Source organism: Melanaphis sacchari, unplaced genomic scaffold, assembly GCF_002803265.2.
Source record: "Melanaphis sacchari strain LSU unplaced genomic scaffold, SCAv2.0 Contig113_pilon_pilon, whole genome shotgun sequence".
Taxonomy (NCBI): domain Eukaryota; kingdom Metazoa; phylum Arthropoda; class Insecta; order Hemiptera; family Aphididae; genus Melanaphis; species Melanaphis sacchari.
In genome coordinates, this window is record NW_020270439.1 from 384,746 (window position 1) to 521,883 (window position 137,138).

The window sequence follows — 137,138 nt, forward strand, 5'->3', positions numbered from 1 at the left end:
AAGACGAAGAAGAAGACGAAGACGAAGAAGAAGCGGCGTGAACACAGTGTCGCAGAGACAGAATCAGAAGCGAAATAAGGTGCCTATAACTGCATAGCAGATTTTGCCCGATTGCCAATATTTCACCTCTCCCGCCGGCCGCGCAACCGGCCGGCAGCAGCCCCACTACCCCACTACAGCGGACCGTTTTCCACCCGATTGGAGCGCACGAGTCCCGCTCCGCCCCGGCCGCGCGCGCCAGACGCGCGGCACCGTGTCTGCCGCCCGAGATCGCGGCAGTCAGTCAGTCTCCGGTCCCGTGTATCACCGTCGTGATCCGCGCGCGCAACGTGAACACAGCAGGACGACAGTTCGCTGTACACCCGCAGAGTGCATGTGCGTGCGTACAACGAGTGTTTCGAGCGTGTGCATCGCGATTTATACCGCCGCCGCTCATCGTGGTAATAACATTACGTATATACCTAACACGCGTACGCGTACGTCCAACTACTCTATACATCATTAAAAATACGTATACACCAACTACTTATAACCATACCGCGGCCACCCCGTGCGCGTGGGGAATGTACGGCTGGCGCTCGGCCAACTGCGCGTAAAAATACGTAAAATACAATTGATACAATATAATAATAATACGGGACAGCGCAGTATATAAGAACAATACATCGGACATAATATTATTGTTATCGGTTAAATGGCCTGCGCTTTTCGTACGTCTTCTCGCTGAACTATATTCGCGTAACCTTCGTCACACACTCGCGCGCGCTATAATATTATATATACCACCTACGTACCTACGTCGAACGGTGCGAACGAGAGGGACGAATAGAAATCGCATCGCCATGGTGTGCCGCCGCAGAAACGTCGACGAAGCCGTCGCGGCGTGCGCCCTCGTCGTCGTCGTCGTCGCGTCTTTGGCGATCGTCTCGCGGGCGCCCGTCGCCGCCTCCATCGCCGCAGATCAGTCGGACCCGGCCGACCCGTGCTACGACGGCGAACGGGCCCGCCGGTGCGTGCCCGACTTCGTCAACGCCGCGTACGGTGGTCACGTGGAGGCGACCAGCACGTGCGGCGTGAACGGCCCCGAACGGTACTGCGAGCTGGGCCCCACGTCCCAGGGCGTATGCCACACGTGCGACGACTCGCAGCCCAAGCGCCGTCACCCGGCCTCCCATCTGACCGACCCGAACAACCCGTACAACGCCACGTGCTGGCGGTCCGAGATGCTGTCCGCGCAACCGGTGGACCCGGCGTCCGCGCTGCCGCCGCCCGACAACGTGACGCTCACGCTGTCGCTGGGCAAGAAGTATGAGCTCACATACATCAACCTGCAGTTCTGCCCAAAGGCCGCCAAACCGGACTCGATAGCCGTGTACAAGAGCATGGACTACGGCAAGACGTGGCAACCGTTTCAGTTCTACTCGGGACAGTGCCGCAAGGTGTACGGCCGTCCCAACCGGGTCGTCATCACCAAGGCCAACGAGCAGGAAGCCCTCTGCACGGACTCGCACCGGTTCAACGGGGCCGGGTCGTCGGCGTCCCGGGTAGCGTTCAGCACGCTCGAGGGTCGGCCCAGCGCCATAGACTTCGACAACAGCCCCGTGCTTCAAGACTGGGTGACGGCCACAGACGTGAAGATAATATTCAACCGGTTGCACTTCCCGTCCGCGCCTCCGGACTCGGCCGCCGGCAGCACCACCACCAGCACTACCACCAGCACGGCCGCCGCCGCCAGCCTCGCCGCCGCCGAGATGGACTCGAAATTGGATTCGGACGAACCGCTCAAAGGCAACAAGACGGGCTCCGATTTACTGATGTTGAACCCGGACCAGGAGTTGCAGGGACACGAACCCGAGAAGACCACAGTTGTGCCGGTTACGACCGCGGCGTCGTCCGCCGGCCGCACGTACCATTATGCGGTGTCTGACTTGTCCGTGGGCGGCCGGTGCAAGTGCAACGGACACGCGTCCAAGTGCATACCGTCGGGTCCTGGGGGTACGCTGGTATGCGACTGTAAACACAACACTGCTGGACGAGACTGCGAACGGTGCAAGCCATTCCATTTCGACAGGCCCTGGGCCAGAGCTACTGTTCGCGATCCCAACGAATGTAAACGTAAGTGCCTTAGACCATTCGATCAATATTCGATATCTTAAATTTCGGTATACTTTTTAAGTGATATACATTTTGTGCCTACAATACGCCTAAGTCCGAAGTTGAATACAGATAAGATTACGTGTCTTTATTTTTTCAACTCCTTCCTATTTATCTCTGTAAATGTTAATTTTTCACAGTAAAAGATTGATGTTACACGTTATATACTTAAAAAACCTCATAGCCCGTATAAAAATGTGTCACTCTGATCAATTGTCTTTTGAACTCTTTTTCCATCTGCACAAAGTACATAATATTTTGTTTTCGTATGTTATAGAACGATTTTTTTTTTAGTATCCTAAGCCCTCGACGTTATAAATATATTGTATTCTAATTTTTGGAATTTTAAAGTAAATCCGATTTCGAAATACATTTATTTTCAAATATCCTTTTAAACATCTACATGCCACTATTTTATCAAGGTTTTACCAACCCCCGCAACACATTATACAATGATGTGAAACTAAGATAAATTCTAAATAAAGGTCGTAATGTCGTTCTAGAACCAAGAATCTGTGAATAATATCATGCATAGTTGACTAATTTCCATCCTGCATTAAAAGCTTACCTAACACTTAACTAGATTCATAATCTTTGGAAAGCCAGGCATGCATTTCGTGGTTCCGGAAAGGTCTTAAATATATGTACATAAGACTCGTTTCGCTTGAATTCCATTTTACATTTATGAATGACGAAAACGAATTGTACCCGTAGAAAACATTTTTATAGATCTATACTAAAAACGGCCACTATTTTTCTTTTAAGCTGACTAGTGGAAAATATCGTAGTTACTACTTGCGAGAAAAAAATATAAACCACATCAACGTTATAGTAATCTCGACCGTGGTCTATATTATACTTATATGGTATACTTAAGAACAGTAAACCACGATATTTTTAGTCAATATTTGGAAAACACGTTTCTCACTGGCGTTTTTCTTCGTGCATACGTCATGCAGTTCGATTTTTGGTCAAACCGTTCTTTCGTGTTGTCATTTGCGAGTACGTTTTAAGTAGTATAATAGGTACATATTACGAAATTCCAGTGAAACGAGTCTTATACGTTATGAGTACTGCAAGTCTTATAATATCCGGTCCTACAAAACGCTTCTCTCGTTTCCCCAGAGTTACAAGCTGAGAATGGCACGTCAAGGTAATAAGACAGAAAGATGTCTTACTGACTTATTACCATTAGATATATAATGTATCATTATGTCAGCTCGTGATATTATTCACTTAGTTCCTTGTATCCTTTTAGATGGATGATTATGTTGAACTCACATTTGGAAGTTGGGTTAACGCTTGATTGGCGTTACTTTGAATTAATTGTATTTATAATATGTATATATCTAAATACAAGATAAGCTTGATAGATCTGAATATTTTAAGTTAAACCTTAGTAATATAAATAAAGTTCCTACTTTTATAAATTCATACAACACATTTTTTTTTTAGATTATTATTATACATTAAAGTAGAATCTTTTCGTCTTTCAAGTATTCTTTGTGCCAATTTCAAATCATGATGAGGAAAATTTACCCAATATTTTTTTTTCAAACTAAAGTTTAGTAGTTACTTTATTATTATCGTATAAATTTAAAAAATATATTTTTTAAATACAAAAATATCAACAGATACTTGATTTAATATAGGATATTTGATTTAAAAATCAATTTATCCAAAATTTGACTTTTTATTATATTTTTTACTTTTACTCGCTTCCAGAAAGACACATTTATACCATTGTTGTTATAAGTCAAATGGGAAAAGTTTATTACCTATACATAATTTATATGCATACAAAGAATACACTTCTTAAATCCGTACAGCACACAATTTTGGGCTACTCTCTTTGTTAAGGGATTTACTTAAACATAGTAGCTGATAAACGAATATTGAACAGTTCATCGATTATTTTATTATATAATTAAAATTTAACGGGAATAAGTTTTAAAATAAACATACCTCTGTGGCTTAGTTATACGATAACTTCAGTACATGCAGTAAAATCTATATTTTTATATAAAACACCTCAATAATCATTAATTGTCCAATATTCTAAGTACTTAGGAATTTCTGTACATATTACCGTATTTTTTTGTTTACGTTAAGTTTATCAGTGAAGTTACATTATTATCAACCGTTTACGCCTACAACAGTAAATATACCTGCTACAATAATAATAATTTATTTTTATATAATAAGATATTATTATATTATATCAAAATCATTCGTAGTTGAGCGCAACGCAAAACATATATTACATATTTAGACCCGGTATCAATTAACCAATTATAGGTAATTAGGTACAATCAGGTGAACAGCATATTCGCGCAACACAGTACACATTTTTTTTGGCATTAAAGACATGGATTTTAGATAATGAAATTTTTTTTTAAAATACCTATGTTAGGTTGTAAAAAAAGAAAAGAAAATTCAACGAAAATAAATAGTTATTTACTATTTTTCAATAAATTAATAGTTATCAATACATTATTTAGATTATATAAAAATAATAAAATAAAAACAAATTCAATGTTTAGTATGAATGTAGTAACATTTTTTTTGTTTTTGATTAAAAAATAACCTAGGATTTTATGAAGAGTTAAATAATAATATTATTGTTTGACTGGTTTTATGTTAGATTAAATATATCATATAATATATTATAATATTACAAATAATAATTAAGTATTAAATTACATTACCTAAATTAAATTATATTACTGGACATTCGTATTCGATACACAATTATTATCGTTATAAATTATAAGTTTTATCTACACTAAGACTATGTTATGCTCAACATCTTAAACATTAGATTCATTTAATTTTATTGTAAATTTATTGTTTAATATTTATTTGTGAGTAGAAATACTGCAGTTGATATCATTTGAATAAGTATATTGAGATGTAAATAAGAAAGTAATAAAACAATTTTTCGTGGTCTGTGATTTTATACTACTCTGCAGACCTGCAGTATCCGTAACTAGTTAAACTTATCAGTTTGAATTAATTTAATTATAAGAATTCATGATTAAATTATGTTGAGTGTAGTAAGTTAAAAATTAGAATTGATAAAATCATGTTTGTATAATTATAACGTTTACGATGTATTTACATTTACTTGTCGTTTAAATTTTTAACGTAAAAAACTAATACTATATTAGCATGATGCTTAAAAAATAAAAATAATTTTATTTATTTTGTATTTTTATATTATTTTATTATTTTATTAATGTAGGTACACATAAAATATTATCAATTTTTGATCGTGCTTATAATATTTTGTTGTTAATATTGCAAGACACTATTACACCAATTGTTGTATTATATATTATTGTGATTATTGAACAATAATTATATAATAATGTATACAGTATACAGGTATAATCGATGCTTTTCAATGTTAAATATTCATAAGTAATAATTTGTATCATTATTTATAAACATTCTTTAACTCATGAATTATAAGATAATAAAACACATACTTAAAATGACACCTCTGTTCTGAAAAATTAATTTCATCTTGAAAAATAACCTGAAGGGTCGAACTGTATTTGTTAGAGAGATCAATAATAATTATGGTTATTAGATTCTTGACAGAGCCTTAGAAAGCGAAGATTACAAGTTAACAATGCACAATAGTAATTTTTTTTATTAATACTTAAAGGTTGTTATTTTTAAGCTGTTATGACTTGTATTTAGTTTTATAATAGTTTAACTTTTTAACGCGATTACAAAAATATACCATAAGTATTTATTGTATAATATATAAAATAATAAACATCGTATACTTATGACAATAATTATTATTAGATATATAGTTGTGCTAATCTGACAGTGATGTATATTAAATAACTATACTATCTAAGTATACATATTTATAAATATATATTTTATGACGCCATTGTCAGTATAAAAAAAAAAAGAGTGGAATGTTCGTCCTATACGCAAAAGGAAATATTAGTAGTTATAGACTTTACCTAGTTGTATTAAAACCACGACCGTAATAATATTACTGACCCCGATTTCGATAAGCTCTACTGCAGATCGTCAAATTGGCTAGTTCGGTCTATATATTATTTCGATTGTAATCGTTGAGTTTCATGCAATCGTAAACCGACTATCGTTGATATTTAACAATGGATGGATTGTTATTTCTCTCTCTTTTTGTCATTGACCCCCGCAAGCTATACAGCCGACGATTGTACCCCATGCTACAGGCGTACAGCATCACAAAAACGCAGACGGACATCAGATTAAAATCTGTTTTCGTGTTATTTTTTTCCCCATCTCCATCTCTCTCGCGTATACGCAAGCCGCAGCATACACTCACTATCCTCTTCCCATCTGGCCCAGGGTGTTTTGTGTATTATGTACTCCTCGTTTAGGAATCTCTTTATTTATGAATCGATTCCGGTCACGCTGGCCAGCGTGAACCGGTTGCATAGGTGAGAAATAACAGGGCCGTTTATTAACGATATGACGTCCGCACGTGCGTAGACTTTTCGATTTCTTCTCAATACAACAGCCATCTTCCAGGATATGTTTATTTCCATTTATCATATTATACGCAAAATAACTAGAAGTATGTGGTACTTTTTATTTATAAAAATGTTTTCTATTATTATAAGTGATAAAGTATATTTATTTTTTGGTTTAGTTTGTGCTTAAGTTTTTGAATATCAATGTAATCGAGGTATATTTAAAACGATAAAATCACTATTTATTGAAAACATCATTAATTTCAATGTTAAAAAGAAAATTTAAAAATTATGTGAATAATGAATAAAATGTAGTTTATATGATAGTCAAATTAATTACCTCGTAAATATTCCAGGATAAAATAAAATTGTTATTAGAATAATAGTAGTTTTGGCAGTCTGCGCTTATGTTGGCGTTTATGTCTTACTACTCATTATAACTCATGTCTCATATTATTATGTTACTATTTAGAATTACAAATTTATATTACTTTAGTAAATGATAAGCATGGAGTACTTGTTGACATCATTTTACAGTATACATAATACTTTTTATAAAAATACAATTATATTATTACATACTTGTAACCATTTGTAACTTCTTTTTTACTATTAATTTAGATACTAGCAGTATGCTAATAATTATGCTTTATTGAGATTTATTATAAAATAGTTCAGTAACGAATTATGATAAAAATTGAGTTATACTCATGACTTATAAATTAAAACAATCATGTACTTATTATTTTATTCTGGCTTGAAAAATTTTATTTTTGAGTTAGATAGAAGCTATAAATTTAAAATCGCTTAATTTTATACCGTATCTACAATTCATCACTTTATGCGGTGTTACATTCTCATGATATTTTAAAAATATAATGACATGTAAGTACGAGTTTATGACTCAGTCACTCAAACAAGTGAAGGGGATGATAATTATTTAGGTTCTCTGTAGGAATTTTGTTACTCGTCATAATGTTAGGTATAAATACATCACGTAGGTACCTAAACTACACAGTTGGCTTAATATAATTATTAGGGTCGGTAGTTTATGGCTTGGGGCTATTGAAACATGCATGTAGGTATGTCGGTATGTTCTAAACGTTATCTAGATATTCTATTTTTTCTGTTTTAATACACGTTTTTTTTTCAAAATATATTGATCTAAATCTTAAATGATAAATAAAGAATATTCGTCAGTTTTTACTATTTAAATACAAATGTACATTTTTTGGATTAAATTCATGGTTTGTGTAAATTTTTAATATTAAATTGCATTTATTAAGTAGTAATAGCAACTGTACATATGTTTTTGGTTGTCTATTCAATGTACTGGTAAAATTTATAAAGTATATATTTTTGGGTAGACTGAATTTTAAAATTAGTTGTTAAATATGTTAAATATTTTAGATATCTTATAATAAATTTATTGTAATGTTATAAATTTGATTTTTTTTATATTCCGATAATTATATTTCCTATTTGATTATTTTATAATACTAACATAAGCAGAATATATTTTGCGTATACCTAATAATAAAAATTGAAAATAATTTAATGTATATTTCTATGTTTTAATTAATTTAAATAAGGGAAATATAAACATATTCAATTTGACATTTTTATACTAAAATAGAAACACGGAAATCATTCTAAACAGCTGCTATATACTCGTAATATGCTTTTAAGTCACTAAACAACTGTTAAATATTTAATCTTGTAGTCAGAAAATACTTTATCGAAAAATGAAAAAGTCTTATTTAATATTAATGAAACATCTGTAATCTTATTTTCATTTAATAGATAGAATACATTTAACACTAAAATATCAATATTTTTTGTAAATAGAATAAGTTGGTAGTTAAGTTAAAAAAAAATTGTTTTTTTTTTTGTTTAGCTAAAGTAATAGAATAAATTGGGATTTATAAATCTGAGCATTGTGTGTCGTGACTGCCATCGTGTGAATATCGTGTTTGCAAAAACGGACTTGCTAATTTGCAAACAGGATCCTGTCCCCCAGTGAGTTTTTGCACTTATCTGGACGCCGCCAGACAGTTTTGTATGTATCCACAAGTTGACACTGCAAGCTGTATAAATCTCCGTACGCCTTTTCCCTTATTGAATACATCGTTGTAGTAGAACAAAATGACATGACACTATCCCCGTATGAAGAGATGAATGTTGTACTTGTTGTACGTTTAATGGGATTTAATTTTACATCAACTGTGTGTTTTGTTTATTTTTTTTATAAATGTTCATTAAAATATTTATCATATTTACATGCAATTATATTATTTTACATCGATGTTGAATATTAATAAAATCAAGTTATTCATTTATTAAATTATTATATGCCATATTATAATTATAATAATAATGAAGCTTGTTATAACGTCTGGGTTGGTTAATTGAGTTATCTACCTACTCAAATTAATTTTAAATTTTCTAATTATTTTTATTTATTCATTCTTTAATAAAAGTATTCTATAATTTATGATGTAAAATATTTATAAGAAATATACTGTATACATACATTTCAATAACAATTGTGAATTATACTAGTATCGCGTATTTTGAATTAAAAGTTTTATTTTGTTTGCCAAATAATTTTTTTTTTTTTTATATGGTTTTATTCTATAAAGTAACCCTTTAATGAAAAATGATCAGGATTATCCTGAGTATTGTTAATGTGCGATGAAATGTTATACAAATTATCATAATAGGTGCCACTGCACAGACTAGAGACCACTCCCATTTCAATTTTCTCAATTACTCAACCGAAACGTACGGTATATTGATGATAGGCGATTTTTGTCAGTTGTGTCAATATAGCTGCATTTAACGTAGGAGTGTTAAGTTAGGTATTCAGGTGGAATTTATCAGATCTAATACAAATAAATACCATGACTTTAAAAAAAATATCCTATTTTTGCATCTATAGAATCTATAGCTGATATTAGATTATACATATCTGTATATTTATACCCTGTTAAACAAACTTATAACCGTGGTGCTGCATAATCAAATATATTTTAATATTTAACACGCGTTCCGAACACGTATTGAACTGCTATTATGTTATTTAATGCATCATGGTATAGTTTAATACAGTTTAATAAATGTAAAGTAGGTACAGGTAGTGCGTGTAAGCATATAAGCTATGAGTAATTCAATTGCAATACTGTTGATTAATTTAAAATGTTTACAGCGACCGGCAAATTTAATATTCCTTTAGAAATGTTGTTTATATAGGTATACGTATAGGTAATACGTATGAAGCAAAATCGCAAGGTTGTCAAAACAATTTTATCAATGAATACCATAAATATCATATATTATGAATTATTATACATACGGTGAAATAATATATAGTCGCCTGGAACGTGTTGGGAATTCGAAACATTCTATCCGAGATTGAACTCATCCAGATTAGTTCATTTACGTGACATTTTCGAGACCCAAGTACCTTCGTGGTGTGCGTCGCCTTCGCTATAATATTATGTATACACGTCGAGATGCAATTCATATTATTCTTCCCCGGGCTTCGTCCACACGCATAATAATAATAATAATAATAATAATAACAAAACGATATCGTATTATTTCGTTATTGTATCATTCGTCGCCTCCAGAGGATTTCCGCCAGACGCTACCAGACGTATCTCGCGCGCGCGTTTTCCGAGAGCACCTTAATAATTTCGACGACTATACCCGCTGCTGCACAGCAACCGCATGCGTGGTTCGCCCATATAATACATCATTGTACAGCACATGTGTTTCACAACTCTGTGGCCGGCGGCCGTGGCGGCGCAGGGGCGGAAACGGTTTATTTTTGACCTCTCTGTGTATATTATTATAATTTATTATATTGTATACCTATACATATATAATATAAATATATGTATAATAAACGTCGTCTGCCGGGTAAAAACGAATGATTAAATAAAACGCGAGCTTAGGATTTTTGTCAAAACACGCGTGTAAAGCGCGGGGTCGTTTTGTCTAGCTAGCTGTTTATCGTTATTGCAGCCCGTTTGACCGTAATTAATAGCGACGTGCGTGAATCGCTCTAATAAAACTGTTAACGTACGCCGCCCGTTAAGTACCGCCGCCGCCGCCGCCGTCCGCTGTCGTGTGTGACAATCGCTACAACAGTTGTGGTGGTGCACAGCGTTTTGTTGGCAAGAGGTAATGTCACAGTCGCGCCGGCCGACGGGTGTATAACGCACGTATATATTATAAAAATGAGCCGTTTGTGTAGTAATAATAATAATAATAATAATAATAATAGTATAAAAATTTCTACACACGTTTTTTATTGCGTTGGCTCGACGACAAAAAGATTTTTTTTTACTATTTTATTTTTTTTTGTTTTTTTTTTCTCAAAAAACCAGAATGTAATCTGACGCGTCAATCGTAACTTTGACCGCGATCGACATCACTAGCTGAATCACAAATTTAACGCTTTTGATCGACAAGTCTTTTTATTTTTTTTCCATCTTTGCAATCTAAATATGTGTTACGTTAATTATTAAAATATTACATTATACCTAGTAAATATACGAAATTCGATTTTGCATAATATTTCAAATAGTTAAAATAATGATGAAAAAGTTAAAATTTAGATGTTTATATAGCTTACAAACTATAATTGTATAAGTCATTAATACGTTAATCAAATTTAGATATTGAATTAATTTTTTTTTTATAATATTAGTCGAGTAAGTTTTAAGAAACTATTGTGAGGTAGTCACAATGTAATATTGGCTAAAATCACGACTGGAAGAATAATACATAGGTTTATCATTTAGAAAATAATAAATCCATTATATTTAACTGTTAAGTACACTTGTTTTGTTCAATACTTATATATTTTTTAATCAAACAGAAATGTTCGTAGAAATTATTCCTTTTTTTTAGAAACACATATTAATGAATAATGATCTATTAGGTTTTAATAAATAACATTCGGTTATCTCGTTTCCTTTGTAGGTACTTACATAATAATAAATGGATGAATAGTATCGGACTATTGCCGGTATTTACTCGACTCCATTTTATCATGTAGATACTTATACAATTAGAAACTAACTCTAAAACTAAAAAAATATTTTAATAAATATGATTTTGTATAATAAACGATTAATTCATTATCTTACTAGGTTTTTTTTTTCAATATAAATATTTTTATTTTTGTAAAGGTTCATTTGGTTGTAGTAATAAATTATTGTTTTTAACTTGTTCGTTTTCTATGTTTCTATAGTTTATTATTTTATTTTGTTAAGTATCTTTTAATTCTACTAATAAAATACCTATTCCTATTCATTTTAATTGACGGCTAATAACACTTTTCATGCATATTAATTTTATTTTTTTTTAAGAATATATATTTTTTTGTAATTCAACTTCATATAATATTTCTAAGTTTAATTAACTTTTTTTTAAATGATAGCTCTTACGAGTTTAGACACATGTGGTGATATCTTAAATACTTCTCACAGACACAATACTCTGCGATTTATCATGTTTGTTTTACTTAACAGGTACAGACTTATGACATTTTTATACATGATATAGAAATCACTAACAAGCTGTATTTAATTAATACAAAACTGTATTTTGGACTTGCGTGACCTAAACAAACATAAATTGACAGTCGTAATATAATTTAAAGTTTTAATTGTGCCTATTTCTATTTTAGTGTCGTGAAATTTAATCCAAGAAAACCAATCATAAACTAACTATAAAGTGAATAAAATATACAGCACTCTATACGTTTATAATTTATGAACCGGTATTTTTTAAATTTATAATTCACACCTACGGGCTGTCAAGAAGACCAAAAGACTTACTTGGATCCGAATCATGTATATACATCTCGTTTACTACTCTGATACGTTTGAGGCGCCAATTCTACAATAATATTTTTTTTTCGTTTGTCGGTGAACTCCTCTCTCTCTATTGATGCTTAAAAATTATATGAGATTCAAAATTAAGAAAAGAAGTCGAAAATATGTTTATCCATTATAATATAATAGTTTTAAACCTGTCTTACACGCACCAGTGATCAACAAGGCTAAACTTTTTTTGTGATTTAGATAATTTAATCAAAACCCCTATCCTGGGTCAAAGATGATACTATAATGATACAAAATTGATATTGATACATAAAATGTTTATAATAATAATTATACATTTGTAATAAATATTAATATTAAAAACACATTTATTTTTTCTTTGATTCATCTATTAAAACTATTTTTGTTTGCATTTTTTATAAACTCTGAATTAAAAATATGAAAATTGTATGAAGTATTGTATTTTGTAAATAATTTACTTATATTTTTTAAGTTTGAACACTTTTCTACATATTTTTACAAATATATCAAGTACCTAGTTAGTAATTATTAATAGAAGAATTTCAAGAAATACGAGTTATTACAACAAATTAAAAGTTAAAGTAATTATTAATGTTGTTGTCAAATAATAAAAATGTTGAACCTTAATTTTTGATTTAATAGTACGTCAATTTTGTTTCCAATAATAAAAGTATTAAATGAATTCATAGAGCGGCTGATGTCGAGCATTTATCTTATTTCCCTTACCTTAAGACAATATAAGGGTGACTAATGTATTATGATATTAAGTTTGAAAGCAATAATAAATCATCGCTTATTATATTGAAAATATCATCTCGAAAGTCAATAAATGAATCTTTAAACTACTTATTTACCAATTATGACATTAGATTCCATTTCCAATCAATATAATATATCAACATTCAACGGCCTGATATTTTGTAGTTTTAAAACTTTCTTTATTATAAATTTATTTATTGCTTGAATAATTTGTTTTATACTTCTTTTTAAATGTTATATGATTTATAAGACTTATGTATAAAAATTACCAATGATTCTTAGAATGATGTTAAAATACATATATAATTATGGATGAATTTATTCTGTTTCTACAATATGAAATCTGAAAAATAAATATTTTTGTTAAAGAAACTTTAAAGTCGAGAAAATTATCTGAATAAAAAATGAACAAGCAATGTTTTGAGTTGCACTTCAGTTTTCCGACTGTTTAATTAAACCGGGAAAAAGTTCCGTCGTATAAGCTTGTATGAGATTGTATACTTCTATATAATCATGATTATTATAAAAATAAAAAATAAATAAGAAAATTGTTAGGAATTAGTTGTAAAATATTTAAATATTTATATGTACATAATCTGTCTTAAAGGAATTGGTTTTACATTTCAACATAATTCTTAAATGAATCTAAACAGTTTGCTTACTAATTTATGATATAATTTTATCGTTCCCGACGAAAAGTTAATAATATTATGTTAATTTTATTGAAAACTTGATAATACAATTATTTATGTCAGAATGAATTTTAATATAAATAATTCTCAGTCATAACATTAACATTTTATGTATAAAAATCGTGACGTGCGTACAATTATAATTAAGAAGTTGACTTAAATTTATTTTATACTATAATATTATATTCATCTCGATGTCCATTTTTATGATCTTTCTTGAGTTCAAATTGTATTATATCATGTCTTAGAAATAATTTTAAGATAAAGGTAAAATAGTGAAATTTACTAATATTTTTAGATATATAACCATTTAAATGTATGAAAACTTTCAATTTTAGTTCCATAATTTTGGTTTCACATCAATGAAATAAATAAATAAATAAATGTAATTTTGTCCTCTAAGCTACGTTATATCACCATCTATTTAATTATTAAACTGTAATCATTAATTATTATTAGAATAAAAATGTGTTATACATATGTGTAGCAGAAAAATTAAGATGATTTGATTAGTAAAATCTTTAATACATAATAACATTTACATTTTAGTTTAAGACATTAATAATTAAATTTTATCATTTATTTCTCTATCAAAGTTTTATAAACTGATTTATATTGTATCTTATGTCCCAATTAATAATATACGTATGTTATTAATTTTCATTTAACATAAATTTTTATCAATAATTTATATTGTTAAAAATTATTTATATGATTTAGGGGAGGTAAGAATTTAAGCCAGTCTCACTTTCAGAAACTCACGCTACACAAATGCTATGATTAAAAACAAATTTCTCATGTAAAAATTAAGCTATATGTGTAATTAAATAAATAATATAACTGTTAAACGGGGTTTAGATTTCGTAATTTAATAAATTATTTAGACTCTGGACATATTAATAAAATATAATACATAAGAATAAGAAAAATTATTATGGTAATGCTTTTTTTTTATCTATTTGTATTATATGTAAATTTATTAAACCATCTCAAAATAATAATTTAATAACAAACGAAATTTATGAATTCGATAAATCCATAATACTTCAAAATCAACACGATAAATATTTGTGTAGTGCACATTCTTCGTTCTAGATCCGTTCCTGGATATTGTCTATAAATGCATAAAATAATAGATCATTATTCTCGATAATCACAACAGGTATAAGAAACATGTTTTTAGCCTTTCGGGAAACAACAATATTTATGCGTACAAACAACCTATTCATATCAAACGATTTCACCGTTATCTACTTTTTATGCGTAGGTAAATAAATAAGTTATGAAAATTAAATTTTTTAAGAACAATTTACTTTAGTAAATATTTCTAAAAAAACTAAATCATTATTAACTATAAGAAAATTATTAAATAACCTTTATTCAAATTGCTTTTTAAAATTAAAATAAACAAAACTTTTTCCATGTTATAAGCATTTTTCTAATGTGAATGAAGTAATATAATAATATAATATACATATTGTATTATCTTTAATTCATTAATCGATTAATAGTTAATAATAAACGTGCGATTTACATTAAAAATTAAATTATTCAAATTAAAAATATTATTAAATATTTTTAAGTACCTAAATTACCTATAGAATATTATATATTATTTATTAAATTTTTTTTTGTATTTTAAGAGATAATTAAGTTCGTATATTTGTAAATTTCAAATGATAAATATCTTTGTTGTTTTTTATAATAAACAAACATTAACTCATAGATTTCTTATATCCATAAAACTAAAATAGTATCATAAAAGTAATTCCTATTGACCTATACCAATCTTAGAATGTGCAACTTGTAGTAGTTATCATTTATATGTAATATTATTATGAGCTTAGTACATTTCTTTTTTTATTTATAGATAAATTAATAGACGTAAATATTATTATTATAGGTATCATGTCTCGTCACAGATAAGTTTTTTAAAAGTATTCTATATTAAATTTTGCCCTTTAACTTTTACGGAATCGGGGCGAAACGGATACCTATTCATTTCTCAATAGTATTATATCATGTAGGTAGATACCTACTATGCTACTTTTCCTGTGTACCAAAGTGCCTCTGGACTTCATGAGGTAAACATTATTCTCGGCTAGGTAGTTGTAACTTGTTGATAAGCATAGGCATATATTATATATTTATAACGTATTTTACGTATTGCCTTATATTTATAACAAGGTCCTGCCAAAGGTTTTTTTTTTTAAATTTTTATTTATTGCTGGTCTTTACCGGTTTTAAGAATTAACATTTGCCCGTTGGTGATCTCTTCCTAAGGATAAAATGGAAATTCTGAACTCCCACGCACACTTCTACGTCCGGTCATAAACATATTGGTTTTGTTGTATATAAAAGTGTGTACAAATTACGAATACCGTATGCCTCAAAATTACGATTGGAAAAAAATTACATGTCTCGTGAAAACCATAGTTCTGTGGTGACGTCTTTGTTTGGATTAAAAAAAGAATTATTTTTCTAGAGTGACAGAAATTGTTTGCATAATTTAATTTATTTAAATAATCATAGTGCCTATACCAAAAAATTATATTTAGATAATATGCATGTATACTGTTTTAAAAATACTATTTGAATTATAATTCAGTAAAATATGAGGCCACGTAAATATAAACATTTATTGCTTCGTTATAAAAACCATAATATTATAAGAGAATTATCTAATTAAAAAATATTTTCTCTTTATAATTTTTATGATGTCAGCGGTTTGAATCAAAAATATAAATTATTTTTTTTACTTAAAGTTAATAATAACAGTGAAATATTTTGCTAATACATTATTATGTATATAATTCATTGTTATAAAATGAAAACCCATTTGTAATAAAAAATATTGACATGATAATATTACTATAAGTTTTGCCATTCATTAAGTTTACTTTACGCTGTTGAATAACATATTTTTTCTTTTAAAACTATTTTTATACTAAGTAATTAATTATAAGTTACATAATACATGTCTTATTTAAATTAATTCATAATTATTATTTTACTTGAAGTCGATTTAAAAATCGTATTATAACTATTTGTTTATTTTTATTATATAGAATATAGATTCTATATAATCTATAAAAGTTTTGATAAATGCAATATTTATTATACTAGACTAAATATTATAATTTAATATCAGTTATCATATAATATAATTTTTATATTTTATGAATTGTTTATGCTATAACAGTTACTCAATGGTAAGTGTATTAAAAATTATTTTCCTATGACAGAAATAATTTTTTATTCAAAATTTTCATTAGAAAGAATATAAATGTTTTGTATTTTTAACTGCTGCGAATCCAAATTATTTTCTTTCAAACATTCACGTTTCTCCAATAGCTTCTTAAATTGTATTAGTTCTAGTATTTATGTTCTACGAATGAAGTGTATAACAAATTATAACATCACAAAACTATTCACATTTATTTTGTGTTGCGCGTTTGTGGTATTTTTGTTGTAGGTACTTGGGACTGACCCATCTTAAATCTTCTTGTTCTCTATATTTTTGCAAATAAAGTATTGAATTTATATAATAATTTTAGATTTAAAAATAAATGAAAATATTTAAAAGTGTTTTAAACTGAATTTAAACTGATTAAAAACTGAATTTTTTTTAGAAAAACAAGTTTTAGTTGTACGTGTCACAAATTACAATCAGAAATCGTAAATAATTCATGACCCATTTGTCCATAATCTCTAAATCGTTTTGTCCAGACAATCTTCTTACCAATATTATTTTATTACTAATAAAACGGTGACTTATTTTTCATCACCCTAACGTAAATTCGTAGAAATAACAATCGTAAAATGTGTCTTGCGTTTTTTCTACTACAAATATAGGTATCTACCTACTCAATTATTACAGATTCGTTACTACTCTGGAGGAACTTGTATTCAAATTTAAGGATAAAAATATATTATAAGTGCTTATCTACAATTTATTGTATGTGCTATTCATTTATGTACGTGTGTGTCGTACATTCGTACGTGTATATATATATATATATTATATATTATTGTTATTATTGTATACGTTGCCGGATAATGGGCTCGTATTTATCACATAGTGCGAATATTGTCATTCATGGACAATGTTGCCCCGCGGATACTCTATTAATAACGTCCGTGTTTGACAGCACTGTAAAATATGCGATATGGGGTCGTGTTGGGGATCGAATGAACAGAAAGAGATAGGACGAAAGAGAAATGGAGAAAAAAACAGTGGCTTTGTGGAGATTTTTATCGGCTGTAAGCATATATGTACACCGTTACGAGTGTACACACACCGATACTTGGGGTTTTATAAGCGGCGAGATATTATATTATAAAGAACCGGTGGACCACCTGCGCCACAATATTCTTGTCAGTCCGATATTTCTACAGTTTTACTGGATTCGATAAAATTGCGTGCTTATCGTAAAGAAATATTAAATATAAAAATTATTTTTCAACTTAGCATATGAAATATTAAGTATATAAAATAGCATAATATTTCAATATGACAGTTAAAATCCCTTAGAGATTAAACAAATTTAAAGTTATTGTTTGTTTGAAAAATGGGAAAAAATAACAAACAATTATATTGTTTTATACTTTGAAACTAAACATAATATGTATATTATGATACAAATCGATAATAATAAATAACGACTTTAGTAATTAACAAATAACAAGTATTGATTAATCACCAATTTCGATAACGCACGTATGTAAAATGAAATAAATAAAATAGTTGTTATTTTGTGTAATATAGAGGCATTCAAATTATATTTAAAAGTTTTTTTCAACATCAAACGAATCTGTGTTTATAGCAGTGGTCTAGAAAACTTTGTGATTACTATTTTAATTTATCTGATTGAATAAGAATTTCTTACATTATTTTATTAAGCATCTTACTAAAAAAACTGAATAGTTATTTTGTGTTTTTGTTGCTAATTCAATAAATATTTTATAAGTATAGGGCAGATAAAAACGTTGTAGGTACCTAAAACTTGAATTGGGTTGCAAATTATAGTCTTTAGACTAGGTAAGATATGTAATTTTCATATAGATATTATAATTGGTATAATAACAACTGTATCAATTATCAAGTACTTTGACGGGTAATATAAATTATCGTAAACTTAGATCAAATTATTGATATATTTTTCTGAAATAAACATAACCTTATCCGCTTCCTACCACCTACTTAAATTTAAAACTACACCTGCATGGTTTTTTGGTTTTCTTTTACAAGTTACATTATTTTTTTTTTTATCAATGTTATTATGATATGTAATGTAGGTGGGTACAAAAAAAAAAGGTGAAAATATTTATACTTTGTTTCAAAAATTAATTAATTAAATTTAAAAATAATAATCTAAATCTAAAAGTTTTGTTTTAAATATATAGGTATGACATGATGTTAACTTTATGTTTCATGATAACATAAAAATATGTAAGCTAATTAATAATTATTATTTTTTAATTGTTGACATACAGTGATAAGTGATGACATATGGATGGTTTTTCAACATTTTCCATTTAAAAGTTAGTTACTCTGTAAACAAAAATATCTATATATTTTAAAGTTATTTAATTCCATTTGAAGAGTTAATACTTGTATATACTTACAAATTCATAACTATTGTAGAATAAATGTAATTTACAAAATAACTAATTAATTTTTTTTACAATATTTTTATCGAATAAAATTGAGTGTAAAATCTATTTAAAAAGTATATATTTTACATATTTTAAATCATATTTTATCAATAAAATTATATTATATTATAATTTTTTCATAGTTCCACTCTGATAAGTAATATTTTTATGAGAACATTTTCAAAACAATTTATACATTTAATTTTTATTTTTTGCATTAACATTATGTCATTACCTGTTTTAATTCGAAATTTTATATATATTTTACATATGTGTGTGTATATCTTTACTGAAATATTTTAAAAACTAATAACAAAAAGTGCATAATTTTAAATTTTAAACAGATGTTTAGTCTACTTTTTTTTAAAGTACTATTTTTTATACTATTAACTATTTTAGTTAACTAAAATTTTAGTTTTTTTACATATAAGTAGTTTGAACAAAATATTTAAGAAATTAAAAATTAAAATATTTATTAACTTAGTTATTTTTATATTAAATGAAATAATAATTTTTAATTTGAATTAAATTAATCGTTAGAAATCGGTTAGTTAAGTTTGTTAAAGACTTTATCTTTATTTTATTGAGGAAAAAACATGGTAAAAAATAACATTCTGGATATATCTTTACCACGGAGCAAAACCGGCCATCTGAGTTTCAATTTGTATTCAACAAGTATTCAGACGCTGTAAGTCTGTTTTTTATTTCTACGTTTCATTAGTGTCTCGCTACTCTTGTTTGGAAATTCAAACAGTAAAGAAAAATAACTTATTCCAAGCACATGTCTTTTGTCTGAAGTCCGAAATCGAATTTTTTATTAAAATAATTTGAACGCTGAGACTAAGGACCTAGGACATTCTGGATTTCATAGTTTAGTTGGCCCAACAAAACTCGTTATTTTTGTCATAAATTTTCTTCCAGACACCATTTTTAGCCGTTATACATAAAACACACGTTCTAAATACACTGAATGCGTGAAATCAACCATTTCGTCATGGAATGAAGTTTTATACATATGGAATACTTATTGGTTGCACATGTGTGTTCAGATACATCGCGTGCCTTTATTTTATTTTATTGTATTTAAGACAAGCGCGCGTATACATTTGTTGAACACATAATATTATAAACATGTACAATAAATAATAAATCAGCCATTGTTATATGTCGCGCCAAGCAGTCTAGTCCTACGGTCGTTTGTGTTTGTGACCCTTTTGACCTTATGGTCCACAACCAATAGTAGATGCTTTTTTTCTCATTATTACTTAATCTTGACAATGTAATCGCTACCCGGTCATCGGGGATGATTTTCGAAGAACATATTATGAGAAAGGTCACGGTCAACATGCTTTTATTTTGACTGTCTTATGTTATTGAAAAATTTCTAAATACTGTATTCAATTTTGGAGTAATAGTAAAGTAAGAGTTTTAAAATAAGTATTTTAATCGTTTTATAATATTATAATGCAGGTGGACACTTATCTTACTTTATTTCTGATAGTAGATCCTATTTATTTTTTAAAGTTTTTTTACTTACAATTTAATCGATTTTCGATACGAAACTGTTCGATGAGAATACATTTTAAATCTAGGACGGAATACGACTATAGAAACATATACAAACATAGGTTTTCACAGCAAAAACGCGTTGCTGGTTTGTCCATGTCATTGTTGTGAACAAATGGTTTTGACTTATGACTGAAACCTGTCGTAAAATAAAACTTTCCATCCACCTACATGAGCAGACACAATTCCCACCATTCGATGACCTCTAATATAGTCGTACAATTCCATGTTGAAACTAAGGAAAGAGTTAATATCACTTTTGACGATTGAAAAGGTGTTTTAAGTTAATAATTACCATTTTTTACGTGAAAATTCCAATTATTTAATGTTCGTATCGTATTGAATCTCTTTAACTAATAGGTAAATAATAATTATTGTAATAAACATAAACTTGATATTTAAAAAATATGTATATTTCTGATAAAGGTATACTTATTAAATATTTTATTGTCATAAACAAATTATACTAAAACACTTTAATAGTTTGAAATATGTTTGGTCTTATTTAATTAAAGATTTTTATGTTTAACATATTTATTATTATTATATATATAACACATATATGTGTTTGTGTTAACTGTATATGATGATTCATGTTCTTACTATTTACATTATGCATAGCACAATTTAATCATCAATGTTTGTAAAACAACCGTCAATCAAGTGTAAAAGTAAATGTTCTACCTTCGGCAATTCAAAGGCTAAACAATTTATTTTAAAAATGATACACAATGGATTCCTCAAACGATGTAGCGACACTAGGTAGTGAAAAAATTACTCTTGGGTTCTTCAAGATAAGAATCTAAATGGACCACAGGCATGAGAAAAAAAAACAATAGACTACTTCCAAATTCTTTAAATACGTAGTCGGTTTGTTTTTGAATGACTAGAGGATGAGAACATGTTCTCTTCGTTAGTGATTCAAATATTGTTCATTGCGACTACCACATTGAAACCTTCAAATTTATTCTCCATTAAATAATTTGAACGATTCAATTTTTTTCTTATAACGTTTAGACTTTGTCATATTTTTAAAGCCTAAAATAGTAATGGAATTTTATTTACGGCTTATATGTACTTTTATTTTCATTAAAATTATAATAAAATTCTACGACTCTGCGTGTATTAGCTAGGTTTTACCAAATGAAATGTATAGAAAACAATTGTACAATTTATTTTCCTGTCCTAATTTTTAAACAGTTATTTAGTAATGATTTTAAAGTATTTTTCATAGGGTACAGAGAAAAAATTAACACTTTTTTAGAACCAAACATTAAAAGACAATAAGTTAAATTTATTTAAACTAGACGTTCATTAATATTAATTTAAGTACTATAAATCTTGGCAGATATATAAAGAAATGCAGGGATTTTTTTTTTTTTTTTATGCTACTAATAACTACCTACTACTTTATGATTTTTCATTTTTTACACATTTTAAATAAAAAAAATCCAAGTTATGTGTAAGCACAATTTAAAAAGTCTATGCAGTTTTACTTTCAAATAAACTATTTTAATAATTATATTTTTTTTTTTGAGTTAATAAATCATGTTATTTAGAAAATTAATTTAATTTAAGTACTTTATCTTTTTGTACGATTTTGGAAAAGTTTTTTAAAAATAAATTATTGATTGATTGTTATTCTACAGAAAGTCTTCGTATTTACGACAAAAGTAGACTGTCACCTATAATAAATATAACATAATATAATGTACAATAAATTAGCGTTCTAAAAATAATGTAATGTATGTAATATTTAAAATATGATATTTTAAAGTTTATTTTTTTTATAAACTCTTTCAAAAAATACATTTTTAATATTATACACATATTCTTTGTTCATATATTTCAAGTTAAGAACGAAATTTTAAATTTATTTTATTAAATTTTTTTTTCCATAATTACTTACACATATTTTTAAATTTTTTATGTGAATTTTCTTATTTTTGAATTAATTTTGAGCATGCATACTTTCTGTTTTTGATGCATTAAATTCATGCATATACTTAATATTATTGTTAATATTCCTATACATTTTGTATTAAATTTTTAACACTACATTGAACAGATACATTACATACAATCAGAAATTATACAATAATAAAAATAAAATATTTTAAATGATAAATTGTATTAGTTAATTTGAAATATTATAAAGGTATTATTTAGATATACAGATTTCATAATTTGTGTAGGTTTAGCACAACAATTAATTCGAAATTTTTACTCAAATTTAGTTTTTATGGCTTAATTTTCTTAAATGTTTATTAATTTAGATGCCACTAGAATTTTTAGAGTCCTATGTCCACATTTCAAGTATTATAAATGAAAGAATACTCTTTGCATATACACCTATTTAGCATTTTATAAATACTAGTTTGTTTTGTATCAATAATTAGTAAAAAGTGAATACCTAATAAAGTAGAAAAACTAAGATCTCAATTTTATATAAAAAAAATAAATATTTTCTCTTTTTTTTACATTTATGAGTTTACAACTGACAACATAAATTTAAAAGAACGTTACAGGCGAATAGTGGATTTTTTTTGTATCCAAAACCTACTTTTTATTGAATAGATGGAGGATTTTTCTCTTTGGCTACGAATAATAAAGAACTAACGAACTGTATACTAATGCAGGCAAAGGGTGTATATTATGATGAAAAGTATTCGAAACAGTGCAAAATACTTGAGCATAATGCTAAATACACTTAATCACGAAGATATTATGGAAACAAATTTTGGTCATACCTTACCAACAACCGGATGCTTGCAGTATTTGGTTCCACACCCGTTAACCGTCACTCACCTGTCCTTGCCGACTGCCCATTGTTTCAAGTAATTACAACTGGCTTGGATTTATTTAATTATATTTGTCCGGACCAACGAGCCTTTTGTAGTTCCACTGTGAATACTTGCTCGCCCTAATGAGATTTACACTGCCTATCGACAAATCAATTCCAGTCGAGTAAATGCTTTCGTTGGTTTTGATATTTATTATTTATGTATAATAATAAAATGAAACGGGTTTATTCAGGTGTACTAAAATGTCTTGCAATTAAATGCTTGATATTGCTTGAATGTTTGCTAATTTCTAAATATTTGGAGCACACGTTTACGAATTTATGTACAACAGATGGTGGTTTATACAATTACGTATGAAATAATGTATTAACAAATTTTCCATTCCATAAAATATATTTATTTATTAAAAATAAACCTAATCCAAGGTTAATTTTAATAATTTTTGAATCATATAAATTATTATTATTACTTCATTGATAATAATAATATTTATATATTTGTGAGTTGAAACTATTGTAAACTATAATTTTTAAATATTTAGAACTATTATCATTATATTAACACTTATTTTTGTTACTATTTATATAATTTTAGTATATATTTTTGTTATATTTTACTATAGAGTATAAACTAGTAAACTATTACCATGCCAATTTAAATATATCTTATAAGTAGGTAGGTGTACAAAAATTTTAAGATACACAAATTAGTATTAAATTTAAGCTCTGCGTTGTGTCAAATTACGGGTTATATTTTAAATAGAACTTAACATAAACAAAAATAAAAATGTTAGTGAATTATCTATTTAAGTAATGTAAATAAAATAATACATGTACAATATTATAATATATTTAAGTTAAACATTTGACTGTCAAAATTGAATCTAGTTTTATCTGAAATTATACTAAGTACGATTAATAAATATTAAATTCTCAATTTTTAATTTTTGATAAATATACATTGTCTAGTTAATTTTGAATATTTTAAAGTATAACAACTAATAGCTATTTTTGATTAATTTTTATTCTATTTTTTGTTAAATCACATACGCAAGAATAAGTTGTACAATACTTATAAACTACAAATGACGAGTTAAAACTTTTGATAACTTTGTAGTTACGGGTCCCGATTGACCGTTAATAAAACCCATTATGAATTTAGGGGATCGCACCGTTGAGATGAGCAGCTGTAGAGAACAATATTAATATATATATAATAATATTACGATTAAGGTTCAATGGCAGAACACTGGCATGCATAATTTTATCAAATTATCACTTCAACATTCATGCAATGCGCAAAATCATCGATCAATATATGGACTATTTGCTTTGATGGATGGGTGGTCTGGTAGTGTGTTTTTTTCTCATCTATCGTTTCCGTGAAAGGGCGGAAGTTATATTGCTATTTTAATCCAGACGATTCCATCAGGGACTGCTGCTGCAATAGTGTACACATCCATGTACATACTATGTAGGGAGGCGACCGATTCGATTTACATGTTATTGTATTTTATCTGAATTAATTAAAACGATATTCGTCGGGCAGTGTGCGCGTCGTATACACCATGTATAGGGGCGGCACCGGCTTCTGCTGGGGTGAGTTTCAAACCTACCCTGCGGCCAAATATCCCCTTATGCTTTTTTTTTTTTTTATTTTATTTTGATGAATACTATGCCCCTGTTTCCACGATGACGACCCTCGCAGGATAAACACGGACGTCTTGAATTCCATCTCCTGACGATAATTATAAAGGCGGCATAATTGAGTCGTTACATTATGACTCCCCAAGCAATCCCGACCGGCACAATGGTACTCTTAGTGCGTACGTTTAACGTTTATCTGGCTTATAATATTCGCTCGCCCACTCATCCGCTTTTCCTTATATTGGATACCTACTATTTTTCGTTAATTCGATTCGAAAATTGCAGTACTTGCGAACAAAACTTATTAAATATACATACTACAGTTTTTTTACATATATACATTTTTAAGTCTTATGATTTTTATCTCGAAACCACGTAAAACTTTCTTATTACATAAAACCATACCTAACGTATTTTATTACCGTTAATATTTACGTATATTTTTTTTAATAGTGTATTAAAATAAACAAACTTATAAGTTGTATTATTGTTTTAAACAAATATTTGCATATAAGCTATAAGCTATTATAAGTTTTAAGTGACTGTTGCCGTCACTTTTTTTTGGATAAATTACTTTTACATTTAAATAGTATATTATTATAGTCATAACATTAAAAAATTAAAATAATAAATAACATTTAGGTAGATACATATGAACAATAAACATAAATACGTAATAAATTATATGTAAATTGTAAATAAAAAAAGCATTATCTAGAGCTAATGTATTTAAAGAATAAATATTTTATCAATAGAAATAAGCTTTATGTTCAATTATACTATAAGGATGTTTCTTGGAAGTACGAACGATTAGTTTTGTGATGTTATTCATATGGTAGTAAATGTGGGTGTAGTATTCTTTAGAGCCAAGTAGACTTTTCAAATTAAATAAACTGTGTCCATTTATTTCAATTTATGTCATTTATTTAAATATAATAATTATAAATACATCAATTGTATGCCATTAAAAATAAAATATTTTAAATTTAGTTCACAGAAACATTTTTTATTATTAGCCATGTACTAGGTTTTAGAAATATTTCAATGATTAGAAATGTGAATTTATATTTTTATATTAATTTTTTTTACTTTTATTTATTGTGCGATATTTTTTCTTCTTCGTAACTATATAAATTCTTTGAAATATATAGCACCATAGTTACTGATAGTTTGTATTTATTCATAACCACTTTGAAGACAAACCTTTACCTGTTAACCGTAGTTTTATTCATCATAATATTATGATAAGGTATAATGTAATTTATCAAAGATTTACAATCAGATAAATATTATGAAATATAATATGATATTGGAAACTTGAAATTTTGTTATAAAATACTACTATATTATATACTATTATTTATTACGAGAACTAGCCAATACAGAGTATACAAATATTTCAGTATAATATTCAAAACGTCTTCTATTACAATTTAAAATTATATTATATATTATGATGATTATAATTCGTGTTTACATCGTTTATGTATAGTTAGACGTTAGACCACACCTGAAGTTTCCATTATGTTCTCACTTGAATATACATATTTCTCTCAAGTCATGCAGCCTTAGCAATTAATAGCCTTCAAAGGTGTCAAGATGTATTGTTTAAGACTTGCCAAAAATTACAATCATAATAATTATTATTACACAGTATATTTTATAAGAATATGCTTTTTTCAATAAAAAATAAATATGATATGACTCATATGGTCATAACTTACATGGTTATTACCTATATTGTAATGCGATTATTTTGTATTTTTGGATATTTTTAGTTATATATATATATTTATTTTTACAAGTTATTTATATTATATATATGTATAATTATATAAATAATTAAAGTTTATATTTTATAAATAAAATTGCTTTTTGTTTGTTTCAGGTGAGTGTTATGCAATTTTTTCTCATTATAAGTAGTAAATTATAAAAAAATTTAGTTTTTTCTCTAAACATTCACTCATCTGAAATATTGTTATTAAATTATCATTATTTCATTAAAGAAAATACATTAAATAATAATAACAGTTATTAACAGGTATTTTTCAGTTACTAGGTATTTGTTTAGAACTTATTCGTGAAAATTATTATTATAGTTTTACTAAAGATAAAAAAAAAAAACATAATGTTTAGTTAGTTGGTTTGAAAATGTCCATAGCTAAAAACTGCATGTTATAAGTATTTTAAAACCAAGAAAAAAATATATATATATAACAATGAGAAATATTTTAATAATTAATTAAAGGAATCTAAATCGTTAAATTATTTATTCGATTGAAAAAAAAACTGTTAATTAACATTTTTTGCTGAAATTTTAAACAAAAGATAAACAAATATTTATGTAAATTACCAATATTGACAATATTAAAATAATTTTAAAGATTTAAATAAAAATAATAATTTTTACTCTGCATGTAGTATTTATGTTTTTATCATTAGAATTATAAGAACTTCAGTTTTGGAACTAAAAATGACTTTTTTCTCTTTTTTAAAATAAAATATTAAACAATAAATGCTTTCATGTACTTTATGTAGGTAATATGTTTGTATAATATAGTTGTTCCATAATTATAAACATTTAAGGAAGCATTTTATCACTTCACTTCCTCGTGTTTTCACGCCATCATTAATACATCAAGACTATGAAAATGTAAGTGCTGTTACAAAATACGACGAATTCTTCTTGAAAATGTAATTCTTGAGTTCAAAAACACTTTAATTGCTAATTAAATATTCTAGTATAGCATAACATGTTGTTACGTAGAGTCGTATTGAAATAGTCTACCAAACTTAACAGAATTGAAAATATTCATGTGTTTGAATGAATAGTTGTATTCTTAGAATTGTGAACTAAACAAGTCTTAAAGATAAAGAAATGAAATCCAATAAAAAATACTGGTGTAGTTTTTGTTATAATAATCATTTACAAAAAAATGTGTCTGCAAATTGTATGATAATTATAAGTTACAGTAAGGTTGAATGTATTTGGAAATTTTAAATTTCCGGACTAGTATATAAATTAAAAATAAAACAGAATGTCGAATAATAAAAAAAATTATAATTTATTTTATTTAGAAATTAAATATTCTGTTAATAAAAAGTTGCATTTCAGATATTGTTGTTGTAAAAGACTTGGTCTAAATTCATCAATATATTATATTTAAATCTTACAACATAAGAGCATACATATTATGCAGACTACAGTTCTATTTACACAGTTTGACGTCGATCTCATTTATTCATGTATACACTTTGTATAGTAACTTATTCTTTACAAAAGAGGGTCATTTACTCTTAGGCGATCACATACTTGAAAATCGAATGTGCGGTATCCGCATCTGTCGAAATTCTGATTTAGAGTGTGCGTCATACAACAATGAACACTCAACGATATCGGTCAAGTGCGAATGCAGGCTTGGGCGTTATGCTAATGAGAACGAGAAGCACCTGTATGATGTCGTTGATAAATTAGAGCATATACCGGAAAATAGGCATCAGATCAGACCTCGGGGGGAAGTGAGTATTTTCGGTCGCTAATCGCACCTCGAGCGTTTATCAGACTTTTCAATTAACGACCTTTGAGCATTTTGTCTGCCTCGGGATCTGCAGTTGAATTCCCTAAGGGATCTCTCGTAATTAACACATCATTCCATGTTTTTCCGTGAAATAAATCCAGTGAGAAACTCACATTATTTTTTTTCAAAGCTTATTTGTATTGAATCATATTGTTTTAACATGTAACCATTGTCAGTTGTCACATTCAATTTTAGAAAACAGCTACCTATATATCAATATCAATATTATAATATTCTATTATTTTATACAAAACGTTAATAGATGGTTCTAAAAATAAATATTATAAGGTATATTATACATTGTTTTTCAGTCTATCATTAAATCAAAAACAACCTGTATATTGACATATAGATTATTTAAATTTAATTTTAATAATAGAATACCTCGGAGAGTTCAATATAATACATTTTTATTAGACTTGTAAACGATAAGTGATAATTTAAATTTGTATTTTAAATCTTGAAAATGTTCTATCTACCTATCTAATACGCACAATATACATTACATATATTTAGATAAAATATTTGTAACAATTTGAACTTGTACTTTCTGCCAATTTGTAAGAAGTTAAAAACATGATTCGATTTCGTAGGTACTTACATACAGTATACTCAATAGTTTGCTTTAACTTAGAAGGGGTGGCAAATAAACATTTCTACGTTCTTATTTCTTATACACATACAAAAGGCAAAATATTTCCCCCGGCAACTAATTTCACCCTCGAATGGGCTTGAAAATCCATAAAAATCTTTTTACACGCGTCGATGTTTCCAACCACACACAGTAGTTTACCATGGCCTTCACTTCCTCCCTCTTTTTCATCTACGCCGAAAACAACTTTTCACTACTCCTATATATATATTTATAACAGTATATAAACTAATAATGTACGGTTTACTTGGGATTTGTCATTGCCCAGCAGATATTGAAATGAAAAACGCCCGAATCGAATAAGCCACATAAATCAACAAACTGCATTAAGTACTTAAAAAATAACGCTCTATGAAGTATTATATAAAATATTGCATGTATATATATATTTAAAACCAATTCATAATATTTAAAGAATTTCTGGTTGACCATATCTATTTGTATATGCATGTATAAAAGGCAATGGATTTATGTGTGGTTTTGGATTATAAAAACTATTCAAAAACTATTCGATCAAATTTTTAAATAAATTTAAAGATTTTCAATAGAGATACCAAGAGAGTTTAGAGGGTAGTTTGAATAATTTTCAATAGGTAGAGCTGAAAAACTTTTTTTAAATATTTTTATTAATCATACGTATATCAAATAAATTATTATACCAATAATAAAAAAATAGTTAATAATAACATGTTCCACATCATTATAAAATTTTTCATTTTTACGGAAGTCACCTAAACTGATTACGAATGAAGTATTATTGTATTCCAATTAAAATACACCAAGCATGTTATCCAATCCAGCATCGTAGTCATTTTTTTCTAGTTTTGCAATGCTAGAATATCTACTTATCAGTTTTACTTTATGAATTATAACTTATTTTTCTACTCCAATCTTATAAATTTACAACTATGTTAATAATTACGGTATATATTTAACATAACAATGTATCAACATTATTTTAAGTCATAAGTAAATGTATTGCCGAATTAATATAAGATGTATAATAATATGTGTTGTAAATATGAAATTTAATTTTTAACTCGAATATTTTTACTAACAAGAATACAAGACCATAACTTTTAACGTTTATATACGTATAATATAATGCAATATAAAACAAGCAATAGTTTACCTTACACAAATAGAATGGCTGAAAATAAAAGATATTATTATGAAACAACTAAATAAATTTAATAATTAAAAACATAACAAAAGTCATAGTTTGTAGTGTTTGTACGACGGCGTGCGCTCGTAGCATTCTTATGACACTGCGATGTTCATACTAAATGTACAACAAATAAAAATAAACAGTAGTCTCCAAGTTACATATTATTTTAAATTACAACATTATGTTCTAGGAATTTTGATTATACCCATTATCTATAATTATTATGTTAGATAGGACTGTAATAAAGTACAGTGTGTGGTGGGCACATCATATTTATAAATAAATATTTAAGATAACGATGAAATTGAAACCGATAATTTATTTTAACATGATACTTAAGTACTTAATCATTACTATTTGGCAATTAAAAATATAAATTGGGATAAATTTACATAGGTTTACTTTGTGTTGTACTCAAATAAATAATATAATAATTAATATTTCATATTAATGAAATTGCTTAAAGAAAATTTAATATACGGTACGGTCAGCAAAAAAAAAAAAAATCGGATAGGGGTACGCGCCCTTTGTACTTCCTTTTGACTACAGCACTGATCAGATCCACCGCAGGTTAGTGTCCACCTCGATCGGAGTTATCTACCAATCGAAATATACTGAAGCGAACATACTCATGAACTGAAATACATTAAAACCAAAATACATAAAGTGTTATATTTTAAAATTGTTCATTTTTTTTCCGGGTGAAGTCGAATAATTTATAAATTTCTTTTATACAAATTCTTGATAAGTAATTTGTTTAAACTCGTACAGTTGTACAATAGACAATAGTACTTAGTATTTGATATTTAAATACTATGTAGAATGATTTAAAACTCAACTATTTGAAAAGTAAACATTATGAGAATAATGTTTAACCGATTGTTTTATTCTTGACGTCTTATTATTCATAGAAATATCTCTAAACAATTTACTAAGTTATTACTAAAAATAAAAAATACTCATTCAATAGCTTAATGTTTTATTTTAAACACAATATTATTATTACATTTTTATTTTATTTTATAAAAACTACATCATTTTGTTATATAATAAATCATTTTTATTCTACATTTTTGAAGTTAATGTTTTTTTAAAAGTTCATATTATCCGTTAAAGTAAATATATTTAAATTCTTATTTTCACCGTCAAAAATAAAACGGATTCAAAGTTATTAGATTGTCAGGTGGTGATGTATGAGAGATATTTTGAGACTTCTTCTATGTATCATAAGAAAAGTTTTATTTTCTATAAAGAAAGAGTATTTTAATATTCCCAAGAGCAAAAAATTTCAAGACTGAGTTTTCTTGATTCTAAATTTGAACATTTTACACCTATGTTTTTACAACTAAATTAAACTATCAAGGGACTAATTTTTAACACATGGTATTTATAAGAATTTCTGTATTAAAAACACATATACGTATACCTTGTAAACTACTAACGTATAAAAATAATTATGTGCATTATTGAATGTTAATTTAATATCCATTCATTTGGTATTAAATGATATGATTATATTTATTTTATGAAAAATTATTTTATACGGTAGAGTTCTGATGCTGTTAATGAATTGAATATGATTTTTTTTTTTAAGTATGATGTTCCCAAATTAAAAACAGTTTTGTTCATACAAGCGTTTTAAGTGGTTGTAATAAATTTTGAGTTACACGGATATTCGTAGAGATCGACTTTTAATCTTCGTCAAATGCTATTCTATTGTCCACTATCTGTCTGAAAGTTACGGAATTTTAATTGAAAAAATATATTAATATCCCCCCGTTCATAAAGTGTCAAATGAAGTTTCTGACAAATTCCGCGTTGACAAATAACCCAATAACACTGTCTGTCTTGTTTCCGGATCCAAAAACGATGGGCGGACGTTTTATCGAGGTTTCTAAGGGTCACCCAAAAGCCAAAACTCTTTTTTTCTTTCTAGGGCATTTTTTGTTTTTCGGCCTCTGTTCTATAATTCTGTGTATAGGATGTTGTCATTAATCAGGATCACTGCAGATGTCATAATAGATCCTAAAAAGAGAAGGAGTGAAGATAGAATGAAATCGACAAAAAAGTTACATTCTCTGTTTCCTCAATGGAAGTTAGCCAAGCCGGTGTCTCGAAATAGATATATTAAGACTTTTTCTTTATCCCAAGCGACTTCACCCAATGTTTTTAGCGACTACGGTAGACAACAACAGGCAGTATACTGCCAAATAATTAATAATGACCATCCTTTGTAATGTTTGCTAAGATAAGATTTTCATGGTGATGTATGCACTCGTTCATTTACGTTATACGTCATACTATTACATCTGGAACCTATAACTATATTTTTGTCGTAACCTATAAAATTAAAAAAAATTAAAATAGTCGTTTTATGATAACATAATAACATTTACTATGAATTCAATCATAAATTGAAATTAAACCAAATATTATCATAATATGGAATATATACTTTTCATTTTTTAAATAATTTTTTAATTTAATTTTGATGATTTTGTAAATTTGATATTAAAATTAAAAAAAAATGGTTATTTTAGTACATAGTGCCTACTTTCATTGTTTACAAGCACATGAACAGTATCAATCTAATATTTTAGTGCTTAATTTATTTTTTTAGGTATGTAGGTAGGTACAGTAAAAAGTTATCAATATAGTTTTATTACTATAGATGTACAATTTTACTTATAAAGTGTGTAATATAAATTAAAAAATAGATTTTATTCGAGTTTTTAAATTTGATCTACTATATAATGTATATTATTATTTATTATAATTTATAATATATTAGTTCATAAATTCAGCAGTACGTGTCTATAAAATATTGGGTACTCGCTGCAAAAGAACTAACATTCTCTGAAACAATAAACTTAAATTAGGTACCTGCTTTGTGTTTACTGGTACTTTGAACTATGTTTAACAATATCTTTACTCTTTAGTTAGTTTTGTTTATATACATAAAAACCTTTCGTTACTTTCAGTGTTAAAATTAATAAAATATTGCTCCAGCTGAGTTCTTTGAATATTACCTCTGGATAAAAAAAGAACGTCTATTTACTCTACCAAACTTTGCGCATATTGTTTTACAAAATTATAACCAGAACTTTACTGATACATCACACAATATTTAACATGAAAACTTTTACTTTTTTAACGTTGTTAAATGTTGTTTTATTAAATATCCTGTTTCAGGAATGTATAATGGTTAAGATACATAATTGCTATTGCTGTTAACCTTTCCTTTTCAACGCCAAAGTTTATTTTTGCCTTTTCAAATTTTGCAAAAAAAAAAATTACAGTAGCATAGTAAAAGTTCAATTTTATTTAATTACTCTTGTCTACGCTTTTCGTACTCCTTCGTATTGCAATGTTTACATAGTTAATACCATACACGTGAGTACAAATTAAAATAATATAGTAATATAATAATCAAACCAATTAAATCTCTCTGCATAAAGTTGTAATGTATTTCGTCACTTCATTTTATTTTCTAAATAATCTATTAAATAATATTTTTTACACTCGTGGAACTTGTGAATAAGACAGTTAAATACATTTTATCATCTCTAGACTCAAAGCATCTATCTTTATTAAATATTATCAAAAGCTATTTTTGTTTAATATATTTTTTATGTACGTGTATTAGCTATGTAATCACGATGAAGTTTATATCGCAATATTTGGATTTGTGTGACAATATAATATTATGTTCCTCCTCTGCTTCCAGCATATTATATTCTATATATTTACATGTAGGTAGCAGTATTTGCTGATTTATGCCAAAGAAGTCAGTTTCCGCTTCATAAGTTGTCGTCTCTCCATCCATCTATCTTACCTGTTAGCGCGTATCGTTATGCAACCCATTCGATGTGAATTTTTCTATAGCCGTTTTCAGTCATAGATATTCGTATAAGTATAAGTATAGTGTTACTGCACTTAACTATTCTACAATATTTGCATTAATAGTAATAATAATAATAATAATAATAATAAAATATTGATTTCTACGGTTAAGTTTCATAACCAGTAACGGTGGTTTCAAACGTACATCCATATTTCATTTGTATGCGTGGGTGTGGGTGCTGTAGACATAAAGTTATACATAGTATCTACCTATTTTACCTATATATGCAGTCACTGTAACTATTATAATATATATATATATACATTGGAGTTTGGAAAGTACATGATAAAAACGGATTCTTTCAATGATTATAAACTATTATTTCGACACTCGTCCCTGATATCGCACGTTTATCGTGCAAGACTTTTAGACTTACCAGTACCTACAGATTTTGATTTTTCAATCAATTAACCTATTTTTTTGAATATTTTAATAACCTCTATTGTAAAATTTTATAATGATAATAATAATAATAATAATAATTATTATTATTAAGATAGTTTTTTATTTGTCGTTATTGATACTGAACTTAAAATTAATTGTTAACAAACAGATGTTTCGTCGCTATTAACTACATTTTAATCATTTTTGAGAAGCTATTTGATTATTTTAAATTTTAAAATTATTGATATTATATTTTTAGTAATACAAACAAGATTCTTCTTTCAACCAATGTTTTGTTTATTATTTTGACATATCTATAGGCTTTGCCAAAAGTAATATTTTACGTCAATTTTGAGGCACATATAAAGATTATAAATTTAACTTTCTTGAAAAAATTTCGAATAAAAATCTAATAAATTATAACATTTGTGTGTTATGAGGATTTTGAAATATGAGTTTTTTTTTATAAAGATTAAATCCCTTAAAATAAATTACTGCTACTAAATATTTATATATATATATAATATATCTACTACCTTAATATTCATTTTTTTACAACACAAAAAATTATCTTTATTAAAAAAAAAAATAATAATAATAATAACATAATCCGATAGGTAGTTTTAATATATAATTTAATATTTTTACTATGTTTTGATAATTTTCTCTTGGGCTGTTTTATTGTAAGCATTACATTTATTTGAACAACGCTCATTATTTTAAAATCTATTAATGTTTTTTTAAATAATATTTTACATAACTTCCAGTCAAAATAGAACAATATTTTAAAAAAAATTATATTTTTTTAATATTTTTTACTGTTATATTTTTTTGAAGATTTTTACATTTATTGAACGACAAGATACATTTTTAGTTTTATACTCTTAAGCAGAATATGTTTTAAAGTATTTAGATATATGAAAATCGAAATTCAAACATTAGTTTATAAGTATTTGAAGTTTAGATGAACGGAGTGGAGTAGTACGAGGATAACCCGCAAAATATTGGTCTACCAATACACTTTGTATGTAATGAAATACTTTGAAAAATATTTTGCTTTAGAATATGAATTTAAAAATGTATGTTGTATGTTGTCATTCAAAAAGATAAAAAATTTAAATAATATTAAAAAATATAATTTTTTTTTTTTAATGTTGTTTTATTTGATTAGAAATTATGTAAAATATTATTATCAAAAACATTAATAAGTTTTAAAATAATGAATCCTGTTCGATAAAAGAATCACCTTGTCTATTATCATAGTATAGTAAATAGTAATTAGCAATACTAATAGTAATGGTAGTACCTAGCTAATAGGTAATAGTCATCAAAACGGTAATAATTACAATAACAATTATCATCATTTTGATGAAATTAATATTATAATATTATGTTAAAGTTTATTGTTGACGTAAATAATAATATGTGGTTACAATTTTTTCTTTTAATAAAGTATATTAAAATTAATATTTAATAATATAATTTATACTTAATGTATTATATTATGTGATTAAATTTATTATAGCTACCTATTAATTGATTTTATATTTTTTTTTCTTGCGTTTATTTACATATTGTATTTTCTAAAAATGTTTTCTTCGATATCATACTAAATTCATTCAATTATTCTAGTATAATAAAACCCAATAGAAAGAAAATTTGTATTAATTATTGGTAAAGCAAAGCATTATATAATATTTAGAGTATAAAGCTGTTTATGGTTTTGATATACGTTTATAATATATGTTATATTATCTATTCCAAATTAGTTAATTTGAGAAATTTTACCGTAAATAATGTGTTCTATATAAATACGGTCATTAGTTACATCTAGTCTAATGTCTTAAAAGTTAAAATAATTGATTTAAAGTTATTTTCTATCTCGTTCATACTTAAGTAATTTTTATTCGATATTAACACTTATGGCATGTTCTAAGGTTAATATTTAAAAACCTTCGTACTTCTCAATAATTAGTATAAAATTTATACCTAGAAGAAAGTTAATTTCAATTTTGTATTTCAAAAAATAAATCTAATAACCGTGTGAATTACTTAAATGGCGATTTTCATTTTTATTGTGGGCTTTAGTTATAAAATGATCTGATAAAATCACAAATCATAACCAACGTTGACAGGCTTTCTTATTATATTATACATGCACAACGTCGCTTAGATTTTTCTTTAATCATGCACATTTGAAATCAAACAGGCCTGAACAGGTCCTATGACTCTTCTATTACTATCGTAATATCCGATCGCGTTGGTTTTGCTGTTACTAAGGAATTCAATTACATGGAAGATTTAATATCGAGCAATTAGCCTATACTACATTATTGACATCTGTATGGTCTAGAAAAAGAAAATAAATAGAAACTGACCCTCGATGATTTCGCTTCTGATCGCTTGTTATTTTAACTGTAAGTGACTCTCTTTCATTCCATTTGACTACTTATATAATATGTATAAATACCTTCATTTACACACGTGCGCGTACACACGCTCACGATCACGCTTTTTCAGTAGGTATACAATAATGTATAATGTGGTATGATAATAATTCCAGAGGCTTTATAGATCCGATCAAAAATCTTTCCTCTGCATTTCGATTTAATTAGTTAATTGACCATGATTTCGTAGTATTTTAATCCGCCTCTGACTAATAGTGGTCATACGTATTATACCTGTGGGCCATACAACGTGTCGTAACTGTACAGTACTCCGCCGCAGCCGTCCGCCCATAATTTACACACGTATGGTTCCGGATTACTGACGATGCACACATGCCGGACAACACAGTATTTTGAGTAGGTGATAATACATAATAATTACTGATTTGGCATTTTTAATTTTAATTTTAAAATCCAGTCATTATTTCGATGAACGATTATTAGTGTAATAGGTACTCACGCACTTAATGTGCAAGTGTTGACGGATGTCAGGTTAGGTTCGTTCACAAAGCAGATAAGTACTAGGTAGGTATCTACTTTTCTTTTTTTGAGTTTATCGCGCATAATACGTATTGACATGTAAAATCGATACGAGTTTCATTAATTATATGTGTACACTACAATTTATATGTACACGATTATGTTTATTTAAGGTTAATCTTTTCGTTCTGATTTGTTCCGTATTTTCTTGAGTGGGATGTTGATGATGATAATAATATTTAAAGCATAAAGATAAAATATACGTCTAGAATGTACATAATACGCTTAATATGTATTTACTATCGGAGCCGAAAACAGTTTAGTGTACATACAATAACCTCTACCATTCATTATTCAGAAAAACTTGAAGAATAATATAATATACGACTATATATTTTTTGACGACTGGTATTAAAAGAATATTTGTGAGATACTTGTAGTGTTCTTCATTTTTTACTTATAACTTATAAGTTATACCTAAGTATAATAAGTATAAATTATAATAATAATATTGTGTATGAATAATACAATAGCTTACAGGTGTACTGAAAAATTTTAACTTTAATAGCGGTAATTTTAATACATTTTATAAAAGTGTATATCTTAGTAGTTTTTTAAACGTGTATAAAATCGAGAAATTTTTTAAGATGATAAAACTATTAGTATTATAAATTTATAACTTTCTGAATTGGTTGGTAATTATTGAAATATATTCTTACTTCTTATTGTATAAATATGGTGGTATATTGTGAATTACCGGAACTCTTTAAACCTTAACCCTCACAGTTACATTCACTAACCGACCCTAAATATCATGTCTATATATAGAGAGTTTATTAATATGTGACAAACTCTTGATTTTTTTTCATCTTTCATCTGTCGTCATTCTTCATAAATGTTTCATTTCTTTGAGTTCTATTCAAATGTTTAAATTTTTATCATCCATTCGCTTGTTACATCAATATTAAAAATATTTATGGTCAGTAATAAACAAATTGTCTCATGAAAATAATGCGTTAGGTACCGAAAATTGATGATGTTATATTATTTATTTTTAATGTTATAAGTTTTGCAAATATCCAAATATAAAATATCAAACTGAAATACAAAATCTAACAACTTACATAGCTAGGTTAAACAATAAACAGTAAGAAAAGTATTGTCAAATTCACTAAAAATAAATCATATTATTTAAGTTTTAAATGACTGCTCGAAACACTATGTTAACCTAATGATAAACAATAAATAAACCAACCCAACTTAATATTTATGATTTTATGTATATAGTTTTTAACTGCCAACCTAGGAAAACTTATTTACATATAGAATATGCTACTGTTTTACTTAATATAATTTTTAATAATTATTATGAGTTATAATAAAATATTTAATGAATATACTAAAAAGTAAAAGTATAAGTAAGTAGTGTAGCTTAAAAATAAATAATAAATCGTATAGTTTAAAAAAAAATCAAGTTGTATTATGCTTTAATTTGAAATACTTATGATACTTATATGGCTATATTAATAATTAAAACTAGAACATTTAATTATAATAAATTCTTAAAGACTGATGTGTACATATAATATTGTTTTTTTTTCCAAGCCCCTGGATCAAAGATGAACATTTTATTTTTATTTTTAATATGCATGAAGGAATTTGTAAGTTCTGCGTAAAAATAAAAATTCAACAGAAATTGTTAGAAGTTTCTTTATAATGATTATACCACCAAAAGGTGTAACAACCCATAAACGAGAGTCGAAAATTAACGAATAAATGAAAGTGAATTCGTCAAGAAGTCGAAACTTGATAAAATGTGAATTTATAGTTATTACTATAACCATAAAAGCAACTTCGTGCAATTAAAACAATTGGCCTTTTAAGGGTAAAGCTTATTAAGCCTCGAGTTTATGATATATTACTAACATAAATCAGTTTTTAAATAGAAATAATTTCAATTGTATTATTTTCAAATGATTTAAACATGGATACCTATAATAAGTATTACTTATAGATAATTCATTATTCTGCTACCTGCAGTAATAAAAATAATATAATAATATATACTACCTATATTAAATATAATTATACGTATTTACCAGTAAAAATATTATACATCGTATAATTATAATTAAATATTTGTTGAAAAGTAATGTTGATATGACAATTAATGTTATATAGACATTATTATCATATGAAAAACAAAAGTAGTGTTATAACTTATAAGCATGTTTTAATGATTACAATGATTTGTTTATTTTTGGAAAATAAATGTTATCAAATGCATCAAATTTTTTTGTCTATTTTGGATTTATTGCATATATATCAAGTTTAAAATATGTAGAATAAAACGAATAGTATATAAACTTATAGAAACAAACGTACACATGGGTAGGTACCCATGCCTACCACACAAGCACTACGCATAGTGTAGATATACTAATGTTGGTCCTAAACTGGGTTACACTATGTGTTTATTATGGTATCTTTACAAATGAATAATATAAAATGGTTGTAATAATAATATTTTATTATGATTTCAGCTTGTAACTGTAACGAACATGCAAAACGATGTCGATTCGACATGGAGCTGTACAAATTGTCGGGCCGGGTGAGCGGTGGCGTGTGCCTCAAGTGTAGACACTTCACGGCTGGCAGATACTGTCATTATTGCAAGGAGGGATACTACAGGGATCCTACTAAACCCATAACACATCGAAAGGCTTGTAAAGGTGGGTAATTATTATTTTTCTACTTTAGATGAAAAAAAAAAACAGTCATAATTTTAGTACATGTGTTACAATAATAATAGTGAACAAACAGTTGAAACCATAGTAATTCATATAGCAACTCATTTAACAGATTTTTGTATAATTTTAGTAAATTGTATTCAAGTTCATGTTTTAAAAATATTTTATTTAATTAGAATATACCTTGAAAATACTTTAAAACATATATTATATAAATGTGATGCATGCAAATTGGTCTATCCCTATGAATATAATATATATATATATATATTATATTATATTATATATGGACAGAAGATGGACTTATTCATGATAGATTTATCGTAATTCTCTTGATTAACTAAATTAAAAAAAAAAAAAATTATTTTTAATAATTCAATAGAAACTTGTATTATAATTTTTTTTACAAACGTTCTATTCATGATCGTTTTTTTATTGAACAACGTGTTTTTTACTGTGTTTCTTTTATTTATTATTTTTTTAATATACCTAATATATACGAATGTCAACGTGATATTTTGTGATAAAGGATTGTTGGTTGTTCGTATGTGATGTGTGCTATTTCGGGTCAGCAGAATGAATTATTTATGCAGACTTTCTTTTGTGATAAAAAAAAATGTAATATAATATTAATAATAAAGAAAATTGAAAAATCGTGAGGATTTAAAGATACCGGGTATATAATATGCTGATGGTATGATGAGATCCTCGCTTATGATTCACGAACACGGGTGAAGCACTATCAATAAACCGGCTATATGTTATTCGGTTGAAAAAATGACTGAGGGTTACATTATTGCCTAAACGTGACTTATGGTGTGAGATTAAGAGGCTAACATCTAACGATGATAGGGGATCAAAATAATCGAATGACACGAGAAAACAGGCAATAAACTAGACAATTAAAACGATGTTTTGCATACGAATTAAAATATATTACAAAGCATTAAATCATATCGATTTATTATTCATATCAGACACGTAATATTTACATTTTTTTTTAGCGAAATAAGAATTAAAATTCATCTTCTCTGTTAAAATCTATTAAGAAACAACTGTAAAATCAAATTAGCTACTACACCTATATATTTGATGTGAAATATATTTCTACTAATTTAGTTGTTATTCATCATTGTGTACATCATTGGTACAAATTAGTGCTCTATACCTTTGGTGATTCAATTATTCAAAGTACATTATGAACTGTATTCATGTAGTGTAGATTCACGTATATAATATAAATTATAAGAAATAATCTTATTTATTTAAATGTGAATTAAACATGCAATATTTTAAAAGGTGGTTTTGGAACGTGTTTTGTAAATTTTAATTTAAGCACATAGTGAGGAGAAATAATTTACCCGATAGTTGTGTGTAAATAAAACGATAAATATAAGTGTAGACATCGTAATTAACATATTAATGTATAAACGTAAATTATTCTGTTATACTTTAAACACTTTTTGAAATATGTTTTGCAATTGAAAATGAACAATTTAAGCACATTATGTTTATTCTATTTTTTCAAGGATTAATTAAATTATTATTATTCTTAATATATATTTTTTAAATTATTCTATTCAAAAATGTTACTAAAAATAATTAAAAATTTATGAATTTTTAATAGATGAGCAAAGAGTTAAGTAAATTTAATGAATTATATTTATTTAACGATTAATTTTATTTTTTATAGCTTAATAAAGAGAAAAACGAATTTTTCAAACATATATATATTTATTGTATATATATTTCAGTAATGTAAAACATAAAAAATTGTTTGACTTAAATGTATTGGTAGGCTTTGTTATACATAACAACTAAATTCAAACATTGAAAGCTTAATGGTAAGAGACTTTTAAAGTTTGGTTATTAATAATGTATGCACACAACCCCTTAACCTTTACCATTTTGAGCCTCTGAGGTGAGTCTTTCCGTAATTATACACGGATTATTTGATTAAAATTTAAATGAAGACCTACGAGATGATAATTAATTTTGGCTTTTGATATATTCCCTTGTTAATCAAATCCAGTAAAAGGTTATATTATATCTCACGATTCTATAGTAACTGCTTAAATGCAAATCTTAAACTTTATTATGTTATACTATTTTTATGGACTTTCCGAATACTTCACAGTATTTAATGCTATAATTAATGCGATAATAATTTAATTTTAAATCAGCTAACTAAATACATTATTAATATTTTGTGTGCTCTATTTATTATTCAAGTCTATGTTTATAAAATATTAAGATTTTTAAGATTTTAATAAACACATTTTATTTATTTTATAAAATACAACACGATCCTATCTAAATCTTTAAAAACTCATTTTATCTTCGAACGGATAAACAAGTTTTAAATTTTACGCAAATTCATACTTATTTACGTGTTTTATGTATTTATAAATCATAACACTTATTAACCCGATCATATTTTATATTATTTTAAACTATTTTCTATGTAATACGCTATACGCTAGTAAGATGTATTTTTAATTAAAAATTATTTAATTTTTAATTGCCTAAACATTATTAAAAGTATTAAATAATTTATAAGATATTGTTAAAATATTATTACTTAATAAGAAAAATCGAATTTATTTCAGTAATAACTAATATATTATTGTTTTCAAGTTTAAAACCAATCGATAAAGGATAAAATACGACTGTAGTCTTATACTTGGATTATCATCATTCAACTAAACATTTACTTTTCATGCAAACACGGAAATACGGTTTTACTTCGGAAGTTAAGACAAAACGGATATTGTGTAGCATAAAACAAACGAATTGTCAATCGCCGTGTCTTTTTAGCGAAAAACAAACTTATTTCCTGAGTCTCTAGAGTATTCGTTCATAGATCGTAAAATCCTTTCGGTGTATACAATTGCACAATTTTTGGAAATCGGAACGATTTATTTCAACCGGATACATCTGACTGGGCCGGGAATGAGACCAAGCTGGACGATATTTACCGTAACTCAGGGCAAAGGTTAGACAAATTGATCCGTTTCCAGTAAAAACGGATTACACCCCTACACTCTCACTGCACATATATCTATGTGCACCATACGCCTTGCATGAACGAGCTTCTTTATCTCGGGGGGCTCGTCCATTGGACGAATAAAAGTTGTCTACCTACCGTCCTTTTGCTCAACACACAGGGTGTGTGTGATGTATACAATCGTTATACTATTGATGTGAGGAGGGCTTGCAACTCTGATGGATGTGTGTAAAAAGGCCCCTGTGACTAATGGACTTCTACGCAGAAACGGCCATAATGCTTGGTGCTTAAAAATAGAAAGGGATATGTTTCTCACTGCCTTCTCGCTCGTTCTTTTTTCAAGTGGTTCTCTTGTCTGTGTGCCACGGTAAAACCTATGTCATATAAATAATATAAGTGTTCCAAAGATTTTTTTTTTAATGAAAATAAATTATGATAGAGGTCAAGTCTCAAGGTTGTATAAGACATGTCAAATTAATATTTTATAAAATTACGATGAAATTATAATTGAAAATTCGTACTTGTATATGTAGTACTGCAGTTTAATTAATTGAATATTGTAATACAAGTGATTGAATAAAATACTTTATTAACCAATAATGGTATATTACAAATATTTTAAACACTTTATTTCAAATTAATTGGATAACTTATTACCTAAAAACACTAATAATATTAGTAAGTACCAACAATAAATTATTAGGTACCTGAGTAAATTATTATTTTAAAGTTTTCTCTTGTGTTTTCGTTGGTAACTTGATTAATAGTTTGAGTTACTCTTTATGTTTGTTTTTTTAGTTTGATATTTTGACTGTAATGATTCTGTTACTATCTTTAAAGTTATGTTCAATTAAATTGTTAATAACGAACTAATTATTAATTAAATTCAAAACTTTTATTCAGTTTTTAAAGTGTTTCTTTATAAGAATTTTTTTTTTTTTAATAAAGTATTTATTTAGCTTCTTTTCAGTTGTAATATTGTAATATTTATTTATACATCAAAACAAAATTATTTTGCACTATCAGGGTTTACATTAAAGTATTAATTTTCTATAAAAATCATGTATTATCAATCAAAAACAATAATTTAATACAATTAAGTATTTTTATAATAAGTATAATTCTCTGTTGATCTATTTAACACTATCGCAATTAATTGGTAATTGACATAATAAGTATAGCATACAAAAAATACTTTTATAATAAAAATTTCATATTCTTAAAACGTACCTAAGTCAAACGTTTTTTGAATAAAAAACATGAGTACACATTGTTATCCAAGCGAGTGTACTAATATGCAAAATATATTATTTTTTTTTTTTCAATGCGACAATACACGCGTGCATATATGTATGTATGTATGTGTAATATACTTATATATATACCTACATGACTGCATAAAATATTGTTTTAATCGCGTTATGATTGTAATTTTTTATTATTATTATTATATACACATAATTTGCTGTTGTTGTACAAACGATCTGCCAGCAGTTACTTGGTTTTAAATATTTTACTTATTATTATACAAACGTCGACTGCACTAGAGTGCCCTGGGCACGTCGCGTCGACGTTATTATACTATAGGGTAAACGAATCTGTTTTATTATTTTACCATTATTTTTTTTTTTTTTTTTGGTTTACATGCTCTCCGTGCAAAGATTATAATATATAATAATTTCGAATTCGGCAAATCTTATCCTCCGGTCAAATAATTTATGATTGACGGTTAAAAATATAAGTAGGTATATGTATAAAATTTGATATAACCTTAAAACAGTGAGCAACTGTGTTTTTAACAGACGTTATTATGCAAAGCGTTAGAAACCTTTCTCTGAAGGTAATATATGCGTTTATCGATATCGAGTTCATCCTGTACCGTACGGTCGAATATGTATTTTTATTTTTTATTTTGTACCTCAGTGTGGGCAACACAAAGGCACCGCCACCTCTACTGTGTTCATATAACGTACCTAACATAATATTATATTATATCACATTATGTACACAATTATATGTTTAACGCCAAAACTGATAACACCTACGATTTAGCCTGCAGGAACAGTAGTTATAACGCACGATATTCCCTCTTGTATTCACAGCTGTTGACCAAAGTCCAAAACCCGTTTTATCTGGAGCAATAATTATAGTTGCTACGTTAACATCGTCATTAGCAATAAACCAATGGTCATTATTATTTTTCTTTGCTTTCCATTAACGTGATATGGGTTTTTCGAAAATCTCGATTCATACTCGTGTACACGTTCTATTGTTGTAAGCTCGACTAATTAAACACACGAGACAAAAGGTAGGTGCTCACAAGTGGATACCACAACGTTAATAATATCCGAAAGGCTATTTGACCATAAAAAGAGTAAAAAAAAAAACAGTTGAAAGTATTAAAAAAAATGGTATTTTTCTTTATGCCAAAACAAGAGATTTGTCGTCGTTGTTAATACCCTGCAGGGGTTTCACTGTAAACAAAAATTATTACCTAAAAGAGTACCACAGTTTTATAACTCAAAATTTCTGATAATATTAACTTTTATCAGATTATTATGTTTGAACAAATCTATAGAACATAATTTGCTTTGTAAAAAAAATAAAATAATAACCATTAGATATATTTATTTTTTTATTTTTGCAAACGCAAAATAATAGAACACTGTGCGTAATCTTCACAATAAACTGTACTCATATAGTATTTGGTATACATATTATTCATTATTAATCTCATACCGGACATTAAAATACAAATAATACCATATAATATATGAAATAATAAACTACTTGTACCAACCAATAAATTGCGTATACGTTTTATACAAGAGCTTATTATTTTTATTATTATAATATATTCTTTGATAAAAATGTAGGTACAATGGAACATAATATTCAAACCGCATTTCTTAAACTTTGGTAATATTTCAAATGTGATAACAATGTATTCTGTACTCTGCAGGGTAATGGTTAATAATTGGATTTTTCATCATCGTTGTCATGAATCTTTTTGTAAATCATTAAAAAAAAAGTAATAACAAGAATAATTGTTCTCGAAGCTTTCAAGCCAAAAACCACAAGGGATCGCCGAATCATGCATTGACACTTGTATTTATCATAGCCGACTGCTTCTGAAATATTAGGGGGAAATAAGAGTTAAAAATCGCATCAGTTTCTGAACTATGAACAGTGAACACCCTCCAAACCCAATTTCAACTTATTTGGTTTTCCAAGTATTCAGGAAATGTACTTTGTACTGACTCCGAATGAAAAATGATACAACAATGATGGATCACGAGACGTGTGAACTCAAATATCTGAAGGTGAAAATGACATGGCACTTAAATCTAAATGGGTTTTTGTACTCGAAACAGAAAATGGCTTTTAAATTTGATAAAACTGGAACATAAGATATTAAATTTAAATAGAATCTCTATAGACAAAAGTTACTAGAGATGTTTTGTATATAAAATTCAATGTAACATTTTTAGTAATTTAGACTTCAAATAGTTTAACAATATTATAAAATTTATTCTACTTAAATATATGAAGAAAAATAGTTTTTTGATGTGCATAAAAAACAATTAACTTATCTCATTTCAAATCTCAATATTTCACAATAATTTAAAGCACACAATAAAGTGACAGTACAATAATTGATGAAACAAATTATTTTTTAAAATAACAATATAAACCATATACCTACCTATATCAAATATCACCTACGTGAATTAATAAATTAACTTATTTTTCCCTTAAAATACTACATTGATGATATTTACAATAATAAAATTTATATTTTTAAATATTTTAATCATAAAATCAAAAAAAAAAATGTTAGTAAATAAATATTTAACAAAAATCGTTCTACATTTAACTTAATTAATAATAATATATTCATCTTAGACTCGTTGTTAGTCATGAATATTGTAAATGTATCATTAATCTCTTAAGGTAATTCTATACAAAGATAATTGAATTAAAGAAAACTTATATAATACTACATGTGTAACGACATAATGTACATCATTCCACCAAATGATTGATAGTCCGTCAACACTTACGAAGTATTCTATCTAATTATAGCTTTAGTTAAAATTATATGTATAAGAAATGCATTTGGATATATTAAGTTTAAAAAAATGTTCCAAGCGAGAACAAAAATCTTTACAAAAAACTTTTTATTTATAGTTTCACTTTGTAAGCTAAAATATTATCATTGATCAAAAACATTTTAAAATAGTATACATAATTTTATTATTTTGCTTATAAAATCTCAATATTTCTAATATTATTATATTTAGTATAATAAACCTATAAATGATAAATTATATAAATCTCAATAATTATTATCCAAATATCATACTTAAGTCGAGTAAACGTAGTTTAGAAATATAGTTTATGAATAATAATTAAGTATTTAAATAAAAATCAGTAATAATGTATCAATAGTTTTTAATGTAACATACAAATTAGGTGTTTATCTAATTAATTATTTTATTTAAAAATCTGTAATAATAAAAAGTAGAAAATAATTAAGTATAAATAGGTATGTATAATGTATTATGCTTTTTATAACATACAAATACAGTTTATAAGCTAAAACGAAAAAAAAGATTTAAAAAAGTTAATAGCCACTTGAAATAAAAATCTCTTTGATGTTTACTAGGCAGGCGCCATTAAAATCAAATATTTAAAAATGATTTATAAATATATATAGGTATATATTTTTAATTGGTATAGTCAGTTTCTTGTATTAATAAACATAAGCGAACTCTACTTTTACTCTAATAGATAGTTTAATGATACAATAAAGATTCATTAAATGCTTAAACAACATATTAGAAGGATTTTTTAAAGATTATATTATTATTTCAAAAACTTAAGGTGAAAATTCTTTTTTAATTTAAATCATAATATTAATAGAAACTATTTGACTGTATTACCTATATTACCTACCTATGTAGTGTATTGTAGTATAAATAGTAATTTACTGTAAAAAAATATAATACGTATTGTATACATTCATCGCAATATTCAGTGTAATCCAGTTGGTAAATTACTTTTTACTAAATTAATATTCATTCTTCGTAAAGTCATGTCTATAAAAAGTAAAAAGTAGTTTGAAATCGACCAAACAGGTTCTTACCTATTATTGTGTCACAAAATGTTATATTTACAGAAAACCTTATTTTACATATTATCTTCCAATTTTAGAATATTTTTATTTAGTATCTATTATCATATTATAAGTTTGATAGATGTTGTTATAGGTTGTAGCTTGCTTTCAAGTATAGATTAGCACAAAGCATTAAATTAAATAGTTTTTTATAAAAATCAATGAAGTCAAATTCAACACAAAAAATTCTTACCTAATTAAAAATAAATAACATATTAATACTGTAAACTTATTTTATTAGTGTCATATGATTTTTATTGCTGTTAAACCAAACCACATTTAATTTGGTTTTAAGTACATTTAGGATTTTATTGCTTTAGAATGTTTATATTATACGAACGAATTATCTTATTTTGTTTGCGTTTTCTTTAAGTTTAATGCCAATCATATTAAATAAATTACATAATGAGGTAGAAAAAAATCGAATATGTATATATAAACAAATGAAAAGTTAACTCGTCCGAACCACGGCGAGAGACGCTAAAAATACCTATTTTGAATGTATATTCATCAACGGTGGTCCCGCTCTATGGTCGTATTATTAAAAAACACTTCGAACCGTTTCTCTAAATGATATTCAACACCTGGGTATAACTACGTTCGGGGGTCATCCATCAATGACGTCTGTCACATACCCCACACCCCCACCATAACCATAAAATTGTTAAAGAAACAAAAAACCGGTAATCCGGCAAGCGGTAGTACACACTGCTACCTACACCTCCGTCCGCGTCTTTATATATAAAAACATAACATTATGTACTTATTATACTATAAATGTGTGTATTTTAATATGCGTAAATTCTCATCTGTTTTTTTCTCGTGTGATGTTACGCGATTCCTAATTAATAGGAACACCGGACAATCCGCGATGTCAAATCGAATGAAAATAAATTATTGTCCGAGTGCAATGATGTCTCCGCGCTGGTCGTGCGTCTGCCTCTGGATTTATTTTTTCTCTCCTACAATTTATGAGCGGACGTTTATTCGGCGGGGCGGGCGACGCGTAATATCTTCGCGATGGAAACCGGTAAACGGCTCTCCTGGGACAATATCCTGGCCAGGGTAGATTGTTGACCTACACGTATGCGTGTACGTATGTGCGTCTACTGTGCAGTATATAATCCCTTAGAGAAATCTTATCCTAGACAAGAACGGACCGAACAACATTATCGCGGTTTTCGCGATAAATCGCATTTCTCTCATTTCTTGTGTTTCATTTTTGCTCTCTGACTTCTTTTTTTATTATTATTTTTGAAAAATTGACCGTATATAATATCAATAAGTTTATTGTCGAGCACGAAGAGATCGACGAGGGAATACGCGATAAAACTTTATAATAGTTCATTAGTGCTACACCGATCGAGAACATATGAATTGTTGACGAAGCCCCGACGGACCAGTTTTGAGGGCCATTGTATTTTAGTGTTGAAAGAATCGGCTGGCGGAAAAAATATTATGTGCTTCTCGTAGGTATTATATACGTATTTGGAATTACATCTAAAATTATAGTATGATTATAAAAAAATATTTAATATGGTTATGATGAACACAATACATTAAAAGGTGATATCCTTAATTAATATTTTTTAAATTAGAAATATTTACATTTTATATTAATATAAAACCTATAACCTGTGATGTGTCTCAACAATTTAAATTGTTTGAATAATTATGCATACTAATAGGTCAGTAATAACTTTTATTATGGTGTGTACGGTAAAAAACTAAATTCATGTAAAAATAATATCTTAAATATTTTTAATTAATCAGTTAAAACTTAAAACCGTATTCGTAAACAAAACTGTAATTATGGTAAATAATTAAGTTTAAATAATGAACATTTTTATTATTACTATTTATTCATGATATTATTGTAATGTCATTTCTTAAATTGTTCTCATGAACTTAATGAGACACTTACTCATTAATCAAAATAGATTCTGAAAATTAAAAAAAACTATATTTGTATACATAATAAATTTCAGTACCTCGATAAGTAAAAATTTTTTAAATATTAGAAAAACTATATTTATAAAAAAATATTTGAATATTTTTAATTCAACTCAATAATCTCCTGTTAATAGTTTTTTTTTAAAATTAATTTCCAACTGTATTTTTATGATAAAAATACAAACATTTTTCCCTATACTATATTAATTTACATAATTAAATACATTTTTGTGTAAAATTATTTTATTATAATATTTAATAATATTTAAATAGATAATGTTTCTTTTCGAAATTTAAAAAAATCAATGTAGTAATAGTTATTATAATATAAAAATATCCACACAAATTTAATACGCATAATTGGTTTGTCTAAAACTGTAATTGAAAATTATAGCATTCAAGTAGATATTACTTACTAGAACTATTCTAAAAACTACATATTGAGTGTTTAATTAAAAATAAAATATACAATAAAACGATCATACATATAATTAATACTTATAACAAATACTTAAAAACATGTGTCCGTAAACTTTAGATTTAATATGTAATTACAATCCTTTTATTTACCTCCCTTTCTATTTAAACTGTTGAAACCCGGAAATACGCTTTTACTGGACGTGTGACATCCCCTTGCATATGTGGGGGGACCGCATATAATATTCGAAATCGAGAAAAAATTACTAAAATGGTGTAAGCAGCACGTGCTCCGATTTTGCGGTCCGATAAGTCTAATATAAATCGGTTTTTTTTTTCATTTTCCCCCCAGACGTAAATATTAAAACCCGGCTAGAATGGGGGAGGATAGGGGGATAAATTTCGCTTTCATAAATGCGCTTAGGTCACTATCCCCCCTCTGTCTATAGTATACCTGGGTACCAACTACCATTGTGTCGCTCGGGTCCGACTTAGTGTCATTCACAGAAGCAGGCCCCGATCACCGGCAGATGTTCTCGTTTTATTCAACCGGCAATAGTTGGTGATTGGCTGATTTCAAAAGTACTGTTTGTTTATAAAAGAATCGTTAATGTTGTTTTGGAAGTTATTTGTAGAAAAAAAAAAAAATAAACGTTCATTATTTTGATCCATATTACCAGCCGTCTTCCATCTATTAACAACTCAACATCTATACCTATACTGCTGTACATAGTACCCCTAATTCCCTGTAATGCCTTCATTATAATATAATATGGCTTCTTATTAAATTCGGTTAGTTTATTGAAATGTATTTTTATACATAGATAGGTACGCTTAAATTGTTATTTTTAACGTAATCTTTTTTTAACAATTCCATGTTATAATAAACGTAAATATTAATATTCAAACGTAATATATTTTATTTATATTTTATAACCTACCATAGTATAATAATTGTACTAAAATCACTAAAAATATTCATATTTAATATAAGTTGTACAAAATAATTATTTTTCAAGATAAACACAATTCTTATAATAATTAATTCTCTGTATATTAAACTAATAATAATATTACAAAATCGTAATTTTTACAATACTGCTCATTATAAATAGATTATTATAACATTTTTAAATATAAAACATTACAATTACCTTATTTTTTAAATTATAGATTAAAAAGCAAAATATAATAATATAAGTTTTCATTATTAGTTTATTTTATTTAAACTATTCAAAACAAATTATAATTTTTAATAAGTTATCATTATTGAGTACATTACTAAACTTATGACTTATGAGTATAATTATTTGAGTTCCATTATCCAGTTACTTAGAAATTAAGTTTTAAATTTAAATTTATATATTATATAAGTATTCGACAAAATGATCTTTAATTTATTGTTTTTAACAATCTTAACCCACTCGTTCTATAGTATATGGTACGTCAATAGTTATGTAGGATGATATAGATACAAAGTTAGATAATTTTCTTTTAGTTTTTATATTTTACTATTAAACATTTATGTATCAATATTTGTAATCTGCTAAACAAGTCAAACTGTATTTATATTTTAAAGATAGTATAACACGATAAGATAATTATATTAGCTGTAAAGATATTATCTTTTTAGAAAACGAGAAATATAATCTTATTTTTATATTTGTATTAACTACCTTATGTTTTTCTATTAAACAATCCTTGTGTTGTGCAGTGGTTCTCAACCTTTTTATGCTCACGGCGCATTTCTTTGACGGAAAATTATAATAATAAAGTAGTAAAAAGAAAACAAAAAGGAATTTTTATTATTAATATATTATTTAATTAAAAATTAATACCTAATAAAGTAATAACACTATACGCATATACCACGGTTTACTTACAGCCAGTTCGCAGCACACAAGTGTACCAAAGAACATCAGTTGAGAAACTCTGCCTTAGAGAGCCGTACATAAATTATTAAAGAATAAAAAACGTTTGGTATCGATACATTCTAAAAAGATTGATTTGTTGATTTGCACACATTTTGCGTTTTTAAAATGAATTAATAATATTAAATACATCTAATATACATAAATAGATAGTTTACTAAACATGCTCAACTCGTTATTTTACTTAAACAATGCAGTTATTCAAAATCTGATTTTTGAAATTTTTTAATATAAAATTAAGATCCTAATATCGAATTCCTGAGGTTTTATGTAAATAATAGTTAAAGAGTGTTCTGTTGAGATACAAACTTTAGTTTTTCAAATGAGTAATATCTTTTCTGTTGTAAATTATTTAGTGTATTTTTTTCTGAAAATATTTTAACATCTAAATCAAAAGTTAAACGAATAAACGAATAATTTTTAAGTCATTTAACTTTATAATATTATAAAAATAATAAATTTAACCTTATAATAGGTTTATGATAAAAGATTTAAAAAATATAAGATTATAGAAGTTTGAAATACTCGTACTTAAGTTATTGATATGAGTTAACCGTCATTAATAATTTGTAAAAATAGTCAAAATACAATAAATACTAGATCCTATATTAAAACTATTTAAAATTCTGTAAACCAGTTTTTAATGACCAACATTTTTACCATAAATATTTTAATAATTGGGAAACTACTTAATCACATTTTGAATTAGATGGATACATCAAAATTTTCAAAAAACATTTCTCTAAATTATTAAAAGTTTGATCACCACAAAATGCTCTTAAAATAGTATAAAAAATAACTCAATAATTTTTATTTAACAATTCACAATAAAATGGAGGTATCATTTTAAAATAGAAAGTAAACTCACAAATTCCGAAACTCTAAATTTGAATAAATTCATTATTCAAGGATAAAAGAGGGTGAACGTGCTTGATATATCACTCTGTATAGCTGTAGACTATAATAATGTTCTAAATCGAAAACCTCGATTCAATATAATATATTTCTTACAAAAAGTGCAATAGTAACCAACTGTTTTAACCCGATGGAAACGCGTGAGTCACCTCTCCCTTGTTTACACCATATATTGGGGCGTTGGGGATCAAACAGGAGACTCAATTATGGTCCAAACTCACTCCCTTCCGACAACTTACACAACACATATAATATTATAATACATCGCGATTTCTTATTAGTACCATTACATATTGCTGTGGTCTGACAGTTCATGTGTTTATATCGAATATTGCGTTTACTGTTTGACAAATCGCTTTTTGTGAGCATAAAACTTAGCCTGGGCAAAAGCCGATCTTTGCTGGCAGGTTTACGTTTTGAACCGATGCTATAAATGGTTTTTAAATTCCACGCACGGAGATTTTGTTCGCGGGAAGGTTAAATACTGTATCCATTTAACCGTTATTTCATACGCTGTAGTTGAATATATATATATATATTATACGTATATTACATATAGACGTAAATGAACTCGTGCCGAAAGGGTTCTTCTTATCACTTATATTATTATATATTCCGCGACTATGCTTTGACCGATAGAATACAAAAAAGATTTTTTTCATTTTAAGAACCAAAAACGAATGTGGATATTGATATTCTATTGAAAACGACAATAATAATAATAATAATAATATATAGCTACTTAGACTGACTTTGGACACAATGATTTATTGACGTAGGGTAACATTTGTATTGAGGGGTATTAATACAACGTACTATGACGTAAAAATGTATAAAATGTACAATGTATATTATACATATTATATAATAATATATAGAATACGTGTTGTATAATAATGATGCTTCGAAATTGACGACTGACAGTTTTTCAACGCTAGACCACATCTATATACATACGTAATTCATAATTCTTTCAAGTTTCAGATGAATCTCAGATACGGATATTAACTACGATCTTTGTAGTCAAGTATGACATTTTAAAAATACTGTTTATATAACGTATACGTGTCACTATATTAATTATAGTACTATTATACAACATTTTATTAGGTACATTAGAAATATACAATTAATATGATACGATTAATTTTAGACTATGAGCATACAGATTTTGCTGAACTCTTAAAATTAAGCTAGTTATAGACAATAAAAATTTTTATATTTTTTTTCCCTATAAATACCAATAAAAAAATGTCATAAAGTTAAAAAATTAGAATGTTTACGAATTTTATTTTAATCGCAAAAATTTTCCAATTATTTTGTAGTTAATAATTAAAAGTATAAAAGTTCATTTTTTTTTTTTATAAATATTTGAAGTTAAAAGATTTGTACAAAAATAGATATTTAAACATAGAATAACGATTTTAGTAGTTTTGTTATTACTAAAAATATTATTCGTAGGAACTCAAAACTATTACCAGTATTATTATAATTTATTTTATACACAATGACATTTTGATTAATTGTAAGTTACTGCCTATTTAATATCTATACAACCAACATTATACACATACATTATTCACTGTTTTATGGTAAATCAGTAATTACTCAAAACTTCATATCAACAATATAAATATCTACATAAAAATATAAACATATACTTTTGTAATATTTAAATTAAATAAATGCGATTTTTTTTTTTTGGAAAATTAATTCAACTTACCGTATTACTAATAAACAATAGCACATAAATTATTATAATAGAATTTTTAATGTATCATAAAATATAGGTACTTAGTAATAAAGGCTAACGTTCTGTCTTCGCTCAGAATTATTTTTTGTATACAATGATTTATCATTATTTATTAAACATAAATTTATCATATATTTTACAATGACTTATTTAATGACGAAGTACACTACTAGACACCTTCTGTACCGCATAGAGCGTTTACCAACTTTGCTCATTTTATTTTTATATTTATACAAATGTAATTTGATATTCGGCAATATTTTAATTTATTAGCATTTTTATTAAATTAATTTAAAAAAATACTTGGTGATTTTATATTAGAAAACACGAATCACTTAAAATAAATTTAAATAAAATATACGCGTATATTATTATTATTATTATAAGAGAAGGGATATGATTCAATTAAGCGAGTATAAATTGATTGCGACGTAGATATTTTTAATAAAACATAATCTACTCAATTTTATTTTATTCAATCAATAAGAAACTAACTGGAAAAATAATCTTAAATTAATAAATTCACTATTTTTATTTGACATTCAATAGAATTTTCAAGTTATTTTTAAAAAGTTTGATATTCAATAGGTATTTCAAGACTAATGAACTTTTAAACTATAACGCATATTAATTTAAAATTTGTTTGCTTAAAATAAATTTTTAATCAATTAATTTTTTAATTAAAAACTATCATTCAAAATTTATATTTTATACACAGGATTAATTTTTTTTTTTTTTTGTTTTAAAATAATACGATAGTATTATGATTTGATAGATTTTCTATTCAAAACTTTAGTGGGCATTGATTTTTCGGTAAGCACTAAAAAAGATTACCTATATACTTTAAAATTTCAAAATAAAATTCTTTAGAAAAAGTCAGCTAAGAACAATCATTTTCAAAATAACAAGTACACTTGAATACCATCCCCTACTTTACGTTATTTAACGTGTGTCTGTGTATCCAGTAAATTGTTTTTCGAATGCGGTTTTTGATTGCCATCATCCACTGCCGGTCATCCTTTATAATATGCACCCGTCTAATTTCGTTTATCATTGTCTCGTATATACACAGACATAAACGAAGGAAATAATATGTGTAAAACCGGTAGTGTATATTATATGCGTACATAAATTATATCACATGTGTATATAATATACGGACAATAAATCGACAACTTATTAATGAGTGCGCCCTCATGTGTGTGATAGTTTGTCTGCGTCGCCGTGCGCCGGCATTCCAGCGTGGGTTATAGTATTATAATATAGGCTCGTTTGAAAATGCAGATTAAGCCGGACAACGCGACAGGATAAAATATGTTTATTATTATTATCATTATTAATTTATTTTTCTCATAGGGTCGGTTGTGACTATGGCCTGGGGAAGGGGCATCGATTTACGGAAACTTATGTCCGGAGAAGAGTTCGAGGTTGCGTGGCGTAATTTTTTTTTACGGTTTTATTCAACTCGAATGCGACAAGAGATAATATACATATGATATTCGTTATGGATAGTGAAACTAGCATCGGGCGAGGTCCTATTTCAATAATAAAATCTGTCCGTATGTAATTGTTGTCACACACAACTTATTTTATTTTCTATCAGATTTTACTTAATAATATTCACGTATAAACAACATTCATAGTTAGACTTAAGCAATGAATACTGAACGTGTTTTATAGCATACAATTATTAAGTTATAAGTCTATGATAGATTCACCATGGTACTAACTACCGAATAATTAGGTATTATATAAACTAAGTTGATTGTGAGCTACCAATAATAAATAATAACACATACCCGAGGATTATATTAAATGTCTTTTTTTCTTTATCTATCATTCAATTTTCCATCGTTGTCAAATTCACTAGAAATTCCACCAACTTAAATAATTTTTTTTTTTACCTCAAAATCACGTACTCAGTGTTGAAATATAAACAAAATAAACAGTTCCTATACATAATTTAAATTTGTAATTATAGTTTTAAAGTTTAACAACAATATATTATTTATAAAATTAAAATATTTATATAACTAAAATCTAAAAAGTTGTGTCACTTTTTAATTTATTTTTATTATCTACCTACATTAAATCTCAAGAGTAGAATTACAAATCATAATAAATTAACTTAGAATAATTATTTTTTTATATACCTACACTATTTTTAAACATTTTAATTAATAAAAAAATATAAGTACTATATGAGTAAATTCAATAGATCTAACCACGCACGTTTAATGATATTCATAAACATTAAAATTTAATAGTAATATAAAAGTTAATCAGTATAGATTTCAATTATATTATTATTATTTATTATTATTATGTGTAAATAAAGATATTTATGTTTTTAACTAGTATACTTCCATTTTCAGTCAATTATATTTGTTGAATTATTAAAAAAAAAAAAAATTATACATACATAATATAAGGCACAGAACAGAACAGTATAATATACATGAACACACACAAATATACAATCCAACTTGAATATTTTATATCGTTTTAACAATCAGATAGTTCGTATGCACTTAAAATACCAATATTTGTGCCATTCGTTTTTCCACTTCACGGTTGTGTCCTTTATATTACTAACAACTCATACACGTATAACATTATTATATTTTATATAACAATTTAAAAAGTAATAATTTATAATATTTAACGTTTTCGATAATAATTCAATTTACATATTTCATTATTGTTCCCAACTGGACTCGGTCGCCGGCGTTACAAAAAAAAAAAAATAAGCCCTAAACAATTTATTCGTTTTTATATTTTACACCATGCACGCATAATAATGATATGTGGACGACGTAACATGCCTGTATGCTATGTGAACGTAACTTCGTTTATTGGGTACCTACTACCTCGTATCCAAACTAGGTATACCTTTTCGTTGTATATTTTTTAGGAGTTCAGGCGAAAGTGCACATAGCGTTGTATTCTCAAAGAGCTTTTGCAGGTTAAAAGAGCCAGTAGGATTTAGCTGATTTATGTAAGTTGCCCCGTTGCCTGCAGCCTGCAAAAAGCCGTTATTTACGCATTCGCGACGGCGGCATATAATATACCTATGCCCCAGCGGGTGCTATAATATAGTTTTCATTAAATCTTTCCGAAAGGTCGAAAAGTGATGCGATTTTTCACTAGTTTTACTATGCACTGCCAACCTTTTAGTTGAAATTTTCAGGTTACTTGTGAGTTTTGAACACTAATATCGGACGTGGTAATAATAATTTAATTACGCACACGGTTATATTTTGCAAATGTTCAAAGACGCAAACGAGCTAGGTATTAGGAACAGTGCATAAACGTCGCTTCCATATGCTCCAGTATTCTGCAGCTGCGTTTATAGCTGGTGCCGTATTTTCGCGGCTTATAGTCAAATAATTAACCTCGATGATGATAATAATAATAATATTAGGGTCGTTAATTTTTTGTTATGTTTTAACCACAGCGGCGACGGACCGTCCCACGCACATGGTCGTCTTCATCGCCACGTTACGGCAGTAGGTGTTTGTCGGTCCGCGCCTTTAGGGGGCTTTATTAATTTCCATCGAGTTATTAGACAACCATATTAAAAAAAAAATCCCCCGACCCTAAGTCTATTAACAATAAATTAGTTGAGCTTCCCGTAATTCTATACCCGCGTTGTACGTTCGTATATACAGTGTGCGTCCAAGACATACTAGACTTTTTTTTTTTATTCAATTTCGTTGTATTTTTATTTTTCATGTATATTTGAGTTCCAAAGATAAATATTGTGTTTAAGTTCACGTTCATTATTTTATCTAACATAGCGATTTTGAAAAAAACCCAAAGTAATTCAATATATAGTTATCATGCATAATGTATTTTCAAAGTTTATTTTATTTATAAAATATCGATAATTTACGTACTATAATTTATTCATTGATTTTTATATTCCATTTTTGTACTTTTTATTCCAACGCCTGCTTAAGTACCAATTTACTATTAATTATATACCTAGTAATTTTTAATAAATATTCTAAAAATATTTCATGTAATTTGAGTGGAAATGAAACTGAAAAACTACTCAGGTATATAAGTATATAGATATATATCAACTTATAGTATACTGTTATTAGTACTCACCATTATGTAAAGTTACATATGGATATTGAATATTATGTGTATATATATATAGGTAATACGTTTAATTATATACTATCGTTTTAAGAGTTTTATGGCGTGAAACCTAATTTCGTTGATATTGGTTACCCTAAACATATTTAAATTAATAAACTGCAAATAATAGGAACCTTGTTATAATATACCTATATGCTACAAGAAGGCCCGATAAATATATTTTGTAATGGTTTTCGAGAGATTAAGGACGATACGACGCACGATCGGTAAATTTCGTTAAAAAACAAACGCGAACGTAAATTATTGGATCCGAACGACCCCTACACACTCAGCTTAACTCGATTTAAGACTAATTGGATAACATTACCGGTTGGAAAATTATAATCGATTTTTATCCGTTTAAAAACTTTTCGAGTAGCTCGCCGCGAAAACGAGGATTTATTGAGTCGAACAAACCCACAGCTACCACGCCATTATGTATACTATAGTTACCCAGAAATCGTTTAAACAGAATATACCTATATATGTCTAACCGGTAAACAAAAATGCGTTTCGTGCTCAGCGTCCTAAACCGTTTAAGAGAAACGGATAAAATTCGGATAGATGTATCTACTTCTTAATTATTGAAACGTACTGAACGAATCTCTTTTTCTTAGCTTTATTTTTTTTTAAATAGAATCTCATTAACACTTCATTCTATTATGACCTCCGGCGAAAAGTGACCATCGGTAGCATGTCGTCATTGATTGTTGTTGTTCGTTCTAATAATTATCGTACCAATAAAATGTTTTATTTATCATCTATAAAATATCTCCGGGCGTTTGATATCCTCCCGACGCATACGATAATATACACGTATACATATAGTGGAAAAGTTTGTTAGAGAAGACGTGAATACTCAATAATCGTTCATGATTGATCATCGTTTTTAATATTAATGATCACGAAGCGTGTAATTTACGTAATCATATTTGACACGAAAATAAACTAACGGTAACGAAACAATATAGTTATGACGTGTAATAACGTTCTAATAAATATTTTATTTTTTTAAGTCAGATAAATAATAATAATCGGAAAAACATATAATACGTACGTATCCATAACTATATTATTCATTATAATGTATGCATATTTTATTTTCTATATGGTGCGTAGGCCCTTGAGCTACGTGGAAACACTCAAACACTAAATACAAAACTACAAAATGTCTTTCGAAACCTCCCCAGAAAATTGTGTAACATCGCTTTAGGCGATAATGAAGCTGTGTACAATAATGATGCAAATGTGCAGCGATGTCATTTATTTTTATTTTTTGCCTTTTAAGTTTAAATTGTGCGCACGTTCATCTCTGTAAAGGGATGAGCAGATTTATTAAAAAGTCTTAAGGGGGGTCATATACACTTGTACCCGATTACTTTCACCTTTTATAGTTTTGTTTGCTCTGCTACTGAATCTTTTGAACTGTAAACTAATTTTGTTGCCTATATTGCAGTCTTGTCACAGACTTCGTTTTCTACCTCTGCAACCGACAGAAGCGACCCTTCAAAATAAAATTCTTGAAAAAAAGATTATTGTATTCTTTTACTAAATAAAGATATAATACTTAATAATATAGATACATCAAAAAAATTATCTCTGACAAGATAAATTTGTCAAGAATAAATCAACAAGATTATTTTTTACATTTATGCGTAAAAGTAAAAATAATTTTAAATCATATGTGACTATGCGTGTACGCCGTACGGGTTTGCGTGTGTGCGTGTTAGTGAGTGTGATTGTGCGTATATAACGTTTACTAAATCCATTCTATATAGTATACCTACTTATAGTTATAATAATGATGCAATAATAGTTCTATGTTTGTAAATCAATCGCAGCAACGCGGGGAGCCATGACAGTCCGTAGGTGCAGTCCATTAAGCGGTTCACACTGTTCAACGATTCTGAAACAAATTCGTTTCAAAATCTTTGTGAAAAATTAATGTATAAATACAACAACATAACGTTAGGCTATTTATTAAACTACATTTGGAACACATTATATTATAGAACCTATAAATTAAGACAGTTTCAACAATTTGTAATTAACACAATTCATCTATATTAATTTACGTATCCATAAAGGAAATAACCTAATATAAAATATGTTCTAAATACAAAGGCAATTATTATATTTTATATTAAGTGCATAATATACAATATAATGGTGTCAGCGTAGTTACATGTATAATGGGTCTTGTATATAAATAGTAATTATATTATAGAAATTTATGATAATTTTGTCTACATGAATTGTCAACTCTAATAAAACACTTAAAATTTTAACATTTATATTATTGCCATTTTAATTATATATTTTAATTTACTGTATAAATTTAGGGTAAAATATCCAACACGTCACTTCACACTCTGTGTACTCATTAGTTATAATACAATTGATTAAATGTTTTTTTTTTTATGAACGGTAATACGAGTTAAGAAATGTAATCTCCAATCACCCATCTATACAGTATTAATGTATATATCGTTAAATTCGTTAGGGTTTTTTTTTATTCTATTTATTTTTATTACCCATAGGTACATGAATATTTTGAATTTGATTTTTTTATTTGTTGGATCTTATTCATAGTCCGTAGATTTTTTTTATTAATATAGAAATTCTCTTATATGACTATTCTATCCTTGAATAACTGATTACCATTTTAGTGTTTTAATTTATGAATACAAATTACATAATAATCATAATGAATTCTATACCTATAACATTTTTATACTACATAATCAATCATAAAATATAATACCTAATTTATTAAAAATACAATCATTGATTTATTTAATCATCATAGTTTAAACAAAATTATGATTAACCAAGAAGAGAGTATTTTTTTCCCATTAAACACAATTAAAAAATACTAAATATACTATCTAATATCTAGGTAGGTACCTACTTATTTTATATGAAGATTTAATGGTGTACCATGTAAATTGTACAATATAGGAAGGTGGTTATGATGTATACTATGTATAATTTTAATTATTACTGATTAACTTGTTATATTTAATTTTTATATCATGACTTTTTTTATTTTTTAAGTATAGACTATAAATAAAATTTTTAACCCAAAAGAGAAAATAAAAATATTTTTTTTATTTGGTGTAATATGTTTGGCAGCGTACTAATAAATATAATTTAGCTATAAATAAAAACAAAATATAATTGGAAATTGTTAAAAGTATATAATTATTATTATTTATTGTTATATTGTGAAGTGCGACGTCATTATTAAAATTGTTTTAGGGTGTTTGACGGGTGTGTCCGTAACTAACCGGTGGGCTTATTGGAAATTCTTCCAATAATTAATTTCATCCGGTAAATAAAATTTCTACAATATCCATTTATTATGGTAATTTTCCAAGGAATTAAATTCACCAATTGTCTGATTGGCAATTAAATATTTAAAAATAAATAAAATACTTTTAAACTTATGCCCGAGGATTAATGCGATTTTGAGCCGAATTCACGCAATGAAAACTAATTTTACAGTACATTTGTCGAATATTCTAGTTTGTTTTTCATAGTATAACAGTAATATATCTTTTACCAAACAGTGACCTGTATTTGGATACCACTAGTGCACAATTCTACTGGATTCACTATAGTTACCCTCCGTTTTTTCATCCCTCGAGGCACCAGTGATTTAGCATCTCCTTAAAAAACTCTTATCTGATATACGTACACTTATCTCAGGTCCTTTTCTAAATTACGATTCTATAAATTTATCGCAGAAATATATCGATTTTGGTTAAGACTCAGCAAATACATTCACCTAAATGTGTTTTTAAGCCCTGCATTTTGATGATTTTACAATAACATTAACATTAAACTACAACTAGGTATATTTCTTCGTGATTAAAATAGTAAATAAAATTTCACCATTAAATATTTTATCACTAAATAATAAATACTAAAAATAAACATATTTCTTAGAAAAATATAATTCTGTACATATAAAATCAATTTTTCAGTTTTTATTCATATATGAATACCTTAAAATTATATTTAAGTGCCAATTATGTTAAAGAGTTTTTGTCTCATAATTCGTATAGGTACCTACTTGTATAAATATATTTATAAAAATGTTTTGATGTTAGTGCTAGTTATATGTGTATATATATGTTAGTTCTAATGCTGTCGTCTTTAATAATAATTAAATTATCATTTAACTGTATTATATTATAAAATATTTTACTTAATTGCATTTAAAATATTAAAATAATATAAACATATTCAATTTTTCAGCATGCAACTGTCATCCAGTTGGTGCATCCGGTAAAACATGCAATCATACTACTGGCCAATGTCCATGCAAAGACGGCGTGACTGGAATAACATGCGACAGATGCGCTAAAGGATACCAACAAAGTAGATCGCAGATCGCGCCATGCATAAGTAAAATTTAACATTTTTATAATATTAACTATAAGTTCATTAATAATTTGATTTTTTTAGAATTACCATCAAAGATTTTCGTGAACCAAATGTCGTCGGATGCTCGGGCAGCTGGAAATGAAGAAGGTGATGAAGGAGATTACGATGAAGATGACGAGGATAGCCACCACGGTATTTATTTTATAAATAATGTACTTTCTCATAATACTATAATTAACTTATATTTTATTATCGATTCGGGTTTTGAAACTTTTAATTATTCATATCAATTTTTTTACTCTGATTCATATTTTTTTTAACTAAAATGTATATTTTTATTAAAGTATTATGTTGTCACTCAAAATAAAAGTAAAAAATATAATTTAATTTAAATTTCACCCTATAACAATCTAAAATTATGAGTGACACAGCATTGTACAAAAAATATATTGAACATTTAATAAAAAATAATATATATACATATATTTATTGCTATACATCCGATTACCAAGTAATGTCAGTTTGATCATTTGTTTATTTTATATTTAATATAACAAAGAAATATATTTTTCTTTATTTTTTTAGCTACCAGCTATATGTAAATTCGAACAAAATCGTTCGAGATATCGTCCCCGAGGGATTTAAGAATTCATGGGCAAATAGCTAGGTTCGGATCGAACGGGTACGTCCAAATCGTTAATGGATTACGGGCTCGGTTCGACCAACCAAGGGGGTGTGAAGCACATTTATCAAAGTCAAATTCCTTTTTTTTTTTTTTTTTAAAAAAAAAGGAAAGAAAGAAAAGATAATCGACAACATTTAACACGTTCATCGCGATAACTATAACTACTGTAGTATAAACATGGTTCTTTTTCTTACGGACACTCATTACTCGAGCGACGGGCGACAGTTGAAGAATGCCTATAGCGACTTCTAGCAGAAAAAAATAAGACGTCATACATATATTTAAATATTTTATACAGATATATTTTAATAACGTTTTAATATTTGTTTTTCTTTCGTAAACTTTAAATACAGAGGTGTACAGAAAGATAGAAAGAGAGAGAGAGGGTGAGAGAGAAATAGTGACAGGACTAAAATACCTCGAAAATATCTAGTAGTTTAGATTATGGTGACGAGTAATATATTTTTTTTGATATCTACAACAAACGACTATACGTCTTTGAATTAAAGGAGTAATCGCATTCATCTGAGTTTACAATATTACAATTATTATATATACGCGCACAAAGATTAACAATTTTCGATTCGTCTATGTAGAAGGTAAAGACTAGTATAGATAACAACTTAATTGTTGAAAACGATGAGAGTTAACTTCTTTTCCTAGCAGACAGTCGAATATAAATAATCCCGTACGCAATTTAGCGAAGATGTTATCATCATTAAGAGGAGGCCGGAGACCTATAATGACCAAAAACCATCGATATAACATGTGTGTGTATGTGCTCGTATACATATATAAAGTGGCGTGTGCTTCGCCCCTCTGAGTTTTCGTTTGTAGAAAACCGATAGTTTTCGATCTTGGCCCACAACACATTACACGAACTGCAAAGACGACATTTATCGTATAAAACGCTATAGTGCGCTGTAGGTTTAACACTCAGAATAATAAAAATATAGACCAACCAATACAGACATATATACCCCATCGGTGATACGATTCGTCTAAAACGGTCTCGTGGGATACACATTAAAGATAACGTCAGGCACATAATGTTTACTAGAGAAAGAGAACGTATAGAGAGAGAGAGAGAAAGAGAGAGAAAGAAAGAGAGAAAGAGAGCGATAAGTGACTCTACAAAATGTATCTTATAAATTTAAAATTTAGACAAACATGTATATTGTATAGAGTGTGTATAACATTTTGCGGTGATGCTTAACGTCAAAAAACATGTTAGGTCTTCGTGTGTCGTAAGTACTCATCGTACGTCAACCTTAGATTACTTTTATATTCGTGCAGTTCGTCTGTATGTGTGTGTATATTTCTATTATTATGATATGGTGTGAAGCGTTTTGAGCCAGAAACCTGACACCGATTCGATGAGGAGATTGACAGTTGTTATATTACGCGGTGTCGTCCGTAGAAGTAATGATACATTTATGATGTGGAAGGCGGAGGGGTTAGTACACGATAGCGCTGAAACATTAAACCTACCGCGACGGTGATAACTGGGCCATTAATTTATCCACATTTATACATGGGGTGGTCTCCGTTCAACAGGTTTATGTGGCCTGAATTATATATTTCGTGTTACAACTGACGCCTGCCTATATATTATATATACATAGTATGTATGTATACGTTATAAAGCGTAGGTATTACAATAATAAAAAGAAACAATAAAACAAAATGTAACGTCCATTAAACAACGTGTACGCGCGCCGCCTCTTTGAGATTAAAAACTCATCGTAAAATCATCCCTCGCCTCAACCTTAATCCCAATGACAAATGCGACAGTACCTGCGGTCTTTCGACCGGATTTTCGTATTTACAGTTTGTAAACAAACACTTAACATACAGATATTATGTACTATAGCTGTGTTACACATATATTGGATATTTAGTATTATTATACTATTAGGTTTACACATAATTCTAACTGTACAAATAATATACACATAATGCACATATTTTAGGTATCGGCAAACGAACTATTCTTGTACATACAACATTATATAGTTTCCTTTTTTTATGGTTTTATTACAATACTCTAAATAATTATTTTAACGTATATTATAAAAAAGCTTTTGTTCGATAGATCAATGCGGCAAGTGTCGATCCGGAACCAGGAGATTAAATTTGAACAAGTACTGCCATAGAGATTACGGTACGTATAATATTATTTCAGATTAGGTTAAGATCGCATGTATACGGTCGAATGGCATAGGGGCTGTGTTAAAAATATACTAAATTGTTAGTTACATAAAAAGAGATAGATGCGAACCAAACATCAAACAGGAGTCGCGGGGATTCTTGAAAAAGACATATTATACATTACACATCAATGATTTTTAAATGTTCATACACAAAGAAATCAAAGAACTAACGCTTAATAACTTTTAACGCGTTTTTAAACACGACAAATGTCAAATACGAAGAAAAAATGTATATGCAGTATGTAGGTATAAAAAAAAAATATAAATTTTCCCTACACAGGTTTATACAGGTATATGGTTTATCTTGTACATAGGATAATAAATTGCTTGTCGAGTACACCGACAGACTTGCAGGAAAATAACAATAAAAGACACTATCTCGACGGAAACATCTACGAACTGTCGTAGGCTCGTAGGTTTATTTATATTTTAAAATTAAATTGAAATTAAAATAATATTCAAAAGACATTGTTTTATTTCTGTAAAATACTTGACAGTTATTTGGTAAACATTTCAATTAATTAATCGCGTGTTGTCTAACATCAAGCGATAAAAATATAAAATGGTATAAATTATATAGATAAATAAAATATAGAGAATGCTACCAATACTCCGACGAACTCAGAAAATTCAATATCCCTCTCAACATGAACGAAACATCAGAACCAGACACTGCAAACATCTCAAATATATTAGCTTTTCTAAGAAAGACCGACCTATGCAATAAAATTGAAATCTTCTGTTAATAATAATTATATAATATTAATGTTAATAGTAATTACATATAATTAACAACGTAATAATTGTATAATTTTAGTTATAGATACCACGCAATATGTATTAAACACAAAAACTAATAACCTTTGCTGTTGATGTTTCTTTAAGTTCAATAAAAAATAATAAAATATTGAGTTCGTGAATTGTTAATAATAAAATTTACTTATGACAATATAATAATATATAGAATTTATAGTTTATACATTCAATCTCGCATCTAAAATAATATTTGTGTGTATATAATTATTTCATTATACAGATAGTGCATTATGTTATAATAAATAACAGACATGTATAATATTTTTGTTAAAAAAATGAGATTCAATTTTATTTTTTTAAACTATATTTTTATAAATTTAGCAAAAGCATGTTAGAATCATTTTATTTGCAATAACTCTAGCAATATCTTATACTGTAGCATACAATTAAGATGCAATGCATTATAAGGACTCTCTTTTAACAACAAAATTAAGTTAGTCTCTAATTATATAAATTCTCTTAATAAATTTAAACAGTGTAATGGTTCATCATAAAATATTAAAAAAATCTGATCGTTCATTGTTATATTTATTATAATATTGGATTGTTCATTTATCAATCAAGGAAACGAAATTATAATTTTAAAATAATTTAAATAGCTAATGTGAAAAATATAGTTAACTTACACACTTTTAACGATATTTTTTATGTATAGCATTGTTATAAAACAACTATATTTTTTTTCCATAAAAAATATATGATTAAATTTGTTCTTATGTTTATAATAATACTATATTATTATTGGTATATGTTGTTTAAGGAAAATATATTTTCTTGATAATAGCTGAATTTAACCTATTATTATGAATTTAAATTTTTCCAAACATTTTATCTGAACAGTAATTCTTTGTAACAGTATACACTCATGGAGTCTGCTACTTCACTTATCTAAAGTTTATACCTAAATCTATAGACTATATGACATATGTATAACAACTTGTATCGAAATTAAAAAATATATATTTTACTTCAGCATCTGAAATTAAAATTGTATGTTGTCATTAAAAACATAAAATAATATAACAATAAAATCCTTTTTTCAGTAATTTCAGATTATGTAAAAAAAATATTTTCAAAAACATATAAAGGTACATATCTTGATATTGATTGCTTACTTTTGAAAGAATCGCCAAATATATTTTTATAATAAATATAAAATTCCATATACGAATACGGTATTCGTGTAGGTACCTACATTACTTTTCTTTGCTTTTTTACCTTTAACATGTTATACAAAAACCACAGCTTGTATATCTATATAAAATCTCCTAGGTACTTTTCTTTTTCATAAAATATGACTTTATTCTAATTAAATAAAAACTGTTTTCATTTTATGACTATTGAATATCGTAAACGTGTTAAATTTTTAAAATCAAAACATTTTTACGAAAACCAATCATCTTGATGGCAATATGTACGAGTACAAATATAAAATTCCTACGCGACGGAACATGATGAAATTGTAATATCAAAAATACATACTTGTATATATATTTTATAAAAAATATAATCATGTATATTTTCTATATTTCTATAATAATATAAATAATATTTATTACACGATCAAACACCAGACAACTACTATAAATCTACGTTCGCTGATCAGTAGTATATCGATGGATATACCTACCAATGTACCTATATATAATAATACTTTTTTCTGTGTATGTGTAAATATTAAATAAATTACAAAAAAAATTAAATAAGTATTTTAGTGACTTTGTCTTATGTAGAATAATAGAGAGTGGTTCTTATAAAAGTAAAAATAAAAAATTCAGTCATTCTAAACGAAATTATTTTTTTTTTGTAAATTTATGATAACTACATAGGTACAATAAATGAGAATTATAACGTCTTTTATTGTTAAACTTATGTTTGTTGTAATGGGTAAATCCACTATATTATATGTTTTTAAAAGACGCTACCAATATTTTTATGACCATTTAAAAGTAAAAAATAATTAGTGGATTCACCGACCGTTGCTTAAATAAAATACATTTTTATACGTATATTATATTATAACCACGGTGTACCATAATTTTTAATAATAATAATGACAATATAATATCACACATTCTTTGTACAGCGATATTGGGCAAAATGTCGGAACCGATAGTGTCTAAAAACTGGGCCAAGTTTACGATGAACGTACAGTCGGTGTACAAGCGCGGCCAGGCATCGAGACTTCGCAGAGGACCGACCACGTTCTGGATACACGACAACGACCTGAAGTGCAAGTGTCCCAAGATCAAACCCGGAAGGTGAATATTTTCTTAATATTATTGTTATGGGAATCGCGCACGACGCGATGTACCGTAATTGCATCGGATAATAAATTCTTATCGTTTCACACGTAGGCTTTACCTGATTCTCGGCAAGGAGAACGACGGCGAACGGCGCGATGGACTGGTGTTGACGCAGAGATCGATAGTGATCGAGTGGCGAGAAGAGTGGCACAACCGCATGCGGCGGTTCCAGAAGCGAGCTCAACACTGCGATTAAAAGAAAACATAAAAAAAAAAGGAAAAAGTCACTAAAAATTACAATATATACCCTCAGAGTGAAATCACCTTCACGATATATGTATACATATATATCACATATACCATAACTATACCATCGTCCCTCCACTGTCTCAACCACCGCCATTGCGCCAACTTTTTTGTTCCCTCTGGGCTTCTATAATAATAATATATACGATACGAGTCTCCCCTTATTATATGATTCTTTTCGTCCTTATTTTAATACTAGATAGGTAGGTACGTAGATAGGATACTCTTCGTCAGTAATATATTATTATTATTATTATTATTATGTATACAGCCGATTATTTATTATGTCTATGTAGACGTTAATCGTTTTAATTCGTCGACGTGTGGTGTAATGTTAGGTGTGTGCGTGTATATCGTTTGAGTATTATATAGAAAGAACGCCACGGCGTAACCGGTAGACACATATTATACTATGACCACTTATCTATCACCCATTCACAATATTATGTTAAACATTAAATTTATTCACAATATTACCAATATATTAATATCATGTACCTACGTGTTTCTTATAACTCTTAAGTCATTAGGTTAGCGTCGAGTGCGTTTTTCGTTTATTCGTTTAAATACAATAACAATTATAATTGGACATTTTTATTATATACCTTTATATATTAGAAATGTTTATAGAATATATTCAATAATAAGTACTCTTAGCGCGTCCGCATACACATTTATATAAGCATATTATAGCAATAATAAACAATTCCATTATATCTATTATTATTATTACTAGGTACTATACGATAGTATTTTATGAACTATTTAATAATTTTAACTATTATCTACAACCAAGTGTTCTAGAACCAAACAACTATTCCTCTTCTCGTGGTGTACGGTAAATGTAGACACGCTGCTTTGATATAGGTATAAGTAGGTAACCCATTGGCTATCACATTGGATAGGATGAGTGTCGTCCACGAAACGTTCACTGCAGCGGGGTCGCTTATTTTGATCGGCGCCAGTCCGTATATTGCATAGTTCACTGATAAATACCTGAATCAAAATATCTTTATAGTCATCTCATTAGAGTTTTTGATGTTCAAATTTATATATAGTATATGAAATATTTATATAATACGTGTATGCCATAATATTGTCATATAATATATTATATTATATTCAGTCCTTATTATCATTATATTATTATTATTATTATTATTATTATTATAGTTATAGACTATAGTTATCCTTAATATAAGTAGTTATTAGTATCTTATACAACATCGGTAATTCCTATTAATTTATGTTTTAAGGTACCTTGGTTTTCAATTTTTTTTTTTTTTTTAATATATAAATATATATTATACGCTTATTTTTTTTCTTTACTGCGTGTTTGATACTTGTAAAGTGTACGATTATTTTATTTTTGTTTATTTTTTATTTATAAATGAAAAGTTTTTTTTAATAACATATTTTATTTTATATTTAAACAACTATCTACTTATCCACTAGCATACAAAAAAAAAACCCCATAATGTAAATATAATTATTATGAATATTTAATTATTTAATAATAATAATTTTTACAGAAAAAAGAAACAAATTGTATTAATACATATTTATTTTTTTTTTATATTATTATATTTGTTATTTATTTTGTGTTATGTACATTTTAATCATCTTCCTCACCACTCTAATTTATTTGTAAAATTTCACTGTAGAATGATGTATAATCTTTTTTTCTATCCAAATAATAAAAGTTTTTCGTGGTTACAGCAGTTTTCACAAAATTTTCTTTTTGCTGTTTTATAATATTATCGTTGAATTTTTATGTAATACGAAATCACCTTACAAAAGATTTTTTTAACTACAATAGCTAAACACAACAAAAAAAAAAACAATGCATCATAATTAAAATTTATTAAATAGTATGGAAAATAATGACAAATCTGTGAACTACAGTTTATCCTAATGATCTAAAATTCTGTTTTGCATCGTTGGTATATTATGAGAATGGGGGGTGGGTGTAAGATATGTACATTCAAGCAAATGATCGGGGCCTATGTATAATATGGACAATATAGTACCGTGAATCGTAGAAGGCTTAATAATTGATACATATATTATATACACCTACAATCTATGTATAGTTCGCTTGCTAACAAATTATTGGAACCATCGTTAAGGCTTAACGAATGCGTGTTTAAGGAAGTTAAAGGAGGTAGTCATTTCCACACATAGTTGGTTTTTGAAAGTTATAATTAATATTTATGTAACTAAACTATTGTTGCAGATTACATTAAATTAATAAAAACTTTTATGATTAATAGATGCATAGATAGTATTTACTAGTAATCAGTTAAATGGTAACATTTATTATATTTTATACCTAGTCTTAGTATGTGGATAGAATTGTTTATTCATAACCTCTTGAGAATACGTTATACCTACAGTGTGTTTTTCGTCTAACAGGCAATAGTAAATTTTAAGATCATTATAATTCATTTTACTCTTTGGTTTTTAGTATTAAATTAATTTAACATATTATCTAATTTAAACATAGGAATATTATTTAAGGTGAATTTTTTTTTGTTATTTTAATTTTAAGACATTTATGGTTTTAGTCCCCCTGCTCATTCCATCTACAAATGGTTCTAGAGATGCTCCTATCATAGTCATAAAGTGACCAAAGCCAAAATTACTATGGTACTTCGTCAAAGCACTATGATAATTTATTGAAGTCAAAATGAACCACTTGCAAAAACGGCACCCGATCACAAACGAGCACCGAATGTGTTTAATAACTTAATTATACATGAATAAATAATTTAAAAAATTAATATTAGTCTTTTACAATAATAGAATCCTTGTTCAGTCCACCAATCCTTACGTTCCTTATTTGTTACCTTGGTCACAAAAATTAATATTAATTATCAATTAATTTCTTATACGTTGCATTTTAACAATAATCAATGTTACAATAATATTATATAAATGACATAATCGAATATTATAGTTTACTTTCAGAAATAAAATTATTTTTAATTTTTATCAGTCATGACTACTGCAATTTAATATTAAAGTTTATAATTTATATGATATAGAAACCTAAAAATAAAACACAATTAAATAAAGGTTTTCCTACTTAATTTTTACATATACGTAGAAGTGCAATTCAATAGACAATAAACTTGTAGAACGATAATCCCATGGCGTCGTAGATAGGCTACAAATGTTACAGCTATACATTTATTAGTTATCAAAACACCATATTACAATTATTATTATGATATTGTCAGCAGAAAATTAAACGCAATAACGCACTCTTAAGAATCATAAGGTAGGTTATTTTTGTAATATAAATTGAACTGACAATATACGTCAACACCAACTATATAGTCTGTAAACAGTGTAAACTATGGTAATATTTTACAAATAGAATATTATAGACTATGTTTCTTAATCATCAATTTATAACTGATTATTTTACTAAAATATTATTGTTGTATTGATAAAATACAATGTAAGACGTAGGTAAAAAAGGAATATACTGATTTAAAAACAAGTTATTAATAATTTATTTATTATTCACGGTTCACCGACAATATATTTTTATATTTTTGTTTTTATTACTTTTATATATTAAAGAATGTAACACATATTTTAATATTTTTTAAATGTTAAAGTATTAATACTTACATTACGTAGATTGAATAATGTTTATAAAATTAATTTAATTGTAATTCAAAAATATTATTCTCTAAGACATGAAATATTTACATACGGGACTAAATTTTGTATAACATAACGACATTTTCAAAACTTTTAAGTTTAGTTTTATTATTACAATAATTAACAATTTAACAAATGCTATGGTTTTTAAAAAACTAATAGAATTTACTTTTTCATCTTTATTCGCCCAGTGGTGATGAGATAAATTAGCGATAAGTCAATGTTTGGGTTAAGTATATCTTCATGCAGGGGACGTCTCGTGCAGGCTCTCACCATGCCCCTCATTTAATCTACTAACTATTATAATTGTATTGTTTGTATTAGTATTATTAATAGTAAAACTTACTATTATATAATACAACATTTTTTTCAACCCATAAATTGGTTTACTACTTTAGTTTTCCATTCTAGTCATTTACTTGCCTTTTATTAAAATTTTAATTCCTTCATCATTTTGAATGTATACCCTAGATACACGTTACAAATTTACAATGAATAATAAAATATAAATAAAAATATTTATCTTTTGTCTTTTTAGTAATTATTATATTATTTCATTTAATAATTTAAGACAACCATAGTTGTACAATTTTTAAAAAGTAAGTGGCTAAGAATGATACATAAATAATGGATAATAGAAATGATTTTCATTTAATAAATAACAATTCCTTTATAAATTATTTTTAAATAGAATAATACTTTTTATAGTAAGTTTATTTATATTATTTCTTGCATAGCACAGACAGTGAAGCCTAAAACAAACACCTCTAAATAACAGTGGTTTTTTTGGAATCTGGGGCATTTTTACTACTTTCCAATGAGAAAACCTTTGAACATCAGATACCTATTTTTATCTTAATTTAAACATAATAATATAATACAAAAAAAAAAAAAAAAACTCATACTAGTGTAAAGCCGCATTCCTACAACTGATGTACTTGCCAATTACACCAATAATTGAGCATTTGTACAAGTAGCCAAGCACACTGTTTCTACAACTAGTGTACTTGCCAAATACACCAATAATTGAACACTTGTACAAGTAACCAAGTACACTGTTCCCACAGTTGGTTGTTAAATATTGGTAGTGGAGGCTAGTGGCGTAATTTAGAATATCTTATTAAGAGGAGAGATAAAAAACAACAAAATATAAATAAATAAATACAGAATATGGGGAATCTATCCCCCCCATAATTATGCCCATGGTGAAAGCCACATTTTAATAATAATTAATACTTTTTTGTTTTAAAAAAAAATTAAAAATGATTACATTATAAAATATTATTTAATATTAGTACTCATTAACTTTGGCTTTATTGAATCTGGAACAAAGTTAGCACACTACTGTTTTTCCTAGTTTACAAGAACCAGTCCTGAGATCAGTAATACAAGTATACTGGTTGTTCCTTTGACTTCTGTCACATTTACCAACCATTTTTGGGAATGGTATCAGTGACCAATAATATTGTACAAATATGCCGATTTGACAGCATGGCAAGCAACCACCAGTACCAAATATTGGCCAAGTACACCAGTCGTGGAAACGCGGCTTATCAATAATAAACTTGTTCAAAATCAGATTTTTTCACACTAAATTGAATTGTATTTATATATGTATGAAATATGCATTCCTTTTTTAAATATTTATTTTAATATATGTTGTTAAAATATTAAAATAATTATATTACTAATACATTAAATGATATCATAATTTAATTTAATGTTTTTTTTTCTTTTTGCACATTTACTTTTTCTGAATTTCAATAATTTACCCTCTCTAAATAGTAGAAAAAAAGTTGGTCATTGAAAGTGTGTGCTGTTTAGAGGTTTTACCATAACACATGTCATAAATACCTATATAAAATAAATAAACAACAAAATAAAAATATATCATAGACATGACTAATATAAGTATATAGCTAAAAAGCTATTGATATTACTTTACATACTTTAATAATTAAACATCACTGGTAGAATAAAACCAAATTATTTAATTAGTAAAATGTATACATTTTTTAATTTGATTTATTATGACTTGTGATTTTAACTAAATATTGGACTTAAAATAAAACTATAAATAACCAAATGAAAATTCCGATTCCCATCATTTAATTTAATTTAAAATGTTGAGGAAAGTGGTAAGAAATATTATATTATATAATATGTAGATATAATAAAGAGATTAATTTTTTAAGTATAAAAAAACTTTAGAATTACTTTATTTATTTTTACAAAATATCCAATTATTAACAATTATAATAAAATAACATTTGAATATCAATAATATTAAAAAATATAGAAAAATATATTTAACATAATTATTGCAAGTTAAATTTGAATATTTTAACCAGATATCACGACAAAGCAACCACTACATTTGCAATCAATAGAAGAATAATTATCACCCAAAGTCCTGTAAATAATATAAAATAGTGTTATTATACTTTACATTATATAAATATCAATTATATACCTCGAGTTGAATCTTTTTTTAATATCTGAACTACTTCTTTGGTCTCGTTTTCAATTCCAGCTGTTGTTTTGTCCATCTTTACTAATAGGTCATCGACTAGTTCTATAATAAAATTTTATAAAATTTATAGTCAATCACAACAAATTATATTTTATACTGACCGTTTTGTAGATCGACTTCACTGCTTATGGTAATAGCAATATTTTTCTGTCTAGATACAATCGATGCCAATTCATTTAATCCATCGTCTTGTTCTGTATAATTTTGAGTATACAATGTACATCACAATTCATAATTTTATGATTTTTATGTAAAAATCTAAGATTACAATTGTAATACTTTTTACTTCTTACCTTTGAGCAAATACTGTTGCTGTTGTTTAAGTTCTTTTTCATTAAGTAATGGTTGTTTATCGTCATTATAGTCATCATCATCACTGTCCAGCCAACCAGTAGTTGATATTTCAGTTTTTTTGGCTTTACTGATACTAGGTCGCATCAACTCCTGACGTTCTAGTGTATGACTATTATTCCTAAAAATAATATCATGACAATAAATTTTAAATGATTTAAAAATTATATACAGTTTGATATACAGAGTATTCTCACCCCTATTTTATTTCCATTAATAATTAATTTACTAAAATTTTAATTTTGAGAAATTCTAAATATTATACTTAAAGATAGTAGTTTTAAATTATTCAAAGCTTTTGTACTACTTAAGGAAGATATAAAGTTCTGTTTTTAAAAAACAAAAACCTCCCTTACCTAGTGTTAAATATTAAAAAAATAAAATGAATGTAACGATACAAAATTTGAATGAGTAGTTTCTCTATTATTAAAATGCTTACAATAAGAATTAAAGGGCCCTAAAATGGTTTAAAAAAATGTAAATTAGATGAATTATACTATTAAATCTAATATTTATTATTATAATTAGAATATTTTCATAAATTAAAAATGTTGGTTATTGATAAGTTAATACTAATTACTAAAATTTTGTTATATCTTCCAAACCCATAATCATAGGAACCCTTTATCTACAGTATAAAAAATTCAATAATTCAAATATTGATATGTCAACATTTTTAGAAAAAATATCTACTAAATAATTTACAGTAGAAAATAAGGATACTTGGATTATTCATCAATAATTATTGTAAAAATAATATTGAAATAAATAGTTTAAAAAATATATTACCGATTTTGAAAACGTTGATTTAATATAATATTTCTGCTTTGAAGTAACTCAACCATACGTTGACGTCGTTCTTCTTCGTCCAGTGTACTATGTTAAACAACTCAGGAAAATTTAATAGAAAATTATAAAATCACTTAAAATTGTAATTTCTTATCAAAGGATACACGGCTTTAGATGTTGCTAGTCCTCTAAGTTTATAAGACAACTGTTGGACTTCATCAGTAAATTGTTTCAGTCTAAGTCGCACTTGAGATGAATACAAAACATATTTTTCGGAAGACTTATGTTCTAGTTCTCTCACATTTAATAATCCTTCAATTTCTCTGTATAGTTTCTCGCATGACTCGTGTTCAATCAACCTGAAAAAATTATATTTTTTTTTTTTTGTATGACAAAAATTATTTGCAGATTCTAATTTACTATAATATATGAATTATTTTTCAAAATACATTTTTTATAAAGATAACTTGGTATATAGCTACAACTATCAATAAATATTTTATTACAGCTTAGAATTCTTAATTATATAATACGAAATAAATACACGTGCTTACTATAGTTATCGTTAAGAAGATATTAGATAATAGTCAACTAATCATTAGACAAGTACCAATTTTTATAAAACTAATAATTCAAGAGAGACAAAAATGTCATTTAAGAAGGTAAAGATCATGATCAACTAATGATAAGTCCCTACCACAATAAACTTAAAAACTTGACTATTTCTAGTTGAATGAATTGTTGTTTCGTTTATAGTATTAGGTAAAGATTGTTTTATTTTGTACAAAGTTAGAATTATGTCTCTGCAACAAGTATAATGATTCTGGGTAACTGAGTTTATAGATATATCATTAATATGTAAATAATGTATACTAATTTAATAAATTGAAAAATTTTAATACTTTTTCACAACATACACTATAAATCAAAAATATCGAACTTAACTTTCATGAAAAAATCCAAGTACAAAAATGAATCTATTAATTAAATTTAGTACAAACGTAAATAACAACACTCTTTGATTTTAACCTACTATTGAACTATCAATGAAGCAGCAACATAAAGTTCAAAAAATGTAATAGCTCATTTTAATCGACTTACCATGGATCGTTGTCAGTGAACACGAGAGCCATGACTATGTATAAAGCGTCTCAGAAGGTCATTGCTCGACGCATTAAAGACAGTGGTTTCGCCTGAAAACTCGTTCGTGTACACCAATATCTGTTTAGGCCGTTTAAAATATATTAAAATTTTGAATTTTTAAATCATGATTCGTTCAGTAATTCGGAACAATTTTACCTTAGACAGTACTAACAAAAACTTAGCATGCAGTACAGCAAATGCTCAGCAGTCAGAATCTCAGGACTCGGTTACTAATTCAGTCAGTCACATACCCGCATCGTAATTCGTGTGCACTATGCAGGAGCCAGGAAGTTCACATCACGCACGCAAGGTTCATGATAATAATAACTGATAAGACGTGTTTTTCGGCGTTATCTCGGTTGGCCAGTGGCCGTGATAAAGAACGGCTGTTTTTGTCCCGCGGCCGGCCACCGTCGTTATCTGTTGCCATACACACACACAATGTACGCTCCGTAGTCGCCGCCACCATACAACACCTTACATTACCAACGCGCCGCCGACGACGTCACGACGATCCATTTCACCTCCCACCGCTCCGACTGACTACAGACCGCAACGTTCTGAACGTTCTACTCATCTACTCCTCCACAATCCTCGTGAGTCGTGATCGGCGCGCGCGCTGGTCGGATCAATTATCGTTTTCGCGTATTTAACTTTTTTTCCCTACCAACCCACCGCCTCGATCATCGTCACTCGACAGTTCTCAGTTGAGCTCTTCGCAACGAACGTCTGCTTTCGTCACCGTGTACTATTGTCCGCGGTGTTTTTTAGGTACATTCACTTTTCGCGCCGCCGACGCATAGCTACACAAATCGACACGTCGGTCGACTTTCGACGCGTTTTCTCCTGGGTCATGCGAACGGCGTTCAAAGAGACTAGGAAAAAAAATGTCCGATTCTAGCCAACAATATGTTAGTGAACACTTTGGTCCATTAAAGTTCCGTAGCTTCCGCCATGCTTCTGCTCGGTAGACGCAAAATGGAACAATAGTCGTGCCTACCACAAATCGCTTACTGATACCAACCGACAGTGGACACCAACTATCAACTAACCCCTCGCCATCGTACTACGGCTAAAACTACACGTGCAGTAGGTAAGTGAGATCCGAAATGCCTTTGTAGTTTGTCTTAATAGCAATGTATTCTGGTTGTTTTATTTAGTTTTAAATACCATCGAGTTTGAGTGACCACAATTTGGTCTGCCGTTGAGTGTCTATTAGGTATCATCGACTTATAGACCACCATAACACAAATACTTACACTAATTCGTATTTGACCCTTTCTTATTATTTATTAATTGTACCAAACTTATCAATACTACATTTACTGTTTACAAATCAGGATTAGGTATCCATGAGTTCAACTAAGACTTAGAAAATAATAGTTTCGTACTTAACATAATTTCCTTAACTATATAATAAGTACTAAATCTCTATTTACTAATTATTATTTAAAAAAGACAAATAAGTAAATATTCTATTACAATTTATCATTAATAGTAGGTATTTATTTGTTACCTATCAAACATTTTCAAAAAACATCTTCATTTGTGTTAAGTAGGTCCGTGTAACTTTTCAAGCTAACATACATAATATCATAGTTTTATTGTGGTGTTAATATCAAAAGTTATTATGTTAATGATTGAAAATATCTGTTCTCCAAAGTGGAGTATCAAGCTTAAATATTTTAAACAAACCTTTTGCAAGATCGTACCAGGTAAACTGTTAAAAGAAGTATAACAAAAATATAACATTAAAACAGTATTTGTCTTTAAAACTTTTTTTTTTAGTTTTTGTTAAAATTACAAAGATAAAAATATTAAATTAAACACATTTTACAAAACTAATAATAGATTACTAACATTTAATTACCTATAATATTTCGATTAATATTGTAAGAATGAGGTGACAATTTAAATTCTTGTCTCTATCTTGTAGATAAATGATCGGGTGAGATAATTAAAAAAAATTTCCTTTGATAATAAATGAGTACCTATATAGTTATGTGCTAAATTATTTTTTAACAGCATTTTTAATTCATTATTTTATTTTAGGTGGGTATAAAATTAAAATTGTTTTTCAAATCAATATAAGAAGTATTTTATGGAATTATCAGAAATGAATCTAACTTAATTTAATACCTACTTATAAAACAATTGTTGTATTATTCTTTTAATAATAATAATATTTGTAAATGTTATGTAATAGCAACAGATAGTGTCTTTAATTTATAATTGAAAATATAGGTATTCAAAATTGATGTTATTGTTTTAACAATAAAAATACTATACTATAAATAAGCAAGTACCTAAATTAATAATTATCATTTACTGATTTATATAATATTAAACAAACATTAAATTATTTATTTATTTTATCTAGACTAATTATAAATTAACAGCTGTCTTTATTTAATTCGAGATTTAATTGGTGTTTTAATAAATAATAATAGATACATAAATCAGTTTATTTGATGCATTTGTAATTGCTCATTACAAAATTATATTGCCTGATTATAAAAAACATATAGGGTCTTTAGATGCTTATGTAATATTCACTATTAAACAAAATATTATAGTTTATTAGTCTTATTTTATCCATATAGGTTAGGTTGTGGTCAATTTTCTATTTAAGTTATTTATAATATTTAAAATTAAAATTCTTTTAAAATATAAATGTAAACTTGATTAGAAATGAAAGATTATATATATATATATATATTATAAAGGTTTTTTTTTTTTATTGTAATAATTTGAGACAGTAAATCAAATTATGATATTACAAAATGTTTCTAATTTAAAAATGTTGTATATTTTATCTGAGCTTATACATTTAAACACAAACTATTATTGAAAAAAATGTATTAGCTTACATTCCTTATTATTTTATCTATAGGCATGGGTTTAAAATTAAAAAACATAATCAAATCATAAAAAAAAAATTATCCACATAGTACCTACACAATTGTGGTATTGATAATTAATATTTATATATATATCGTGTACTTAAGTACTTTATAGATATTATCTTGATTTCTAAACAAAATACCTACCTAAAACTATATAATGCATTTTGATTGGTTTGTGTAACAAAATCGTCAATAATCATCTGTGCAAATGCAACCATATGTGATATGAAATTTTTATTAAATATATTTATCCAAGAACGTAATAAAAAACAACTTATAACCTACCAAACCAACTACGGCTAACAACTTGGAAAAAATAGTAGCTTTTAAATAAATTACTCTATTAGTACATAAAGTTCATTTTATAACATTTATTCATTAAAATTATTTCAATAGGTTATTAATAATTATTGTCAATTATTTTTAAAAGAATCTAATAAATACATTATGTGTTGTTTTTACCTATATCAACTATATTATGCTTCAAATAGGTTATCAATACAAATTGCTGTATTTATTCTCGTTATATTTAAATTAAACTAATACTAAAAAAATAGCACCTACATTAATATAAAAATCTGTTACCAAAAAACATAAAAACAATATTAGGCACCCAACTGATACTAGTGATACTTATCTTTTTTTAAGCAGTAAATTGTTTTAAACAACACTATATAATATAAGTTATTTTTTAGTATAAACATATCATGGTAAATAAAAAAATTTATTAAAATATTACCTATAATATTATTTTATATAAATTTGGAGTAATTGCAAATTGGTCAATTTAGTATTTACTCTAATAATTTTACATTGATTATGATTTATGTGGAACATAAGTTATGTTGATATCTTGGTTAAAATATTATGATAGATATATTGTTTCTTCTTATTATTACTTAATTTATGTCATAATATTATCTATATCATAGTTTAAGTTGGAGATCAAGTTATAAATGATAATTATAATCTTTATAATAGATACCTAATGTTTAATATAAAGAATCTCAAAATTAGACCTATTATTCTAATTATTAATTTCAATAAAAAAATTTCCATTAATTGTCAACTTTATTTAACAATAGATTAAAAAATGTATTAGTATTATAAGGAAAATACATTGATAAATCTATTTAGTAGACACTGTAAATAACAGTCAAGATATAGTAACAAAAAAATTATTTTTACAAAATGTATTATATATTAGTAGTGCACTTACAGATAATATTAGAATAGAGAAAACTCAATCCACCAATATAAAAATAAAAATACAGTTTTACAATTATGTGAATCCAACAGTAATGATAAAATTAAAAAACTATAAAAAATTGTGAACTTTAACTGTATTTAGTATGTGAATAGTCATCATTCAGACATTTAAAATTAATTTAATGCACCTAAAATGTTGAACTTATATTAGTTTTAATTTTGTATGTACTACAATCTAAAAATTTTTGTTAAAAAAAAAAAGAAAATGTTTAAACACATTTTTTAATCAATAACTTTTACCTATTTACTATAATAGTATTATTTTCAAACATTTTAAACCATTTTAAAATATTATAATTACATTCAAAAAAACTAAAGATTATTAAATATACCTACGTTTTTGTTATCTACATTCTTATATTTATTAATGAATATTAAAAATAATGTTTAAAATTGATTATGTATTTATTTCATATTCTGAGTAGAAATTTGATATAACGTTCATCATATTATAATCTATTATTTTATCAAAGAATATAAACAATTACATTTCGATTAAAAATTAATTCCTCATTTCTTCCAGTTTCATAAAATATCTGTCTTAAATATTACATTGTATTAAAGTTTAATATTCATACACCTTATTTATTGATTACCTTCCTATAAGCATGTGTGTTATCTGAAGTTTTAAGTGAATTTCAAAATTATGATATTATTAACATAAAAATAATTTAAAAAAAATCATCAAATGTCAGCTTTTTCCACGCACTAGGTACAAAATTAAATCACAAGTAGCTATTGTTCAAGTTATTTGATTTCTATAGGACAATCTGGATAACAATGTATATTTTTAAAGCTAAAATAATCTCATTTTTTTAATGACATTAAGAATAATTTATTAAAATCCTTGAGATATATTCTATTTTATAGTATATTAACTGCTCTGTATTAATATTAAAATAATGTATTTTATAAAGCTTAAAATATATTAATAAATTATATTAACTAATGTTTACTTTTGTTTAGAATGGCATCTAGTAATAATACAGATACAACTGATACTATAGAAGTTATCACACAACGGGCTATAACACAATCAAATCCAATATTTTTACAAACCACTGCTGCCCAAGTGATTGCAGGATTATTTGTTTGGACAGCAGTATTTGTTACATGCCAACAGGTAAAATGTACCTTATATTATTTGTTTTTTAAGATAAAAATTATTTATTTTAAGTTGTTTAAAATGTTTTAAACTCCTTTTAAAAATAGATTAGGTATCATATTTTAATAATTTAAATTTTATACATTTTTTTCTTATTTTTGACACCAATTTAATCTTTACCATCTTATCAATATATTTTTTTTCTAATTTTTGTTATAATTGACACTGAAATTTTTTAGAATATTGCATAATTGTTTCTTAGAATTCTGTTAGTTAAGTATTGGTCAATTTAATTTATATTTATATATTTCAAAATGTTTTCATATAATCACTATTTCCTGCTTATAAAATGAAATCATTAGGAATTCTAGTTTCTTTACATTTCATAGAAAAATCTTTAATGATAATTTCATGTTAGTATAATTATGATGAAGGAAAAACATAAGCTTTATGTTGACACAATTATACTGGATAAGTTTTAACTTTTAATTATTCTAGTATAACTCATTTCATCAAAATACTAATAAATGTTTTGTTGAATTTAGTTATTAATTATTATGTTTAAACATTATTTTTATCACAATATAATAATTGGTAAATATTTTAAGTAGTAAAAGGTACCTAGCTTAAAACTACTTATGACTTCATCTTAAATATCTTTGTTGTGATATCTAACATTGATAAGATTGTTATTGTCTCTATCTTAATCGAAGCACTTGAAGAGAAAAGGAGGGATATGGAAAAGTAATTAGAAAAATGTTGCATGCCCAGTTTGATAAAAAAAAAGTCATAATTTTTTTTTTTTAAATTGAAAGAGGGTGTAAGATTTTTGAAAATCTATGATTGGGACATAATATAATAAAGTTTGGGAATCACTGTTGTAAACTATATTTTAATATTGTCAAAATACATAATAATAATGGCGTATCTAATGTAGTAATGATCCAAGGTTTTGGTACCAACTGTCAAGGTGAATTGTGGCTTTGGATGTATTTTCTATGTATTTCTTTTGTGGTATTTTTAATAAAATATGATTTTGTTTTTTAGTGATACCACATCATATTACATATATTTCCCTCATTTAAATAGTGTTATTTTTTATATACTTTTACTTACCTTTTATGATATTGGTCTGTAGTTTGTTATATTTGTTACAATTGATTTTGTTAAAAATTTCAAAACACTATTTATATACAACTATTTTATTTATACAGTTACTTTATCTACATAGTGCTAGCATCCAATGATTAGTTCTGGGAAAGAAACCAAAAGTACAGTTATTGCAACAAAATTAGGGACTGTAAAAAAATAAAAATGAACAGCATTTAAACAAGCAACATAATAATTACTATTAATTTGATCGTAATTATTATGTCTTGAGAATAACATTATTGTTTACAACATTTATAATTGTTGATAAATTTAATAACTACACAAACTATGATTAATAATAAAAAATTAATAATGTCAAATTTTTATTAAATAATTTTAAATTTTAATTTATGCTATTGAATACTAAAGATAAAGGATAAATGCCTTACATAAAATGTAACCATTATATTTAAAATATATTTGCTTTGTAGCTATCATATTTTATATAAACATAATAATATACTATAACATTTAAAATTATACGTTTTTACTATTATACATATCATATATTACATATAATACTATTATATATTGTTATACATCTTAAAAATAAATAATTTTTAAGCTAGTCTTTATAAAAATGTATATTTCAAAAACATCTATTTTTGCTGTTTAAATAAATTATATTTTTCAAATTTATTGTTCATATAAATTTGTATTTTCTTGTTTAGTGTGATTTGAATTCTTTAAAATATATTTGGCGTCTAACTATTCAATTCCAAGATTGTTCTTATACATATTTCTTATTTACAACTATATTAACTTATTTTTAAATTAATAACTCGTGCAGATATTTTGAAACAGTTAAAATATATTAACAGTTATATTAATTTTAAATTTAAATACCTATTTAACTCTATTAGCGTTTTAAATTTCCTCTTTTTTTGTAATTGGTGTAGAATTATACTTAACAATAAGCATCGTGAATGAAAATAAACCACAATTGATGGAAAAGAAACATTGCGCTACGTTAGCGTTGCGGTTCACCGAACTATTTCGTTGTTAAATGTGATTGGGAATATCTTCATGGTATTCTATGTTAGTCTTTACTTGTAAAACAACTGCTATCTGTTTCGCTTATATTTTGTTTGTTTCGACATTTGTTGTAAAAATGCCAAAAAAATTCGTCATTTGCAAGCGTATTATAAACTATTTTTTTAGTTATCCATTGGCTGTTAAACGTTTAATTGTATAAAAATAAATAAAACTTTAATTTCAATATATGTATCTTTACAACGATGTTGTATATTTTTTTAATAATATTTTAAAAGGCCTTTGTTAATTTCCTTTCTTAAAATGTAATTGTATTGTTGTAAACAATTTATCGTGATTTAATGCTACTAAAAAATAATACGTTTTAAATACTTTTTTTTTACGTTATGTAAAATATGATAATAAATTATTATTTATAAAAGATATAACGAATAAATTCTTCGAGATACAATCATAAATGTTGTTTTTTTTAAATTTTTATTACAGGTTTTTTACAATTTATAAAATTATTAAACTAATATTTATTATATATGTTCCTCGTGTGAGATATATTAAAATAATACAACTTGGTATGTTGTCTTCTTCATAAATTGCCTGTGTATAACTCGTTCCGGGCAATGCACACTAAAATCCTCAAATGAAAACGACATTACTATTGATGTTTAAAAGACATTTCTATATTGCCTATGCCCTATGTCATACTAGTTATTATATCTAACATAATAGATTTAATTGAGTATACAGACCAATGTACTTCATGATTCCCTGCTATTGTATTATAAAATACGTGTTATATATGGATGCAATACTGAATACTGTAGTAGATTAATAACTGCTTAAACTTGTAAATGACCCACATACGTTGCAAATTATATTCTACACATTGCTATGGCCTATGTAAAAAAAAAAAAACAATTGCAACTGTTGCTTAAATAGCGAATTTTTGTAAACTTCCATACCGATCACTAAGCAAAATAAATTAGCATAAGATAATAGGGGTCACCGCCTAACTAAGTTTTAATTAACCGTTACAATTTCTTTTAAATTTTTATTTTTATTTTTTCAGCTATTTAATCAATATTTTTGAATTAACAAACAAAAATAAAATTGTAGAACGGTAGATGATTGTTTTCACAAAGTTATCACTAAAGACCGGATTTTGCATAAAATGCATGTTGTTATTTTCAACATCATATACATGCAGTCAATGAGTGTCCACAAATCATTACTTGATTGATTAAATATCAAAATTTTATACTGCATATTTTTGCATATTCTGACGTTAATGCATGATCTGCATATTTTTGCATATTTTAACAAAAACCGTACAAATATACAAATAAAAACATAGATCATAGGTACGTTTATATAATATTATAATATCAAATATTTTACGTCTCAAAGAATATCTCAAAGGCTCCGTATAGAATTCAATTATATAAAGAAATGTTGCCAATTACACATTTACCACCGCAGCCAATAATTACCCGTTGGGGTACTTGGCTAGAGTCGGCCTTTTTTTACGCAGATCATTTTGAAGAGTTCAAAAATGTGATTGAAAACTTAGAAGATAATACAAAATGCATTCAAAATTGTAAATCAATTTTTAATAAATTTAATGTAAAATATGATCTTGCTTACATTAAAGCAAATTTTTTATGTATCGTTGAAAGTATCAAAAAGCTTGAAACCTCTAATTTGTCCCTTGTAGACTCGTTAAAAATTTTAGAACAAGTGGAAAACTCTGTTAATGAACTTCCTACTAGTGCAAATAGTACAATAATTAAAACAAAATGTAAAAACGTTTTGAATAAAAATAAAGGATTAATGGTTTTAAAAGAAATTTCAAAAATACTTCAAGGTGACAGTGCTAATTTCGACGATTTATCTGTTCCAAATTATTCGCTGGATATAATAGCAAATTTTAAATATGCTCCAATCACCAGTGTTGATGTCGAACGTAGTTTTTCATCATACAAGTACATTCTTACAGATCGCCGTCATAATTTCACGGAAATAAACATGGAACATACTTTGATAACTTATTGTTTTTCAAATTAATAATTTACTACCTTCAATAAAATTGTTCGTACTTTTTTCCTATTTATATCAGTATATCACCAATGTATCTACTATTTAATTTTAATAAAATATTTTTTACAATATATCAATGTTTAAAAATTAAATTACAATTTAACAAAAAATTAAATTTTTGTACTATATTATACATGTAACTTTTTGTTTATGAAAAATGTAATAAAATTAATAAATAATTATCACTGCAAAATTAAAATCAAATATAAAATTGAAATTTTATTTTGCATGTTTTGCATTTTTTCCTTGCATATTTTGACTTTTTTTAGTGCATGTTTGCATGCATATTTTACAATTTAAAATGCATATAAATCCGGTCTTTAGTTATCACGAAAGATGCCCATCAATATAGACCAATACTTAAATTATTTTCGATTTTCATAGTCAATGACTTTTTAGTAATACAATAGTATAGATTATTGACTAGATTAGATACTTATTAGCTATTCATTATTTGTCAATACATTTATATCGTTCTGCTTATGGACATCCTACTCGACAATGTCAGATAAGATATCAATTTATGATAAATAAATAAAAAAAAAATATTATACAGTTTTTTTTTTTCAATAAATTTAATATTATTTATGCATTTGACGCATTATTATAACCTAGTAAAACAACGTTTCGACATACTTATTATGCTTGCTACACATATATCTAAGGTACGCTCCACGAGAGTCTTGTTAAACTTAAACGTTTTATATTAGGCCATGAGCTCATTTCTGAATAATGTGTTGTGTGTGAAATAATTAAAATGATAAAATATCTACCTACTTATTTAAACTATCAGTATTTATATGATTCGTGACGATGCCCATTGTCCATAGTAATTTATTGCAGTGATTTATAAATTATGTATTATATCCTCAAGAAAGAAAAAATTTCCTCTTAACCTAAACTATTGAACAAAAAGGGTCTGTGTTTTAAAAAACAATGAGAGATATTCGATTTCTCTCTGAAACCACATTTTAAATAATTGCCACCAGAAAACGATTTAGAATTTATTATGGGAATATCGATTTAACACAATTTTATTTATGTTTATAATATATATGGTGTTTTCAAAATAATACTAATTCATATGACTTTAATAAAGTGGTTTGCATTAAATTATTGACAAATGACAATTTTCATACAGATATTCGCCTTATTTTTGAGATCGACGATCCGTAACATTTAAAATCTATGTACCTACTACCTACTTTGCATTTTATTTTTATTGAAATACACATTATGTTTACAAGAAATTCTGATTTTTAAAAATATTGATTTATGTATTAAAAATTATATGATTCTTATGAAATCGTTGTAATTTTTTCTTTTTCAGATATATTATCATCTTCGATGGAACACGAATCCAGCCGAACAACGATGGATCATTCGAATATTGTTTATTGTACCTATTTACGCGCTACATTCATGGGTCAGTTTGTTGTTTTTTAACAACGAACACTATTACGTGTACTTCTTTACAATTAGGGATTGCTACGAAGGTACTTAAACACACGTTTAACGAAACAAATAACTATTAATGTGATTTCTTTTTTGTTTGTATCATACTATATATGTATTTATTTTTTTCAAACAGCTTTCGTGATATACAATTTTATGAGTTTATGTTATGAATATTTGGGCGGTGAAGGGAACATAATGAGCGAAATTCGTGGGAAACCCATTCAGTAAGTTGAATAGACTTATACAAAATTAATTTCCATAACTTTTTGTCCAAAATGATTCAATTATATGACTATAATAATTGTATAAACACTAGTGGTGTCACTAATATACGGATATCCTAATCCGAATAATATGACGGATAAAATCCGAATAATCCAGATATTTTAAATTTGTTGCTTAATTATTAAAAATATAAATATTTGTTAATTAATTTATAGGTTTTAGACTGTTTTATTTAAATTGGTAAAACTTAAAATAATAGTTTGACCTTAATTTTACATCCCTAAGGAATTTGAATTATTTAGATTATTTGGTTATAAGTTATAACATTTTATATCCCAATATCCAAAAATCCGGATTTTTGACATCACTAATAAATACATTATTATTTTTAGAAAAAAGGTTTATGTATACCAATTGAATACTGAATAAGTTTATATTTATTTATTAATTATTAATGATCATTTAACATTTAAATTAACTGAATAAAATTACAAAGGGCATCTTATAAAAGTGTAATCTCACTACTTCATTCATTTAAACTTTAAATGCTTAAAATAAAAAAAATTAACATTTTTAATATTTTGGAATATTTTTCTGCTTCTGGCAAAAGTGTTGTATTAGATAATATACTCTAAAATCTAAACAATTTTAACTATATAGAAAATATATTTATTTTTTTAAATTTACTTGGAATAATAGTGTAGTTACTAGTCAGTTTAATTAATTATCCCCTATATATATTTTTAAACAATGTACTATATTATAATTTACTATATTTATGTGTGAAAAATTATTGTTAAGCTGCTTTTGTATAATATATTATGTGTCAGTTTTTTTATATACAGTTTTAACACTTTTTTTCTGTTTATATATTAGGTCTAGTTGGCAATATGGAACTTGTTGTTTGACAGGACGTACTTACACAATTGGGTTTCTACGATTTTGCAAGCAAGCAACACTACAATTTTGTTTGGTAAAACCAGCAATGGCTTTTGTTATTATATTCCTACAATACATTGGACATTATCATGATGGTGATTGGAGGTAATACATTTTTAATGATTATTACGTGCTTAAAATATTTTAATAAAATTTAATTTACATAGTATGAATGGAGGATACTTGTATGTTACGGCTATTTACAATATGTCTGTCAGCTTAGCACTTTATGGATTGTTCCTGTTTTATTTTGCTACTCGAGATCTCTTAATACCCTTTGAACCAGTCCTAAAATTTTGTACCATCAAGAGTGTGATTTTCCTATCATTTTGGCAAGGTAAAAAAAAATCAGTTAATACCATTCTGATATATTATTGATTATTTAATAACCACATAAATATTTTTTAAGGTGTTTTACTGGCAATTTTGGAAAAAGCTAAATTCATTGATCCCGTCATTGATTCTAGTGGTCAACCCACTAGTGCCGGTACAGTATCAGCAGGCTACCAAAACTTTTTAATCTGCATTGAGATGTTGTTTGCTGCATTGGCATTAAGAGCTGCATTCCCGTATGAGATATATGCTAATAACGCACAAACAGGAACAGGCAATCCGACTAATTCGCGCACCGTTACAATGCAAAGTATTTCTAGTAGTTTAAAGGTGCGCTTAAAAAAATATGTATATTATATCAAATATATCTGTTTATACTTAATAATGGTTTATATTCTATCAATTTCTATGTAAATTTGTTTTATTCAGGAAACAATGAATCCGAAAGACATAATGACGGATGCCATACATAATTTCCATCCACAGTATCAACAATATACACAATATAGTTCAGGTATGATGATTAAATTTCACATGGCATGTATGTGTATTTTTACTGTTGTATAGCTGTTTGCGCTATGGTATATAATTTAAAATTTTCATAGTATTTTTTTATTTTTTTTAAATCTTAATAAATTTTGTTTGTCAGCCTTTTAATAGTCTATACTTTACCATATGTATACATATTGTATATATATATTAATTCTTTGTTTTAAACCCTAGTAATGATTCAATCATTTTAAAGTTTAAATTAAATTATAAATGTCTAATATAGACTTAATATATTTTTATTTTATAATATAATATGATTTCTTTAAAGATATTTTGACTACCATAAAATGAAAAGGTAAAAATTTTATCTTAACAATCTACAATCTAATAATGACAAATACATTTCATAATTTTTAAAGTTCTATTATATAGCATATAATATGAATTGTATTATTGCTAGTTATTATGTTGGATAATGAATGAAAAAATATTAAATCAATGTTTAGTGTTTTGTTATTTATTTTATTTAATTTAAAATATTTGAGATAATTACTATTGTTTTAATGCTTAATATATTACTTACAGAGTTAGTTTTTTTTTTTTTATTTGCAGACGTTGGTTCCTCTCGGCCTTACGAAAAATTATAAGCATGGACAGGTGTTTTAGTTTATTTTGCTCTCTGCGTTTTATTTTTAACCATTTTTTTTTATTTTAGTTATTATTTTTTAAATTTTATGTTCATAATCATGTTTTATTAGATAGATACTCATGTACTCGTAATTATTCTTTTATTTCAAAAGAGGTTTGTATGATTTTTATGTTTGTAGTGTATAAACTCAAAAACTACTTGATTTTTCTTTATTGGGTTGATGCAATGTGTTTTGTTAAATGTATTTAAATATTCTTATTTTTATGTTATGAAGTACTTAACGCTATTTAAAAATGTCCTTTGTTGTGTGTATGTTTATTTTATTTTGCTATGTTGGTAGTAATAATATTACTATATTTATTTCCATTATCTACATAGCTTATTTTCCCTCATTATTCTTACTAGTCAATGTTTTTCTCTAAAATAGTAAGTATATTGTTTTGCTATAATTATAATATACCAACAAAAAATTGTAAACAGTTAATTTTTCTATACATTAATTACTCTTAAGAAATTCATTTTTAAGTTTGTGATCTGTATTTAAAAACAAACTTGAAGTTTATTTTTAAATTATTACTTAAGTGTACCTATTAAAAGTATTTACTTAATTTTATTTTATTATCTATATAACCAAATAGATAGGTATTTATATTAAATTATGTGTAATTTTAATACATTTAATCAGATTATTTATATTTTTAGATTAGCATTATATTATTACACTTGTAATAAGTGTTAGGGGAACGATCCTCGCAAACTTGTATTTTATAGTTAATTAAAATTATTTGTATGATTTATAATAAACATAGAAGTTTTTAATATTAAAAATATTTTAATTCATCCTTCCATCACTTTATTAGAATATTCAAATGTCTTTAGTAATCATAAAAAATTCTATAGTCATTGTAACAAATAGTATTATATTATCAGTCTTCGTGAAAACTTCTGCAGGTAACCTATTAGATATATTTCAATATATTTCTTTAACATGTTTGTTTAGATAAAGTGTAAATAATTTGTTTACTGTTAAAATCTAAATTCTTAAACCAGGTTTTGAATATTATAGGTGGACAAAAAAACTATGGATCTAAAAGTGGAATCAACGACACCAGTGGTAAATCAAAAACTGCAAAGAAACAAACACCAGTATACAATGAAAAAGCGATGTTGCTGAGCTCTGATGAAGAACTAAATTAAATTATCTCGTCAAAAAATATTTTTACATATTATACTCTGGATTTATTTCATTGCTTCAACAACGTCTATATTATACAGCATATTATTTATTAAGTGTCATATAGGCGCATAAAACAATAACATTGTGCAATATATTAGTTAAATACAACTTTTGTGCAATATTTCTTCAATTCTTTCGATACAGAAAATTGTTTTTTTCTTGTTATTTCTCTGATTTTAACAAATATTGAACTCTTACAGTTTTTTTTATTAAAATCAGAACTTTGGATGTTAATTTGCACAACCCATCCTTCATATTATTTATTATATAATCGTTACTTTAATATAGTTAATTTGTCAGTGATATGATGAATAATGTTTATAAGTGTTATACCATTCAGTTGACTATATAGAAGGGCTATTGATCAGTAACTTTATACTTCCATATTATAATATAATCTACTACAATGTATTGCTGACAGTAGTTTCGTAAAATTTTAGTCTTATATATTGTTCTATTAATATTATGTTTTCTAGTTTTATATTTTGTTCCATCTGTACAAAAATCTCCAATGAATGTAACATACTACTCTTGTGTAGTATTTGAAAGAAAAAAAATTAATTCAAATCATTTTTACTAGGTACTTATATAGTTGTTATTCAATTTACAAGTATTATATGTATTAATAATTATTATTATCTTGTGATTAAAACAAAACTATTCATAATATATTATGGTATATAAAAATATGTAACTTAAATCATTCTACTTATATTATTCTATATGTGATTAAAATTAATATTAATTATATAATATTGTTTTTACAACTAATTTTTTTTCTTGACTCATTAATGTGTGAAAATTTTATGAAAAAAAAAAACCTTTAAAATTATTTCATACTTTATATTTAAATATTAAATATATATAAATATTGATTATTTTATGTATAATGATTAAAATATGATAAGTGTACAACATATTTTATATTTTATTTTAAAGATATCAAAAATTATTATTTATAACTACTTGTGTATACAAAATATTAATATTTTGTATCTATGATCCATTAAAACATCTTTAAAGTTTCGATTTACTTATTGCATTTATTTTTTATTTTTATTTCAAATTGGAAAAATTTGATTCATGTAACATTCACATCTGAATCGAATTTTCATATTTTTAAATTAATTTAGGGAACGGATTTTAATTTAAATAAATATTTTTATGTAGTTAAAACATCGGAAAGTTTTCGACATATGTGTACGTTGCATTCAATTTCAAATGAGATGATACTAATTTTATTTTAAATATTTTACAAATAAATATAAGTATTCTGTAATGTAAAATTTCCGTTTTTATTTAAACATTTTAAGATGTACGGCGCGAAACGAGTACCTAAGTCTGTACCTTCTTGACATTAAACATTAAACGACAACTTCGATACCTCAAGCCTCAAGGTAATAGCCAATAGGCTGTAGGTACAAATGTCAGTACCTATTCATTAATACGTATTCGCTTTTTGATCAGTGATGGTATGAGAGTTATTCAATTACGTTATTTTCGTGTTGTGTCTGTTTGTGTACTTTATATTCGTTAGTTTATTCTACACTGTAATATTAATCATTTAAATATTCCCCGGGTTCACTCGCTTAAAAGCATCAAAGTTGATCTTTATTTGGAAGAATTTCCAAATAAAACTTTTAGAAGTGATAAACAAGTTTTATATGGTCAATCTTTTGATAAATCTATTGATTAACGTAGTCAACTTATTCAATACGTCAATACCAGTAAACAAAATAGAGGCAATAGCAATAGAGATAAAAAGCTTAAATTTCAACAAAATTTTCTTTTCAAATCTGCATCTACTAGTAGTAAGTCTGTTTTCTATAATGATTTGAGTTGTGTTGTGTGCACTAATACGTTCAGACATACCTACCTCTTTTTAAATTGAAAAATTCTGCATTTAACGATTTTATAGAAAAAATATACTGGTCATAAAATTTCTGACGAGAGTACTCTTCAAAAAAGTTATGTAAGTGGGGCTAATGAGAAACTATTTCAAAAATTAAAAATATCATTGGATATACTTAGCCCTAACCTAATCTCGAATGTTAAAATCGAATCACCGTCATTTAAATTTTGAAAATTTCAAGTTTTATATCGTTTTTAATTGTTTTTCTCACAAAGACTATTCGGATGATTCCGAATAAAAATGTTTAATTTGTACTACTTATGTGTTATTTACAATAAATTCTGTCTTAATTACAATTCAAATATTTCAATATTTTTAATTTTTTACTAAATTAAAACCCGTTCTCCAGTTATTATATTGTTAAAACAAAACAAAAAAAAATGTTTGTAGGTATTCGTCTTCCTGCTGCCACACAATAAAACCATTACCCCAGATTTTTACCAAATAACTAATTAAAAATTACTACCTACACATATATAGACTAGGTATCTAGATAAAATTTCAATACCATTTTTACTTTTAAATAAATGTAAACTACTATACTCTGTTATAGTGTTATCGTTATGTACACGAAGTAATGAGTGTTAAAAATACCTAAAACTCAGAAATAGATATCATAATAATATAACCTTAAGCGATATGAGAAGCTTTTTGGAGACGATAAAAGTTACAAGTAGTATATTTTGGTCCTTACGTCTATAATTTTATCTTACGCCTGAAATTAAGTAGGTACTTACACCGACGTATTGGACTAATAGTAAAATAATATGGTAATTGCTAATTTTTGAAGTGCTAAGCAGAATTCATAAATTAAACAACTTGATCTAACCGTCTATAGTAGAGGTACCAGCTATATATAAAATATAATTATTAGTATCTGTATTCAAACTAATTCTAATAAGTATCGATAACTATAAAAAAATAACTTAGTTGTAGTTCTGATCAGGACTGAGGGTCGGCCTTTGGTATTTTTCCACCTAGCACTCGGTACAATTCAAAAAATTTCCGTCTTTTAAATTATAATACATTTGCATAAAAATAAATAAATAATCAATAAATATACTTTTTTGTAGAAAAAAAAATTAATCTAAATTAAAATAAATACAATATTTTATACATAAATATAACTATATCATTAAAATCATTTTTATAATTATTATTTATAGTGAATTTAATTATAAATCAAGTTATATATGTATACATGGTACATAATGAGTACTTACGTTCAGATATCTTCAATCTTGGTTGTCCTTAAATATGTCCTAATAATTTTTTGAATTTAGAAAAACTCCGTTCTCTACTGGTTACCGTAACTGGTAACGTTAAAAGTATATGAAACGCTTTACACTCATTTGAAGCAAAGTTTCCGGTATTTATTACTTTCTGAAATACCTATTGTCATAGTTCAATTATTGGGGATAAATTTTCGTTACACGAATTGTTATGTTGTAAATCTGTGCAGTGTTTTATAAATTTGTTAGTTGTCACGAGTAATACTTTTGATATTTTTAAATTTCATACAGGACTAAAAATACATTAGTTTGTTTTTTTTAAATGTTCAAGCCTTTCATTAACACGATTAATAATAGCCACATTGGATTAGGTAAAAAATTAACTTTCAGCTGTAGCAAAATAATTCTGACAATTCCGCTGTAGGTACGCCCGTATCACATTACATGCTCGTATTTAATCGTGCGGGATTAAAAATATTGATATGGTAGCAGCATACACCATGCAGTAATAATCAGATTTGTTTATTTATAATTAAAATCTATTTTATTTGATATTTCATTCATTTTTTAAATGACACTAATGGCAGCAAATGCAAATTTACCTTATACATATGTTTAATAAATATCTTATTCCCTAAAATCTGAATGAACATTATAGAAATATAAAAGGCGTAATTTTTTATATTATATTACGCACCACAAATCATATAAATTCATAATATCTAAAAATAAAATGCTAGCCCTAATTATTCACTTAAAATTGCCGTCCGGTGCAGACGTACCGCTTCGCGTGCCTTAAGCCAGACATGGTTCTAATATTACAGGATTATTTTAATTGGATTTATGAAATCCGTCAATTTTTTTTATCCAAAAATATAGTTGACGAAAAATGATTAGCTTCCAGTCGTACAATGTGTGTGTCCACGCAAAGTGGGGAACTATGTCCCCCTCTCCTGTCAAAATCATTCAAATTGGATTCAGTATAAATAATACGTATACATAGGAAGTCGGAAACGGTTCACTATAACAGCAGCAAACAGCTGGAATATTATACATTGTCTATTATACATATTTTATACAACAGAGCATGGTACGGTCGATTTATATTACAGGATCCCAGTAAAACCTTTTGTGATATTTACGAGATGATTCACCAAATACGATCGATTCCATTTTTTCATTTATTGACGAATTTATTCAACTTCCGATTTTTGCAATAATTAAATATACTCAGAGACCGTATTTTAAAATTCTAGACAATTTTTTATACTACTTAAAGATTATTTTGAGGTGGATACCAAACTTCTGTTTTTCAGCAAAAAAACCTCGGTAAAATATAAAATTAACCTTGTTGCGATAACAACAAACTATAAATATATTTTTTTTAAATCAAATAATTTCAACGCTACAGTTTACTGATCAATAACAAAACGCCCGTGTTGTCTTAACTAATTATGATTTAGAAAATTACATATCCGAAAGCTTGTCCTTCTGAAATGTGGATGTCTCATTCGAAACGATTTGAACACATCGTACAAATTTTTACCAATACTAAAAATTCAATCTGGTCCGTCATTAACCATATTTATTTATTTGTAAATAAACAACGATTGAATTGCACACTGCACATCAATCAAATTTTTACTATACCTGGAATATTTTCCGTTACAGCAGACTGCCAGTCCTCAGTCTGTAAAAGAGGAAAAAAAATTTTTGGTTTTTTAAGTTTGACGGGGCTCTCGATCGGTGTCCAAAAACAGACTCATCAATAATTTGTAGATGTTATGAGAATTATAGTTTTTAGCTTTGAATTTCACGGGACTTGATTCGTGCCAAAATACGTTTTTTATCGGGACTCGATTCGAACGCAGCCCCGAACAAATACAATGTCGACGGGCCCGCTGACATGAACTCCTGCGCGGCCCTTACAACGATACAATACCTCCAGGACGTCGAAGGACAGAGGAATACGCGATAATGCGATGCATAGGTGTCTATATATATCGCGAATGCGTGTGCGGCGAGCGTAGGAAAACGAACAGCTGTATCCGAGTGTGAGCCGCGTGCGTCTGAATTTGGGTCACGCGAATATATAACGGCGGCACCGGCTGGCGAGTGAAACAAAAATATAAAATAATAACTACATTATAAAAAAAAAAAAAGGGTTGTGGTAAGAGATGTAGAGTTGATGGCGGAGTGAAACGCAGACCGCTCGCCGGTACCGACCATAATATTATCGTTGTTGTTATCACTATCACCATCGTCGGTTCGTCACCGCTGGCCTGAGGCGTCGCAATAACGAAATAATACGCGCACATAATACATACACATATTTAATATTATTTATATATAAATATGTGTTTATACAGCTTACAGATGTTCCGATGACGACAGTTCGTTTCGAGCGCGGCCGATCGACCAAAATGACCGACAAAACGCCCGCCACCCGAACACACGGCGCAGATGTGTGCAAAATTCAAAAACACACCGCCCGCCGAACGGTTGCACGCCTCGTCGTCCGTTGGCGTTTCGCGTGGTATTGTGTATAAATTACATTTTGACGGTTATAACTTATAAGTCTTGGAAACGGTATTAATTTTTTTTTTGTTCCCGACAAACTGTCGAACAAAAACGATTATTGTGTTTCGAGTTTTACGCGGGAACGAAAGCAAAATTGTTTCTGAAAAAAACAAAATAAATAAATAAACGGAAACAACGTGGCGTATACAATATATAATATATGTGATTTATATTTTATATATAATTCAATGTTCTTACAAAGCGCCAATGTAAATATTTAAAACTAACATAATCGTAAATGGTATTGACTAGAGCCATACATTATATATAAATCGCGTGCTAAACATTTTACCCTTGATGACGACAAAAATATAAATATTTAGTTTAATAATAATAAATAATCATTAAATTTCAACTACCGAAAGTATCGGCAAAAACAATTAAAACGATGATCTACGATTAATATAATAAATTTATCGTAAATACATATAGAATTTAGATGGTAAACAATTTTTTTTTTTTAATATAGATAAACCCGAAAATAAATAATTATAATAATATTATAAGATCATATTATAATATCGAACAAAAATGTATAAAATGTAATTTAAACATGTAATATAACGGCTTAATATTATGGTAATATCAATAATAATAAACATTTCGGGGTAAAGGTCATCGAGGAAGCTCTGAGGGTGATGGTAAGTAATTTAGTTTTAAAATGTAAACAGCAACAATAATACACGATCGTTAGGTAAATAATTATTATAACAGCTCGATTCATAAAAACGCAAAAATACAAATACTTAAAAATTAAAACACTTAAACATTACTCGCGAAACAATAAAAATATCAGTAATTGTCAATACACGATGATTGACATAAAAAAATAATAATAATTAAAATCACTTTTTCACAAAATAAAAATAAAGTAGTATAAAGTATAGTTTGTCCGTGTTGACCATGTATATATGTATATAATATATAAATATTTAAATGGTACTTATCTAAAAATAAATATGTAAATAACGAACGTGACCATATTATATTTAATATTATATAAATACTACAATATAATATATATATATATATACATATATCATGTATCTACGTTTCCTATTCAGAGTATACTTTTTTTGTTCAAAGGATATAGTGACTAAATTTAAATAACTTTTTTGCGTGCGAAGCGAAAAACACAAGTGCGGGATCCGGTGAACACGGCCAGTGAAAAAGGTGTGGGTGGAGAGGGGGTGGAGAGGTGAACACGCGTTTCGGGATGAAAATGTTATCGTCTCGAGCAGTATGATAACATTAGTAAGTCAATACGATGACGGTTTGCGGGTAATAACAACATTATATCTGAATAGCATATTTGTGATAAGGTGCATATTATGAGAATGATATTTTATGTGAGGGAAACAAAATGCGCCGCGCGGGAGAGAAGAAAATAAAAAATAAGTATTAGTCACATGGTTATTGCTCCTAATAAAACGTAACTGGCACGAAAACGAAATGTCGTTAAAAACAAATTTTAATCGAGTCGTCAAGAGTGCGGTTTCCGCGTGGCGCGAACGAAAACATTTTTGAGACGTAGTTTATATTATGCTAGTATAATAATATTATTTATATTATTATGGGTTGCTGCTGCTGCACGTGCGTACCACCGAAAATGGAGAGGCGGTGTGTTCGTGCGCGGGAAAAGTGCATGGGGAACTCGAGACGGAGTGGTATACATTATATATTATATTAATTTTATACCATTATAATGTGTAAACATTTTGTTGTTTATTAGTTATTACACTCTATTGTTTCGACCGTCGGGACGAAAGAAACGCACCTACCCCGCTCGTCGTCTTGTTCGTAAAAAATAAAACTTAAATTTAAAACGTATGGCACTATAATAGTATAAGTATTACGATGTAATAGGTGTGTATAACCGTATAGGGATTGTGTTGGAAAACTATTTTCGTTGAGCGTGATTAATAGTTAAAAAAAAATAACTATGTTACGATACATTGATTTGGATCTCAGTTACTGAGAATAAATAATATTATATGGTGCGTAAGGCATTGTGAAATAATCGTCAACTTGAGAGTCCAGTGTATGTCTATGTCGATGACATATATTATTATTATGAGTGAGTGGGTTATACGTTTGCAAAAAAAAAAATAAAAATAAAAATAATAATAATAATTCGTCAGACTTTTCGTATAATATTGTACGCGTGTACCTAACTTAACTTCGTAGTAAAACGTATAGACACTACATAATATATAAATATTAAATTGTTAGGCTTAAACGGTTATATTTGTTCAAAATTGGAGAAATTAAAGTTCTAAGAAGGTTCTTCCTACCACTCCTCCTGTATGGCAGTAGGTATATATACATATAATTAATATATAAATATTTTTCGTAATTTTTATTTATACGTTATATTTTAATATTGTTGTTATTATTACTATTACTATGTGTATACACGCGCAGCATCCGATAACGTGGGGAGGGACGAACTCTGGACGTATATCATCATCATAAATCATAATATTAACATTTACATTATTGAACAAAAAAGGAAAAACAATTATTATTTTGAGATCTTTTTGTGTTTTTTTCTTCGAGTTAAGGTAAATTAAATTTATCTCTATATTTATACACACACACACACACACACACACGCACACATATTATATAACGTACAATTAGGTCAGTGCGTATATCAAGTGTATATGTGTGTGCGCGTGTGTGTGTGTGTGTGTATGTGTACGAGTGATGACGTGGTGGAAGTGGGGAAGGGAAGAGAGCCGACGGCCGCGTTCAACCGAAACACACGTCCAAACAGTAAATCAGACAATTACAAAAACAGCTGTCCGAACACTTTTTCTTGTTCTTCTTGCCGGCACTGCCGCTGTTCTTCTTGTTCTTCTTGCCGCGGCCCGTACAGCAGAACGACCGTTTTGGCGAGTCGAACTCGGACGATTGGCTACTGTCGTCGCCGTCGCCGCCGTAGTGGTGCGGATCACCCGCGGCGCCCCCCCTGAACGACGACGACCGCCGCTTGATGACGTACGACAGTCCGCCGCCCGCGCCCGCCATCCCGTGGTTTCGTTTCGCCCGCGCCGTGGCCATGTACTCGAGCGTCTCCTTGGTCAGCCGCTGGCACGTCCACTTCGGCTGCTTGGGGTTGAGTATGTGCTTCATGAGCACCGCCGTCTCCTGGGCGTTGAGCAGGCCGCTGGGCATCGGGCCCGATAGGAACTCGTTGGCCGTCATCTGCAGGTAGCGCACCGACAGCAGTACCGTGTCGTCCAGCACCGCCCGCCGGTTGGCCACCGTCAGTTCCAAGTGCTGCTGCTTGCACTTGTGCGTGCACCACCGCTCCAGCGTCGTGAACAGCACCTGCGCACAACACCGCACAAACGAGACGTGAGTATAACGACGTACTACATAATAATATAATATAACGTTATATGTGTTCATATTATATTATTATTTGATGCGCCGTGCGTGTAATACGACGACAACGTGAAAATACATAAATTATCATCAGAGTGTTATTACAACATTTGATACTATATGTATAATGTACTTAAGTCTAGATCTGCACGTGTATCGATACATTGCACTGCGTTGTACGCATAAAAAAAAAAAAGGAATAGGATTCCGTGATATAGAAATCATTAAGCATAGTTTACTCGAGAGGGTAGGGTGTTGAACGACTAATCGTCAGTACGCCACAATCGCGGGCGAATGTAAAAAATAAAAACCCTACCCGTATATACACTTGAAGCGATTGACTGATGAACAACGCAATAAACTAAACCGTTCAGATAGATACGAGTAGAAGCTATCAAAATCGGCTTGTAATTCAAGACCGTCGTTGATGGAGAATAATACTCCCGTATAGAATTGTTCGTCATTTAGCAAACTCAGTACGAGACAGTGGCGCGAAACTCGTTGAACACCGTTAATTAATTAGGAAAACAGTTTATAGGAGACCGATAACCCCTCCTCCTTGTGAGACCACCGATGAAGCCAACTAGAACATTAAAAGCTCTGTTTACTAATAACGTGAGTCAGAGCTTAAACTCAAAAACTACGAAGTCAATATATATATATGTTAACATTTCGTTTCAAAATGGGATCGATAATAAAATTAATCAAAAATGTAATTGCAGCACGGGAGATTATAAATGTTATAGTAAACTCGGGTGAAAACAGAAGTTAATATTTCATAAGGACACGATTGGTAGATGGTAGAAAAACATTTGAGGCAAGAGGGTCAAATATTTTAGATACATAGGGTTAAAAGGAAATAAGTCGATAATTGAAAACAACAAGGCAATTAATAGATAACTGGACGTACAAAATAATATATTATATTATACACGTAGTGGACCACCACTATTGTCTGTTGTAGTTTATCGTCCGTATTACATATTAGGTATCTACGTAAATATTATTATAATACATTATTGGCGTCCATCCATAGATAGTAACTAAATTTTTACTGCAAAAGTTAATAGTTCAAGTTAGTGAACTTAACACGTTCACGGGCATGGCGTACATTACACTTGTAAAGACATTTTATGAAAATTTTATAATTTATACCAGGAAAGAGCTGAAAATAAACATTTTTTGCCACTTTGTGTGATTTTGATTCAGCGAAGTAAGAATAAGATAAATAGAATGTATAAAAACAACTCCAGTATAAAGGTGACACAGTCACCTAAAAATTAATATGACAATATAGCTGGATATAACCCCTAACCTCCCAAGACTCCCTCTCCCTAACAACGTCACTGACGACACACACATAAGTATATAATTATATTATTATGTCTTGGTTCAAGACTAAGTACAATAACTAATACACGAGCGACGCCTCACCATTTCGTTGGACACGGCTAGTCCGTCGCGAAGCAACAGTTCCCTGAGCTCGACCGTATCCAGTTCGTCCACGCTCTCGTCAGTCATCACCCGATCAGCGTTCCTGTCGATGAACGCCAAGCAGTAAGCCAACAGCGTGTCGTAGTGCTGTACCATGCGAGCGAACGCCTCGGAGTGTGCGTCATCGGCAGCCACGGCCGCCGGCATTAGGTCTTGTAGCGGCGGCGCAGTGGCCCGAGCCGTGGCCGCCGGCGAACAAGCAACAGATTGTTCGCGGCGCGGCGCAGTCTGACCGCCGTACAGCCTGGCCGCCTGGTACACCACGAGCACCGTGTCCACGGTCAGGTTACGAGTCAGATAGGCGATGCACTTGTCTACCAGGTCCACGCACATGTACTTGTTGGCCAACCCGAGCGTCTCGAGTGCGGTCACCACGGATTTCAGTTCCACCGTGTTCTTGTACATGAACCTACGACGAAACCAACGGAATTTATGTATTAACAATAGGTATTGGTAAATTTTATTATTATTTGATATTGTATATTTCAATTCCGGTTAAGAAATGGATTTAAAGGTTAATAACGTTTTGAAGCTCAAGTCCCCCATCCGTTTCCTTTTACAATCCAACCCCTATTAATAATCAACTTTTCATTTTTGTCAATAAACTTTCGTTCAGACCAAATACTTAGTTTATTAACATACGATCCTAAAATAAACAATTATTTCTCAATAAAATCAATAGTTTAAGCTTTTTAATATTTATTTATTTATTTTGATAAATCATTCTTGAAAAAGGTTTTAGAAATTAATCATACAATTACTAATAAATTTGCATTTGTTTATTAATTAAAAGTTCTTTATTTTGGATATTTGCTACTTGTACAATGTTACAAGATACATGTATAATGTAACAGACGAGAGTTTAATTATTGCACATAATATTTATGATAATGACAGTGTTAAAGTTATTTTACGTTTCTATTTTAAAACTTTGTATGAGTAATCTACATTAAAGAACAAAACGTCATTATAAAAATTAAAAGAAAATTTACTTATGAAATATCATTTGATTTATTGAGTATATATTATCGTGTAAATGAATCTCTAAACCTTCAAACTTAATATGCACAACAATTTTTTTTTTTTAATGGCACAACTCCAAAAAGTATATCAGACACGAAAAATAATTTAGGTTAAAATTGGTAGAGAACGGAAGAAAATTCTTTAAAATCTTCCTCATTTATTATTATTATAATCAGTTGGATGGAATCAATCAACAATTACTTTAATGGAATAAATTTCGATACATATTTGATAAAAATGCTTTTCTTAGAATTTTCTGCAAATTTTACAATAATCACTCTTATAAATTATGATCTGTAATCAATATAAAATCAAATTTAAATTCCCTTGAATTTAAGAACCTATTTTACTTACTATGATAGATCTAGAAAATTAATAATTTTTTTATTGTCAATAAATAAAAAAAATCTTGATTTGAACAATTTAAAATAAAAAACGATATCAAAGATAAATTAAAATAAAAGCAAAAAGTGATTTACAATAATATCTACTGTTAACAATAGTGATATAACATATTTTGTATACCTATCAAATACAATATACTGTCTAACAGTAAAAATAATTGATTAAACCTATACGCATCAACTATAATATGCGTATATAACAAATATATTTAAAAAAATTATTAAAAATTATAATATTATTTTTTTTTTTTTGAAAATTTAGAAATTTAAGGAAATTATATTACATTTTAAATGTTAGTGTTTTCATCGTTTTCTTATAGTTACTATGCATCAATTTCCATTTCTAAAATTAAACGTATTCACTGTAGGTGTATGAGTCACAACTGTAGTAACACATTATCAAACGGATATTTAAAAGACTAAAAATAGATTATAAAAAACCTAACTAATCTAAACTGTTTGTATTTAATATATATTGATGCTTTTATTTTTGTTTCATCGATTAAATTCGTTAAGCTCGTGCGTGAAGCTTCGAGTCGTTGATATTGACAGTAATAATGTTAAAAAGAAAAAAATTTAAGTGATCGATAAAAGATTAAGCCAAAGGAATAAATATTATAATAATTCAAGTTGCCTGTAACAACGTGTAACTAAAACATTTACATGACTTCTTTATTTATGGACAAAAATCAGAAAAAAAATTTTTCAATAATTTAATAAGTAAAGTGCAGACGCATATTAATGGTGATTGAAGTAAGGGGTTTCCGAATGTTTTCAAAAAATATTTATTTTTGAACATAGCCATGTAAGATTAATCGTAATTTATTAATTATTTATACTTATGAATCTCCCCTTCTTTTTAAAATATTTTCTGTAACACAGGCCTAGTAAAGTTACAAACTTACAACTAATAGATAATGACCAGTTTATCTCACGTATATTATATTCATACACCTTATAAAAAAACTTTGTCCAAAAACATATACATATATTGAATGGAATATATGTATATCTGACACCGTTGTTCATTGAGTAGGTATATAAATTCTAAATAATTTATACTCAATGCTAATACAATGACATACTATGATAACTGATAAATTTAAAATTTTAGCACAGATATTATTTTTAAATGTATAAGAATACTATATACTTGCGCTTTATGGTTTGTATAAATAAGATGCTTAAGTACTCATATATTCAAGGACAATATGATATTATATATTAAACGAATGAAAAAAAGTTTTGAATTGTTATAATGACAACTATATTATGCCACACACGCCGTTGTAAAAAATATATAATTTATTTATTATTTGCCATTTTCTTATCTCGACAGGAAAATGTATGCATACACACAAACAGGATAGTACTCGTAAATAATCGTTTTTTGAAGTTAATATAATAAGTGAAAAATTTGATGACTATTGTTTTTTTAATCTATTTACATTTCTGACCTAAATGTACAACACATTTTAATTATTTCCACCTAAGTAGCATGTTATAATGTATCGCATACATCGATAAATTATATATATAAATTTTAAAATAGATACTATATATGCATATATTTCATGTATAACTGTAGACAAAAATATACTTCAGTATGCATTCTTTGATAAACACATTTTGTAATTTAAATTTATTCATGTACTCGTATACATAAAGCAAACAGCAGTTGAAGAATTGTAAAGAATATTAGTTCCTGTTAACCCGCTGTCGAGTTCCATAAATTAAGCCAACTGTGTAGTATGTTAGTATATTATTATAGTATACTCCAGCATTGGCTCACACAATCGGCTTAATTAAATCATATTATCAAAAAATACTAAACAGAACAATCAACTACACTCTACAACTACTCTTGACGCTTTCGAACATAATATTTGTAGGTAAAATTGTGAGTATAACAGTTTCAGCGTCAATTTTGGTATCTAAACTTAATTGAAATATAATAATATATTAATATCATTAATATATCAACATAAATAACTATAATAAATTTCAGTATACCTATTTGTTCATTTTGTATACTAAAACTTCATCAAATTCAAACATTTTTTTAATAGACAACGTAGGTGGGTTAACATACGTTAACTTACGTACGTTGGTACTTGGCACAGTTTTTTGTTTTATATTAAAGTATATTATAAATTATAATATACAGGTACAATTACTATATACATAGTACATATTATATTTAAATTTTCCAGCAAGTTTTAAAGAAAAAATGAATATATTTAAACACACGTGTAATTTATAATTAAAATTTAACTTTAAACGATATCGGTTTAGTTGGCATAAACTCAAAAATGTAATATTGTAATCATTTCCGATTAATTTGTGCCCATAATTAACCCTGTAGGTATAATAATGATTTTTTGTAATTTACGTTTTTATTAAAGCTGTAAATGGCGTGTTTTCGAAACGACAGTTTCAAGTTCTCACGAGTAGCATATAATATTGATCGATTCAAGGAAGAAGTAGAAACACACCGATACTATCTGTCGTCCTTGTCTAACTATTATTATAACATGACGTGCTAGCTCAAGCAAAATAAAAATTATTTTACGTATTATTATTATTTATTACCTATTAATTTATTAAACATTCTTATGAGTTATGTCAATCGTTAATAAACGGGAATAAACAAAACAAAAACAAATTTAAAAAATACCAAATACTATATAATATTATTATGCATAACAATATTGTCATTAATAACGATATATTATCATATAAATGAATAAATCAAACAAGTCATTGAGTTTATTTTTAAATTTAATTTTTTTAAATTTTTAAACCAAATTCTTATAGAAAAAATATTTAGTAAAATTGTTTTCAACTTTAAATGTAAATAATAATACATGGTAATTTTGTTTCAAACAACGATGATTGATTTTCCTTTAATATTGCAGTACCTATATACTATAATAATTACGTCGTGCGAAACCCTCTAGAGTCTATAGGACAACGTGATTGCGATCAATATATTTCTACGCAAGTTCAACCGTAATGTATAAATTATGTGTTTAAAAAACATTTAAAAAAAAAAAACAACAGCTGTTTCCAAACTGGAGTCGTAACATATTTTTATTATTATGAAATATTTTGATTTATTTAATAATATTATATTATTAAGTACGTGATGTTATATAGACATTTCTTTATGTTTCCCGACTTAAATATGTCATCATGTGATAAATATCTTCGTTATATTGAGTACTTCTAGAGTCTAGAGTCTAGACTATAATATAAGTGTATAACACTAAACAATTTATAATAACATAAAGAAACCTCAACTCACTTGAGTAGGTTGTCGAAGGCTCTAGGGTCGTCATCCGGTATGTGGATCGGGGTGCCTTTTTTCGACCAAGGTTCGCGGAGCATGGCGTCGAACACCGGGTATTGACATAGCACATCTATATGCGCGGGAAACCTCCAACATTCGGGGTCTCCGACTAAAAATATGACGTCACTGCCCGCTTCGTTGTTGTACAAATTTTTCCACCTGAAATCGTACAAAACTATATAAGTGTGTGTGTAGTTATGTATTTTATGGGCAAAGTACAAAATAGAGAGACATACTGTACTATGGCCAAGGAACAATTAATAACAATTTATTGTTATAGTTTAGTTAATTTTAGTGATCAGAGAAGTAAAATGTATACATTATTCGGAAAAAATGCACAATGACCAAATTTCAGTGTGCAAAATGTTAAGTTTAAGTATAGTACACATAGATCATTTTCAGAGAATGCATTTATTAGAGTTCTGCATTCGTATACGTGTATACATATTACATATAGGTAGTATCATTGATTATAGAATATAATATATTATATTAATATATAGTATATTCTATAATCAATGGTAGTATTAATTATTATGTTTCTTGATAAGATATCAAAAATATAGCAGAATAAACTATAACATATCACTTTTTTTTTTAAATTTGTATGCTATACTATTCTTTTGAACATTTTTATAATAAATATTCTCTGTTTATTTGTTTGTATAGTTGCATTATAAACTCATATATGTATACTTTGCTACTATTTTGAATAGTAAAAGTTACAAAGTCATCCTAATTTTGTTCAACTACTGTTTTTAGTTTTAAACTTAATTTATATAGTTGTTATACAAATACAAAATATTTTTTGTTAGTAACTATAATAGTAAGTGTTACAGGTGATGCATCATCAATGACATTGCAGTGACAATACAATTTTAACCAATTGATTATTAAATACATCTAGGTACAACAAAAAGGTATAAGAATTACACTAAATATACTTAAGTAAAATTATTTCCATCGATGTCATCATCACTGTAATGTATTTGGATAAAGATATTTTTAACATAAATTATAGGATTTAGTTATTATGTTATTCAAACAAATTAAAAGTGTCTATAACATAAAACATATTTTCCAAAATATGAATAATGTCTGAATATCTTGATTTGCTTGCAATATATAACATACAAATATTAGATATAGCCACACGAAATCTCCCATCAACTTTTGATTCTGCGACCATCACATATTATATATTGTAGTAAAATATGTTATAAAAGGTTCAAGGACCGCCGTCACGCCGGCGTTTCAATAAAAACGTATTCGTCATCGTCATCTACAGAGTTATTAAGATTAAGTTTTTAATGATAAAATATAGAAAATATCGGAAGAAAATAATAATTATATTACTAGTGTATACACTAATATAACTATAATATGTCATAATAAAATACATAATTTATATAGGTACATCGAATAGTGTTCATCAATCACAGTCGTCGAGGTCGCGCACCATTGTCAAAAATTAACAAATACCATTTTTTATTACATGCGTGTATTATTAATAAAACGATTAAAATATAAGTTCATGATATATTTTTATTTATTATTAAACGTGAACGTAAAATACTCTGCATTCTACACGCATGGAATAATATGCATCGACTATATCTAGATCAGTTAATAATATACAATACATACAAATCTTATTTTAGGTGTTAGTGTAACAAAATAATAATTACAAGCTCTTATTCGAGTAACTATTGATAGAGCACAAAGATTCTTTTCTACATTTTAACAAACCAAGAGAAAAAACAATTAGATACATCGATCAAGGGTTCAATATAACGCCTTAATGGAAAAATATAAAAAAACAACTAAAGTTTAATATTTTATAATTCATACGTTCACTATTAACTATGCTGTGATTTTATATTTAGACATTGATGCCAGTATAATATATTTTATATAAACCAAATCAATTCCTGTACTTCTAGGACGAAATAGCTGACAGACTATGTACGTATTATGTTTTAGAAGAATCGAAAACAAGTCTAATCGCAGCAAAATGCAACCACGAGTGTAAAAAATAAAAGAAATTACAAACCGACAGAGTAATTTTTTACCAAACACTAACAATCAGACTATTGGATATGGCGGAAGAATAGTTTAAAATAATTTATATAACGCGTGATAGGAGATTTTTCCTTTACATATTGCATCGATTAAGTAAACATATTCAATAAACACGTCTTATTAATGTGCAGTTGTTATTATTACATATAAAAAGAATAAAGGATACTGTGCACAGCGAAAACATCGAAATATAATATAAAAATAAATAAATTATGCACAAAAAGTCGTCTATATATATTAACAGCGGGATACTTTTTTATTTCCCTATGCAATTATAAAAAAATTAATTAGTTTGTAAAAAACCAAATTATATGTATACATTTTTTTTTTTTTTTTAATAAGCACCATTTTGTTGAATGTAGCCTCCGATTAATGCAACACGACTCGAAATCATTGAAACGGTTAAAAGCAGTTGCACACTGCTATAATATTATAGATATACATAAACTGTATTAAACTGCCGAAATCGTATATTATTATGTTAATGGTACTCATGCACATTAAAAAGTAATTTTAAAACGACGTTATGATTCTAATACATGTTTAAAAATTTATAAATATATATAAATACTATAAATATATAATAGTATTGAACAACAATACTGCTGGAGATATATTATCGTTATATTATTATGATTGAATAGCGCAAGCGCGTCATAACTAGTACAAAACCAACACATAAACGATAAACGCTACGATAATATTTTCGTGGTTAGAGAAGATTTTTTCGTTACGAAGAAAATAGCCTGAACCGTTTGAAGATCTCCGCTAAGAAAACCCACTCATTGAAATCAGAAATACTTTTCGTCACTTTGATATGCGATGACAATGATATATTTATTTACAACAATTATAAGAGAACAGAAATCAGCTAATATTCTAAATGAAATTATTTGTCAGTAGACAATTTAAGAGATTTGATTATAATATAGTTTAATGAAAAATACGTACACAGCATAAGCACACAAATACACAACGCAAAAATTAAAAATGTTATAAATGTTTAAATCTAACAACGACTTCAGACTAAAATATTGTATTTAGTATGAAAAGATGTGTGTAATATGAAATTAAAAAGTAAGTAATGGTTTAACTGTTTTTTTTAATTTTATCGTTGATTGATTGATTGATTCATACATATTATTTTGTAAAAATATCTTTTTTGCAAATTATAATAAGTTATGGGAAAAAGTCGAAATCAGGCAAACCTCAGAAATACCCGAGCGAAACGTGACTGCTTACGGTACTTAAGCAAAACGTCGTACTTCGGCTTTTGCCAAAGTAAACCTAGTTGTGATTAATCTTATTTATGCAAAACCGTAGACCTAATTTTATTGCGATTATCAATGAATACGGGTCAAATTTTTGTTATCATCGTATTTTATCTGTATGTGTGTAATGTGTAGGTATACAAAATACGCATCATCTAATTGATATAGTACTGCAAACGAAAAAATAATGACTATATCATTATATTTTATTTAATCTTGTATGTAAGCATCTCAAAAATATGTTTTTATAATTAAATGTACTAAATTTTTTAATTCTTAAAATTAATATTACACCTAATATCGTTATATTTTTATAAATATTTATACATATTTAATCATACTTAATTATATTTGAACAATAACATTTATCTTATAATTATTTATATTTAATACGCTTTAATGTTAAATGAGGTTAGTCAAACTAGGTTTACTCGGATTAAAGCCGAAATTGTGCTCAAGTATCGTGGGTAGTTCGCGTTTCACCCGGTTATATCTAAAGTTTACCCGACTTCGACTCAGGGTTGGTAATATACGCGTATAAAACGTTTTATAAGTTACACGTATAAAACGTATAAAACTAAATAACGACTAAGATATACTAAATTTCCTTAAATTTAGAATAAAATTAAAAACCAAGATTAATTTCTTTTTTTATAATTATTTTTTTTTTTTTTCTTTATTAATAAATACACAATCTATACACAATCGGCACAATAAGAGTATGAGCTTTAGACAATGGAGATGAAATTTTGATTGAAGAAGCCACCCGCCGATGACACTTACGTCTTTTAATTTTTTTTATAATTATAAGTTTAAAGTTGTAACAAAAACATATATATTTTTATTAATATAAAAAATTATCACAAATGTCTTTTTTGATATTATAAAATAATAATTATTAATTATTAATATTAATGTAGTTTATTAATGCAAAATAAAGATGAACTAAATAGTATTTAGTAATTAATATAAAAAATTATCACAAATGTCTTTTTTGTTAAAATAATATAAATAATAATGCCTTTAATTACCACTTATAAATATCAAATTTATTATCAATTGACAATTATTATTATTTATTATTATATATATTTATAACTTGATAATAGGTTCAATGCAGCAAAAAAAAACTTTTATACAGTATAAAACGTATACAACTAATTTGTTTTATACTGTACCTACGTTTTAAGTACGTATAATATACGTGTTTTATACTGCACTGTATGTCTGTATTATACGTTCCAACCCTGCAGTTCGACTATTATCTGTAATTACTATACCAACTGTTAACTATATGAATATATAGATTAATAATACAGTATATGTTATTATTCATATAGAAACTTTGAATGATTCATATTTATGCATATGGTTTAAATAAATTTTGGAAGGTGTAGTGCAAAGTTACCCGCATTAATGTTAAGTTTAATGTAAGTAGTGTATAGTACGAAAAAATAAATATCTTATAATCTCTAATAGACTTGTGTGTTTATTATAGAAATCTGCAATATACTAGGTAATTCTTTAATCAAACATCACTCATTATCTCAAAATATATTAACGTTTTAGAAAAATACTTCTTACATTATTTCCTGTCGAAATAAAACAAAACAATTTTTATGAAATATATTTTTTAATATTTTTTATCATTATAAATTTTCAAGTTTTATATTTTTTGAATAACAATATACATTTTTATTTTCATATTCTGAAATAGAATAATTTTAGAGTTTTTTTATGTATATAAATCGAAATTCGGACATGTAGCTTATGAGTTATAATTATTTATAGTTTTGGTGAGCGGAGTGGAGTGGTTCAGGGAAACTCTGCAAAATGTTCGTTAACTACTCCGCTCACATTAACTTTAAATAATTATAATTCATAAGCCATTTGTCCTAATTTCGATTTTTATGTATCAAAAAAAATAAAAATATCCTGTTTCAGAATATGACATTAAAAATATAGTTGTTTTTTAAAAATGTCGTTTTACATTATATTTTCAAAAACATTAACAGATTTTGAAATAATGAATGTTGTTTTATAGAAGAATCGTCATGTATAATACTTAGTAATAATCAGCTATGGCTTACATTAAATTATTAAAAGCACATAGTTGATCAACATTTTTATTTTAAAAACCGTTCTAATTAAAAATTAGTAATAAACAAAAGTCAAAGATAATTTAAATTGTACAATTATATAATACATACATATACGAGTATATGAATAAGAAATATATTATGTTGGTAGATAATACTTATACTTATAAGACGAAAAAAATAAGAATTAATATAAGATTTTGAAAACAATTTATCATGGAGTATATATTATGTACCTATATTACAATTATATAATATTCTGGATATTTTTCAAAAAAACGTAGGTGTCTATCAGTATACAGTATTATACATTACGGATTTCGTACGGTATATATTATGTGCATATATATAGGCAGGCAATACAGCTCCTTCAGTAGGTAATAGTAATAATATTGTATTGAAAATTGAACAAAACACCGGATTCCCATATAAATATATTATAAAAATATAAAATATGACAATAAGAATCTGAATTATACATGTCTCGATGCAGGGGCGAAAATAATGTAAGTATATATATATATATATATATATATACATAAATGTCGATCGGTTTATTGACAGATCACAGACGAAAGGGAAGACGATTACAATGTGTATGAAGGCATTTAGAATCTATATGATGAGGTATTATAATACGTATAAAGCTGAAGTACCTGCAGCGATATAATTTTACAACCGTGACACCCACATGAGAGAAAATAATAAATATGCTAAAATTTGCAATATCGCGGGCGGTATTCATCCGCGGTTAACAGTGTGTATTATTATATAGGTCGTACCACGCATTGGCGTCCAACCATTGATAATAGTACAATAATCTTTCATCTTTATGGCGAAAAGTATAAGGTCGCATTCCTCCAACGTTATAATAATAACAATAATATATAATATATTGTCTCGCCGCGTCTGTCCCGTATTTCTGCACCCCTTTCTACCATCTTTTCTTTTCGTTTTTATTTGCAGGGTGCGAAGTTTTCGCGATCTCCGCACTTGACCGCCGATTTTATACATAATACACAACATAACGGTACAATACCACGTCGTAGGTATTATTATTATTATTATTATATATACATATGCCACTGCAGGGTCTCACACAATACACACACACACACATACATGGCATCACAGTGCTAACAATGTATATGTAGAAAACGAGACTCGTATTATTATTAATGTCCATCACAGAAGCGAACAGAGATTCTCAAAACAGTAAACGCATACAGAGTATATTATATAATTTATAATATACTTACGGGGAGTTCTGTAGTTTTTTACCATGAACTAGTCAATTTAATCATATTTTACTACTATAAATATGTATAAATGTTAATATATAATTATAATTTATAATAATAAATTATTGACACAACTTTCAAGCTGATACAGATAAATATTAATATACCGCATGTGAAAATAATATTTAACCATTAATGAAGTCCTTCCTTACCCCCCTATGGTGTACAATTTATAATTTTAATATTATGAATAGAATAACAATAACTTTTAGTAACTATAATTGTTGATCGATTGCGCAGTTACAAATAGTGTAGATTGTAATACTGCATTATGGTCCCTAATTAAGATGTAGTAAAATCACCCTGTATAATATAATATACAACATATACATTATGTGTGCGGCCATAATAAAATATGACATAGATTATAGTTTATTATATTATATCTTACCTGCCGTCTTTTGATGCATTCTGCGGATACATGATTTTCTGCGACAACCCGCGATTTTCGACCAACGGTGACCCTCGATTCTCTTTTACTGCAATAGAGGAAGATGATCTTCTGGTGGTACCACTGTGGAAATAAAAAATATATAAATTCTCTGACCTTGATGAATATGTGTTCTGACTACACGATATAGGTTTTATTTTTTTATAACGCTATATTTTTTTTTAGGTATAGATATTGTATTTGGTGAATTATAAACAAGCGACTTAAAAATAAAATAGATTTTTACTACCGGCTTAGCAGTAGGGTTTCTAAATTGTATGCAACAAAAGTGATGGAAATCACTTAAAAACCCACATATAATACCTATAATTTTTGTCAAACGAAATTTTGAAGAACCTATGCACTATACAGTATACACGTACCTATAAATTTCGTTTATTTTCATATAGAATCAAAATTTTAAAAAGTTTAAATTCCAAAATGTGATCATTTCCAATTTTTGAATAGATAGGATAAAATAAAGGTAGACGACTTCGTTAATTTTTAAGTATTGCATTGCTTCTGTATAATAAAAAATTAAATATTTTATTGTAGTTAATTCAAATTACAAATTATAAAACAATTTATATTAGACGATATTAAATTAAAATATAAATATAATTCTAAAACCAATTGCTGTGGGTTAACATCTAGATATATGAATATTGATTGTATCTTGTAAAGGATCATATAATACCTAATGTCCTAATATGTTTAATTTAATCAATATAATTTTTTAGAACAATATTTAAAATATATAAATCCACACCGGCATTAGATAGTTATGTTTTTGGTCCATTAAAGGAAGCATTATGAAAAGGATGATTGTATCAAACTTGTGTCAAGAGTTAGGCTTACTTCAGTTAAACAATTTTTTTGTTCCAAAATTTAAACTAACTAGTCAGATGTTGTAACTAAATGTATTAAAAATAATAAAAACTGTGGTGAAAAATAGAGTATAAGTTTTAATTTAGTTAATATTCAATAAGTAACTTTATTTATATTATTTACTCTTATTATTATACAAATTTTTCCTTACAAAAATGTTATATAAAAAACAATTATGTGAAGTTGAGATTTTTTTAAATCAAAACTTAAAAAATCTTGTATATTATGATTAATAAATTTAATTGATTTATTTGATCTTAATATTATAACTGTATTCTAAAAAATTCAAAAACTTCGATTACGATAATTAAACCGTTTTAAATACAATACGTTCAGTGTCGCTAAACTATAATCTAACCTGTAAGCTGGAACCGTCAATTAATAGAATAACTACTTTATTATTTCATAATTGATTTACAGTATTCTGTATTCAGGAACATGGTGTCACCACATTTTTGTTATCATAATAAAAAATATGAATTAAATTTTTTTATGTTTTTAAAAATAAATAATAGAACTGAATATTATGAATTCTATAAAAAAAAAAAAAAAAATGTAAAACAATAAATGTTATCTCATCAAAATGTTAACTTTTTTTATGTTCTAGTTTTAGAAGTTATAATACATAATATAGTCTTTGACATAAGACTTAAGAGTACAATAACATTAATATATATTCAATAAAGTACAGGAGGAAATTGAAAATAAAAATAATACTGTTATTCTACCGACATTATTTCAGCAAGATATACCCCTAGCAGATGTTACAGCGGTTCCATACCTGCTGTAGCAGCAGGCTAAACACCGCTGGTGACTATCATCGTTTTCTGTTGTCCACGCGGACGTGTGAACAATTTCGCAAACATTTCGCACACAAGCCCCATAAAACAGATATAAATACATGCCGTTTCGTTAAAAATAGGTGATAGAATTAAATTGTCATATTATCCTAACTAGAGATGAATGAACAAAATCGTTTTCGAATATAAAGCGATCGCAAGTTAATAAAATATACATGTGTTATTTTTAATAAATCTGTATCGTTGTATACACCTTGAATCCCGAACGACCACAATACACAGTAATTTTTTTTTTCATTATATCTCGACCGCTAATTAGTCAATCGAGTTTACACTTTAGTGTGTACGTTTTATAATAAATAATAATTAGTATAGTATAATATGGCATGTGAATATTATCATCAGTAATATTTTATTTTTTTCCACGATCAATGCTGTCGTATTGTGTATTAAACTTTTGTATAAACAATAAATAAAACAATAAAACCGAGATAAAATGAGCTCGCACATTTTATATCATAATAATATAATATAATATAATGCAATGTATACGGGGATAAATCACCGTCTATGTTTCTCCCATTTTGTCATGTATATAATGGGAAAATAGCAGTATCCCACCCTGTATATATATATTATACTTAAACTTATCGAATAATGATAATATAATAATTATCGGAAATTCACACCAAAACACACACAACGTTCGTTCTTTCCTGTGTGTCTGTATGTCCACGTATACGATAAGGATATCACATCGGGGGCAATGCACAGGAAACCTCGCCCTGCACGCATACACATCTATATACGAGTATATTATACACGTAGAATGTACGATTTGTAATGGAAAATCGTTTCCCGGCGGCTGCTTCTGTTAGACATATATTTATAGGGACAGCATTGTGTGCGACGCTGTACATAATATACTATGTTACATAGTTTTTGAGCTGAGTATATACTTTTATATGTACAACCGAACACATTGACGATGAGATTTCATCTGGATCGCGATTCACATTCGTTTATACAAAATTCCAGCCTCCAAGTCCGTGATCATAACAGTCTGCTGTAGCTATACAATAATGCACACACACACACACACACACACACACACACACACACACATGATCGCTCTACCGTATACATAAAATATTTGATTTGCTAATGTGTCTGGCTGGGGTAACTCCTACATTTACAATATACATATTATATAAACAAAAAGAATAGGTAGGTAATATAGTACGCGTATATATAGTAGAGTATACTCATATTATAATGCTGCTGCAGCAGACGTATTTTTATGGAAAAATATTGAAAACCTATATATTGATTTAATGTGTACCTATTTATATATATATAGTATAACATACATCAAATAATGATAGAATTATGCTGTATTCACATTTCAGACAGGTATTTTATTTTAGTAGATATATATTATACGCGGTACGGTTTCAAAAACCTAACCTAACCTTCTTGTTCGCGCTCGTTCTAACTGTGAAACCTGCACGTAATTTAGTTGAATAACAAAAACTAAACGATCCGCGCGCGATTATGAAATAAATAAATTATTTATTAGATGCATTTTTTTTTAACGGCGTAAATTTGAATATTAGTTATGATTTATGAGCCTTTGATTTTTATTATATAGGTGAATAGGTTATCAAAACAAAACAAATTACAATTTAAATATATTTTTGGTGTATTATTTTATGTTAATATGTTATATAATACAGCATAATTATAGCTATAATTGTTTTAAAATATCTTTATTACATTATAATATACATAAAAATAATATTTTTATTAATAATTATATTATAAAATACTTATTAATTGATCAAATCAAATAATATATCGACCATCGATTTTTAATTACAAAATATGGGTTATATTTTACTAACACTTTTTATGTAATTATTTTCTATAGGAAAAAACATGTACTTATCAATAGTTACTATTTACTTAGTGGGAATAGTGGGATTACTTACAAAGTCACAAAGTGTCGAATATTAATTAAAGAAAATTATAAAGTTTTCAACAACGTAGTACAATCAATAACGTATAGGTACTTAAAATTAGATATTATTATATTATTATTATTATTAAATTATAAATTCAATTTAATTTAAATAAAATAAAAATAATATCTACTGAATAATGTGAATATACAAGCCTGATAGATAGTCCCGCAGAGCCAGAATACAACTTTTGACGCTTAAGGACAACCATCGTAGTATATTTTGTCCTTGTCGCTTTATTTAACCTTTATCCCTATTTAATCTGACATTGACCTAGCACCCTATCAGTTATTAATATGCCAATTTAACTTTTTTTTTTTAATATTATATATATTATTTTAACAATATTTTAATTTATAAGTGTATTATACTATATTTATTTCTTTTAAGGAAATGTAAAAATAATATTTGTCATATTACGTCTTGCGTATACTCGACGGTTTTTAATTGAGCGTGTATATATTATATTATGCTTATTGAAAGTCTATTGAAATAAAATTTCTTAACCATTTAAAATAATTATAGTGTAAATTATTGGTAAGCGGGGAAGTTTAAATAAGTTTGTCTAAATATTTGGTTAAAGGTGTATCAATAGTTTAAAAATACCATAAGAAATCATGATTTACAGCATTCAAATTATCTATATATTTTGCAGCTTGATAATATATATAATTGTATTATGATTTATGAACAATCATATTATTTTATAATATTACATAATGTTTTTATTTACTTTCATTTGTTACTAGATATAGGGTATAGATACTTGTTTTACAGCAGACTGTACTTTTTTGAATAGAAAAAAATACTTTTCAAATAACTACCTAGTGTAAAAGAAGAGATCTGAACATTTTATGTAATTTACCGATATTCTATTTAAAATTTAAACTTTGAAAATATAATACAAAATACAGATAGTAGCAAAGTACTATGTAAACTGCTTAGTAATTTGAAACGTAATTTATTGAATACTCAAAAATTATATAAAACCGCGATAATTTACAATTATCAACAATGGTGAAAATATTTTATGCTGAAAGTTTCAACAAAACCTAATCATTTTTTGGTTTACCATTGGAAATCATTTTTTAATTCAATAATTAATCAGTACTTTTGATAACTGACAACTCAACCAAGCCAGGAGTTTTCAAATTATGTCATTAGAATCCTCTTTTAACTATTTACAGTAATTTAAAACATTTTTTAGAACGAGCATTGAATATATTGACACTTTAAGAACACATACAAATATTATTTTACATTTTTAAATAGTATCATGACATTGGTTTAAGAAATTATTTGTTAATTATAATCGTAAAATCGCCAATTGTTGCAGGGGTCATATAATAGCGTGTAAGTACCTATAAATACTAAATAGGTAGTATTACAATTCATATAGCTTAAACTGCGCGCGCAACAATATACATTAATAACCATTGATAGTCTGTTTAAAAATGTCTAATAAATAAAGATGAAGCTAAATAATCTGTCTGCAATACGTTGAAAAATCGTTCACATGAATAATTATCGTGGCGACTTGTAGCAGATATATAAATATATACATATATATATATATATATTTATTATCGTATATCATTATTATCCAATTGCGGGACACTAGGTACTTGTAAAATGATTCGTTAAATAAACGCATAGCGCGTATGGGCTGTATTATAATATTATTCTTGATTCGAACAACGGTGACCGCTCTGCGTGTCGCGTGTTTTTGAAACGAAATTTAAAAAAAGAAGTATTATAATAATATAATATACATTATTGTGCACATGCGGACTCAAATGCTACATGACGTATAGAAAAATAAAATCACTATATGATATCTCCAAGGAAAATCTATACAGATTATAAATTTCGTAAAATTTACATTTTATTTTTTAAATAGTACCCTAATCTAGCCTGTTTTGTGACAGAAAAAAAAAGATAAAATAATTTCGAATTCTTTAGTTATTTATATTTATTTTAAAAAAAGTATAAAATGTATATTTTATGAAGATTTATTAATTGTTTAAGACTTATAGCTACAATGGCTATAACTAAATAAAATCATGATAAACAGTGCAGTAATTATTATTTATTAAATTAGGTACTTAATTTTTTTGTGATGCATAAGATTAAAAACAATAATAAAGAACGAAAATTTGTTAACACGGCAAAACTCGAAGAATATAAGCTGCGTCCGCAAAGGCTTGCAAGTCTCTGACAATTAACTAAAATAACGTTATTCGATGTATAGTATGTAATATACTATAAATAAATATGAATCTGGTGAAAAAAAATATCGGTCACTCCGCCTCCGATGGTACGCTCATGTATGCATGAATATCGCACGCAGACAACGACGCAGCGAGCGAATGCTGTGCCAAATTCTTTCGGAAGCTATTTCCGAACGCCAAGAAGACTTTGCGAGTATTATTTTTATCGGACACATCACTGCGGCCACCGCATTGATACATTTCGTAATAATATTATAATATTATTATATACATGTCAATGCTGAGCAAACACAATAATATTATTATTATACCTACGCAGCTAGGTCTTATTTCTATTACCTAAAATAGGAAGTTGATATTGATAATTTATAGATATGCGAAAGAAAGTAGTATAGAAGTAAATGAGGTAATGTTATTTGTTAAACAACCATGAATATACTTTTTTTCGATGTTGTCGATATTCTAGGTGGATGGTCAACGGGATAATGTGAAAATGTATAAATCAAAAACATTATAGGTAGTGTGATTGTTTAATTTAACTTCAACACAACTGCCCGATTTTGGTTCTACTAGCCTAATGGAATAAGTCATGATATTTACCAATGATATAAAAGTATAAACGCTAAGATGATATCACACGGAATCTGACTCTGCTGCACGAACCTCAGATACGTAAACGAAAGCACACGTATTATACTTATGAGCCTAAACGGACTTTGAAAAAACTATTATCTACAATGACTGCTCGTCGGCCGGTTAGTTTTTGTTTTTTATTCGTTCCAACGATACGACACAATAAACGGTTCACCTAAATTATAATGCGCTCGTATTTACATACGAAGTGGTTTTACCGGCAACACGAACATATTATATATATAGAGGTATAAACCAACCAATAACCGACCGACAGACCGACCTACCCACCCAACCTGACTGTATATAATGTTTAATACTGCTATACAATATAGTATAATATAGTCTATATACAGTCCGAGATGGCATGGCTGCAGCAGTGAAAACACAAAAGGCGAGCGCGCGCGCGTACTTCGTCGGTAATTACAGTATTTTCCCCCCGCCACTTACCAACCAACCACCACAACCAACGATCTTCTAATAAACGGTAACGAGAGCGGCAACGAAGAACGTATAATAATATATATATACAAATATTATATTGTATATACTACAATCTTAGTCTATCATCGTATTGTTTTATGCCTAGGACTGGATGGTGGATGGTTAATTTCTGTCGAAAAAATCTGATCGCGCATATTATATCATAAGGTACCTATTTAGATTAAGTGGTCTGTTTGGGTCTCGAGCTCATTGATGCTAAGTATAATCAATGATAATACAATATAGATGCTGAATAAATACATATTGCCAATTGACATGAATAAATAAATATGTATTACTAGTTATCCCCATACACTTCATTGCCAGTACAAAATACATCCGTGTTAAATTTGGTCACCTTGCGCCAAGATTTAACATAACGGGTGTAAATAAATAATATTTTAGGTTTTCTAATTTGGCGTATAGAGGATATTTCCAACATAACTTTACATAGCTATCTCACCTAGCATTGCTTTTAAAAATAATTATTTTTATTTTTTTGTTGTTGAACAGTCCAAATTTGATTCTCTTATCATTCTGGACTAGATGACAACAACTCACAACGTTTTAATGGTGTGAACCAAAAACAAGAAAAAAGTTCTGTATTATTATACTACATATATCAACTGTTCACTAAAATACTAATTTCTAAAAATAACTATTAATTGATACACGGACGAAAAAAATAAATATCTTTACATGCGTTTTTCCGATTTTTAAAAAATTAATAACTCGATTTTTCATTAACTGATAGAATCAAAAATAGGTTTAAAACCTACCCACGCAATGTACTCTTTCATTATAAAAAAATCAAGATTTATCAGATAAGTAATTACAGAAAACATGCATGGCAAAGATTTCCAATTGCACATTTATATACATAGATAGATAGATAAATATAGGTATAAGTACCTATTACCTAGTAAATAATAATTACGTAATATCCATAGAGCTACGGGTATTCCCGTACTTTGTATACAAAATACGATTTTGCGTATAAGATATAATTGCTCAAGCTGTATTTATACATACATTTAGCGTACTTAAAGTACTACATATTAGAACGTACAAATCAGTTGAAATTATTTTACTGGACTATACAATAAAATACTATTTTAATAATTGTAGTACCTAAATGTATGTGGCTGCGTACTTTCTATGTATGTAGTATATACTATTATAATCTCAATTATAATGTTCAGATAATTTATATAAAATGAAATGGTGAAGCAACGATATATTTTATAATGGCTGTGTATCATACGCGATCATATTCGTACTGGTTCAACTTTGTAGTTTGTACCAATAATAAAGTATAATGTACTCGAATACTCGATGTATAGTTAAGCAATTTTCAATTACTGTAATCTTTAACGGGAAAATTTTTTTGCTAATATAAAATTGTATGGGTCGGCGATGTTATTGTTGTATTCAAAGATTCTTGAAAAAAAAAACAATATATAATGGGTTTGAGAATTATAATATTTTATAAATTCGATATAAAAACGAAATATAAGCGTATATTGGTGTATCACATTACATACACGCTATACCAAAAATATATAATTGAAAGAAATATTTTTTTAATATAATATGCTGCTGTTGCATTAAGTCATATCTCTTTATTATAAAACAGAATATACCTTTTATAAATGAGTAGATATTATACCAGGTATTTAATTTGTGATTAATAATTATGTAAGTACCTAATAATTAAGTCTTAAGCATATCAATAATTTCTTGAATATTTATTTATTTTTTTTGTTAAATGTACAAAATTAAAAATTGTTTAAGTGTATTAAATATTTTTAATTTATATATTTTCAATTACGAATCCAAAAAACTATTAGTACATTAATTAATAACTTAGCAGCAGTTGCTGTGATATACAAAATCACATAGATAAATGAAATTATTCAAGAGGTATTCATTCAATTTAAATTTCATTTTCTTGAAGGAAAGTGTAAGCATTTAATTTAAATGGTAATGTAATATTGAATAACAATATTGCAAATATAAGAAATAATAAAGTCGATTATTGCACAAATATAATATAGTTTGTTTATTAGTAAATTGCTTATAATTTATGAATATTGGTCGTTATTTTGAGGTTTATATTTAATAAAGTACCTAGTTTATAGTTTGTACTATGTATAGATACGTTGTCTATACTGGGAATTCACTATTATAATAACGTTCTACTGTTAGAATTTAAGTTTGTTGAAACCCGTATCCTATAAGTAGATATACATGAATTGATAAAAATTAATTTTACATAATAATATTATCCTTATATAAATTGATTATGATAAGAAGTGTAACAAAACAATCGAATCAATCGTTTTAAAAGATCGAAAAATGTTGATCTTGTACAATTTTCGACTTTTAAACGCATTACAGTGGCATAGCGCGTGTCTACAGTGACTAATGAGTATAATTATCATGATTGATTTATCGACGTATTCGGTATGCTTACCTATCCTATATAGCCATATAGGCTATATAAAATATAAATATATGTATAATCGCGTATAATAGTTCGATAATAAATTATTGACCCGTTGAACAGCGAATAATTTATTGTCTTAGTATTATATATTTTTTGAACGGCAGGGAACGTATTACAATAATATTAATATATCGTAGTTCAAACACACCACGCGTAGGTATCTATATATCATAAAATTTATATTATATATATAACTATATAAGTATCAAATACACCATTTTAAACACACGAATGTTATTTAGACGCGGACGACACTGTCAATACAGGTACGAGAAATTCGGACGGTTTCGATACCACGTTTTATTAGGCTGACAAGGAGTGGATATAATATTCTATATACTACCTACACAAGTGCGTGCCCGCGATAGACGGAAAAAAAAAGCATGACAAATCTATCTAAAGGGACAGGATTTTTTTATGTCAACGAAAAAAAAAGAAAAGAAAAAAACCGACTCACCTAAGTCCCATGGTTGGCGATTTCATGTGCACGTTTTACAGAAATAATATTATGTAGGTATTATAAAACATACGGTAACACGAGTAGGTATGACTATAATATAATTATCAATACGTGCAATATTCGCGTGCATTTAACGTTCAGGTTACAGCAATGATACTGAAGGTCCGATCTCGTCCATCGTGAAAAGAAAAATATACTAAATTTTAAGTGTACTAAAAGTTTCTACCGCGATCTGAAAAATTTTAATTCGCACTTTCAGCGCATGCAAGCCGATTAATAAAAAAACAGCAATTATTCACGTTTGATTTTTATTCAAAAATTGACGTATCGCAATAATAATAATAACTATTATTTTTTATTATAATTTTGCTTTTTTAATAAAAATATATAGTCCTGACGATAACAGGCGCACTTGGATTCGAACGAGCGCGCACACGCGTCAATACACACTTCGTCAGACCAACACAGAGATAGTGGCGTCGACGGTGTAATCGCCGTACGAACGCCGGCGAACACACTGATCGGACGACGCGTGTCGTTGGGTGGACGACGACGACGACGATGCCTCCACTACCGCCGCCGTCGCCACTTGCGATAAGGGTGCACGTCGTCGCCGCCAGAGAAACCGCCTCCCCACCACCGTAACCGTGATCACTATGATTAGCGGGATGGTGGTGTGACGGCGGTGCGGCGATGGTAGAGCATTTGGGTTTTTATATCGTAAAATATATACCTGTGTAATAGGCATAAGTGTATAACATGATATAATAATAATAATAATAATATATATAGGTAACCGAAGCAACCACCGTCCACCACCGCTGACGACCGAGGGTCAACGTACAAAAAATGTACACACATACAATAACGTTTTTTACATTATTATTATTACCTATTATGTTTATGTTTACGCGTGTACATACATATTATATACTATTTTATAATAAATATACCTACAATGTACCAGTACGTGTATATTATATATTATTATTTATTACTATATTATGTGATTGTCGGCCGCGTGCGTTATTGGAACGCAATATTATACTTATTATAACGCACCGAGTCGATAATTACATATATATATATTTATATTTTGTGTGTGTGTACAGCACGCGCGACGAGCCGTTATTATTATTGTAACAAGACGATTGTACGATATTATGAATATTATGATTCATGATATATTTTTACTCGTGTAGGTAATAGTCAGAGTGGAGCACTATATTTTAAGAACCTACAAGTTTAATAATATATGTATAATGTATGTATACATCACGTTTCACGTGGAAAAGTGACAATTATTATAGTAGTTTACTTTGAATATATTTTATTATAATAATAAATATGCTATGGAGTATTAGGTACTGTGTACCATACGCCGGTACGGTACTACGGAGTACGCATTCATAGGTTAGTATATAATATAATCACTAGCATAAATATATGCATCCGTTCACAATTCATAAACAATAATATTGTGCTAAAGTCCCGCGTAAATACAATTTGTGGCACGAATTGATAAGAGGTATGTGTTATTTATTGGGGTATATATGTTACGAGCAAAGTAGATTATCGGGCAATGTAAACATTGCCCGGGCATTGTAGTACTACCCGATTATGATGGGCAATGTAGGCAAAATTATACTTTGCCCTGGCTGTATAGAATTGCCCAGTCTAAGTTAAACAATGTAAATCAATTCGCTTGAATTATTAAATTTACCACTGACACTGTTTTTACAGCTATTTTTTATTTATTCTATTATCTATTTTTTCTTCAATCAATGTTTCATCAACTTCACAATGATTTCCAGTATTCATAGATGTTATAGCTGCTTCTAAATCTTCTTCAGTTTTTAATTTTTTAAATATTGATATTGGATGTACAATCATGATGTAAAATCATCGTTTAATCTACTTTTTTCACTACATCTAAACATTGCTTCTATATTCTCATACTTTATAAAATATAAATATATAAAAGTGCATATATAACTTCAAAAATATAATATGCACTAAATTGACTGTAACCTATCCTCCTCGTTATATCTACTCTTTAATTGTTTAACAAATTAAAAAAATATATATTCTAATAGAAAGTTTTGTTTACAGCTTAAGTTACAATGCCCAATTTAATACGGGCAAAGTAACTTGAACCGGTCAAAGTACAACCCTGCTTGGTAAAAATAATATTTTTAATTTATTATCCAAAAATACTGTGCAAAGTATACATTGCCCGATAGTCTACTTTGCCCGTAATATTTACATACTATAACGGGGCCTGGAATTGTAACAAAAAATACTAATTAAAATAGAAAACCTGAAACTTACCAGAATCTTTTTTTAAATTATCTTAAGAATCTAAACTAGAATCGATATTATTGATATTTTCTAGTAGTGAATTTTTTTTGTTTATTGAAGGTTTTAATTTAATTTATTTAAGTAATAAATTATATAATCAATAAATTATTTTAAGATACTATTAATCTAACACAGAAATTATAAACATTTAAATTATTTAACATCTATAACATCGATTAATAATTATTTGTGATTTAAACTTAAATCATATTATTATTGATATTAATTATGTAGCAAGAAAAATGTATGTTACTACTTACTAAAGTATATGTGTTTTAATAAAATATAAAAATATATATAACTTCTCATTTCTATCTAAATATAGTAAATTGATTTATTTTATTATCAAACTACTTCCAGATAATGTTTGAGTTCAGATATCTTATCTATATCTAGATAAAAATTTATTTGAGCACAACACTGATAGGTATGTTTAATTTTAAGTATTAAAAGTAAAAAGCTTATTTAAATTACGTGAAAAATTATAGAGAAGAATACAGCATTCTATGTGATAAATATGAAAAACGCAGAGAATTTAAGTATGATCATAACGACTAAAAATAGTTATTTTCGTATTCTATTTTTACAAATATTATCCATATAGTTTTCAAGTTTAAAATTGTTTTTATAGCAAAATCGTATAAAATTACTTTTTATTAAGTGTCAACTATCAAAGTAGTTATTATGTTGTATTTACGAGTATATGTACCAAATACCTTTTATTTTTTATACAGTCATCCATGATACATACATTTAAATAATAAAGATAGGTACCTACTAGTGAACTAGTGACAGTAGAGCCTTGATGATGGTCCGGACAAATTCAGACCAAGCATCGTCCAGATTACCGGAGGGTTTTTAAAATTACCTACTCAGATGACTAAGATTTTTATTTTTAATTCCACCACCTTAATATTTATTGCACTTTAAACTACAAAAATAATAAATAACTTTAACAATTTAATATAATGAATTCCAAAAAAATGTGTTTAATAATAGAACTTAAGTATAGTGGTCAATATTTTTTTTATGTATAATACTTTTAATTCCGAACAAACTACAAAATAATGTATTTACAAACAAATGGACTTATGCCGTCCGGTTACCAGGGATCCAGACTATCAAGGCTCTACTATTAGTGATAATTGATAAACATGAGATATTTTACATTATTTTCTATTTAAATCATTAAACAAAAAAGTATTTAAAAAAATATATTCCCACGACTTATAAATGCAACGTAACTATAAAAATAACAATAAATCTACAAAAGTCATAACAATTATTAACAATCATAATGTATTTAAATTTTAAAACATTAGAAATATTTAATTCTCGTATGGTAATATATATATATATATATATGTGTGTGTGTGTGTGTGTGTGTGTGTGTGTGTATATCGTGTCAATAAATTTCGCATTGCTTTCACAGATGTTTATTTAAAACATAATAATTAAATGATGTATTTTTGTAACATGATATTGAAAATTATTACAATCGACATGGCTCTGGTGTAGTGGTATCTGATATAACACTATTAATACCAAATATATGAACATTTATGAATAATTACAGTTAATAAAATATGATAATATTTACATTCGCAGAATTAACTTAAAAAAGTTTTATCACAGTATAGTAAATATAATTAGTAATATATGATTAGCATATAAAAATTAAACAAGTGCACAAAATTGCAGTAATCGGCCTATAAATGTTTATAAGTATTTTATTTTTATTTTTAAATTTTTAGAATTCACAATTTAAAAAAATGCTGTCCATTTTATTTGTTATTTAGCCCACTACAATGGATTTCAGTAATGTTAAACATATCTAGTGTTGTTATTGAATAACTTGCATCTCATACATTGATAAATAGTAGTAAACTATAGTAAATACATACATACAGTTATATATATAATAAATATACCTTCAATATTACACACAAAGTTGGTGCTGTTTTTGTTACATTTTTTTTTAATTTTAAGTTTATTTTTTACTTCATAATTCAAAGTTCAAACCATTGTCACCTCACAAGTGACGATACGTGAGTTGAGAATAATATAATATACATTGTGTTCAACGAAAAAAGTAAAGCGAAATATTCTAAACGTATGACCCTGAATTTCATTCGGATTTTTTACTCCATAAAGGCATAAAGGCATAATATTATACTCTTATTTTTAAAAAATTTTAATTTAAAAAAAAATTCTTCACATGCGCAGCAAAACATATTGTTTTAATTGCATCTACTTTTTTGAATTCGAATTTAAATTAAATTATTTTTTAATATCTTTGACATATAGTTTTCTTCTATCTTAAAAAATGACTTACTGTGAGTGTGTTAAAGTTTTGATTTATGCTTATTGTATTTATCATTATATTTTACAAAATTCCGTATGATTTTGCATGATTTTTTAAAAACTTTGGTGTGGTATAAAAACTAATAATCACTTAAAATTTTGTTAAAATTTAATAAACTGTTAAAAAATACATTAAATACCAACACACATACTTAAACACTTTAACTTACTCTCAATAACTTTATTTATAAGATAAAAAAAAACTTAATAAGTCAAAATTATTTTTAAAAAATTAACGATTTTTAATTTGAACTCATAAAAGAGAGGGTGCAAAAAAAATTTTGTTTTGCTATGCATAAACGAAAAATATTTAAAAAGTATTAATTATTATTAATTACTTTATGCAATTGAAAATAACTCCGAATAAAACTTGGATCTTGCGTTCGATATATTCCGTTTTACCTTTACCACTGAACACACTATAAAGTATTATGTTCAAATTCAATTAACATTCTAAAATTTTTTTACAATTTATTTTGTTTAGAAATTTTATATTGAATTATATTTTTTTATCAAACATGGAAAAATAAAATTAGAAACACAGTGCATCAATGTAACAATTTAAAATTGTAACTCAATTTTCATTCAGATAATTCATATTAATACTCTTTTTATAGTAGAAACTAATAAGTATAGAATATTTTATTAAAAAATAAATTAACTTTTTCGGTATTTTTATTAGCTTTAAGACATAAAAAAATAAAAATAATTTCAACCCTTTTAACTTAATATTACACAAAAATATCATATAATATGATGTTTGTATACTATTCAATTAGGAATTAATAGTAGGATGAGGGTCGTTTACTGTTCTACAAATAGCACACTCTAATGTATTTAATATTTGGATTTGAGTTCCTAACGACATAGTATTTATTTTTTATTTGGCCCCTATAGATTTATTAAGACAAAACTCATACTAAATACTAACACAATTTTAAATTTAAAACATGACTCATCTGTGCGTGCACTTCAATAATAATAAAGCCTCACAGAGTCGTTTCGTTTGCAAATAGGAAACGCGTTTATTGAAGACGAACAAAGGACAAGAATGGTACCATCGCATAAGATTATCACATATATTTGTGATTGGAATTCGAAATGAATTAAGATGCGCATCTACGTCGGTTTGTAAATTAATTTACACATTTTGGTTTACTGTTATTTAACATTAAAAAGTATATTTTTTCTGATAACATTTTAACGGGAATGAGAATACAATGAACTTAAAACTAAATTGATTTTAAAATAATTATAATAATTGTATGCCAAAAATGTTAACATTATTAACCAATTAATTATAATTAACCAGCAATAATTATAAATTATATTCTAATGTTTGCTCAATTATCGATTGTTTCTAGTATCTACCTATCAATTATATATTTGATAGTAGGTATAGTATTTAAATTAAATATGAGTATATTTTTAATTTTTTGTACATAAGTTTATTTAAGTTTTTAACAAAAACATGAAATATATAATTCAGTTATTATTTATTAAAATATTATGACAAAATTTCTCATAACACTCATGTTAATCCTTTTTTTTTTAAATTTAAACTACAAGCAAATTAGTTGTTTTTTATAATGATACAATTTTCAATTTCTCATTCATTTCAGTTAAAAAAAGATGTTGTAAACTTATATAACAATATTCCTAAACTGTTGTAGTTTCAATTTTATTTATCTGTTTTATAATTTTATATGTTACATAAGCTATTTAAATTGACTATACAAACTTTTATCGGATAACACATCATTTTTTTTTTAAATTAACCTTAGATTTAAACTATACGTAACTACTTGGCATAATTGATTAGCTAACTTTTTTTCTAGTTCAATAAACTGCTACTACTGCTATTAAATACGATTTTGATTTTTAGGTCATGAATGAATGTTTTAAGAACAATTAGGTATTATATTATAAATACATACAAAGTACTCATAAAATTCTACAATTATTTTCAATTCAAACGTATAATTATAATTATTTATTAAATAGAACCACAAGACTACCTTGTATTATCACTCCATAAAAAGCGTAGCTTGAAAATTCGGAAAACGCATTTTTATTACTATTTAAAGTACCGGTGAAAAAAGAAATGACCACTCATTGTATACGTACAGAGCTAGTCCGTCCTTTTACCGTAAATATTAAATTAAATAACATAAAATAATTTTTGATCGAGGTCAAAGGATATATTATACGTATACATAGGTATAATGTATACAAATATAAACTGGTCTACCTAGGGCGCAAAACCACAAGATTTAATACTCTCATATATTATGCACATAATATAATAACGTATTAAAACTAAATGAAAAATCGAACGTGCTATACGACGTTCATGATAGATACATTTTCAACTATAAACATATTGTATATGTATATAAATGATAATAGATACGCCAGATTTGATCTTTTCTTAGTTCTCGAGGGCTAATATTATTATTGCCAAACATTTGACCTGTTTTTATTTACCTAAAATGGACGCCAAGGACTCGGATTTTGATAAGTTCTTAGTGTATTTATCGATTGAATTTATGTTCTATGTCATAGATTTAAATTATATTTAAATCATAATATCATATGACAGCTGGTATAATTTTTATCAGTCTGGACAAAATATATCTACAGAAATCGTACTTATACACGGAATAGTTAAATATAGAAGTGATTAAACATTGTAAATACATTCATTAATCATAAGATAACTTTTCATATTAATTATAATTTTCATGAAAGATAAATATTCGAAAAAATATAATTATCTATGTTAAATATATATTTTAATTTTATTATTATACATAATTACGCAAAACCCAAAAGTTATCTTCTCATAAGTGAAAATTGAAACATATTATGCTGCAGTAATGTCAGTTTAAAAAAGGTTTGACTTATAATTACTACAGTTTAAAATTACCTCATAAGCCATAAGTTTAACCTAATACATACATTTACGATGTAGTACGGTTTAATTATTCAAATTTATATGTCAACCGTTGTTTTTTTTTCTATAATACGATATATGTGGACATATGGTTGTATAATGTATTTTTGAATTCCGTGTAACTATCATCAATACTTAATGTTAATGGATACATACGCGACTATTGAATATTGACTATCGATAAAATTTACATTTTAAAGATACTTATAACGTGAAAATGTATAATATTAAACTTAAGTATATATCCATATATCTATACTAATGCCCAAAAATCAAATGACAGATTTATTTAAAAATCTATGTATACGTACATAAAAAAGAAAAATATTTATAATAATAATATTATCTTAACAGTTACGACTCACGGCCTAAATAATTATTATATTGTAAACGAACGCGCGTATAGGCTGCAATAAAGTATTTATAGTTTATACCAAATATGCTTGTAATTGATGTTTATTTTCTTAATGAAAGTAATTTGTTAACTAACATTTTATCTTCAATTTTATTCAATATTCATAAGTATATAAATGATGACAAAGGTTATATTTTATACTTAAGGTTTTATTTTCCGATAACTATTTATTTTTATAATCGATCTCTTCATATCGATAGGGTTGTCTTAAATATTTCTATATGTGTAATTTTAATACAATGTCTACTGAAAATAATCAAATATCTATTAGCACGCAATATTATAATTATATAAATAATGATTTAGAAAAATTCACATAATAACTTCTGAAAAATTGATTAAAAAAAAGACTTCGTTATTTTGATCAAATTCCTGAAGCCTACAATTCTCTCAGTATATACTTCGCGATTAAGCATTTTAGGGTTTTATATTTCATCCCTTTCAAGATTTAAGTCTATACACGCGGATATATATACATACATTGCCTTGAAATTTGACAGTCACCCTTCAGATCACATACGAGAGTGTAATTTTTGCCATTCTTTACGAACCCGATATCTGTTCAATAATACATCTGCGAACTGCAGGTGCGTCTATCGGAGAAAGAGAAAACGAACTCAATGTCAGGTGGTCCGGCGGTCGCGTATATTATATACAGAGAAACACTCATACAGGTTATATTATTTCGTGTTTTGTTATTTTTTTTTCAAACAAAAAATATGTATAATTTATATGCCATCATACACGTTCTGAGGCAATTATTCATCTGGACCCTGCCACGCTGTTCTAGTTGGCTACCGGGTTTTGTTTTTGTGATCCACATAACCGGAGGCTTTACAGGTTGAACATACGTATGTAATGTGTATGTATGACGTGCGCCTATACATTCAATGACTTAGATCTTTTGTTTTTCCAGTGAAAAGCCATTATATGCTCGATGTGCTTTAATTACTAACAATTTTTTTCTTTCCTCAATAGACAAATAAACACACCAATATATTATGGTGGCAATAATATAACTTCCCATACGTGAAATATTATTATTATGTATAATGTATATACATTACATATTACACTTACCCCCAGGAATGCATATACATAAATATATATATGTTTAGACAGCTATACAGCTATTCGTCTCTATATTTTGTTTGGATCTTTTGTAGTAGAATTTTTTATGCTGTTGGGTACACGATAATAAGGACGTTCATATTTTATGATGTGACTGTTATTGTTTTTCACGTCGAACCATTCAAGGTGATTAAAAGTATTACTTGGTGTAACGAGTAACACAAGGATAAAAATATTTTGTCATGTGCAGTCTTACACCCAACAGGTGTTTCCAATTACAATGGAAAGTTCTAATAAATATATAATGGTGTAATTTCTCGCAAGTCAAGGTGTTTAAGAGGACGCTATACCAGCGAAAATACCGTACAAAAACATGCCAGAGAACGCGTGTTAGTGTTTTCATGCGATGGTAAACGCGACGTTGCTTTCCGCCACTATCTCGTGTCGGTATAGCCGACGATTGTGGGTATTCGGACGACGTTTATTATATTCTCGACTTTCGTCCGTTGCGGATCGCGTAAATTATTAAATTCATACATGTAAATGGCGCCATGATATTCTAATATCCGCGCATCCCATGGTCTACCGATTAAAATTTAAGTCACTGATTACCTAAATAAATGTATCAATATATACATCGAGAGACTGTATTATAACATAGCTTGATTTGTAGTAATTGAATTATTACTATATATAATATAATATTAAGCTCTATTTATTTAAATAGTAGGTATTCTATTTACATAAAGCATATACATAGCAAAAACTGTCTTTGTGTGCGCATAGCGTTAAACATAATGTACAAATATGTGTTTGTGATTATTTCACTGACATATATTTATGTAGGACCCTGCCCTACAACCAATTTTTATTAATATTATTTAATTAAGTATATATAGCAATAATCAGACAGAAAATACTAATATGTTACCTGTGCATGTGAAACTTAAAACATAGGTACATATAAATATTATCTTAATATGTATTACGTTTATTAAGTTCTAAGACTCATTATAACTAAAAAGTACTACGTATGGTGTGTAGATAGCAATACGTAATA

General features: G+C 27.2%; 4 protein-coding genes across 6 annotated transcripts in view; 2 read left to right on the forward strand and 2 right to left on the reverse strand.

Moving 5' to 3' along the window:
* Positions 1–290: 290 nt before the first annotated feature.
* LOC112603898 (netrin unc-6-like) lies at positions 291–71,603 on the forward strand. Its single transcript, XM_025352710.1, has 7 exons — positions 291–2,115; positions 40,802–40,990; positions 64,576–64,725; positions 64,786–64,896; positions 67,485–67,553; positions 70,505–70,679; positions 70,776–71,603. The coding sequence occupies exons 1-7, from the start codon at positions 843–845 to the stop codon at positions 70,918–70,920; spliced, it is 2,112 nt and encodes a 703-aa protein (XP_025208495.1). The 5' UTR covers positions 291–842; the 3' UTR covers positions 70,921–71,603.
* A 5,339-nt stretch (positions 71,604–76,942) lies between these two features.
* LOC112603900 (syntaxin-8) lies at positions 76,943–79,858 on the reverse strand. Its single transcript, XM_025352713.1, has 8 exons — positions 79,618–79,858; positions 79,420–79,539; positions 78,483–78,677; positions 78,319–78,405; positions 77,472–77,650; positions 77,280–77,372; positions 77,119–77,220; positions 76,943–77,058 (listed from the first exon to the last, which is right to left on the reverse strand). The coding sequence occupies exons 2-8, from the start codon at positions 79,449–79,451 to the stop codon at positions 77,000–77,002; spliced, it is 747 nt and encodes a 248-aa protein (XP_025208498.1). The 5' UTR covers positions 79,452–79,539; positions 79,618–79,858; the 3' UTR covers positions 76,943–76,999.
* Positions 79,859–79,961: 103 nt separating this feature from the next.
* Positions 79,962–94,856, forward strand: LOC112603899 (transmembrane protein 184B). 2 transcript variants are annotated; one of them, XM_025352711.1, is made up of 9 exons: positions 79,962–80,554; positions 84,603–84,759; positions 90,311–90,476; positions 90,572–90,662; positions 91,540–91,707; positions 91,770–91,939; positions 92,012–92,265; positions 92,365–92,449; positions 94,143–94,856. In XM_025352711.1, exons 2-9 carry the CDS (start codon positions 84,604–84,606, stop codon positions 94,271–94,273), a joined length of 1,221 nt encoding a protein of 406 aa, XP_025208496.1. In that variant the 5' UTR covers positions 79,962–80,554; position 84,603; the 3' UTR covers positions 94,274–94,856. The 2 variants fall into 2 exon arrangements, with proteins under 2 accessions (XP_025208496.1, XP_025208497.1); XM_025352712.1 differs by lacking the exon at positions 94,143–94,856 and adding an exon at positions 93,040–93,279 and having other exon boundaries at positions 79,965–80,554.
* A 7,738-nt stretch (positions 94,857–102,594) lies between these two features.
* Positions 102,595–137,138, reverse strand: part of LOC112603897 (BTB/POZ domain-containing protein 2-like) — a 55,837-nt gene continuing 21,293 nt past the window's right edge. Inside the window, exons 1-5 of one of the 2 annotated variants that reach the window (XM_025352707.1) lie at positions 126,909–127,450; positions 116,848–116,970; positions 109,659–109,862; positions 104,865–105,333; positions 102,595–103,373 (exon numbers count right to left, since the gene is read on the reverse strand). In XM_025352707.1, the coding sequence (XP_025208492.1) occupies positions 102,792–103,373; positions 104,865–105,333; positions 109,659–109,862; positions 116,848–116,970; positions 126,909–126,934 (1,404 nt within the window). In that variant the 5' untranslated portion in view covers positions 126,935–127,450 and the 3' untranslated portion in view covers positions 102,595–102,791. Of the gene's footprint in view, positions 103,374–104,864; positions 105,334–109,658; positions 109,863–116,847; positions 116,971–126,908; positions 127,451–137,138 lie in introns of those variants that run through there. The other variant, XM_025352708.1, reaches the window with a different exon arrangement.

What these genes read in the sequence shown, in the direction of transcription:
- LOC112603898 (XM_025352710.1), top strand. Translation starts at nt 843, where the DNA reads ATGGTGTGCCGCCGCAGAAACGTCGACGAAGCCGTCGCGGCGTGCGCC. An exon ending in ACATCGAAAGGCTTGTAAAG is followed by an intron (nt 40,991 to 64,575) that starts GTGGGTAATTAT and finishes TCAATTTTTCAG; the next exon opens with CATGCAACTGTCATCCAGTT. An exon ending in GCAGATCGCGCCATGCATAA is followed by an intron (nt 64,726 to 64,785) that starts GTAAAATTTAAC and finishes TGATTTTTTTAG; the next exon opens with AATTACCATCAAAGATTTTC.
- LOC112603900 (XM_025352713.1), bottom strand. Translation starts at nt 79,451, where the DNA reads ATGGCTCTCGTGTTCACTGACAACGATCCATG. An exon ending in TTCACTGACAACGATCCATG is followed by an intron (nt 78,678 to 79,419) that starts GTAAGTCGATTA and finishes TAATTTTTTCAG; the next exon opens with GTTGATTGAACACGAGTCAT. An exon ending in TGAAGTCGATCTACAAAACG is followed by an intron (nt 77,221 to 77,279) that starts GTCAGTATAAAA and finishes ATTTTATTATAG; the next exon opens with AACTAGTCGATGACCTATTA.
- LOC112603899 (XM_025352711.1), top strand. Translation starts at nt 84,604, where the DNA reads ATGGCATCTAGTAATAATACAGATACAACTGATACTATAGAAGTTATC. An exon ending in TTTCCTATCATTTTGGCAAG is followed by an intron (nt 91,940 to 92,011) that starts GTAAAAAAAAAT and finishes ATATTTTTTAAG; the next exon opens with GTGTTTTACTGGCAATTTTG. An exon ending in ATATACACAATATAGTTCAG is followed by an intron (nt 92,450 to 94,142) that starts GTATGATGATTA and finishes TGAATATTATAG; the next exon opens with GTGGACAAAAAAACTATGGA.